At 40.9% G+C, this 122720-nt stretch overlaps 1 protein-coding gene, 1 non-coding gene and 1 pseudogene across 13 annotated transcripts; all 3 read right to left on the bottom strand.

The window, feature by feature from the left end:
- Window positions 1-14301: 14301 nt before the first annotated feature.
- LOC132226945 (large ribosomal subunit protein uL6-like) lies at window positions 14302-15452 on the bottom strand (annotated as a pseudogene).
- A 7127-nt stretch (window positions 15453-22579) lies between these two features.
- Window positions 22580-114130, bottom strand: SEC24B (SEC24 homolog B, COPII coat complex component). Of its 12 annotated transcripts, XM_059662115.1 has the most exons (25): window positions 113799-113939; window positions 93544-93623; window positions 86459-87208; window positions 67466-67639; window positions 60064-60168; window positions 54921-55001; window positions 51857-52080; window positions 48649-48833; window positions 45919-46021; window positions 43292-43418; window positions 42091-42200; window positions 40058-40170; window positions 36925-37043; window positions 36530-36585; window positions 36088-36294; window positions 33455-33578; window positions 32912-33070; window positions 32115-32288; window positions 30748-30858; window positions 29036-29211; window positions 27744-27881; window positions 26988-27092; window positions 26093-26185; window positions 23698-23801; window positions 22580-23458 (listed from the first exon to the last, which is right to left on the bottom strand). In XM_059662115.1, exons 2-25 carry the CDS (start codon window positions 93590-93592, stop codon window positions 23344-23346), a joined length of 3702 nt encoding a protein of 1233 aa, XP_059518098.1. In that variant the 5' UTR covers window positions 93593-93623; window positions 113799-113939; the 3' UTR covers window positions 22580-23343. The 12 variants fall into 12 exon arrangements, 11 of the variants coding, with proteins under 11 accessions (XP_059518098.1, XP_059518081.1, XP_059518091.1 ...); XM_059662098.1 differs by lacking the exon at window positions 93544-93623 and having other exon boundaries at window positions 113799-114128; XM_059662108.1 differs by lacking the exon at window positions 93544-93623 and having other exon boundaries at window positions 48649-48830; window positions 113799-114128.
- LOC132224335 (small nucleolar RNA SNORA73 family) lies at window positions 28780-28978 on the bottom strand. The gene has a single exon (XR_009450652.1). It is a non-coding gene; the product is annotated as a small nucleolar RNA SNORA73 family (small nucleolar RNA).
- Window positions 114131-122720: the final 8590 nt, after the last annotated feature.

Below are 122720 nucleotides of genomic sequence, written 5' to 3'. Positions count from 1 at the left end.
CAGCCTGGCTTGTGGCTGAACAGAGCTCCTCCCATATGAGTGCGCCCTGACCACCAGGGGGCAGCTCCTGCATTGAGCTTCTGCCCCCTGGTGGTCAGTGTGTGTCATAGTGACCAGTCACTCCCAAGTCCTTCTGCTGTTAGGGTCAGTTTGCATATTACCCTGGTACTATATAGGATAGAGGCCTGGTGCACGGGTGGGGGCCGGCTGGTTTGCCCTGAAGGGTGTCCCGGATCAGGGTGGGGGTCCCGCTTGGGTGCCTGGCCAGCCTGGATGAGGGGATGATGGCTGTTTGCAGCTGGTTGTACCCCCTTCAGGGTGGGGGTCCCCACTGGGGTCCCTGGCCCGTCTGGGTGAGGGGCTGAGGGCTGTTTTCAGGCTGGCCGGTAACTGAAGCTCCCAACCTCTCCTTTTTTTCTTTTTTTTTTAATTCTGGGATTTATTTACCTTCTATAGCTGTCACTGGAGCTGAGAGCCAGCTTTAGCTCTGAAGCTCGGCTCCAGCTCTGAGACCTCGGCTACTGAAAGCAGTTATCTGGGTTTGTTTGGCTTCTATAATTGAAACTCTGTTGCAGCTCCAGCTCTGACGACTGAAAGCAGGTTTCTGGGGTTTGTTTAGCTTCTATAATTGCAACATAGTTGCTTAGAGTGCAAGCTCAGAGCCCAGCAGTGGCAGGCAGGGAACCTTGGCTTCCTCCTTCACTGGAGCAAGCAAGCCTCCTGTTCGCTTCAGCTGCCTGGCTGTCGGACGCCATCTTGGTTGGCAGTTAATTTGCATATCGCCCTGATTAGCCAATAGGAAGGGTAGCAAAGTTACGGTTAATTACCATGTTTCTCTATTATTAGATAGGACTAGTGGCCCGGTGCACAAAATTCATGCACATTGAAAGGGAATTAGAGGAAATATTTTAATATTGCTATTTGCCCTTTCTCTATAATAAAAGTGTGAGAGATAAAAGGAAATGAGTACAATGTATATGAAAATAATACATAATTTTATTAATAAATAAACAATAATAAAATGATATAACAACAACAAACTCATGATATAAAAACAACACTGATGCAAATAATGACTGATAAAGTGATTAAACTTATTCTAATATCTCCCTGTATACCACATTAAGAGTAAAAGCACTTTCAGAGTGCTTGACTAATTTCCCTTGGGATAAAGTATTTACAACTTTAACTTTGACATCACACGCTCTTTGAACTCGAGTGAAAGCAACATATAACTGACCATGTGTGAAAATGGGTTCAGGTAGGAATATGCCTACTCTGTCTAGAGTTTGTCCTTGTGATTTATTAATAGTCATCGCAAATGCTGGCATCACAGGAAACTGTCGTCGAATCAATTTAAATTGGAGGCCAGTGTCAGATGGGGACAAATCAATTCTTGGAATCAGAACAACTCCTCCCTCTGCAGATCCAGTTAATATTTCAGCTTCGATAATGTTAGGTAGTAATCTTTTGATAATAAATCTGGTACCATTACAAAGACCCCATTTACTATTGAGCTACCTTGTATCAACTGTTTTTCTTTGGACATAGTCCTATCTGTCTACTGACATGGTCTGAGATGCAGGTGAATGAGAGTCCTGCCTGTCAAGCCACTGAGAGCTGTGTGACTAACAGCTGATTCTAGATGATTCTGTGGGGGTGGGACTTCCCCCTCCCTGCTGTCAGTTTCCAAAACTGTCATGAGGAAGTGGGCATGACAGAGGAGCCACGCTGTCCCTGCCGCCTGGGTCAAAAGCCTCAGGGCCGTTTGTGGGCGTGGCCATTGGCGGATCGGTGCATTAGCACCCGCCAACCCGGGATCCCCATGGGAAGGGCGGGAAGGGCGTTTGTGGGCACAGCTGGTGGCTGATCGGTGCATTAGCACCTGCAAACATGGGATCCCCTCAGGAGGGCTGGCCGTTTGTGTGGCCTGTGGCGGATCGGTGCATTAGCACCCGCCAGCCAGGGATCCCCACGGGAGGGCCGTTTGTGAGTGTATCCAGTGGCGGATCGCTGTGGTCCCGCCGGCCAGCCCTGGGTCGGGTCCCATATGGGCTGCCTGCTGCCCGGGTCACAGATAGCAGGCCCAGATGGCAGCAGGGCAGGCGGGATGGCGCTGTCCCGCCCTGCCTGAAGTATGCAAATTAGCCGCCATCTTTGTTGGCGGTTAACCGCCATCTTGGTTGGCAGTTAATTTGCATATCTCCCTGATTAGCCAATGGGAAGTGTGTCGGAGGTACGGTTAATTACCATGTTTGTCTATTATTAGATAGGATACCCTTTGAAATGTCTTGTAATTTCTCTTTTTCTGGAGCCCCTGGGACACAACCGAATATTCTGGGCATCAGGAGAGATACCACAAATTCCTTCATCATCATGTTAATTGTTCCTGCACCCACCTAAGTATGTGTCTATCATTTTGCTTTTTATCCAATCCCAGGGGTTTCCCCACTTTGCTTTTTCCCACCTCTCTAGTCTGTCACCAATGGATTTCATGTAACCCACCTACATCCCTTTCCTTTGATCCTTTGATTGCAATGTATAAAACGGATGTAACCCGCCATTCTCCGGAGCATTATCTCAATTCGGTGAGGTTCTGCTTCCTGGCATATGTCGACAGTGTGGCTCAAATAAACTCACAAAAATGTGTTACAGGTTTCAATGGTTTTTTACATTAACATAACAAAACCAAACCTGACTCTCTCTCTCTCTCTCTCTCTCTCTCTCTCTCTCTACACTAATAAAAGAGAAAAATGGTAATTGGCGTACGACGATACTCTTTTCATTGGCTAATCAGGGCTATATGCAAATTAACTGCCAACAAAATGGCGGTTAATTTGCATATGTAGGCACAATGCAGGGAGGCGAAAGGGAAAGCAGGAAGAAGCCCCCTGCCACTGACAGTGATCGGAAACCCAGGGGGGAGCTAAGAGCTAGGGGGCAGGGCAAAGGCGGCCCTGGGGCCGCCTTTGCCCTGCCCCCCAGCCATGATCAGAGAATCAGGCGCCTTTGCCGCCCTGGTCAGTGATAGCAGGAAGTAGGGGTGGAGCCAGCGATGGGAGCTGGGCACGGTCGAAGCTGGCAGTCCCGGGAGCTAGGGGTCCATTGCCTGGGCCTAAAGTGGAGCCCACGATCGCGGGGCCGCTGCAGTTGCGGGTCCCCGCTGCCCAAGCCGGACGCCTCAGCCAGAGGTGTTAGGCCTGGGCAGGGGCGGAGCCTGCAACCGCAGGGAGCTGGGGGTCCCCTGCCCAGGCCTGACACCTCTGCCGGAGGCCTCAGGCCTGGTCAAGGGGCCGATCCGGTGATTGGTGATCAGAGGGTGATGAGGGTCAACTCCTCTGGCTGAGGCATCAGGCCTGGGCGGGGGTCAGAGCCAGTGATCGGGGGGAGATGGGGGTCCCCTGTCCAAGCCTGACACCTCTGGCGGAGGCGTCAGGCCTGGGCAAGGGGCCGATCAGGCGATCGGAGTGTGATGGGGGTCTACGCCTCTGGCCGAGGCATCAGGCCTGGGCAAGGGGCAGAGCCAGCAATCGGAGGGGTCTGGGGGTCCCCTGCCCAGGCCTGATGCCTGGGCCAGAGGCATCAGGCCTGGGCTGGGGGCAGAACCAGTGATGGGGGGAAATGAGGGTCCCCTGCCCAGGCCTGACACCTCTGTCAGAGGCGTCAGGCCTGGGCAAGGGGCCGATCCTGCGATTGGAGGGTGATGGGGGTCAACGCCTGAGGGCTCCCAGTATGTGAGGGGGGCAGGCTGGGCTGAGGAACACTCCCCCCCACACACACACCCAGTGCACGAATTTCGTGCACCAGGCCCCTAGTATGTATATATATACTGGTATATGAAAGTAACAAATTATAAACTTATATACACAGAAAGGACATAACTAAATTATTTCAAACCCAAAGCACAGGAAATGTTAAAGGCATACGGCATTTAGTACTTAAAAAAAGTGTTTTTTATATATTCAAGTGCTAAAGAAACAAATACTTAAGAGAATTTCAGGCCTATCTACAAAGTTCTGACTGAGTTGAAGTACTGAAATATTAAGAATGCAGGAACAAAACAAATTTTTTAAATATTTTTTAAATATATATTTTATTGAATTTTTACAGAGAAGAAGGGAAAAGGATAGTTAGACACATTGATGAGAGAGAAACATTGGTCAGCTGCCTCCTGCACACCTCCTACTGGGGATGTGCCCGCAACCAAGGTACATGCCCTTGATTAGAATCGAACCTGGGACCTTCCAGTCCACAGGCCGATGCTCTATCCACTGAGGCAAACCGGCTAGGGCGGGACAAAACAATTTAAATGTAAAAAACCTCATTCTATAAAATACATCTTTAAATATATTTTGCAAAGGTCTGAAAGCAGTAGTTGAAAGACCAGTTAGATCTAAGTTAGTAACTGACAACTGTCAGCCCACATCTTTTTTCAAACTAATGTAAACACATGTGTTTCATTAATATTTCCTCCACACTGCATGTGTCACATCCTGTCATGTCCATATTTTGGACAATTTTTATCTATGTTCATCATCTCAATTGACCATAATGCACAGAGAGTAGGAATAATCCTTTTATATAAAAATTCTCGATATATAAATATTCTCTGTAAACCAAATGCTGATCACAAAAGGTACATTTAACTAAATGTAGGTGCATGTTTATTAGAACATCTTGTACATTTTTAGGCTATTAGAATTTGGCATGATTCATTTTGGCCAATCTAAGATAGAAATATTATCTTAATATTTACAATGACTAAATACCTCTTTTGTCAAAACTTGACTCTGTAAAGATTAAAAAAAACAACAACACACACACACAGAAAAAACCTTGACCCTGTTTTGAGTGCTGGAATATAAACTGTAAAACCAAAAACACTCCAAAATATGTCGGCTGATATAGTTGTCCTTACAATTCTGTGCTTTTTTCTCTCTGTTAACATAGTACATGGAAGTGCCTCCCCTTCAGCAGGGGAGGAAGAGGCATGGTCTGAAGAATACCCAAATAAGCAAGCAGAAAGTTTCCTGTTCTTAACAATTCCTGTTTTAAAACTTCATCAGACTTTATTCCAAAATACATTGATGATTTAATGTAAAAATGCCATTTCCCCAAGTTTTTGAGTAAAATGAACAGTGCAGAAAAATGCGTCTTGTATGTTTAGGCGCTTAAAGGGAGCTCCACAAACCTTGGCTTGATAAACAGAGAATGGGTTTATAGTTCTGTCTATGGAGTTCTAAACATTGCCTTGGAAATCATATAAGGGTTTTTATTTTCAAGTTAGGTGTGTTTTCATTACATTAAACATTTCTAGATATTGAAAGCAGCTCTACATCTCTTAAAAATATTCACTAAATACATAATAGCTGATTTTTTGTTGTTGCCATTTTCGTGTTAATTTTAATGGTAAAAGGGCACAAGAGTAAAAACCTGATAGTTCACTTCTATTGCATAATAAGCTAACCAAACTGGACACGGAAGATAAATCATAAAACAAATCATTTTACTTACTGTTTCTATGACTCTTCTTTCGATCGGATTCATAATGGCTGATTTTGAAATAAAGCAATTTCCAGTGGTGACCATATTCTCACAGTAGCCAATAATCTAGCAAATAATCTAATTTATTATTACTTACTGCAGTTACAACTAAGTCTTTTTAAAAATATATATATCTCTTATTGGTTTTTAGAGAGGGAGGATGGGAGAGGGAGAGAAACATCAATGTGAGAGCCAAACATGGATTGGCTGCCTCCTGTACTCCCCCAAAGGGAATTGAGCCACAATCCAGGCATGTGCCCTTGACTGGGAATCGAACCAGCATCTTTTTGGTGCATAGGATGACACCCAACCAACTGAACCACACTGGCCAGGGCACAACTAAGTCTTTAAAACATTACATGTTCAACATCTCAATTTACAAAGGGGGGAAAGGTAATTATATCAACTGTCATTGAAAGTTTGAAAGAAGTTATTAATAAAAACACAGGCTTGCCAGTGGCTCTCTGACAGGGCTAAGCTGAGGTATTGGTTCTGGTTTTATTTGATTTTTTTGGATGGGGAGTGGTGTGCATTTTGTTTCTAAACCAAGTACTAAACTTTAAAACATAAAATACTGATGCTTTCTGAAGAGATACAAACTAAAATTATGGTTAAGACCTGGTTTACTCTTACAATTTCTGCGGAGTGGCATTAGCAAGTAGGATACGTCCAGCTCTGAATAGCACTCAAGTTCTTTGTCTGAGCAACCAAGGCAATCAACACCCTCAGTGCTGTGGCAAGCTCCTTATTTGTAAATGCAGATGGCACCAAGCCCTTCCCTAATGATGTCTGCCAATTACTGGCCCTTGGGACCAATACCACAAGAAAATGGGACACGACTTGTCTTACTACATATTTTCTAAAAGTGAATATAACCATCACATTATATTCCAATTATTCATTTGAAACCCACACCAAACCCTTTTAAAAAAGTGTTTTTATTAATTTCAGAGAGGAAGAGAGAGGGAGAGATAGAAACATCAATGATGAGAGAAAATCATCCATTGGCTTCCTCCTGCATGACCCCCGACAGGGGATTGAGCCCACAACCAGGGCATGTGCCCTATTGGGAATCCAGCTGTGACCTCCTTGTTCACAGGTCGATGCTCAACCACTGAACCACACTGGCCAGGCAACACCAAATCCTTTTTACCTTTAGTAATCATGAGGAATTTTTACACATTTATATAATAGAGTGTACATTATATGCATGGCCTGTTTATACTATTTTCAAAAGGGAATCCTAATTTATTGATAGAGTTGTATCAATCTTCTTTCCCCTAGTCCTTGGATGGCCTTAAATGATGGCAGCATGTTCATCAGTGGTTCTGTACCAAATGCCTCTTCTTGAATGATGCATTTTGCACCCAATGTAAAGGACAGGAGAATTCCCAGTGTTAATGCGTTACCACTGACAAAGCTGCCAATATCAAATTTTGATCCTATATTTTCTTTAGAATTTATAGTTGCTGTGATTGCCATTGATGAAGAAACAGGTGTTGCCGAACTATTGTGGGTTTGTGGTCATGGCGGATGTTGACATCTGGGATGTGTTTTTTGAAACACTTGTGATTTGGGGTGTTGACTTTAAGGTGGTAGAAGTCATACTTGTTGAGACCCGTGTTGTCATCTTAGATATTGCTGTGGGTTTTGTTTTTTTTTTTAATATATTTTATTGATTTTTCACAGAGAGGAAGGGAGAGAAACAGAGAGAGTTAGAAACATCGATGAGAGAGAAACATCGATCAGCTGCCTCCTGCACATCCCCCACCGGGGATGTGCCCGCAACCCAGGTACATGCCCTTGACCGGAATCGAACCCGGGACCTCTCAGTCCGCAGGCTGACGCTCTATCCACTGAGCCAAACCGGTTTCGGCTGCTGTGGGTTTTTAAGTGGTGACTGTCACATTTCTTGAAAGTGAGGAAGCTGGCGTCATTGATGGTTTTGTTGTGGTGACTGTCACAAAGGAAACGAGTTGTAGATGTTTCACACTGCTTTTGCAGATTCACTTGTAGGGCTGAAAGGCATTTGTGGGGTTTTCCCTGTTGGTTTAAATTAGAAGCATGGGAGGCTTTCTGTTAGATCCTGGGAAGTCTTTGGGTCCACGTGGCCCGCAGCAGACCGAGCATCAGCCACGCCCCGCGATGACGGCTGCCCAGCCACCTTGCGCTGAGTCCTGGGATACGGCAGCTCCTGTGTCCTGCCTAACTCATCTGACGTCCCCTGACCAGCTGACCGTCCCATAGCCACGGCTCTGGTAGGTGAAGTGAGGTGAATCCTTGACGTGCAGGGTCAAATTTTTTCTGTATTTAAAATGTTGGTATTCTGTTCATTATGGATTTTTTTGCATTAATTTTGATTTTTAAAATAACTACATTAAAATCGTATTTATCTTAATGACACTTTGGGGGTGCCTCTTTAAATTTTGTGCCAAGGACACACTCCCGACACCCTAGTTCTAGCCCTGTGTCATCATATCCTTAGTTAGAATGTCAACATTCAAATGTGTGTTTAAACTTTAAAAAAAAAAAAAATATATATATATATATATATATATATTTTTGTTGATGTCAGAAAGTAAGGGAGAGGAGGGTGAGAGAAAGAGACAGAAACGTCAATGATGAGAGAGAATCATTAATTGGTTGCCTCCCGCACATCCCCCACTGGGGATGGAGCCTGCAACCCAGGCATGTGCCCTGACCGGAACTGCCTTCTATATGCAGAACTCAGTTTTTCACAGATAACTTGACCAATAATAACATTGGTACTGCTTGCCTGCCACTGTCAGAGCGTGTAGCCCCAGTCAAGGTGGAAGGAAAGTTAATTTACAAAAAGAGTTTCTATTTATGTCACCTGGTCTTACCTCTCAGTTATCCTCTGCAGATGCCAGCAGCACTGGATTGTAAGGGGGGACAGGCAGGCTCCCCTCATGTATCTTACTGGGAGGCCCCCCACTTTGAATTTACTGGTAACTAGGAAAGGATATTCCTTTTCCCTATTCTGCCTCCAGACCCTAGCCTTCAATTTTAACAATTAGAGTCATAAAGAACTTTGTACCCAAATAAGAATACATATTATTTTCCAATACATAGGGAAGATTCACTATATAATGGCCATATATTAGGTCTCAAAGGAAATCTCAAAAAAAAACTTTTAAACTTACTAACATATAAGCTGTGTTCATGAAATTAGAAATTCACAAAAGAATAAAAGCATCACTACCACTGGAATTTAACCAACACACAGACAGTCTTGGATTAAATAGGAAGTGGAAATTGAGAACTATTTTAAATTGAATACCAATGAAAGCACTTAATACTAAAACCATCATTATTCAAGAAAAAAGCATTTATTAGAAAACAGGAAAGTTTGACAATAAACTAAGCTTATAATCTAAGAAGCTAGAAAAGCAGCAACAAAAATAAACCTAAAGGAAACAGTGGGAAGGAAATGATAAAGGCAGCGGCAGAAAGAGCAAGTCAAAAGACCAGAAGGTTTTTGTTTGTTTTGTTTTCTCAAGGCAAACCTGAAACAAGAATAAACTAGAAAAAAGAAAGAAGGAATGCATAAACATAACAGAAAGAATGGAAAAAGCTAGCTCCAGATAACAATTGTTTACATCAATCACATTAAAACTATAAAGACCAAAATTGCTCAACAAAGAGAACCTGAGTAGATCAATAGTCATAGATTGAAACAGTGGTTAATGACCCTCCTGGAAAAACCTCTCAAGCCCGAGGCTTCATGGGCCAGCTGAACCAAAACGTCAAGAATAGGTAACTATTTCATATACAAAAAATTTAGCTAATTTATACAAATTGCTCCAAAGTATCAAAGCAGATGGGAAGTTATCCAACTCATTTAATAAAACTAGTATAATGCTGGTATCAAAATTAATAAGTAAACAGTATAAAAGAGCCAACGACAGGCCAATCTTATAAATATTAATAAAACAGATCCTAAATAAAATATTGACAAATGGAACTCAGTAGTATAACAGCATGATCAGGTAGGATTAATCCAAGTTTAGGGACTTGCCCCAGGCCACACAGCTAGCACAGAGACTAAAATTAAAATTTTGTTCTGTTTGCAGAGGGACTAAAATTCAAATTTTGTTCTATCTGGCTCCCAAACCTATATTTTTTTCTGCTAGAGTTGGTCTAATATAATGTGACAGATTCAGGGCTAGAACTGACTTTTTTTTTCCATAAATGAATTTCCTCACACTGTACCTCCCAGATCATCTTCCAATTTCTGTTCAGTTCAGTATAGAATGTAGGTTGGTATTCTTTACCCAGTGGGAGACAGAAATCTAAACTTTTGAGAGTTTGACACATCAATGATCTCTTTTTTTTACTGGGTTGCTGTAATATTCCATTAACTTTTAGAATTGAACATGGAAGTATGAAGAGGCACTTTGGAAAATGCTGTAGGTCCCAGATATAGTCCTCCCCGCCCTATTGGGCAGCAGCAAATTAATGCCTCTTTACAGTCAAGATCAATCCCCTTCCAGCTGTTGGATAAGGAGCCCAAAATGGCCAGAAGGAAGTCATAGCTTCCAATTCAGGGGGAACATTATTGTGTCCCCTGGCACAGCATCTCTCCTTCGGGAACTAAGGCCCTAAAATTCTGTGACTAAGTTAAGCAGGAATGCTCTCATGTGAATGTTCCCCCACATCCCATGTGGTTCAGGGTTCAGGATCTGGAAGAGGGGCCGCACACAAATGAAAGAGATGAGACAGGAAATAATTTGGAAATTGGGGGCCCAGGCGAGAGCCCATCCCAAGAGGATGGACTCTGCTTGTGCTCAGGCCTCGCCATCTTTTTATTCAGTTTGGGATACACCTATAGCCCTTAGGCAGGCAAGTTCCAGTAACAGGCAGACCATCTTATCAGTAAGGATTTACACGACTATCTGGTGGGGAAGTTGCTTCAGCTACCATTGTCTGGACTAAACAGTGGGTGTAAAGCCTTGACCTTTGCCAGGGCTTCAAGAGTCACCAGCATTTTGGGCTCCTTGTCCCCACGCTCGGCTAGAGAAGACAATAGGCGGTTTCCCACATTCTCATTCCCACTGATTCTCAGACCTGTGTGCTACAGGAGACAGATGTTACTTACAGATTCAAGCATATACTTCATCCTGCAGGATAGGATAGTACACCAACAGTCACTACAACTGAGTCTTCAGTAGGACTTCCAACTTTCAGGCCAGATGCTTTTTTGTTGTTGTTGCTAATCCTCACTCAAGGATATTTTTCTATTGATTTTTAGAAAGAGTGGGAGGGGCAGAGACAGAGAGAGAAACATCGATGTGAGAGAGACACATTGATTGGTTGCCAGCTGCACGTGTCCCTACCGGGCCTGGAGATCAAGTGTGCAGTGGAGTCACGTGCCCTTGATGGGAATCAAACCCGGGACCCTTCAGTCTGTGGGCCGACACTCTATTCACTGAGCCAGAACAGCCAGGGCAGGCCAGATGCTTTTTGTCCTAGTGCCCCCCTTGTGCCCCCCTGCTGCCTTGCACATAAGCATTCACTAAATGTTGAATCAATTTTAAATTATTTTGAGTTGGAGATAAAATGAAGTTGTATAGATCTACAGAGACAATGTAGGTATCTCTTGGCTATCTAATAATCTAGAAGAAAGTATGGCTTCACTCACAAAGAGGATTTCCCTTGGCCACTAGACTAATACCATAGCAGTGTAGTTGGTGCCAGCGTTTTGTCTGAAAAGCAGGTTCTGCTTTTCTTCCTGAGTTGGCTAATCATCAGGACAGAGGTGTGAATGGAGGGAAGTTGGCAATGCAGCAGGGCTGGCTGCCATGGGTCTGAGTCGCCTGCTCATGCAACTTACCTCAGGACCAGCTGAGCCTGGTCTCTTATCTGCTAATTGCGTTTAATGATAGACCATTGCTGGGCATGCTCAACTTTACCGTCCGGCTCACACTGGCCGGTTCAGATCATAAGGGCACTTGGTAGCTTGGAGTGGACAGTTCAGTAGCAATCTAGGAGCTGTTCTCAAAAACAGAAAAGTTTTTTGCAGAAGAGGATATGGCTGTTCTCCAAAACCCTAGTGAGGGCTGTAATTCTGTTTTAGCAATGAAAGTATAATGATTTTATTATTTTTTAAAATATGTTTTTGTTGATTTTAGAAAGAGAGGAAGGGAGAGGGCTAGAGAGATAGAAACATCGATTGGCTGCCTCCTACATGACCCCTACCAGGGACTAAGTCTGCAACCTGGGCATGTGCCGTGACGGGGAATCGAACTGGTGACCTCTTGGTTCCTGGGTTGACGCTCAACCACTGAGCCACATTGGCTGGACTAATCATTTTATTTCTACCAAAATATACTTAAAAATCTAGTTAAAGAAAACTAGACCACTGAAGTGTAAATATAAGCACATATTCATCATTGTACAATAATCAAATTATCTACAATCTAAATAGCTAGAGCTAAAATAATATGAAAAAAGCAGCAAAAACCAAGAACATCTCCAATCAGTGATGATACACTCATAAGAAAATGCTATAGTACTGATTTTGTCTGACAGACAAATATCTATGAGGTAGTATCTGTATATGCATTTAGGGGGATTTTTGCAAAATTATAAGCCTTGTACATGCTAACACTGATTTTCATTTGTGAATACAAATTTTTACAATCCTTAACAACTCATTTAGTAGGTTACTAGTAATGCTTTTTGGCCCCCAAAATGAAAATCTACAGAATTGTGCATTACTAATAGTAACTGTAAGATAATAGAAAAGATATACATATAGAGGTCTCTGCCTTCGGTTCCTGGCACAGAGTTCTAAAACCCTTGTCATTTCTTACTAGTAAAGTGATCAGAGCACTAGGAACATCTCTTGCTCTAATGAGGCAACTCTGGGTGAGCTCCTGGGTGGGGGCTGGTCACCAGGAAGACTAAGCCATGATTGGAAGCTTGGAATTTTCAGTCCTACCTGCCCCCATTCTCCAGAGAGGGGAGAGGGGATGAAAATGGAGTTGATAACTGATGTCAATGTGAAGAAGCCGCCATAAAATCCCAAAACTATGGGGTTCAGAGGAAGTATGGTAGCAATCATCTCAGGTAAAAACTATAGTTTAACTTTAACCCTGTTTGGTTTCTGTACTTGTTTGCTTGCTAAAATAATAGAAAATTTACTTTAATTTTCTGAATTATATAAATCACCCCATTTGATTAAATACCCTATTGGTTGTAATGTGAATATCCTATTGGTTGTGGTCATACTGGTCTTAGAAAGCACATTTTCCTTTACCTGGGAAGGACAGCACAATTATCCCAAGGTCAGAGGGCTCCAGTTAACGTGTCCCTGTTGACTCAGTGTTCCGGAGACCCAAAAACTGTAATTTAGATAACATGCTTAAGTCTGACCAGGTTCCTCATTCCAGACCCGAGGGCTCTAGATGTGTTTCTGTCAATTCAGTGATCCGGAGACCCAAAACTGTAATTTAGATAACATGCTGCTTCTACTTCTGTAAACTGCTTTTTTGCGAACCAGGTTCCTCATTCCAAACCTTGGGATGTAATCAATACCTTTGTGATTTTTGCCTATATAAATCTGGTGTTGCGGCCATCTTATCATTATGAGATCTGGGAGAGCGAAGTGCCCCCTCATAGTCCCAGATTTGCAATAAATGTGACTCTTTAATTCGACTTCTTGAGGCGTCCTTGTGTGATTCGCGGGGTACATTACAACAAGAGCTTCCAGGCTGGTGAACACATCCACAGCAGGTGGTGACATACCCAACTCCACGGGGACAGAAGCTCCTGCACTCAGGACCCTCCCAGACCTCATCCTGTCTCTCTTCATCTGGCTGTACATCTGTACCCTTTATTCAACACTCTAGTAAATTAATTAAACCTGAAGTTGGGGGCCTTGAAACCAAACCCCTGATCTAGAGCCAGTTGGTCAGAAGCACAGGCAACAAACCTGCTCTTGCAACTGGCATCTGAAGTGGGAGCAGTCGTGTGGGATTGTTGGCCTGTGGGATCAGATGCTATCTTCAGATAGTGTCAGAATCGAGTTGAATTGTAGGCCACTCAGCTGGTGTCACAGAGAATTGCTTGGTGTGGGTCAAGTCCCCACATATCTGGTGTGTGAACTGTTGTGAATGTGGTAGTGAGTAAAAGAAAAAACAGGAGGTAGACTAAACTACGCTTGCAAACCAGTCAAAGGTGGCTGTGTGTGATCTGACCCCAGGCAGGCATCCTTCTGCTCCTCATTTGCAGACATCCAGACTATTTTGTCCTTGCCTAGCCCAAGGCTGAGCTCAAGCCAAGCTTTCACTTTTGGATCAGCTTATGACACATCAGAAGGCAATGCACTAAGAGCCTCTTGTGGCCTGGAGTCACGACTACCTCCCCCTCAGGCCATATACACACATACTTCCTGCCCACTTGTTTCATGCGAAGTGCCACTTCTCATCGGTACTGTAAGAAGGCAGAGAGGAGGAAGAGACCCAATTTTCTGGTTGAAACAGATTGTGTCTAAATTCAGGGACAAGAGTAAATTATAAAATACCTACCTGTTTTATTTTTCAGGTCTGTTTCACGTGCCACATAAAGCTTGCTATTGTTTTTAGTAGCCTGTCTTCTTTCAGTTATGAGTGATTCCATCTAAATAATGTCTGCAGTGTTTTCATTTTTTTTTGCCTTTTAAACAGGCAAATCCTTCTCTGGCAGATTAGGCTTTATCTAATTTTTCTTCTGATTCCATTTTATTGACTTATCCACGTGAAGAACTGGGCTTAATGGTCTGCTGTCTCTAATATTACTTTTTAATATTTTCAAAAGTTACTTTGAATAGGACTCATATGTATATTAGGAGGTTTTCACATCACCTGGGATACTTTTTTCTTTTTTCCAAATCAATACAAGGCTTTATTACATATTTAAATGTCGTAAATAAGTGTGACAAATCAATTGGCACCTTGGTGTTTCTATAGCTGGACAACTTATATCTGATTCATCAGCCTGCTGAACTGTTCCTTTTTCAGTAACGCAGATACCATCCAAAAATTTTCTAGTATCCTTATTTTTAACTGTTGTGGCTTGCTGAATCAAAGCAGCTGAATTTGATGCAAGTTCAATGTCGTTTCCTTCAAGAATCAACTCATCTTTCTGGGCCTGAGACTGAACAAGCAACTCCTGACCTCATCCAAACTCGGTGGATGTATTTTTCACCCAAGACATTTCTGAATTCAACAAGAAAACCATTCTCCTGAATACTTGTAACCACGTTGATGGGGGAATGAACATACACTGACTTCATCATGTTCTGTGCATGACTCCAGATAGTGTGAACCGTGACCAATTCCTTTCTATTTCCCCAGCATTTGTCAACCCGGAACCTCTTCTTTTTCTTTCCAAGGAGACTGAGTTCTACATTGAGGTGGTTGAAGTCCCCCTGCAGGGTGCCTCTGGGGCCTTTCACAATAACTGTGCGTCCCTTCAGAGTGATGTCCATGTTTTCTGGGATGTGCACAGTCCAACTGCTGAGAGTGGTCTTCATCCTCGCAGTAGATGCGGCAAAGAGCACCTGGGGTACTCTTACAATACGTACCTCTGGTCAACCTCCGACCTGGAAATGTTCATCACATTCCCACAATGAACACCGAGAGCCACGGACTTTGATGACAATTTCAGGTAATTGAAAGCAGGCTCACAGGCCTCCTCGTAAGCATGACCCTTCTGGTCACTCTGCTTCACAAAGCAAATGATTGGAGACTTGTCCCATGGGGCAGCAAAGAGACTGATTACCCATCACCCATCAGGATTAATCTCATCATGCCCACATTCTGGTAAAGTCAGTCTCCACATACTCTGAAACAGCTCTCTTCTGCAGACACTAACTCCCTTGCAAACCTTTCAAGGGTGGCTGTTTTTTGTGTTTTATATCAGTATCCTATATTAATAAAAGAGAAAAATGGTAATTGGCGTACAACCGATACCTTTTTCATTGGCTAATCAGCGAGATATGCAAATTAACTGTCAGCCAAGATGGCTGCTGGCAGCCAGGCAGCTGAGAATAGGAGGCTTGGTTGCCCCAGCGATGGAGAAAGTCAAGGATCCCCGCAGCTGCAGGGCTCTGAGCTCCTGAAGCAACAACTCCAAAAGATACAATGTTTTATTTATAGAAGCTAAAAGATGGCGGTTAATTTGCATACTCAGGCTCCAAGCAGAGCGAAGCCAAACAGCCCTGAAGCAGCAGGGCAGAGAGGCCTCAGGGCCTGGGATCAGCAGAGTCGAGAGGCCTCCCGGCCCCGGTGATCAGTGGATCCGAGAGGCCTCCCAGCCCAGGTGATCAGCGGATCCGAGAGGCCTCCCAGCCCAGGTGATCAGCGGAGTCGAGAGGCCTCCCGGCCCCGGTGATCAGCGGAGCCAGGAGGCCCGGCCCCGGTGATCAGCGGAGCCGAGAGGCCTCCCGGCCCCGGTGATCAGCGGAGCCAGGAGGCCCGGCCCCGGTGATCAGCGGAGTCGGAGGCCCCGCGATCAGCGGAGCCCAGAGGCCTCCCGGCCCCAGTGATCAGCAGAGCCGAGAGGCCTCCCGGCCCCGGTGATCAGCGGAGCCGAGAGGCCTCCCGGCCCCGGTGATCAGCGGAGCCGAGAGGCCTCCCGGCCCCTGCTCTGAGCCCAACCAGGGGTTACACCTAGGATTAGGCCTGCCCTCTGCCACCCGGGAGCAGGCCTAAACCAGCAGGTCCTTATCTCCTGATGGGTCCCAGACTGTGAGAGGGCACAGGCCAGGCTGAGGGACCTCCTCTCCCAACCCCGAGTGCACAAATTTTTGTGCACCGGGCCTCTAGTATATATATACTAGGGGGGAAGGGGGGGCGTCCCTCAGCCCGGCCTGTGCCCTCTCACAGCCCTGCTGGCTTAGACCTGCTCCCGGGTGGCAGAGGGCAGGCCCAATCCCTAGGTGCAGCCCCTGGTCAGGCTCAGAGCAGGGCCGATTGGGGAGTTGGGGCGCCGCCCCGTCATGCACAGAGCAGGGCGGATCGGGAGGTTGCGATGCCACCCTCAGTCATGCTCAGGGTAAGGCCGATTAGGGCGTTGGGGCACTGCCCCCTGTAACACTCAAGGCAGGGTCGATGGGGAGGTTGCGGCACCAGCCCTTGTCACGCACAGAGCAGGGCCGATCAGGGGGTTGGGGCTCCGTACCCTGTGACGCACAGAGCAGGGTCAATCAGGGAGTTGAGGAGCTCCCCCCCTGTGACGCACAGAGCAGTGCCCATCAGGGGGTTGGGGAGCTCCCCCCTGTCACACACAGAGCAGGGCCCATCAGGGGGTTGAGGAGCTCCCCCCCCGTCACTCACAGAGTAGGGCCGATAGGGGAGTTGGGGCACTGCCCCGTCACACACAGAGCAGGGCGGATCAGGGTTGGGGCGCCGCCCTCTATCACCCACAGAGCAGGGCCGATCAGGGGGTTGGGGCGCCGCCACTGTCACACTCAGGGCAGGGCCTATGGGGAGGTAATGGCTCTACCCCGTCACACACAGAGCAGGGCCCGTGGGGGGGGGGGGTTGGGGCGCTGCACCCTGTCACACACAGAGCAGGGCCGATCAGGGGGTTGGGGCGCCGCAGCCTGTCACACACAGAGCCGCAGGGTGTTCAGGGGGTTGGGGAGCTCCCCCATATCAGGCACAGAGCAGGGCTGATCAGGGGGTTGGGGCGCCTTCCCCTGTCACGAACAGAGCAGGGAGGATAGGGAGATTGTGGCCCTGCCCCGTCACACACAGAGCCGCAGGGTGATCAGGGGGTTTGGGCGCTGCCCCGTCACGCTGTTCCCGGTGCCCGGAGGCCCCTCGGCTCCGCTGATCCCGGTGCTGGGAGGCATATTACCCTTTTACTATATAGGATAGAGGCCTGGTGCATGGGTGGGGCTGGCTGGTTTGCCCTGTAGGGTGTCCTGGATCAGGGTGGGGGTCTCCACTGGGGTGCCTGGCCAGCCTGGATGAGGGGATGATGTCTGTTTGCAGCTGGGCACACACCCTTCAGGGTGGGGGTCCCCACTGGGGTGCCTGGCCAGTTTGGGTGAGGGGCTGAGGGCTGTTTTCAGGCTGACGGGTGACTGAAGCTCCCAACTGCTCCTTCTTTTCTTTTTCTTTTTTATTCTGGGCCAGCTTTAGCTCTGGCTCCAGCTCCGAGGCCTCTGCTGCTGAAAGCAAGTATCTAGTTTGTTTGGGTTCTATAATCGAAACAATGTATAACTCCAGCTCTGAGATCCTGGCTCGCTGAAAGCAGGTTTCTGGGGTTTTGTTTAGCTTCTATATTTGTTACAATGTTTGAAACTGCAAGCTCAGAGGCCGGCAAGGCAGGCGGGGAACGTTGGTTTCCTCCGTCACTGAAGCAAGCAAGCCTCATGTTAGCTTCCAGCTGCCTTGGCTGCCGGCCGCCATCTTGGCTTGTTGGGAGCTATCGGAGAAACTGGCCTAGTCAAAGCCATCTTAAGAACAATAAGTTTCTGGTAGTAACTCCTAGGTACCAGAGACCACGGCAAAGCCATCTTAAGAACAATAAGTTTCTGGTAGTAACTCCTAGTTACCAGAAACCACGTACGTCCTGTGGTTTGGTCAGCAATTAAGAATAACCGTCACACACCACTTGTCACACACCACAAGCAAATAGCTGCCACTTGCTGATAGGCTATTACTATAAGCTTTGCTACCCACCCCTGCTACCCACCCCCGTCCCTGGAACAATATATATTCTGCCGCTGTAAAAATAAAAATTTGAGGCTTGATCAGACTCCTGTCTTGCCTCCATTTCTTCGCGTCTCCTATCCTCTCATTCCCTTACAGGCACCTTCACGGCACCCACGTTGCATGCCCCGCAGGTTGGGGCACTGGCTGGCAGTTAATTTGCATATCTCCCTGATTAGCCAATGGGAAGGGTAGCGGTCCTATGCTAATTACCATGTTTCTCTTTTATTAGATAGGATATATATATATATACATATATATATATATATATGTTTCTTTTTTTTCTTTTTAATATATTTTTATTGATTTCAGAGAGGGAGAGGAAGAGATAGAAACATCAATGATGAGAATCACTGATTGGCTGCCTTCTGCATACTCCACATTGGGGATCAAGCAATGTGCCCTGACTCGGAATCGAACTGTGACCTCCTGGTTCATAGGTCGACGCTCAACCACTGAGCCATGCCAGCTGGGCTAGGGTGGCTGTGTTTGACATCAGACCCCAGGCAGGCATCCCTCTGGTCATTTGTACACATCCAGACTATTTTTTTCCTTGCCTACCTCCGGTTCTGAGCTCGTGTCATTGGCCCACATAATATCCCATCCCCATAAGCCCATGTACACAGCCCCATAGGTCCTCAGTGCTGCTAATCTCCAGTCATTTTTCTTGGCAATTTTAATGGTCAAAGAAATGACCCAGAAAAAAGACGGAACGGACATCACCCAGAACCACAGGAAAGCTGGCTGAGGGGAAATTCTTCAACTAGAAGGAAAGAGAACAGCATACTGAGACTCAGAGGAGGCGCAGTGCGGAAAATACAAAGGTGCGGAGGTGCGCAGAACAGGCTGGTGGCTGAGGGCGCGGTTGTCGTTTTCAATCGGGAGGGAGGCTCAGGCCCTGAGCTCCAGTTCTGGGCAAGTCTCTAGGGACCCAGGCTCAAACAGGAGAAGCGGGACTGTCTAGCATCGGTCGGAACACGAGGGCAGCTTTCTCTCCGAGGTTTGCAGCGGTTGCTGGGACACTGAGAGGCAAAGCCTCTAGGGACAGGACTTAGAGCAGCCATAACTGCTTGCTTTGCCCGCCCTGTTGATCCCCTGGGACCCGCCCTGTCCTAGCCCTGCACAGAGGCATTTGCTGGTTAGCCTCAGGCAAAGGCTAGATTAGCACCTCCCTAGAGGACAGAAGTTTTCCCACTGCAGACACAGCTGACTCTCATAGCCAGTTGGCCTGGAGGTCAAATCCCTCCAGTATTAACTACAACAATCAAGGCCTAACTACAACAAGACTGCGCACAAAGACCACTAAGGGGTGCACCACGAAAGCATAACAAAATGCGGAGACAAAGAAACAGGACAAAATTGTCAATGGAAGATATAGAGTTCAGAACCACACTTTTAAGGTCTCTCAAGAACTGTCTAGAAGCCACCGATAAACTTAATGAGATCTACAAGAAATCTAATGAGACCCTCGATGTTGTGATAAAGAACCAACTAGAAATTAAGCATACACTGACTGAAATAAAGAATACTATACAGACTCCCAACAGCAGACCAGAGGACCACAAGAATCAAGGCAAAGATTTGAAATGCGAAGAAGCAAAAAACACCCAACCGGAAAAGCGAAATGAAAAAGAATCCGAAAATACGAAGATAGTGTAAGGAGCCTCTGGGACAGCTTCAAGCGTACCAACATCAGAATTATAGGGGTGCCAGAAGATGAGAGAGAGCAAGATATTGAAAACCTATTTGAAGAAATAATGACAGAAAACTTCCCCCACCTGGTGAAAGAAACGGACTTACAGGTCCAAGAAGCGCGGAGAACCCCAAACAAAAGGAATCCAAAGAGGACCACACCAAGACACATCATAATTAAAATGCCAAGAGCAAAAGACAAAGAGAGAATCTTAAAAGCAGCAAGAGAAAGAAACTCAGTTACCTACAAGGGAATACCCATAAGACAGTCAGCTGATTTCTCAACAGAAACTTTGCAGGCCAGAAGGGAGTGGCAAGAAATATTCAAAGTGATGAATGCCAAGAACCTACAACCAAGGTGACTTTATCCAGCAAAGCTATCATTCAGAATTAAAGGTCAGATAAAGAGCTTCACAGATAAGGAAAAGGAGTTCATCACCACCAAACCAGTATTATATGAAATGCTGAAAGGTATCCTTTAAGAAGAGGAAGAAGAAGAAAAAGGTATAGATACAAATTATGAACAACAAATATGCATCTATCGACAAGTGAATCTAAGAACCAAGTGAATAAATAATCTGATGAACAGAATGAACTGTTGATTATAATAGAATCAGGGACATAGAAAGGGAATGGACTGACTATTCTTGGGGGGGGAAAGGGGTGTGGGAGATGCGGGAAGAGACTGGACAAAAATCATGCACCTATGGATGAGGACAGTTGGTGGGGACTGAGGGTGGAGGGTGGGGTGGGAACTGGAAGGAGGGGAGTTATGGGGGGGGGGGGGAGAGGAACAAATGTAATAATCTGAACAATAAAGATTTAATAAAAAATAAATGCAAATGATGCCCTACTTAAAAAAAAATGATATGACCCAGCTAAAACCCTTATTCTAAGTTGTGACCTCCTCACCTCCAGTCATCTTTCACAGCACCTCAACTACCCACTCCCAGACATACCCTAGATCCCATAATTACCAATATCTAAATTTCCTGTAAACCTCAATTTCCAGCACCCCATATCCTAAGCTCCAGTTCCTGAGCTTTTTTTTTTTTTTTTTTACCTCAACAGGACCTCTAAACTATTAAGCCCACCCCATTTTCTCTATCCATCACTTATTTTATGTCCCTTTCACTTAAATGAGTCATTCCCTTGCTCCTCAGTTTTTTGTAGCAACCCTGCTTACATCCAACTCTGAATGTGGCTGGAGGCAAGAGGCACAGCTATGCTAACTGGCTTCACTTTTAAGTTCATGACTCATATCCCAAGATAGGCCCTGCTTGACAATTGTAATTCATGCCACTAGTCAGTTCAATGTCTCCCTCTCCTAGGAGACCATTTCTCAGGGGATAACTTCGCCTTTTTCACAGAGAAAACAAGAGCAGCCAGAGGAACCTTGCACATTCACCTACCACAAATCCCCGTACTTGGATGGCCCCTCTTCCAGATATCCACGTGTTTTAGTCTCTGCTCAACTGCCACCTTTTCAGAGGACCTTCTCTGGTTACTATAAAATAAAGTATTCTTGATTCCCCTACCCAGCTTTCTTTTTCTTCATAGCATTCATCACACTTGACATACTAAATGTACTATTTTCCCCAGTCCTCACCACCCTCGCTCTAGCATGTAAGCACTGAGAAAGTGGGATTTTTATCTGTCTTATGCCTAAAACAATATCTGACAAGTTTTAAGTGCTTTTAAGTAGCTACTGAATGACAAACAAAATATCTGAAGACAAAAGATTTTTTTTGTCTTTCTTAAAATAGAAACATTACACTTTTCATGATAAAATTATAATATTTAGTTGCCCTTAAAGTGCTATAGTTTTTTCTCATGTTCAGTAAGATTCTCTCTTGCTAGAAGCAGAGTGGTATAGGAACAAGTACAGTTCTGGGTGGAGGTAGAAGTGGGGTGGCAGTAGGCGGTGAGTGGGGAGAACATTTGGCTTTTACTCTTAGCTCTGTCACTAATTAGTAATGTCATTTAGGGTGAGTCATTTAACCTCTCAGTTGCCTGAGGGAATGGGAGATAGTATTTTTCTTTTCTTCTTCTTTTTTTTTTTATTTTCATCCAAAGAAAAGAGATCCATTAAGTACAAAAGCCATAAAAATCATTCACCACACACACCAACAGCATTTTTTTTTCTTCCAAAGTTCATTGATGGGACTTTCAAGTGTACAAAATAAAATGTCATCCCACAAAATAATATGGAGCATTAACAGTTTTTATAGTATGTAAGCAATTAGTAAATGATCTTTTTTCAGTAGGATAGATTCTCAAAATTCAAGACGGTAATCTTAAAGTCAATGAAATAGGATACACACATTATGAAAATTTTCTTGGTGTGAATTTGCAGAAAAAAGTGCCTCTAGTTTAATTGACAAAGACAAATTAAGATTATACTTAATCAATAACCATATGTATTTTGAGAGTCACATTCCTTTTCAGAACCTAAACAAAGTAGTTGGTAAGGTGCACAAATGAATAAAACTTACTGATTCACTATCATTCCATTTTCCCCAAGTAGTGAACTCAGTATATCCTATATGTAAAAACAAAACACCTAAAAACCCATCTACTTCCCTCCCCTCACAAAAAAAACCCACCAAACCACATTGTCAAGCAAAATATTTTTAATTAGTAGGCTGATCATAAATAAATCCACATAAAAGATTTAACAGAATTACAAAGAGTTTGTGTTTCTTCTGTGGACTCAATTCATAATACGCATTAGTCAACCTCATTCTCTAACTGCGACAAAGAGTTGTCATCCAACAATGCAGCACAGTTGTAGCAATTCATATTCTGTAGTTACATTTTTACACTTTCTTTACAAATGTAACATTTATGTACATTATGTATATATTTTTCCTATAGTTCATGTACTGAAACTCTATTGTTTTTACAGGGAAAATATTGAATTCATTTAATGAATACGAATCATTCCTTGTTAAAAATTCATATAAATAACATGGTGCCCACTGCCTTTTGGCATTTCTTATCAGCGTTCCAGTCCAGAAATGTCATATTAACTACAAAAAAAAAAAAAGTTACCTAATTTTACATTATGACCTATCATCCCCATTAGCTAAATGAATGTGCTGGCTTGCAATGAACAGAGCACTGAACTGCTGCACTAGTGGAAATGTGTGGAAACCAACTCAAAATATACCTGGTGAACCAGTATCATCATTACCATTAATTCAGGCTGAGAGAATCTGCCAAGTTCTTTCTTCCTCTTTACCTTTTGCCTCAGACAGGGTGCTATGCTATGCATTGTGCCTTGTAACAACAAATGCCTTCATTTCAAATTTCCAATGGGCTTCTCTGGCAGATTAGGCTTTATCTAATTTTTCTTCTGATTCCATTTTATTCCACTTCACTTACAAATCTGTTGCTGAATGTGAAGCAAAAATTCATAGTAAGAGAATGCAGCTTCTGTCCGGTCTTCAATCAAATGTTGGAAAAACTCTGTTTTGGCAGGACTCTCATCTCTGAAAAAGAGAAAAGGGTATTAACTTAAAAATCCATATTATTAACAATATTAATTACACATTTGAAAATCAATTATACATGAGGACTTAGGAAAATGAAACATAAAGGATAGTATTCAATAACATTCTACCACTATATTATAGTTTGATAATATTTTAAATTTGCTGTGCAGACAAGCAATTCTACATAAATTGCACAGGACAGGACAATTTTATAGTTAAGTTATAGAAGTACTTACTTTACCACGTGAAGAACTGGGCTTAATGGTCTGCTGTCTCTAAGCCAAGTTATAAAGGATCTGGTTCTTTCTGATGAAAGTGTATCTAGCTCTGGAAGATGTGTCTGGTAACAGAAATATAATTAGGAAATTACTTCCTTTCTCATAGACTTCAGTACTATTAGAACTAAATCATGATTCTCACTATCACCAATCAACTGCCAGCACTTCATACCCAGCCCCAACAGGAGCAACCAAACAAATGAACTTTAAATTGCTGGCAAGTTTGTTTATATATTTCTGGATAAGTCAATAAAACATTCTATATAATAAAAGGTTAACATGCAAATTGACTAAACAGCGGAATGACTGGTTGCTATGACACGCACTGACCACCAGGGGGCAGACACTCAACACAGGAGCTGCCCCCTGGTGGTCAGTGTGCTCCCACAGAGAGAGTGCCACTGAGTCAGAAGCTGGGTTCATGGCTGGCAAGCACAGCTGGGGTGGTGGAAGCCTCTCCCACCTCCGCAGCAGCGCTAAGGATGTCTGACTGCTGGCATGTCTGACTGTCCTGAACTGTGAAAGGGCGCACGAATTTCGTGCACCAGACCTCTAGTGTTTAATAATAAGTATGATACTGACATTTTACGTGTATGTTAAGACCTAAAAAGTTTATTCTTTTGTATATATGAATTTTTCCCCCAAAGCTAACTTAATAATGCAATAAATAATTCAAAGTATATAGTATGTAAAAGATTTAAATAGAAAAGTTTGGGTTAGCTATATTTGTATTTTATCTCAACATTTAAAAAGTAAAAGAACAGAAAACATTTCTGTTTTAATATGCATTTTCCCAGATATTTGTATTTAATGCCACAAGCATGTGTGTACAAAAACATACTTTTATGAATAAATCTATGGGAAATATTCTTTGGAGTAGAAAAATTTACTGTATCATAAACTATGTGATTTTAATTATAACAGATATTGCCAAATACTCTCCCAAAATACGTAAAATGTACACTACAATCTAGCTTTTGATAGGCCTGTTGACCTATACCCCCTGCACTACTGCCTATTATTAAACTTAAAAATCTTTGCCAATCTGGTAAATAAAAGAAATGCTATGCTGTTATTTTATTTCCTTAATTATTTTCTTAATTAACCTTTACTACATTCTATTTTTCAGGAATTAGATCCATTTCTGAATTCTGTTCTGTTTACTATGCTACTATCATAGTGCTTAAATATCTACAGTTTTAAAATAACATTTACTATTTTACTTAGTAGGATTTACTTTGCATATGCTTTCCCCCTTCACTATTATTCTTTTTAAAAATATTTCCTTATTCTCATTTGTTCAGTCAATCAAACGACAGCAGAAAGTGATAAAAATTACACTGACATTATATTAATTTCAGGAGCAATGACATATTTACAATATCAAAGAATAAGGTAGACCTTTTTTTTTTTTAAATCTTCACCTGAGATATGTTCAGAGATAGGAAGTGGCGGGGAGAGAGAGCGAAACATCAACTGTTCGCCTTTTGTATACTTCCTAACCAGGGATCCAACCTGCAACCTAGGTATGTGCCCTGACCAGAAATCGAACCCACAACCTTCTGATGTACGGAATGATGCTCCAACCAAGGTAGGGGCAAGGTAGACCTTTTCCATAAATTAGATGCAGAGAACTGATTTCATAATCATATTTCTTTGGTATTGGTTAACATACACACAATAAAGGCCAAATGAAAAATGTTATCAGCAAAATAATTTATATCAGATATAAAACTGTGTATCAGTTCCTTAAGAAGTAAACACAGAGTTTACCATATGACCCAGAAATTCTAACCCTAGGTTATATACCCAAGAGAACTGAAAACATGTTTACAGAAACACTTGTACACAAAATGTTCATGGTAGCACTATTCACAATAGCCCCAAAGTGGCAACATCCCAGATGCCCATGAATGAATGGTTAGATATACAAAATGTGGTGTAAGCAAACAATGGATTATTACTTAGTTATATAGAAGAATGAAATACCGATATATGCTACAACATGGATGAACCTTGAAAACATTGTGAGAAAGGAAAGAAGCCAAACACAAAAGGCCACATGTATGATTCCATTTATATGAAATGTCCAGAACAGGCAAATCCAGATATAGAAAGGAAATTAGTGGTTGCTGGGAAAGGAGGGGAGAATTGGGAGATACGGGTTTCTTTTTGAGACTCTGAAATTAGATCCAGGGGATAGTTGTACAACATTATGAATATACTAAAAACTAATGAATTGTACACTTTAAATGGTTAAAAACTGTGAATCTTATGTGTATTTTATCTCAATAAAAAACATTTCAAACAAACAAGCACATACAAAGTTAATGCTGTATAAAACCCCACTGACCATTTTCTGTGGTATTGATGCAAAATTAGGACACCCAAGCACATCCTCTATGAAGTTGTTGTCACAGCTTTTTCCAACCCAAATGTAAAAAACCTAGAAACAAAAAACCAGATATTAAAATTCCTTAATCAGAAACACATTAGTTTATTTTCTCAAAATTATCAAGAATAAAAGAGGTAAAATATTCTATTTCAAATAAAGCAGAAACATAAAGTAAACAGGAAATAGAATTGTACATTTAGAATCTACACCCAGGAATCGTAAGAGTGTTTCGTTATCTTCTTTGCTTAAACTTCAAAGTTTCCCATAAAATATGTCTCACCTTCTCCCTTCCCCCAATATGAATGCAGCGTTTTCACCAGGATAACTGGCTCACAGTATTTCCTCGCCACTATTTCAATGACTGTCTCTATTATTTTCACTAATGTGCTCTCCCATGCCCTCTCCATGGCTATTGGAATCCTTTTCCTGCTCATAAGGTATCATTTATGAAGCCAACGTGACCATTCTAACACCCTTCACCACTACTCTGCCCAATGACTTCTCCTGAACTCCTAATCATTAATGGCATTTCTAACAACGGATATAAATTGTACTAGACAGATTTGAGGTCCCTTTGAATTTATGATTCTAATGATAAAATCCTTCAAAACGGGAACTTTGCTCTGTATCAAATATACATAATCTAGGACAGCAAATAATCTATGATAATAGCATTTATTAATCTATAATAAAATAATACTCAACTAGAAAAGCCTAACATGTATTGACCTCTTGTGCCAGTTACCAATGTACTGCCTCTTAGCTCCTAATCCACCTTCCGCTGACTAATCTGGGCCCTGTGTTCCTCCTTTTGTTGGAGCAGTGTTAGGCTTTGTCAGGAGAGGATGCTTACACAGCCACAGTCCATAAGGAAAGCACCTTCTCTTGTCAGCTTCTCTGCAGACAATTTTTGAAGAGGTGGCTGAGGTACGACCCTGTCATTAACATGTATTGCACCCTGAAACAAAAACAGATGGATTGTGAATGAGCTGACACTGCTATAGCACAGTTTGGAAGCTAATGGCCACCAACTCTTTATGAAAATATGGAAAATGACACCTGAGGATTTTGTAGGATGCAAAAAATTATTGATACTACAATATTACCTTGACTGTAGAATCAAGACACTCAGATGTATTCAAATTAAAAAGAGAGAAACACAAATACATAAAACAATCTGCCCATTTCCTTCCATTTGGGGATCAGGATATATTAAATGTATGACTATTAAACCTGCTGGAAAGCAAGTTCCAATTTACAATATAATAAACATTGCACTCTGATCATATCAGAAACAGTCAATGTCTATAAAATATATACAGAAATGTCCAGTCTACAACTTGGCTTTATAATACATATTATAAGCAATCCCACAAAAAGAAATTACTTCCCACATGAAACTATTTTTCAAAATTCCATAACCACAGATAATACCGGATAGTACTATTGTCTAATCAAATCCATAGTGTCCTTAATTAATGCATTAATACCAGAAGGAAAAAATGGATTTAAAAATTGTTAATAAAGGCATTGCTACCTTACCAATGGAATCAAGACATTCAAAAACATTTAAATTTAAAAATTTCAAATGTACTAAAAGAAATCATACCTCATCTATCAATCTGTCTATCCTGTATAAGTTGGGATGAATCATTTTCATTAGGTGAACAAGTGGCTGACACTTTATTTGACACATGGCATATACACGATCATCCAGGCGTGTGCTTGTACCAGTTCTAAATGCTTTCTACATTAAAAAAAGACAAAAATTTCAAATAAAACATAAATATAATGGACAAATCCTTTTTTTTTTAAAATATATTTTATTGATTTTTTACAGAGAGGAAGGGAGAGAGAGATAGAGAGTTAGAAACATCGATGAGAGAGAAACATCGATCAGCTGCCTCCTGCACATCTCCCACTGGGGATGTGCCCGCAACCCAGGTACATGCCCTTGACCGGAATCGAACCTGGGACCTTTCAGTCCACAGGCCGACGCTCTATCCACTGAGCCAAACCGGTTTCGGCATGGACAAATCTTAAAACAAATATATGCAATAAACAAACAAACATATACCATCATCATGGAAAAAGCATGGCTTTCAAATCAGACAAACCTAGATTCTATTTTCAACTCTGATATTTAATAGAAAGGTATGTGAGCAAGTTAATTAGCTTCTAAAGCTATGTTATCATCATCAACAAAGCAGGAAAAATGGTACTCACCTCTCTCAGTTGCTGTAAGTTAAGAGGATATGTATCTAACACCTATTATGTTGCCCGAGGCATGAAAACATGTTCAATGAGTATTAATCTTTCCCCAAGTCTCTGTCCAGAAGCACACACAAAGAGTACACTATAAGCACACCATTTTGGAGGTTGCTCCCACATATTGAAGAGTAAGGGCATAGGGTCTCACAACAGTCATCATGTATCTATATACCTCAACTTTACGGTGATCTTTTCCTGTTCTAAACTTTTCCAATGGTAAACTACATAATCCTCTAATTAAATATTTTTTTAAAACTCAGAAACCTAGATTTCATTTCTTCACTTGTGTATCGAGAATTTTATTTATTATTATTATTATTAAAAATTGTTTTATTGCTTAAAGTATTACAAAGAGGAGAATTTTATTTTTTTTTAGATGTTTCCTTCATGGTTTGTCTCCTCAGTCATTGTCCACACGACTCTGAGAAGCTGTAGGAATATGCAGGCGCAGACTCAAGGCCCGGCTTTCTCTCCAATGTTGTGGAAAGGGACTGTACATCACCGGGAGAGCCCTATGCTCCCCACCTGGACAGAGCCCCGGGGAGAGTGACCTCCTGGGGATATCCACGTTGGATATGTATCGAGAATTTTTAAAGGCTTTATTAAATGTAATATTGTATAGAGAGCTACCTGTTTGAGAAGGGCCAAAACATAGAGAGGAAACAACTTGAGGGAGCTGGGTGCGATCAACACAGAGTGCTGTAAATTTGAGACAGTTGAGCTGTATGCAGACAATGAATCCACCACAGCATTCACTAAGGCATCTCTTGCATCTGAGAGACTTGTTGAAATGGATCGATCCACAGCTAGAAAGCAAACAAAACAAAAAGGTATTTAACCACTGGATTTCAATGAATGTTAAAAGAGATAAAAAATTGTTAATTAAATTTATTGGGGTGACTTTGCTCATTACACAATTTTTCTGAACTAAATCTGATAATCAGAACAAATCTAGATTGTTTTAAACCTTTTTGTTTTAATAGCTTTAAGTTTAAAAATAGGTAGCCACTACTGGTACTGGAAAACATGCATCATTCATCTACTTGAAGAAAGCTCTGGGGATATTTTCATTACTTAAATAGAAGTCACATGTATAATTTTTTTTTTTTTCCTGGCCAAACAATGTAAGTTCCAATAAAAAAGAAAGAACTGAAAACAAACAAATAATGGTAAGTTCTGCAATATGAGTTATCTCTGGTGATCCTCTGAAATCTCTGCCAAACCATTCCCAGATCAACAAAAAAGAGGACAAATTGAACACAGGTCATTATGCAGATACTGAAAAGCCAGATGTTAGCGTGAAATCCCAAGTACATGTATTATTAAAATAGAGATAACCTACACATATGCCCAAGTATTAAAAGTAAAATTCATGGGCAATAATCAGGCTCATTTTATATCTAAATTCATCTAAAAGATAAATTCATTAAAAATAAAACACTAAGTGTTATATTGATTCCATAAAGGATTTTAAAAACTTATATACATTAAAATGTACCTTTCCAGTATAGCTCAATGGTGGTTATATCAAACGTATAACCATGCAATCATTACCACAATCAAGATACACAACAGTGCCACCATCACCCCCAGAATAATGCTTCCCTGCCCCCAACCCTGAAAATCATAAGGATGATCTCTTCTTCATTCCTATGCTCTATTCACTGAGCCAGACAGGCTAGGGCTGCAGGTAGCATTTTGAGACTAGATTCTTTTATTTAGCATAATGCATATGAGAGTCATTCATTCTGTTCATGTATCAATAATTCTTTCTTACTGAACTAGAGGCCCAGTGCATGAAAATTCATGCACTGGAGGGGGGTCCCTCAGCCCGGCCTGCCCCCTCTCACAGTCTGGGAGCCCTCAGGGGTGGGAGGTGACCTGGCGATCAGGGGAAAGCGACGCCCCATCACACCTCTGCTGCTGCCACTGCTGGCAGTGCAAGCCTCTGCCGGCCCTGGTTACCTGAGCCTCGGGCGGCCCTGGGCGGCTGGGGGCCTGAGCGCCACCATCTTTGAGGGTGTGGCAGTCAATTAGCATATTCCCTCTTTATTAGATAGGATGGTATTCCACTGTATGAATGTATCACAGTTTATTCATACATTCATTAGCTGAAGGAAATTTGGGTTGTCACCAACTTTTAGTGATTATGAATCCTCAAAAGATTTTTAAACCAAAGAATTAATAAGAAATATAAGAACCATCCAATTCACACTGCTGTACATGAAAACAGAAAACATACACTTTTAAAATAAGGGATTCCTAGGGTAAAAAAAATGCCCAAACTTCAGTTTTTAGAATAGAAAAATGTATTTCACCTGTTCCCTCACTGTTTTACTCACCCATGTTTGCCAGAAGGCAGACGGCAGCTTGTACATCCACTCCTGCATATACATCTGCAAGTGAACTTACCACTGGCAAACAAAGTGTATGCACTCTAATTCTCCGCTCACCTAAACAAAGTGATGAACAAATGTCATTGCAAAATATGTTAGAAAAAGAAAGAAACAAAGAGAACCGGTTAAAAAATTACTCAAGTTATTGTTTGGATCGATTAAATCTTCAACAGGATACTGAAATGTAAAAACTAAGTTTCACAGTGAATGTGTTTTAAAGAAAATTAAACACTCTCTAAATCTGAAGATATACTATGAACACATACTATGGTTTGGCTTTTATTTTAATACTAGAGGCCCAATGCATGGATTCGTGCACTGGTGGGAGCCCTTGGCCTGGCCTGCACCCTCTCGCAATCTGGGACCCCTCGGGGGATGTTGGACTGCTGGTTTTGGCCTGATCCTCACAGACCAGGCTGAGGGACCTCGCTGGTACATGAATCTCTGCAACCTGGCCTCTAGTATGCATATAAAATCTTTGGTTAATCTCTTCCTGTCTCCCTTCCCTTCTTTTCTCTGAGATTCATCAGTCTGTTCCATGTTTCCAAGCCTGTGTGTTGAGTATCTGCCCCCTGGTGTTCAGTGCACGTCATAGCTACTGGTTGAATGGTTGCTTACTAGACTTTTATATATATAGATCAGGGGTCCTCAAACTACGGCCCACGGGCCACATGCAAATACAAATATTGTAATTGTTCCCGTTTTGTTTTTTTACTTCAAAATAAGATATGTGCAGTGTGTATAGGAATTTGTTCATAGTTTTTTTTTAAACTATAGTCCGGCCCTCCAACGGTCTGAGGGACAGTGAACTGGCCCCCTGTTTAAAAGTTTGAGGACCCCTGATATAGATCATTCATTCTAAATTATATCCAACATAATAAATAGCATGGTTTACCAGATACATATGATCTTGGGAATGCAAGTCAAAAAAGATATCATTTAAAGATTTTAAAAAGTTTAAAAAAGAAACACACAGAACATATGTTTGACTAGCTGATGCAAATCCCATCACTTTCCACTGTATGTTCATTCTTTCTCCCCATTCTCACCACCATGTGAGAGGAGAATTATTGCTACAAGTTATATTTCATTTCTCCTAATGTTACCTTTTTTTAAAAAAATATATATTTTATTGATTTTTTACAGAGAAGAAGGGAGAGGGACAGAGAGTCAGAAACATCGATCAGCTGCCCCCACTGGGGATGTGCCCACAACCAAGGTACATGCCCTTGACCAGAATTGAACCCTGGACCTTTCAGTCTGCAGGCTGATGCTCTACACTGAGCCAAACCAGTTAGGGCTCCTAATGTTACCTTTGCTTGATGTATATAACAGGGCTGTTTGAAAGCATACTAAGGAAGTGTCTGTCAAACTTTCTTCAATTGACAGCTGTACGGCAAATCCAGCATCAGGATTGATGTTGGCGAGGGACAACAAATCAGTGGAACGCACAAAGAAGTTTCCATGAAAAGTGTGCATTGAAAGACCTAGAGAAGAGAAAAGTTGTTATAAAAGATGAAGCAATAGTAGTATATCTCAGGCTACAACTACTTTACAAAATAAAAAAATGTCTCTGATTTTGAATGAAAAGGAGAACTTGGGGATAGGATTGGAGTGTGTTGGTAGAGGTTCTAAAATACCAATTCAAAAGAACCAACGTAGGTTCCACAAAAGATCTAATGTAAAACATTTTTAAAACGGGGGTTACTGTAAAAACTCATTTAAGAATTAAAATAAATGATCAGAATCCCTCCTGCAAACATTCACATAAAATCAAGGTAATGTAAATTGAAGACTATTTGAATGATGATGATGATGAGGGCAAAGATTATTAATTTTACCATTTTCACTTAAGATCTTCCCTATTCCTCCAATTCTCTTTCTAAAATCACCTCCAATATGGGCTTTCTCTTAGGTTCTTCCTAATAAAGCAAAACATGATTTTTGCCCACTTATTCAAATTACTGTAAAAATTGGGCAATGGTTATTATATATCAGGTTAAGATCCAGCATAAAGTCTTTTATATTGAACAACCATTATAAATTATAGTTATAGATACTCAATATATGAATGCTAATTTAATTATAAAGTAGAGTTTTTATAACATACCTTTAGTACACCTTATTCTCATAACAGCTTCAAATCCAATTTTCCTTGTGAGATAACGTTTTAGTTCTTTTTGTAACTTTTCTGCTTGTGAAGGATTGTGAGTAGAATGGAAAGATGGATAATAATAGATGCAGCCTGCTGAATACTTGGACATGCAAGCTTTAAAGAGAAATTTAAAAAGTATTTTATATTTGTCCAATAGGAGTATAAATTCTATATTATGAAGAAATCTAAGTCATAATGAGAAAACAAAAACTGTCAAAATAAAGGTAATATATAAATCTGAGAAAACACAAACATTTATAAAATATAAGGTTTATTGTTGAGCAGAATAGCACAAAGAAATTATATTTTAAAAATAAAATATCAATAGCATTTTATACTGGTATAGCGCTTTAAAATTTACTGCTAATTTTCAGAGATATTATCTATGTAATTCACATGTCTTTCTCTCCAAAAGTATTGAGAATGCTTACTAAAGAGTTTAGATTTAATTTATATGCTAAAACTGTATGTAAACAGATAAACACAATGTCCCCTTACCTAGAGAAGAAAGATCCGAGTACTGTGAACTTAAAAGGAACAGATCCACTGCGGTCTGCTGCCCTGAGCAATCTAAAGCCAGCTTCTTATAAAAATCAGTTGCAGGGCCAAGATGTTGTACAACCTAAGTCAACAAGTCACAAAGTAAGAACCTGAAGCCTTGTATTGTGCATATCCTATATAATAGAAGGTTAATGCAAATTGACTGAATGGCGGAACGAACGGTCACTATCATGTGCACTGACCACCAGGGGGAAGACGCTCAACGCAGGAACTGCCCTCTGGTGGTCAGTTCGAGCACCACTCAGCCACAAGCCAGGCTGACTGCTGGCAAGCACAGCGGCCTGTCTCCACAGCAGAGCTAAGGATGTCCAACTGCGGCTTAGGCCCACTCCCTGCATCAGTCGGACATCCCCTGAGGGCTCCTGGACTGCAAAAGGGTGCAGGCTGGGCTGAGGGACCCCTACACACCGAGTGCATGAATGTCATGCACTGGGCTGCTACCGTTTCTATATCTCTTATATTAAAGAAAAGGTATCTCCACCATCCCCCCACAACCCCACCCACCAGCAAATAGTTTTTTTAAAGTGTCTAGGCAGCCCTAGCTGGTTTGGCTCAGTGGATAGAGTGTCAGCCTGCAGACTGAAGGGTCCCAGGTTTGATTCCGGCCAGGAGCACATGCCTGAGTTGTGGCTTGATCCCCAGTAGGGGGCGTGCAGGAGGCAGCCAATCAATGATTCTCTCTCATCATTGATGTTTCTATCTCTCTCTCTCCCCCCTGCCGTCCTCTCTAAAATCAATAAAATATATTTTAAAAAAATAAAGTGTCTAGGCCAGGGGTGGGCAAACTTTTTGACTCAAGGGCCACAATGGGTTCTTAAACTGGACTGGAGGGCCGGAACAAAAGCATGGATGGAGTGTTTGTGTGAACTAATATAAATTCAAAGTAAACATCATTACATAAAAGGGTACCGTCTTTTTTTTTTTTTTAGTTTTATTCATTTCAAATGGGCCGGGTCTGGCCCGCGGGCCGTAGTTTGCCCACGGCTGGTCTAGGCAGTTGGCACAGATTTTCTATAATAATCCTATATAAGAGAGGAATATGCTAATTAGCCATTACACCCTGATCATGGATCAGCAGGAGGGTGAGCCAGTGAGGTGCAAGTGGGCTGTGAAGAGCTACAGGAGGGGGCAGGGCAGCAAGATACGGGGGAGGGGGGGAGAGCCGAGGGGGCGGGGGAGCTACAAGAGGGTGGAAGTGACCTACTGGCTACAAGCGGGCGACAGATAGCTACAGGAGAGGGCAGGGCAACAAGCTATGGGGGTGGGGGGGGAGCTACAGGAGGGCGGGACAGCGGGTGGAATGCTACAGGAGGGCAGCAGACCTACTGGCGCACGGATTCATGTGCAGGGCTACTAGTCCTATATAATAAAACCCTAATATGCAAAACAACCGAACAGGGAATGACCAGTCGCTATGACGCGCACTGACCCCGAGGGGGCAGAGGGAGGTGAAAGGCGACGGGATGGGGGGCGGGGCCGGCGAGCGGGTGGTGCCAGGCCACCAGCCAAGGCAGGTGCTAGTGGGGACCCCTCCCTGAATGCCCCACCTGCTGATCGCCCCACAGATGGCCCTGATCACTGGCCACGCCTAGGGGCCCTACCCTATATATTGGGAACAGTCTTTTAGATTTAAAAATTAAAACCTGGCAAGGCTCCTCTAACACTGAAAAAACAGAATGATGCAGTGATGACATGCATGGGCTCTGGCTTGCACATTTTGTGGTCAGCTCTGATTCTGACACTTACAACTGTGTGACAAAGCCAATTACTTAACTTCTCTCTGCTTCAGTTTTTCCACCCATAAGATGGGGAAAATGGTACTACTGCCTCAGAAGGATCATGTTATGTACTGCTTTTTATAATCAGGGCAAAAAATGTAGCTGCCCATATAACAGCAAGATGCCTTTCACCCGTATGAAAAGTATGGTCATGGTGCATGCAGTGTCCTGGATTGTGAGAGGGATGTCCGACTGTCGGTTTGGGCCTGACACCCCCCGAGGGGTCCCGGATTGTGAGAGGGCGCAGGCCAGGCTGAGGGACCCCCCAACCCTGTGCACAAATTTTGTGCACCAGGCCTCTAGTAACAATAATAATTGCTAACATTTATAAAGCACTTATGTGGCACAAATTATTGTATAAGTTTTATACAATAATTTGTATTACCATCATAATTAAAATGTTTATTAGCATGAGCATGTTAAATGATAATATCTCAGATTTAATAAGTATATTATTGTGTAACAGAAAAGAACACTGGAATCAGAATATTAAGTCACATTTTTACCATTAAATGGTTATTTAACCTTTGGCAATATATATAGTTTAATCTGTTTCCTTATCTATAAAATGAAAGAGTTAGAGTTAATTATTCCTAAATTTCTATGACTTGCAAACAAATAATAAAAAAAGAATATACTGCAACACAAAAACAAAATAATTCAAGTTAACTCTCTTACGAGTTTCCTTTTAAACTGTTAGTGAAGTGGGAAAGTAGAATGAACAAATAATTACAGTCTCTAGAAGCAGAAAACAACATCCTGAATATGACAGAGAAACGAAATATAAAATACCTTTGTGCTTGATCTCTGGTTAGGATCCTCTCTGGACTGTAGAAGTCCTGCACCCAAGGAAGGTAACTGTGTCTGAAATACAGACACACGGCCACCTGTTGGAGACATTAATTTAAAGGCAGCCTGAAGCGCAGGACCAAGGGCACTGTGTGTTTCTCTTGTATTGGTGAACATATTTGGTAATGCATTCAATAAGTCTTTTATCAGCTGGGAAAACAAAGATTAAAAGTTGATTACTCAGAAGGCAAGGCAATATTCTTTAAAACATCCCAGAGACAGTATATGCCACCACATTTGGGGGAACCGTAAATTGAGGAGTCAATGAATATGCTACCACATTGTCTATTAAAATGTTAATAGACCAAGGAAATGGTAAACATTTCAGTGAATAGCTGAAATAACAGAAACATTTTAATACTCTAAGGAAAAATATCAATCTCACCTCTTTACTTTCATGTAGGTTCACAAGTAAGCTATCTGGAGTAGGTAGAAAAACATCTATAGGGAAAACATATTTTAATCAACAGATAAATTAAGTCAAAAGGACATAGTAATATAAAAAAAATCTTAGTTTTCCTTAGGCCACCCATATAATTGATACTATAGTATTGCTTTATTCTCTGTATGTATTATACACATGTGTTCACGCATGCAAAAGTACATATATACAGGTGTAAAAACCTTAGAATCAAGTATTTTCCAGGAAATAATAATTTTTAAACCAATATCTAAGTGCACCAAATTATCCTTAGAGCATTATAAGATGTACTTTCAAATAAAGTAGCATCAACTCCAAACTTAGTAATTAAAAATACTTTTATTTTACTCACTGCTTACCATCTATATCAGACACAATCAACATTTGAGGTTGTGATAATCCTTCTTGTAAATTGTAGAAATGAATAGTGCTATCAAAGGTCACAAATCCTATTCTTGTTCTTGAATCCCCAGGAAGCCTAAAGATAAAAATGACAATTTAAAAATTTACAGTGCTTAGTAACATGTTTTATTTAAGTAAATAATCAAGTAGGAAACCAAGCCTAAGAATAACTACATATGCTTTTTCATAGAGGACAGAAAAGTCATCCTCATCTAAATCAATAGATATCAAAGGAGAGTAAGGATGAAACATTCCATCTTCAGATGAAACCACTAACACATTTAGAGTTCCTAGGTCAGAAAATTGAACTAGCATATTCAAATAATAAGCCAAAACTAAGAATGGCATGATTATTTTGTTTGTTTGTTTGTTTATTTACTAGAGGCCTATGCACGAAATTCATGCAAGAGTAGACCTTCCTTCCCCTGGCTGCCAGCACCAGCTTCCCTCTGGCCCGGGCTGCATCTGGAAGGTTGTCCAGAGGGATGTCCAGGAGGACGTCTGGTCTAACTAGCACATTATGCTTTTATTATTTTAGATTTATGCAAACCTCACCCAAGGACACATTCAATGATTTTTTAGAGAGGAGAGGGGAGAGAGAAAGGAAAGGAGGGAGGGAGGAAGGTGGAGAGAGAGAGAGAGAGAGATAGAGAGAAAAAAACCATAAATGTGAGAGGGAAACAACGGCTGCCTCCCTTGATTCCAACCAGGGCCAGGGATTGAACCTGAAACCCAGGGGGTTTGTTTGTTACCAGTCAGGTATGTGCCCTGACTGGGAATCAAACCCGAGACCCTTTGGTGCATGGGATGACGCTCCAACCAACTAAGCCACACTAGCAAGGGCTAAAAATGACATGATTTAAAAAAAACCAAAGACTTCTTGCTGACTGCTTTGAAATGCATTATTTTAAGTGAAAAATTACTCATATTTTCAGTTCCAATATAACAAAAATAGTATATCTTGTTTAAACATTTTAAGGGCAGAATGGCAAAAAAGTACTTTCCTGAAAAGACTGAATGTAATGCACATCAGATTTTAACATATAAAATTTTAAATAAAAACCACATTTAAGATCAAGGCATTTTTTTTTTTTTTTTAAGATCAAGGCATTTTATCTATCATGTATCTTTTAAAAATATTCTGCCAGAACGCGGTATAGTCAAAGGTCAATGCCACAGTATAAAAGAATAAATTAACATTTCACTGCCCATCAAGCTTTTCTTATGAATAAGATAAATGCTATATTGTATAGAAGTGTATTTCTTTATTTTAAAATATATTGTTATTGATTTCAGAGCGGAAGGGAGAGGGAGAGATAGAAACATCAATGAGAGAGAATCACTGACTGGCTGCCTCCTGCAGGTCCCACACTAGGGATCAAGCCTGCAACCCGGGCATGGGCCCTGACAGGGAATCCAACCGTGACCTCCTGGTTTATAGGTTGAAACTCAACCACTGAGCCACCAAGTGGCCCAGAAGGGTATTTCTAAGTACCACCAACTATGCTAACTGCTGTTACGTAATTTATTGTTTTAGTAAACCTTTTTAAGCCCTAGCTGGTTTTGCTCAGTGGATAGAGCTTCGGCCTGTGGCCTGTGGCCTGAAGGGCATATGCCCAGGTTATGGGTTGGATCCTCAGTGAGGGGCATGAGGGAGGCAGCCAATCAGTGATTCTCTCTCATCATTGATTTAACTATTTATACTTTTGGTTTTGCATAGTCTGTTTAATTTGCAACAGTCACTCATTTTTGCTGGACTGGTTCCCATTTTTATGGCTATATCCTCATACTTTTCCAGTAAGCTAACTCCTCAGTCTTAAAAATGATTTCTTTGCAGGGGATCGTCCACTGCCACTTACTGCTAAAACTGTATCTGAAGTAAGCACTTTTGACTAAAAATAGGGCAAATGCTTCAATCAAGGAGAAAAATATGAAAACTCTAAGTTACTAACACAAAGTAAAAGCAAATCATTTAATATTTTTGGATTTTTAAAACAGTCTCAAAGGTCTTAACGTTCAGTTTTATTCATAGCCAAGATCAGTGATATGCAGACTCTGATGACTAGAGCTAGTACTCAGCAGAGCAAGGACTCTCACTCAATGGAAGTTGGAGGAGAACCTTCTGGGATCACCAAGACTACTTCCAACACAGCATTCATCACACATAACCACCAGACACCTTTGGACAAGTGAGAAACCACTGTAGTAGGAACCACTCTTACTAACAATCTTTAAGTCTTATCTCTTGTGGGTATTGTAATAAAAAGAAGTAATGTACAAACAACTTTGTTTTACTGAGAATTGGAAGGTTCATTATTAAACCTCATTGAGGGTCCCCTTCATGACTAACAGATACATAGAGAGGAATTAGAGCCAGGTATAAGCAACCCATCCAATACGGTTTCCACTTTCACAATACAGCTCATTACTAATGTGCCCAAATGAAGAGCTCAGTTTCTGGCTTCCTGGAAAATACTGAGCAGAAAATCAATTCCTTCTTTCCCTTTATCTGGCTCATTCTCTTTTAGCACATTTAAAACTACCTTATGGAAAACCCCTTGCTCAGGTAAAAATTACAGCTAGACTTCTTCCATCCAGATTCTTGACACCCTGGTCAAGTAAAGTTTTCTGGGCTCCAGTACTGAGATCTGCTAAGTTAGAGGAGATCTAAATCCTTACTAAGCCCGGTCGGCATGCCTTAGTGATTGAGCATAGATCTATGAACCAGAAGGTCATGGTTCGATTCCTGGTCAGGGCACATGTCCTGGTGGCAGGCTCAATCCCCAGTGTGGGGCATGCAGGAGGCAGCTGATCAATGATTCTCTCTCATCATTGATGTTTCTCTTTCTCTCAAATCAATAAAAATATATTTTAAAAAATTTCTTACTAAGTTTTAAAACTTTGATTTTATGATTCAGATACCAAGTCATAAATCATAATAAAATCCAAGAAGCAGGATCTATATTTTATGGTGGACAGGAAATACTCTTAAAATGAAATCAAAGTTAATAAAAACCAACACGATGAATTGCTAATAAACACTTCATATTTATATACATATACATTTATTTTGAATAAAATAATTCTTACTTGTCTAGATTTTCTAACAGTGACTGGCACAAAATTGTCAAATACCCAGCTTCCACTGCATTATGAGACACATCTAAAACAAACAAGTAAACTGCGGGTTGAGGAGGACGAAGCTGAAAGAAATAAAAATAATGTAATTTATTTAATAGGTTCAATGTGTTCTTTTTATATCACCATACCACTGGATATTTACTGAGTATGCTATACAAAAATATACATAAGTAGGATGTTTTGTAAGATCTCATGTGCTAGTGAAAATGACATTCCTTTGACTTTTTTCTTATAAGGTTGGTTGTGGATTAAGCATGATAAAGCAGCCATTATACAGTAATGGTTAAATAGATGTGTTAAATGTTTTCCTGAGAGTCTTGGCTGAGATATCTTTCAAAGAAAAATTAAATTTACTTATTATTTAATATCAACCTCTATATCCCTTCCCTGCCCCTAAAAACATTTTTAAAATTTACTTTCTTTAACTCAATAATCATTAGTACTAATTACTGGGTCACCTGGTGGTGGATGAAACCCAACGGTTAAGTGCCAAGTGTAAAGTCCTTGTGATGCTATTTCTATGTTCCTCTCTACTAGAGATATATAATGGTATTAATGGATTAAATATATAATGCTGGGATTAGCATTTAATAAACTCCAGAGTGGGTGAGGGGAGGAAGGACTGGAAATAAAGTATGAAATATATATAGCACAAGGTTAATAACTGTTGACGCTCACTGATGGGTAAATGATGGCTCATTATACTATTTTCTCTTCCTTGAAATAAGCTTAAAAACTGTTACAGGAAGTTAAAATAAAAGGATATATAAAGTCTTTTTGTTTTTTTTAAGTGTCAACCAGGGATCATATGGGTCATGGCAAAAACTTTTTGCTATACCACTTCAATTAGATTAAGATTCCTAAAGAGCCAGAACAGAGCTGAGAACATAGTAAGTTGTAAAGAAGGTAAGAAGTTAAAAGTGACAGTGACTAAAAGAAAGTTTACTATAATTAATAGAAAACAGGTAAGAAAATAGTAGTTAAGTGGGCAGATGCTATATTAAACACAAAGAACCATAAAAATTAGAAAAATTTAGATGGGTTAAGCATTAGAAATTTAATACACATTAGTTATTCTTGACCACTTTACATGTTTGTCGACAACAAAGATTAGAAAAAAGGATACAGAGGAAACATGTTATTATAAATATATTTAAAATGAGTCAATATGATAAAGTTTAATAGAACTTAGGTAAAAAATTTCTTTTTGTAAGTAGAAAATTAGAATGAGAGTTCAGAGTCAGTATAATTAAAGAACAGATAGAATTTTATGATGAACTGAAAAAAGAGAAATTAGAATAAAGTCATATCCATTTATCTTGATATATGTACTGGATAAAACATTAAGATTGTATCTTTTTGCCGAAACCGGTTTGGCTCGGTGGATAGAGCGTCGGCCTGCGGACTGAGGGGTCCCGGTTTCGATTCCGGTCAAGGGCATGTACCTGGGTTGCGGGCACCTCCCCAGTGGGAGATGTGCAGGAGGCAGCTGATCGATGTTTCTCTCTCATCGATGTTTCTAACTCTCTATCTCTCTCCCTTCCTCTCTGTAAAAAATCAATAAAATATATTTAAAAAAAAAAAAAAGATTGTATCTTTTTTTTTAAAGATTATATCTTTAAGAGCTTGAAAATTACAGTTTTTGGCAAAAACATGAGTTTTTCTGTTGGAGGGTCTTAAGTATTAAATGGTAAATGAATATTTATATTCATTCTATGTAAGTAATATAATCAGAACGGCAACAAATTGTAGATGCTAGTGCTTATCATAAAGCATTACTAAGATTTCTTAGTGACATAACTGCATTCTTCTAGGAGATCAAGTAACCTTTACAAAGAGTTTTCTATTTGTTAAGTATAAATAAAAATTTTTTTCTAAAATTCTTTTAAAAATTCAAAATTTGAACAAAAATTCACTTAATAGCAAATTACAAATGACCAATACAATTGATCCCAAGAGTAAGTTTAACACTGAATAGTTACCATGTAATCAGAAGAAGCAATGAATTCCACAGTTGAATTCTGAACTTCTGGCCGTTTATGAGGCTCTCCATAAGAGCGGGTAAGGGGATTATACATAAATTCTTCAGGAACTAGGTAAGAATTAGGAATCCAGTATAAATTTAGTAACACAATTTATAGCTGCGCACACATATGCACTCCTAGAAATAAACACCTCTATCATTAATTTATATAAGGTTTACAATAATTCTGTGAACATCTAATGGTAAAAACTAATTCCTTAAGCCCTCTTTAAAAAATATAGCAGAAGAATTAAGAAACTGTTTTTATGAAATTGGGTTAGGAAACCAGAACACAAGTAACCTTGCTTTTTAGGTTTGTGGTCTATTTACCACAATGACATGGGGGAAAAAATCAGACAGAAACACAAATTTGAAAGCAATCACACTAAGATATCCTAAGAAATGACTAAGGGGGAAACAGACACACTGCACCCATGTGATCAGATACAATGGCAAAGGTCTATGAGTAGAACGAACCAAATGTATCAACAGAAGACAATCTTAACTTGTCAGGGTCAAGCGTAATTAGTCTGCATGACCTCACCTGCGTGACCTTCACTGCTTGTTTTATGAATAGCTTTTAGTTTGACCTTACTGTCACTTCTCCTCATTATCTCCTTGGCTAGCTAAAATGAAGTGTCCCTAGCCCAGTGGTTGGCAAACTCATTAGTCAACAGAGCCAAATATTAACAGTACAACGACTGCAATTTCTTTTGAGAGCCAAATTTTTTAAACTTAAACTATATAGGTAGGTACATTGTTATTAACTTAATTAGGGTACTCCTAAGCTGGCCTTTGCTAAAAATGTCCTCAATCTGAGGGGTCGACCTCAGCGAACGTACCCCCACTTCTTCTAACGCCACTTCTTCAAAATAGACTCGCCCAGGCCGAAAACCGACTTCTGCACATGGGCCACGAAGTTTCAATCGCATTGTACGTGCGTGTCTGCACATAGTATTTTGTGGAAGAGCCACACTTAAGGGGCCAAAGAGCCACATGTGGCTCGCAAGCTGCGGTTTGCCGACCACTGCCCTAGCCTATACTCTCACCATTAAAAGTGGTATGAAAGTTTTCAAAGTACTGAGCAGAGAGACTAGATGAAAAATGTCACAATGTTTACAATAATATTAAGCACACTTATTTTAAGAATCCGAACTCACCATCATTGACTCTATAGCACAAATTGCATTTCCATCTACGCTGATCAATGAAGGATACGAAAGGGTTGATATATGTTCGACAAGATCGGCACCTCACAATGGTATTTGATGTTATCACGGGTAATTGCTAGAAAGTAAAATAAAGATGTTGTAGCAGAACAAACACCCCAGGAAACACACATGCTGCTGTGATCATAATCAAACAAAACAATAACTGTGTTTTGAAACTGAAGCATTTTAATAAAATCCAGTGATGCGCTAAGTAACAGAAACAGCTATCAAGTTTTTTCCCTCTTTTATCATAATCTTCATATAAAAATAATACCAAAATAAAGTCCAACCAAATGCAATAAAAGCTACTAGCTGACAAGAAAAGCCTGATTGGCAAAACAAACAAACAAACAAAAAATATCTGTATCTATCTATCTAATCTATCTATCTATCTATCTATCTATCTATCTATCTATCTATCTATAGACAGATAGATATATCTCTCTATATATCTATATCTCAGAGCTTATCAGCTAGATTCAAGAAATAACACAGAGAAACATATACCATATAAAAATGCCTTTGTCTCTGCACCTGGTGCTATCTGCACTGCTCATTTGACAGCCACAACAATCCCAGTGGGAGCCCAGGCCACAAGAAAACAAACAAAATGTGCCTTTGAAACAAATACATCTTTATGCTTAGTTTGAAGAACTTTATATTCAATTTCAGGAAGTTAGAAAATGTGAAAAAGACCTTTAAAAATCACATATTATTCTATCTTCCTGAATTAACCCAATAACCTTTTAGTATATTTCTTTGTTTTAAAATTTCTCACCTGTGTATACGGGAAATTAACTATATTGGTCAGACATAAAGGTTGTAACAGTATTATAAGTTATCAAATAGTATTTACTGAATGAATTCAAGATCCTCATTACATATCCTAATTATTTTATTTGCTATTCACTTTGCTCCTTTCTGTTCATCTTAGTAGGAAAGCAAGCTCCATGAGGAAGCATACTGACCTTTGTATCCTCAGAACCTAGCATAATAGAGAGGCAAATCAATATTGTGTGGATGAGTAAGAACAAAAGAAACTCAGGAGCAATAAGAGGGGTAGAAAGTTACAGGAGTAAAACAGTGTAAGTGAGAAATGCAGCTTGTATAAATAAAATGTACCTCAATAAAATTTATTTCTGAAGTTTCAAAATCTTAGTTTAAATATATTTTTGCATGAAATACCAGAACTTTGTGAAAAAAATCCAACAAGCTAGGTATTAAACCAAATAGACTTTGGAAACTTAAACAAGTAATGTTTTAATTCAATAGACTCGAGGTGTCTGGACTTTATTATTCTGAAGGTTATTTAATAGTTAGGAATAATCATACAGTTTTCTTCCCTAATTGCACACCATTGTTGGTGATTCCTTTATCCTATATAACAGTGGTTCTCAACCTTCTTGCCCTTTATTTATTTATTTATTTATTTTTGAGTATGTATTTTATTTTTATTTTTTTATCTTTAATTTCTTTATTGGTTAAGGTATTACAAATGTGTCCTCATCCCCCCATTAACCCCCAACCCCCGCCCCCCACTCATGCTCTCATTCCCCTGTTGTCCGTGCCCATTGGTTTGGCTTATATGCATGCATACAAGTCCTTTGGTTGATCAACCTTCTGGCCCTTTAAATACAGTTCCTCATGTTGTGACCCAGCCATAAAATTATTGTCGTTGCTACTTCATAACTGTAATGTTGCTACTGTTATGAATTGTAATGTAAATATCTGATATGCAGGATGGTCTTAGGCGACCCCTGTGAAAGGGTTGTTCGACCGCCAAAGGGGTCGCGACCCACAGGTTGAGAACCACTGCTGTATAATAAAAGGGTAATATGCAAATCAACCGAACTAGGGAACGACAGGTTGCTATGATGCGCACTGACCACCAGGGGGCAGATGCTCGACGCAAGGAGCTGCCCCCTGATGGTCAGTGTGCTCCCACACGGGGAGCAGAGCTCAGCCAAAAGCCGGGCTCATGGCTGGTGAATGCAGCTGTGGTGGTGGGAGCCTCTCCCACCTCTGCAGCACTAAGGATGTCTGCATCCCGGGCTGCGAAAAAGGGTGCAGGCCGGGCTGAGGGGAACCTCCCCCACAAGTGCACCAGGCCTCTAGGACTCCTTAAGTTTATCCTCTATGGCCTCTCCAACTTTCAAAACTAATCTTTCAAAATCCAGCTCAGACTTCATCACTCATAGAAAACTTCTGCTACTATAGCCAGAGGAAATTACTTCCCATACTATACTCACCACCTAAATACCTTAGAGAATTTGATTAGTTAACATGTATTAATTCTCCTGCATGTAATTATTTGTTCTTACATCTTTGTTCCCTGTTAGAGAAGACTTTCTTAGGGACAAGGCCAATGACTTAATCACCTCTATATTTACCAGTGCTTAGTTTAGGGCCTGTCACAAAGCAGGTGCTCAGAAAATGTTTGCTGAATTGAACTGGACAGAAATTTGTTAACTTCAAATAAAAGAAGATGAAAAAATTCTAAGAAAATATATAATCTAAATACCTTGCACATAAAAACACATGTCAGTACCCACAAATATTTTTAAATATGACTTTACCGTTAGGTCTCTGAAGGGATGTAACAATAATCCTAAAGGAAGCTTAGCTTTAATCAGTAAAGCCTGTGTCTGCGGAATATTTGTCAAAGTACACCGAAAGGAACTGCAAAAAATATAAAGAACACGGACTACATTAGCTATCAGAAAAAAACAAAAAACAAACACCCTGAAGTAGACAGTTGTTGTAGATAAATAAGAACATTTAAGGCAGTGATTCTCAAACTTCTGGCCCTTTAAATACAGTTCCTCATGTTGTGACCCAACCATAAAATTATTTTCGTTGCTATTTCATAACTGTAATGTTGCTACTGTTATGAATCGTAATATAAATATCTGATATGCAGGATGGTCTTAGGCGACCCCTGTGAAAGGGTTGTTCGACCGCCAAAGGGGTTGCGACCCACAGGTTGAGAACCGCTGATTTAAGGGCATAAATGAAAATCATTGAGTATGGTCTGTAATGGTAATTAGGAAGGTCCTTATTACTTTAAACATGTATATATGTAAAATGTGAAAATACCTAAATTAAGGACTCAACATTTTCATGGTAGAAAAACAATTACTCCATTATGACTAGCATGTAGGGCATAAATAGGAGGGAGAAGAAAACGTGAATGAAAAGCATATCTTTGCACTTTTAATAATGCTTTTCCTTTTTTTACTCCCCTCTTTTCACCCGCTGAACTCCTAGCCTGAGACTCATCAGTTCCTGCTTCCTCTGAAGCCACCCTCACCCCTGATCACAAGTCAGAAGGACTTCTCCCTCTGTGCTCTGAGATCTGTTTATGCTTCTGTGGTATCAATTAGTCTGACTTGCTTTAGTTGGTTGTGTACCTTGTCTGTCTTTTCCACTTGAGATCAGAGATCATTTTGTCCTGTGTCATCGTAGGACTATTCCTCTCATACAGTAAGTACTTATAACTTATTAAGTTGTAAGTTAAGGTAAGTAGGCACAGAATCAATAAAGAGCTAAAAAGCAGAAGTAGGAGAAACCAGGAAAGGCATTTTCCTTAGAGTGGTTGACAGTCTGCAGAGAAAGCCAGATACACTCTAATCCAGGCTGGTGGTGTTCCGGCTCCGGGACCTTTACGTGTGCAGTCCAAGCAGCTGGGCACACTCTCTCACTTCTTTTCTTCCTTAATAGGATCTAAGTTACATGAGACTGGGAAATCTGTTCAGTTTACTGCTTCATGCCCAACACCAGAAACAGTGCCTGGCACTTCACTTAGAAGGCATTCACTAATATTTATCATATGAATAATTTATCTTAATATGTAGGCACAATTATCATTCCTGTTTTACAGTTGACAATGCTAAGAATTTGAGAGGTTATATAATTGGCACAAAATCTCATAGCTACTTATCAGTGGAACCAGGGTAAGCAGCCTAGGTATGTCCAATTCTAAAGCCTGTACTCCTAATTACTCTATTTTGATGAGATATTTTCACAGAAAACATATTAACTAAGTAGAAACGCATACAGCATTCCCTCCTTATGGACTCTTTAATACATATTCATATACATGTACATATACACATACAATATACTACACTCACCTACTTGGGAATGCCTAACTATTCATAATAAAGGCCATAATCCGCATACTTATAGACTTGACAGAAGCTTACACTCAGAAGGATGGGCAGCTATTTTCAACATAGAATCAATTTATTCATTTTTTTATCGAAGTGATCTTGGAACTTCCTTAGGCACAGATGGAGGATAGGCGGTAGGGTGGGGGAGTAGAAAGGGGACCCTCGGAAAGCTCCATTTTCTGTATTGGAAACTATATAAGATTTTGGTTGAAAAAGAGAGGCTTATTATACTTTTTTAAAAAGCTAGAAATCTATTGCCTTACAAAGGGCAATACTGGCTCTAAAGAATACCAACTCTCTTAACACAAGGAAGAACTTAATGTTGTTCTGTGAATCAGAGTTTACTTTATAAGAGATTCCAGGAGCAGAGAATGTCTTCTGGGAGCAGAGGAATATCCTACCAGGACACAGAAGTACTGAAAGCATGCAAGAACAGAGAACTTTTTATCTTGGAGGCACTGTGAGGTACGTAACAGAGCTTATCCACACAGAGGATGGCCACCAGATGCAGGCTGCCAGCTGAATTTCCCCAGGAGGTGAGGAAATACTCAATAAAAAGAAATCCAAATCTAAATTCAGGCTGGATAAATAGGCTGGGGTAATGGTCTTCACATTCTATACTGAGTGGGAAAAGAAAATTCAGGGATAAACCATTAATTTAACACGTTAAGCGCCCTGTCAGTCACCGGTGACTGACACTATACTTTCCTTCCGGAAGACAAAGCAGGCTGGGTGCTTAACATGTTAAAACTGTTCATGCGATTATATAACTTTATGTCCTTTTCAAGCAAAGATAAAAGGGCATAAAACTGTAAAGATTCCACCTTATTTAAAAGACACGAGAAGTTATTGCTGATGAAAAGTGAGGAGAAAAAATGCAAGAGAAGGAAAATATAGATTTGGGTTCCTAAAACCCTTCACCAAAAAAGAAAAAAAGGTCCCTCGTATTAGGTGATAGGAATGGAAGTGGAAAAAGACAGAGATAGGACAGGAAAAAACAACCTAAATTGAATTTTATATCCAGAATATCTATACAAACTAAAATAGAAGTGTTCACATTAACAAAACTTCCACTCAAGGAATTAACACCATATTACTTTTACGATTTTTGAAAATTATAAAATAAATACTTACTCTGGGCTACAGTTTAATTTTTTAAGGTCTAAGTTCAAGTTAGGTATAGGAGCCAAAATAGGAGTCACGGGTAAAATATTCCTCTCCTGAGTGAGATTTACAGGTCTTAGGCTTTCTGGTTGTACAGAACTCTGAAGGCTCAGTCCTCCCAGACTGGAGGACAGCTGGTTCATACCAGGATACTGCTGAGAGATAAATTAAAAGCAAAACAAACAGAACAATATAACAAGCATGAATGAAATGTATTATACTACATATAGGATTTTAATATCTAGAAAAAAGAAAGAACATTTAAACCTGTTGTTAACAGTAGAATGACTTAATAGGACAGTTCAATTTAAAGCATTCTTTAAAAAAAAAACACAACTGAAAGCAAAAATACTGAATGAATTAAAATCTTATTAGCATGGTTAAACCTCACAGAATTTCAGCAACAATGCTTTTCAACATCAAGAATTTGGTTTTTCTGAATACAGTTCCTATTAAAAAGGCAGCATAATGCTTGTTTTCAAGTTTGTCCAATTACAATTTCAGGATAATGAGCTAATGTCATAGAAATGTACAATGATGGTCAATGAGTTTTGCTTTGTTTATTTGTCTGCATTTCCTTTGTTATATTTGCAGCACCACTATGAATGCATGGCTTTTGATTAACTCCAAATGATTTAATGAATTGTGGCTACTCATTTTGATGCTCAAACTATCTAATTTTTGGCCAGTGAGAGCCCCTTCAAGCTAGCCCTGGTGTCCTTTTGATATGAGCCTATTTATTAATTTTCGTTAGATTCCTAACTTTGTGGCATAAAATTTTCTACTATTCCCCCTTAGCCTTTGAATTAACCATTTATGCTAAAATTAAAAAAGAATTTTGGTTCTTTTTAAAGGGATGGTATCTAGAGACCATAATCTGGGTAATAAGGGTATTCACTACAAGTACATACCAAGCACATTGTTGAGCAAGAGAGTCTAGCTAAGAGTACATACAGTATGATCCCACTTATATAAACTTCAAAAACAAACAAAACTAATCTGATATTAGAAGTCAAGACAGTTGTCAATTCTTGTTTGAAGGGTTAATAAATAGAAAAGGCATGAATGGCCTCTGGCTGCTGGCTACGTGAGTATGTACAATTCGTAGAAATGTTTTAAGCTGCATGCTGCTAATTTATATACTTTTACATATTATGGATTGCATTTCAGAAAAAAGTTTTAAAAATGAAAGTTGGGACTAGAATGATGTCTAAGAGTCCACTCCTAAAGCTCTGGCTTTAGGATGCTCATTTCAACTGTGATTAACAACATTATTTTTCAGTCTGTCTCTGCCCCTTTATCCAAACTCCTCTAATCTAAAGCTAGAGTATAAAAAGGATTGTGATTACAGAAGAATAGAATAAGGCTACATTTAAAAATCGAGTATATTAAATATTAATTTTTACTTTTATTCCAAAGATAATCTCTTAACCTTGCCAAAATAACCTCCCAAATATGATGGGACAAGAATGATAATTCCCATTCTCTTATGTCAAAGGTCTGTAACCTTTTTCTGTAGAGGCCCAGATAATAAGTATTTCAAAATTTAAGAGCCACTTGGTCTCTTTTGCAACTATTCAGCTCTACCACTGTAGTATAAAAGTCGGCATAGATAATACACACATAAAAGAATGAGTGTGGCTGTGCTCCAGTACAAGTTTATTTACCAAAGTTGGCAGCAGACCAGGTTTGGCCAAGAACCTTTTCCTGTCATTATGAAACCTTTTCATGTCATCACTTTCAATTTCAAAATACTTTTTTTTCCTTGCCCAACATTCCAAGAACCAGATTATTTCTTTGAACTTGACTTTCTTTTCATTAGAATGTATAAATAAATGACATATTATGACCCCAAATAGCAATTTGCTTAAAGCACACAAGTCAGACCAGGGTGATTAAAAATGTGCTTCATCTGGAAAACCTAACAAAACAGAAGTCAGGGAAATTTGTGCTAATCAACCATATTTTTCTGGTGCCTCTCTAAGTTTTCTTCTTCCTTTTGAACCTTAATTCTAAGATTAAATCCAGAAACAAAGAATTTTACTATTTCACTCTAATTGTTATTCTTAATTCACTATAAGATGAAATTTCTATTAAGTTAGTCTAAGAACAGTTTTATTATAAACAGAATGTTTTTGCCATCTTTTTTATATTTTATTTTCTTCTCAATAAATATAAATGTAAACTACTGTTCTGTATTATTAAATTGAGATGGTATTTAAGAGGTGCATCCAAACCAAGTCATGTCAAAATGGGTCATAGAAGTAGTTAATGAACATAAGCACTGACAAGCATTTATGTATGTGGAGGCTAGTACCTAGTTATTTGTCATACAGATTTCTTCAAGAGTTGGAACCAAAATTGCAAACCACATTTATGCTGTATCATTTTTTTTGAGGTAACCAGCTTAGTAATACAGAATTAAAAAACACACAGAACACTTAATGCTTATTTAATTTTGATAAAATTAATACATGCACATTATGAAGACTGAAAAATAAAAGTACGATGAAGAAAAATTACAGCTAATATCATCATCCAAATTTAACCTCTTTAAAAATTTAATGTTGCCTGCCTGGCGTGGCTCAGTGGTTGAATGTTGACTTATGAACCAGGAGGTTATGGTTCAATTCTGGTCAGGGCACATGCCTGGGTTGTGGGCTCAATTCCCAGTGTGGGGTGTGTAGAATTCAGTGATCAATAATTCTCTCTCATCACTGATGTTTCTATCTCTCTCTCCCTCTCCCTTCCTCTCTGAAATAAATAAAAATAAGTAAAAAATAAAAATTTAATATTTATATTTCCTTTTATTTTTTTCTATGTATGCACACACATGAAAATTAGAAATAGCCCTAACTGGTTTGGCTCAGGGTCCCAGGTTCGATTCCGGTCAAGGGCATGTACCTTGGTTCCGGGCACATCCCAGTGGGAGCTGTGCAGGAGGCAGCTGATCAATGTTTCTCTTTAATCGATGTTTTTAACTCTCTATCCCTCTCCCTTTCTCTCTGTAAAAAATCAATAAAATATATTAAAAAAATTAGAAACAAATTCTTTCTATGCTCAACCCAGGCTTATCTGTATTTGTACCTATGACCCATTTGAATCACCAGAAATTTGTTAGAATTGATAGTTTCACAATTTTTAGATATGCAATGTCTTTCTATGACTAAATACATACTTGAGTATACTGCTGGAATCCAGAATATGCTGGGCTACAGGGCTGTCCTCCGGGATGCAGTGGTGCTGCAGTATTCTGATAACCAGGCTGAAGAGTGGGGTAACCATATCCAAATGGTTTAGCCACTTTTGAAGGCTGAGGGGCAGTGGGCACTGGAGCTGGAGTAGGGTCAGGTTCAGGAGCGGGATCAGGAGCAGGACTGCTTGCTGATGAAGAAAGCATATCTAACAAAGAGAAAGACAAGGTGTTAACACCTGAAAACACAACTGTATAAAAAGACTTGGCTCTTGGGAGAGCCATAACCTCTGGCATTTCCCTTTTTCTTTAACTTTTTACTATGGGAAATTTTGAACATTCACAAAAGTAGAGAATAGACTAATAAACCACACATACTCATCATTCAGCTTTAATAATCATCAATATTTTGTTAATCCTGTTTTATATGTTCCCAACCCATTTTTTTTTTTATAGACCTATTTTAAGAAAACCTCACTTGGTATCACTTGAACAAATACTTTGATATTCAGGTGGCATTTCTAATAGATAAGGCCTTTATATTTATATATTAACTATACAAAAAACAATTTTTCCTTTTATTTTTTCCTCAGGAATGGGGCTATAAAGTAGAAAACAAAGCAAAGCACTAAAAAGAGTGTCAACTACTCTTTACTCTATTTTGCCATTTATCTGACCCTGCCATCTATAAAATATGTCCATGAAAAGAGTGGCATATTTCTATAATCCCCTAGAAATCTGTATTATTTATAGAGGCAAAACTATGAAAATATGAAAGCGTGTCTAGAAGTGTCCAGCTCCTAAAACAATGTCTGGTATGCAGTAGATGTCAATACAATTTAATGAATTAATGTTCTTCCTTTATTGAAATTTAAAACAAAAACTAAAATGTGATTAAAATTATGAAAACAGTAGAAAATTTAATCATCATATACAAGAATAACAAGAAGAAATCCTAAAAATTATTCTATTACACATAACCATTATTAACCATTTGGTATATTGACTGTTAGATTTTTTTCCAAGTCATAGCTATAATATAGATGTATTCAAATCTATTTTCATATAAAAAATCATATTCTTCACCAGTAATCAGACTATGAAAACAACGCGTTCTCAAAAGCAACTGACTAAATAAAATTTATTTTTAAAAAGTTTCTTGAGGAATCACATCTTTCTACTGACTCTATTTGCTCTAATTTTGAAGATACATTCCTACACATTCTGCTCTCTATCATCATGTGTTAATTAGGCAAGGCTTGGCTTATTAGCTTTCTGGTAACATCCCAGACTTAAAAGGACAAGAGCGTCAATGCAGTGTCAGATCTTAACTATTTCCTGCTTGTCTCTCCTCATGGCGTTGAGACTGTAAGTAGAAAGGTCTCTTAACATGACATCAGCATAAGAAATAAAGAACTGGATTCATAAACATGGAAGTCTAAAACTTATCCCCTTCTGTAAGAAATGGACAATAGTTCATACATTTCTATAGTCCTAAAATCTACCCTAGTACCTGACATAGTAAACTTTCAATTCATTTAACCTTACTGCTACAGTGGCTCACATCTTTCCTTAATTTTGTTGCTATATAAATTGCTAGAAAATTTGCTGTAGGTCACTCACTTACTCTGAAAGCACAGTTCATAATGAGAATAAGATTTGTTGATAAATGAATATAAACAAACCATGGCCCAACTCCAAGGCCATGATCTTTTAACTACACCACACTGGACATTTCACTTCAGGTTACTCTGAAGCTCATGACATACTATACAGTTAGAGTATTCATCTTTTTTTCTTTTTTTAATATATTTTTATTGACTTCAGAGAGGAAGGGAAAGGGAGAGATAGAAACATCAATGATAAAAATCATTGATTAGCTGCCTTCTGCATGACCCTATCAGGGATCGAGCCCACAACCCGAACATGTGCCCTGACCAGGAATCAAACTATGACCTCCTGGTTCATAGGTCAATGCTCAATCACTGAGCCACAATGGCCAGGCTAGACTATTCATCTTTTAGTTGATGAAGTAACTTCTAGACTATTTTGATGACAATGATTGCTTTTAGAATGGTCCACAACTTCTTATACACATACACACAAATAGTGGTTCCTAGGTGGGAAAAATCTGTAACCACAAAAGACTAAAGTAGTTTATTTAAGTATTCTTAAAATATTAAAAGGAAATTCTATATTAAGCTGAGATTAAACTTTTCTGATTCATAGGATAATGGTAGCAAGATAGTGCATTCCGTTAAGTACAGAATACTTCAACTTTAATCCTGGATTATTCTCAGAGTGATAAGAAGAGAAGGGCAACATTACTTATTCTATTAGTCCTAAAGTTTGGAGTCATCAGAAAGAGAGAGAGAAAAAAGGGTAGGTCAGGTGTGGTTGTCAGGTGATAGGAGATAGGCAAATCAGAAAAATCACAGTATAAGATGTTATAATAAAAATGACTATTAATTACAAAAGGTTAAGTTTGTGTGTTTTTCCTTTAATACTATCCACTACTCCTATTTCTATGTAATGACCAAAGTTATTTCCTGATATGGTTAAAAGTAATGCCTCCAAAAACTACATCCAAGTTGGTTAATCTATTTACCTGGTGGAGGCAGCCAGGAGCCATAGGGGGAGTAAAGAGTCAAAGACTACTTATATTCAGAGGCTAGTTGGAAGGAATTCAAGGACCTAAGCATGAGAACAGAAATATAAAATATATTTAAGGAGTTATTAGCATAAAATAGGGAAAAGAAGAGAAAAATTATTCACTATTAAAAGACTTTGAGAAGGAGGAAAATGATAAAGAGCATGATAACAAAAATAGAGTAATAAATTTCCTTTAGCTGCCCAAAAACAACATTCATAGTTGGTGTATAAAAATTAATACCATATAATTAAGGCTGAGAAATACCAGAAAGATGTCCCCTGTTCTGTTAAAAAATATACACCCTGCTAATTATGTATAATACATGTTCATGTTTTGAAAGCAATTAATGGTCAGTGACTTTTCAAGCAACCATTAAACAGGCACAAAACAAATTACCTGGGTAGCCGCCTCCTTCTAGGGCATCGTAACTGTTGGGCAGTGGAGAAGCACTGCTTGTGGTAGAAGAGCTGTCAATACCTAAAAGGAAAACCAAAGTGTCTACTAAGTCTAAAATGACAATGTATCTTAGGGCAGCCTTTGGCAATTTTATAGAAGATGCTTTGCTGACTCTAGTGAAAATGTAAAATGACTGATGTTTAAAGACATTTTTAAAAACACATAAATAAATTTCTGATACAAGAATAGGGGATGAGAATGAGAGTAGGAAGACTATGGAGCTGATGAGTGGAGTAAGATTTAATCATTCACATGTGATGGCATCCTAGAGAATAGATATCAAATTACTTCACACACAAATATAAATTTTACATTGATAGAAATTTTAGTACAGTTACCTCTCAAAAACTGCATCTACCAAACTGCAAACTATTAAATATATATTATCAGTATTAGGATTCTTAAATTTTAATGACTTTTTGATCCCCAGTTGGCGCACATAGGGAAGGCAACCGATCAATGTTTCTCTCTCGCTCTCTCTCAGCATGTCCTCAGATGAGGATTAAAAAAAGAATTCTTATTGTGTGTTCATTCAAAACCTGTAAGATTAATAGAAATTTTCTGTGGCAATTTATGATGAAATTTAGTGATGGGTCACACAGATAGTAGAATGTACAATACATTTCCTTCATCTATTCACTCAACAAATGTTTTGAGAGCCTACAGCTATACTAGGTAAATACGCTAGTGTATACAATGATGAATAAAACCAAAAACACATATGGTCCCTCTGTGGTGTTAGAGCGCTTGGTCTTTTTTAACTGTAAGACAAGATTCTGTGGTACAGAGGTGAGCCTAGCTCTTAACAACAATAGTATAAACTAGAGGCCCGATGCACAAAATTCGTGTAAGAGTAGCCCTTTCTTCCCCCAGCTGCTGGCACCAGCTTCCCTCTGGCACCCAGGACCTGGGCATCCCTCACAGCCCCGGCTTCATCTGGAAGGTCATCAGGGAGGATGTCTGGTCTAATTAGCATATTATGCTTTTATTATTATAGATGGAGTTTAAACTACATTTTAGGTTAATTTTTAACTGTGATATAAAAAGAATAGGCATGCATAATTACCTTTCATTGGCTACTTTTGGAAAACCCTGTGACTAGGTATGTTGACTCATGGCATAACAACTAAAGCTTTTTGCATAGACTGATTTTATTACCAGCAAAGAACATGATTTGGAGCAAAAGACTGCAGTTACATTAGACTGTCATTTACTTGTTATATAACTTAGGGGGAAAAACAATCAATAATCTCTTCTGCAAAATGAGAACAATTTGAAAAATGCCCTATATGTCTTTTTTAATGTTCTTGTGAGGCTTCAATGAGACACTAAACATGAAAAAACTTATGCAAAGTATGAGGACTACAAAAAAAAAAGGTGGAAAACACAAAACACTTTCTTTGTGATTAAGAATGGGGAACAATGGATCTTTTTTTTATTTGTGAATTTATAACTAAAGAAGAATGCTAATACATAAGGTCAAAGTCTAAAAGTGATAGCATTAAAAAAAAAATACACCAAATCCCAAATATTCATCAGGAGATGAATGGATAAACAAAATATGGTATATCTATACAATAGGGTATTATTTATCTACTAGTTTACCTATAAAAATGAATAAAGTACAAACACATGCTACAATATGAATAATTCCTAAAACAAGCTAAGTGAAACAAGCAAGACAGAAGAGGTCACACATTGCATGATTTCATTTATATGAAATATGCAGACTAGGAAATCTATAGGGCTAGAAAGTAGATTGGTGGTTTCCAAGAGCTGAGAGAAGGGGGAAATGGGAAGCTGTTGCTTAATGGTCACACAGTTTTCTTTTGGGATAATGTAATGTTTAGTTAGTACATTCACAAAATTAGAACTGGATAGAAGTGGTGGGTGCACAAAAAACAAAATGAAACAATTAGATAGAGATGGTGGTTGCACAACATTGTGAATGTACTAAATGGCACTGAATTGTACACTTTAAAATGATTGAGTTTATTATTGTGCAAATTCTTTTCAACAAATGGTTCTGGAACAACTAGATAGTCACAGGCAGAAGAAAAAAGTTAGACTCTTTCTTTATACTCTACACTAAAATGAACAAAACGTGGATCACAGACCAAAATGTAAGCACTAAAACTACAAAACTCTTAGAATATAGGAGTGCTGCACACCTGAAATTAATATAACACTGAATACCAATAGTAATTGAAAAAAATAAATACAATTTTAAAACAAATAAAAAAATTTAAGAAAATGACTTTAATCTACAGAGTTTCAGTATTCATCTTGCTGTCAAAAAAAGGTACCTTTATATCTTAAAGTCACACACTCAACCAACTTCACCTAAAGCTAAAAAAGAGCTTCTGAACTTTGATAATCTGAACTATAGTGACAGCTTAAAAAATTTTTAATGGCCTACTAGCCAAAATTTCATCCTACGTTAATAACCAAACATAGCATCCAAAACATACATACTTGGGATACATTTTAATAAAATAATCTGAAGCTTTAGTGCTAAATTATACTAACATGATTTTCTAAAATAAAGAGGCAAATGAAATAACATCAAGCAAAGTACTGCTTTCTGCATACTAGCTGGTTTCGGTTGAACAAACAACTTTGGTACTTTTTCCCACTCTTAAACCTTACATAGGCCCAATTTACCTCAGTCACTTCACACTACAATTAGTAACAAATACTCTGAGAACAAGTCAGAGTATTTGTGATCACTATTTGAATGCAGTACTTAGGAAGAATTTTCCCTTATTCTTTTACTGGCTACATGTCATACACTGAAAGAAGAGGAGGAGGAAGAGAGGAAGAGCTGAAATCTGAGGAAGCAAAGGGAGAATAGATCATAAGAACAGCTCAAAATCCTTGAAGGTGGGGGAAAAGTATAGGGATGCATGTAAGCCTTTAAAAGATAAGCAACATGGGTCAAGGAAGTCCAATGTACTTACTAGTATTGGTCAACTTTAAATTAACCAACTTAAAGTTTTACTTCCTCATAACTTGCATAAATCATGGAAAAAGTGTAAGTCAATTTCCATCTCCACCGCTTGTCAGTTAAAAGAAAATGAACAAGACACCTAACATCTATGAACCACTTCTTATTTGTAACAACAGATTTTAAACTAATACCTACTCCACAGGAATACTGTTAATATTAAACAGATATTAACCAGACTTAGGAAATGCTCTTCATTTTCTCTCATCCCTCCCCCTATCCCTTCAAACAGTGTTACAAATGGGGTTGGGGGTGTTTGTGGGGGGAGGGGAGGCAGAAAAAACAAGACAGGAACCCTGATTGATAAAGCCAACTGTTTTTTCTCAGACTTCAACCAAACATTCCTTAACATTTACCACTGCTAGCCAAATTACTTTCGATTTGTAAAAATGATTTTCTTCGTTTGGTAATGCTATGCTATACTCTCCTTCAATCTTCTGGCTACCTTAGCCTCAGAACTCATTTTCCTCAGCAGATTATTCTAAGAGCCTAGTTTCAGTATGCTCCTATGAATACTTTTGTAAGAGAAGTGCAAATTTGGCTGTTATTTTTCCATGTAAACGCCCTCAGTGACTCCTCACTACCTTCAAAATAAAATCCAAACACCTTAATATGAAATACAGTAAGTCCTCACTTAACATCATCTATAGCTTCTGTGTTAAGTGAAGTAATGTATAATTAAATCAATCTGACCATAGGCTAATAATCAATATAAACAAGATTTAAGTTCTTGCAGTATTTCATTAACTTTATACCAAAATGATGTTATTTGAGGATCTGCTGTGCCTGGTTTTCAAAGATCTCATCCAGTCATTCTACCCAACCTCATTCAATTCTTCTGGCCACAGTCCTTTGCAGACCATAGGACCCCGATTCACTAAAGTTCCCCAATATGCCATCTTCTCAAAATCTCCCTGCTTTGTTTTAAAAAGTATCTGTGCCTCTCCCCGGATCCCTCACCTGCCTAATCCAACTACTCCTTTTAGACTCAGCTCAGGTACCAGTCTTAATCCCCCAGAGAATCTTCCCTGTCATCCAACCCTACATCTGGTTCCAGATTATCCTGTATATTCCTATAAAACACTATGATTAACATAGAATTCACTGTAATTTTGTTCTAGATTCCAAACTATTCTGTGAGCTTATTGCATTTTTAATAAGGTTACAAATGAACTCTATAAATTTGTAATAAGGTTACAAATAGACCCTATAAGTTAGTTGTACAGAATTCAGGATACTTTTACAGAGAAATGAGATAACTGGGACTTATTATACCGTTAGTTTACTGGCACTTAAGAAAATCCATAATCCATATTACTGATTAAATACTACATATCTGTAGCAGGCTGGAAACAATAAAGCATCTGCAAATGTTTAGTATTTTAGTTAATTAGATTTAAGGCTAGCCCATTTGAACACCATTTGAACACCATTTGAACACCATTTCTATTTGAACCTTTTGAACTCTAACTCTGGTATCAAATTACCTTCATTTTAGCCCCAGAACTCTGCCCTCTCTCACTGTACAGAAAGATGGAACTTCCAGCTACAGCCACCATATATAGAGAATATTTGCAAACTAGAAAATAACTACAAATTTTTGGCTTTCTAAATATATAGTGAGTGCCAAAAGGAGCTTAAAGAAACATTGTTCTATTTCTGTCATTGTTATATAAAATCCAAATGGTTTATTCTGTTTAGACTAAGTAGCATGCAAAGCAGAAAAGAAAACATTCCTCCTAAAAGATGTTAGAGCAAACAGTCAAAAGCTTCAATCAACACTCAATTCTTTTGCATGACCTGAGCGGAAATGCATTTCTGAAAGAAGAAACCACTGTCATCACGAACGATGTATTGTTATTTAATGAAATGGTAAAGATGTCCAAAGTAAGAAAAACAAAACAAATAAGCATAACACCAAATTTCAAGTGACCACAATCTTCTATAACCTAAACCAAGTAAGTTCATTGAGCTAAATCTGCAAAGATACTTTTTAAAGAGGCTATAAGACTGTGGACAAAAAAAAAAGAACTTGAGTAGGAAAAGATTAAGAACTGGTGTAAAGCTAAAGCAGACCTGCTTCCTCATCCTCCTCCTCCTCTTCCTCATCATCGGAAGTTGATGACAAGGGAGTTGGTGCGGAGCTAGCTTGATTATTAACATATTCACCATACTGCATGCCTGTAAAGTGGAAAGCACAAACACGAGTCAAACCAACAGGAAAGATGAGAAATAAAATTTGACATTGCATTAAAAGTGAGAAAGAACTCTGACATTCCAAAGAGCAACCCAGCATGCATATTAATATTAGCAAATTTATTATCAAAACGGAAACTGTTAGAAAATCTCTAAAAGCAGTTTAGTAAAAGCAGCTTTAATATGAAGTAGCTGATTTAAGTGTGGAAAAAAGTACCATGAATTACATTAACAATATTAGGAAACGGCAATGATAATCTCTGAAAATCTCACTGAGTTCTGTACATGTTTACCTTCTTTAAGTTTAGGGCCCTTGTAGTATACTTCCTTTGGGACTGTGCATTCTTGGTGAGCAGTGATCATTTTACTGAAATGAATTTATATAGCATACAACACACACAGAGATACTTGATACCTTCCTTCTGTTAATGCCACCTTGATGGTAACTCAGTTCTCATAACGGAAAAAGAATGACAGTTAAAGAAAAGAACTGTATTCAGCATAGTTCTCTGCTATCAGCAGATGTTCAAAAAAAGGGTGTGTGTATGTTTTGGTGGGGTTGGGGGGGGGGGGGGGAGAGTAATTAATTGTGGCCCTGCAAGTGTGGCAATTACAGAATAGTGTATTTTCTGAGATGGCCAATTATCTCAGCTTCAGTCTATTGCCTGCACCTGAGTCTGAAGTAGGTCAATGAGTGGTCCTCTGTGAGATCCACCAAGAGAAGGTAGAGTCTGTAGAAAAGGCACTACAGCTGGTAACTGTATAATACTTCTCTTTAAAATTTTGACTGAGTGTTTTTATTACTTAATTAATGTGCCAAAATCAAGACTTAAAACATTAACATCCACAGAAAATTTTTAAGAGGGAAAATAATCTTAATTAAAAATGAAAACATCTTATAAATAAGAATAAGCCCCCTGTAGGGAAAATCTTACAGCTCAGCTTGAAAAAAGAAAAACCTAGAAACTCTGTGAATTTTCAAGAGCATTTCACAATACTGGAAGCACAATGAAGCCTGGCCTCACCAAAATCCCATGGTAGCTCCCTGATGCTCTCTTCATTGTTTCTTTCAGGTGACCTTTTAAATTAGCATGGATAAACATAACTATGTCTATAGTAAGAAAAAAGCTATTAAAGAGTAACATCTGAGCTGAGAAGGGAATAAAGGTTAAACTGTACATGTGTAATCTCCTCACCCTGACTAAAAAAGTCGTGAAAAAAATCAGCTAGGTTTGCTGAAACATCTTCTAAATACATAGATAAAATGGCAGTTATGATAAATTCATCTGAGAAAATAAAATCAATTTAAGTAATTTCAGAAAAATACTAGAAATAAGCTTGATACCTTGAAAGACCAAATTCAGAGAGGCATATCCCTCTAATAAAAGTCTAGGTAAGATAAAAATTTGACTAATATTAGACCTTAGGTTAGATATACTAAGAAGTTTACAAGTAAACATACATTTACAGTAAAAAAGGTTTTATAGAAAAGAAATTCTTCAATTTAAGGACTTCCTTAAAATGAAGTACTTTTGCGCGTTGGGAGCCAGGTGTCATGCAAGATGTGCCAGGAGCATTAGCTTCATGGTGAGGTCGTAGCTTCTGACTCGCAGTCCAAAATGCTGGCTTTAAAATGTCCCTCTTCCAGTGGAAAGCCCAACCATGCAGACACCTTGCTCATAAACTTACAGTATGTTTCAGAAGTGGAAATAATTAATGACCAAACAGAAACCCCACCTCCCCTAGCCTCACTCAATGTTAGTAAGGATGGGAACTACACCTGTTTTGTTCATCACTGAATATACAGAGCCTTGCAGACAGGCAATGGAAGAGATGGCCTTTTAAATGAAATACTAAATTCCAATCCATCTAGAGAAGGCTTGAACTAGCAATTGGAGATGAGCCTGCTTTGCTTTCAATTGGCAGTTCACTGCAGGCTAAGAAGTCCTATGCGTATCCACAACAGTGGGATGTAAGAGCAAGCTTGAAAGAGGACAGTGAAGTTGCAGAAGGTGGAAGTTTTGAATATCATTTTCTCCACAGCAACACTGTACCTCTTAAAATGCTCCAAACTTTCTGACTGTAAGACAAAAGCATTTAAATAAAAGTACAAAAGCATTCCAAAGCCAATCATAAAAAAAAAAAAAAAGTACTTTCTCAAAATGGAATTAGCACTGCACTTTAGAAAGTACACATACAGGATGAGGCAAAAGTAGGTCTACAGTTGTTCACATGGAAAATAACACAATAATTAATAAACATAATACAAGAATAAACATTTCACATACAACTGTGAACCTACTTTTGCCCCACCCTGTGTATATATGTATATATTTAATAAGAAGAAACAGGAAGAAATTCCATTTGTTGTGCTGAGCCAGCGGTCGGTAAACCGCGGCTCGCGAGCCACATGCGGCTCTTTGGCCCCTTAAGTGTGGCTCTTCCACAAAATAACACGTGTGGGTGCGCATGTACAGTGCGATTGAAACTTCGTGGCCCATGCGCAGAAGTCGGTTTTCGGCCTGGGCGAGTCTGTTTTGAAGAAGTGGTGTTAGAAGAAGTGGGGGTACGTTCGCTGAGGTCAACCCCTCAGATTGAGGACGTTTTTAGCAAAGGCCAGCTTAGGAATACCCTAATTAAGTTAATAACGATGTACCTACCTATATAGTTTAAGTTTAAAAAATTTGGCTCTCAAAAGAAATTTCAGTCGTTGTACTGTTGATATTTGGCTCTGTTGACTAATGAGTTTGCCAACCACTCTGCTGAGCTAACAGAGGCCAATAATCAAGAAAAAATCAGAGGACAATCCATTATTTTCATGATTGAATGAATATGTAGGTGCTAACTCTGTACTAACCAAAGGAACCAAAGTACAGGGACACCATAACATTATAAGATAAATATTTCCTTCTCTTTCTTCAGATTTAATGAATAAAAATAGATTTACTTATTATTGGAAAAATATCCAATACTTAATTGGAAGCAAATGAAATGACTACAGAATGATAAAAAAAAATTATAAAACAATGACTCCATGCACTGGAACAAATTCACAAATAAGACAGACTAGAGTAATATTATTACTCATCATAATATCATGTTAGATTATACTATAGTTGTCAACTATACTATATTAACAGAATATCAGCCAGCATACTCAAAACATTACTTTCCTGCAAAAAGATGCAGTGCTTCGTAAGACGTGCTGGAGACGAAAGTATCAAGATTTAAGCCCTTCCCCAAATGTGACTTAATATGCTCAGAACTGTGCCTTCCTTTCCTTGTTCAAGTAAACTTTGTTAAAAAAGCTTGGTGATAGTAATAGCACAAGAATATGACATTTTATTTAATCCAAAGAGGAATGGTAAGAGCTCCAGAATATCAGCCAATCTGTATTAAGTGCCCTTCTCTAGATTGGATCCATCCAGTACATACAAACTGCACTAAAGGAGTATGGCCAGAAAGGGGCTGACAGCCAAGCTGCTGTTCTGCAATATGTGAATGGTTCCAAGAACTTCCAGAATGCCTTTTCTCAGATTCCTTTTCTTATGAGCCAGAAACTATGTATGACATACACAGGCTGCATTTATAAAGAAAGTGGTAAGCATATGACATGTCTTCCAGAGTTCAGCCCAAAACCCACTGCAAAAATGTACACGGAGTACCTTCCATCCCACCACCATCAAATGGGGAGGGAATGCTATATCCTAACTTATTCTGTCTAAATTAGAACTTCCAAGGTATGACTATGAAACCAATAGGCAAGAAGTCTGCAAGAATCTGGCATTATGAAGAGTCCTGTAATTAACAGGGCTCCAATATCTTAAAAAGGACATTTGGTTTAAACTACCCATCATTAAAGTACTTTCTGGCAAAACTCTCCAGGAGACCATATCCTTGGGGATACTTTTAATAAAAGGCTTCTTCACTATTCCCTAGAAACAGCTACACTGGAAATAAAACAAACTAGTCTTAAGAGAACAAATCCTCGTGAGGTTAGCTTTTGTAAAGTCAAGAGTTCAGACTTTGGAGCAACTGTTATCTTTCCTAAACTGGTCTTCAAATGAGGTACACATACTAAAAAGATTTCCAAAGATTCTTTCAAAAGGATGGTTTTAAGGGAATCAATTACCATATTCCTCTCTTTCCTAAAACTTACCTACCTAAGAAAGTGCCTGTGTTAACAATAGCCTTTCTCTCCCTTTACAAAGGAAACTTATTCTGAATTTATCCTAAACCTTACTATAACGCATTGCCCTGTGCTATAAAAATCTCAGGCGCTAAAGGGAAAACATATCCCCTTCCTTAAATTATTAATCACAACTCCCTAAATCTATAGACTTTCTTTTACCTTGCCATACATGTTTCTGTTAAAAATGAAACCTTACAAGTTGGGTTGGTTTTCACTGGAACATTCTTAATTCAAATATTGAAAAATGAATGTATTTAATAATTCTGAATGTATGGGGTCCCCAATCACTATTGTCAAACAACCCACTACTTTTGAAAGAATCCCATGAGAACAAAGCAAAACACTAAAAAATACTGACTATAAACAGCAGGACATTATAGATATACTGGGATTCTGGGTTCAATTCTAGGTGCTACCCCTACTTACTAGTTGTGTGTCCTTGGGCAAGTTACTAACCTTTCTGTTCTTCATTTACATGATCTGTAAATGGGGTAATAACTACCTCAAATAAGTTGTTTTGAGGATGAAATAAATTAATATACATATTTCAAATCTTAGAATGGTGCCTGAAATATACTAAATATTATGTAAATAGGAGATGATATTTAAAAACCAGTAAAAAGTGCCGAGGTCTTCGAAAGAATTAACTAAGCAAGGGCATCTTTGAAGCTGTGACCAAAAAAACTTATCTCTTTTAAGTAGTACTGTTTTAGTAAGTCATATCAGACCAACAACCATGCACTGCACAACTACAAGAGGCACCATTCACGCAAACTACAACTTGTACAACATACATGGTAGCCCTGACTCACACAATTATAGGTGTACCCCAGACCTAGCCAAAGGCATAGAGGCCACTAAGAAGTCAATCTCCTACTTAAGAAAAAGAAATATTAAAAGCTACAATTCAAATATCTCCAGTATTATCTTTTCTGTTACTTATTTTAACAAGGAGCGTATCTTAGGTAAATCAAGAGTTTAAAAGCCAACAACAAATTCAGCCTCATTTTATAGAAAGAAAACAAGGACAGAAAGTCTGAGTTAAAAATCTTTCATTCTGCTACTTACTAATCTGTAATTTGGACTGGTTATGTAATTTTTTTGTGAATCTCACTTTTCTCATCTGTAAAACAGATAATATCTACATCATAGGATTGACACGGGGATTAAATAATAAATATGAAATATCTGGCTCATTATAAGTGCTCGATAAATGGTAGCTCATTCTCTTTTCAAATCTACTTATTAAGGAAAATAATTACAATTATTTTGTGAAAAAGTGGTTTATAACACAATAAGATAATACCATGTATTTAAAAAGTAAAATGGTCAAAAAGAAATTATGAAAGGAAAAAAAAATTAGCAGGGAATGCCCTAGTCTGTTTGGCTCAGTGGATAGAGTGTTGGCCTGAGGACTGAAGGGTCCCTGTTTGATTCTGGTCAAGGGCACATACCTGGTTGCAGGCTCAACCTCCACCCCCTAGTCGGGGCGTGTGTGAGAGGCAACCGATCGATGTGTGTTTCTCACATCGATGTTTCTCTGTCCCTCTCCCTTCCACTCTCTCAAAAAAAAAAAAAAAAAAATCAATGGCAAAAAAATATTCTCAGGTGAGGATTAACAACAACAACAAAAGGAATGAGTCATCAATGCAGCTGAAAGACACCATTCATTCAGTCAGGGCTTCAAACTACCCTTACTCATGACAAGCAAACTTTCATATTAGCCTTTCACTTTGAAGGCAAACACTCATAAAAACTAGATTCTGCTCTGGCCGACTGCTTAGTGGTTAGAGCATGGGCCTGCAGACCAAAGGGTTGCAAGTTCGATTCCTCGTAATGGGCGTGTACCTCAGTTGTGGGTTCGATAGAGGCAAACAATTGATGTGTCTCTCTGATGTTGATGTTTCTCTCTCTCTCTTTCTTCCCCCACTTCTTCCCTCCCTTCCACTCTATCTGAAAATCAATGGGGGGAAAAAAAATTCCTCAGGTGAGGATTAAAAAACACACACAACTAGATTCTATTCCCAATATACCCATTGACTGATTGGGAATCAATGAACACTCCTTGGTGCTAGAATTTGTTTTCCTATAAAACCAAATTAAAAAAATGTAAAATGTATAATCTGATCAAATGATGGAAAGGCTTCTGTAGACTACATAAATACTCAGCATATATGGATAGTGAAATCAGCCTAAGGATTTAGGATGCTTTATCTAAGTTTCAGAACATAAGAGAGAGAATTGTTCATATTCAAAATCAGGAGCTATTATTACATAGTGAGTATAGTCCCTAAAAATATTACTAATGGTTGCTCTGGAAATATAAATTGTGGATTTCAAAAAATAGTTCAGTTATCAAATGAAAAATACAGTATGTTAACCTGAACCAAAAGTAGATTTAGAATTTTAGTCAGACAGGAAATAATCATAAATATTGCCAAAAGAAAAGATAATGTGGGAAAAGAGGGTCAAAATAACATAATTTAGTTGCCTGTCACTTATTTAACACATGGAGAATATTAAACAAGCAAACAAACAAACAAACTGTATTGTTTGTCAATGCTGGGACTGTGGGGTACAATTTCATTTTCACCCCTCTCATTCTCAAAATTAGGTCAAAAGCTACTTTCCATTAATGAAGCACAGAAATCATCATATAGGATATGGAAATACACTAAATAAGGAAATCTTGAGCACTTTATTATAAAAGAAACTATAATAACCTTTAAAAAGTAGGAAATAAATTTTCCACAATAGAGGGATGGATTAGTAAATTATAATACAATGACATAATAAATTATTAGCAAGGAATGACTATAAAGACTATGTACATAAATGAAGAACTGTGAATAATTTAGTAACTGTAAATACAAAATAGCATTTAAACTATGATTACAATTATACAAAATATAAATTCATGGAGACTAAACGTTAATATGTGAAAAAGAAAATAGTTGTGTTGGAATTAAGATTATAAATTACCTTTTTTCATATTTTAAAAAATTGTGGTTATCCAGTTTGCCTACCTATTTTAATCAGTATGTGTGTATATGTGTGCTACATATATAGTATAATGAATTTCTCCAATACCTTTCTGTTGTAACAGCTCTGATGGCTGTGTAACTGAGGCCACAGGTTCAACGAGGTGATTTGCAGTAGGAGGTAATCTTGCTGACGAGGCTCCTGACACAACAGTGGATACCACTGGGCTGGACTTGGGAGGCTGAACATTTTGTGTAACAGGACATGATAAAGAATCTGCAACTGAAGAGAAGACTCTATTTCATCCACAACAATAAACTTGAAATATATTAAAATACTAAAAGAATGCAGTTTATCTGAAGTTCTTATAGAAACTTCAGTAGCATCGCATTTATCTTGTATATCTACATCTAGAAAATAAGGTAGTTCAAAGAAATTTTAAAAAAAAAAAACCTAAAAACGTAATCACCAAATGTTTTAATAGTCTTTAATAAAAAATTTCCTAATTCATTTCTTATCCTCTTAAAAAAAGTAAATCCAAAACAGTTTTTCTTTACTAATTAATGATCACTATTATTAATTACTATGCAACAGTATCTCAGATAGGAAGATGAAAGGAAGTATTTGCTTCTGCAGTAATGTGGCTCATCAACTCCACAAATGTTCCTAGTACCAGCTCAGATCTTTTTGTACTGTCAACTGTATCAGTGTAGTGTAAACACTTCTCATTTGCTGTTTCTAATCAGATGCCTCATTTCTAACTAAAGGCCTGATGATAACACTAGGTTTGACTTCTAGAATAAGGTTCGTGTGATCCACAGTGGGCCTTTGTTGACAGCTCAAATTGCTTGACCTAGAGGATAATCTTCAGCCAACTGAGAGATAACACAACAACCTAAGTGTCTCCTGATGGATAATTAGATAAAGAAAATGTGATTATATATACATCTATATACACACACGCTATGTGTATATATGTGTAAACATACAATAGATGAATAGATAAAATGTGGTATACACACAGACACACACATGCACACATCCTATCTAATAAGAGACAAACATGGTAATTAACTGTACCTCTGACACACTTCCCATTGGCTAATCAGAGTGATATGCAAATTAACTGCCAACCAAGATGGCAGCCAGTAGCCAGGCAGCTGAAGCGAACAGGAGGCTTGCTTGCTCCAGTGATGGAGGAAGCCAAGGTTCCCCTGCCTGCCGCTGCCGGCCTCTGAGCTGCACTCTAAGAAACAATGTTGCAATTATAGAAGCTAAACAAACCCCAGAAACCTGCTTTCAGCCAGCCGGGCCTCAGAGCTGGAGCTGCAACAGAGTTTCAATTATAGAAGCCAAACAAACCCAGATAACTGCTTTCAGCAGACGAGGTCTCAGAGCTGGAGCCGAGCCTCAGAGCTAAAGCCGGCTCTCAGTTCCAGTGACAGCTATAGAAGGTAAATAAATCCCAGAATAAAAAAGAAAAAAAGAAAAAAAGGAGCAGTTGGGAGCTTCAGTCACCCGCCAGCCCGAAAACGGCCCTCAGCCCCTCACCCAGACTGGCCAGGCACCCCAGTGGGGACCCCCACCCTGAAGAGGGTGTGACCAGCTGCAAACAGCCATCATCCCCTCACATCCAGGCTGGCCAGGCACCCAAGCGGGACCCCCACCCTGATCCGGGACACCCTTCAGGGCAAACCAGCCGCCCCCCACCCGTGCACCAGGCCTCTATCCTATATAGTAAAAGGGTAATATGCAAACTGACCCTAACAGCAGAATGACTGGGAACGACTGGTCACTATGACACACACTGACCACTAGAGGGCAGACGCTGCCCTCTGGTGGTCAGGGCACTCTCACATGGGAGGAGCTCTGCTTAGCCACAAGCCAGGCTGATGGCTGCCAGTACAGCAGTGGTGGTAGGAGCCTCTCCTGCCTCCTCAGCAGCGCTAAGGATGTCCAACTGCAGTTTAGGCCTGCTCCCCGCTGGCAAGTGGACAACCCCTGAGGGCTGCCAGGCTGCCAGAGGGATGTCTGATTGCCATCTTAGGCCAAATCCCCCGGGGAGCGGGCCTAAGCCAGCAGGTGGTCATCCCCTGAGGGGTCCCAGACTGTGAGAGGGCACAGGCCAGGCTGAGAGACCCCCTCTCCCCCCGAGTGCACAAATTTTTGTGCACCAGGCCTCTAGTCCTATATAATAAAAGAGAAACATACAAATTAACCATCACACTGTCACTCCACCACACCCACCAGCCAATCAGAGTGACTATGCAAATTAATCAAAGATGGCAGTTAATTTGCATATGCAGACCAAAGACTGAAGACAACTGAAGATGGCGGCAGCCATGGAGCTGGAGCGAGGAGGAGTCTTGGGTTGCTCCTGGTGACGGAGGAAGCCAAGCTTCCCACTGGCCCTGGACTACGCTCAAAGAGGGGCTGGGGGCCTGGGCTCCGCTCAAGGAGTGGCTGGGAGTTTGGGTCACTGGGGGCAACCCAGGCTTCCAGCCAGCCCTGGCCTCCGCTCAAAGAGCTGGAAAAAAAAAAAAAGAAGAAAAAAAAGGAGGGGCTGGGAGCAGCTGGAGCGGAGAAGCCAACCCTTGCTGCTGTGGCCGGATCAAAGGCCAGAGGAAAACTGGTGCCGGCAGCCAGGGGAAGGAAGGCCTATTGCACGAATCTTTGTGCAACGGGCCACTAGTAGAGGAATATTATTCAAACTTTGTGCATGAGTCACCTGGGGTCTTATTAAAATGCAGGTTCTGATTCACCAAGTCTAGTACAGCCTGGCCTAAGATGCTACATTTTTACCAAGTTTGAGGGTTGCTGGCCAGTAGACTACACTTTAAATAGGAAGACTTAGGAGAACCTCTGATTTAGATACGTTAACACTTATAGCAAATGATGACATTTGTTTGGAACATGGGACTAAAGAGACTACTCTGCTCCCTAGGCAGGCCAAAGAGCTCTTTTCCTATGGGCTGCTGCAGAGCTAAGAAGACTGCTCAACTCTTCCTGCATTCTCTACACCCATTCAAGCCGTGGCACACACTTAGAGAAACTCTGCACATCTGCACCAGGGTCGTGTTCATGAATATTCATTCATAGCAGCGCTGTCTGTTTCCAAAAAATTGGAAACCCAAAAGTCCATTTATAATGGAAGGAATAAGTAAAGTATGCCCTTCCAATGGACTCCTGAACAGCAGTGAAAATGATGAAAGAATGAACTCCAGAAATGTAACATAGGAAGTCACTGAAGAATACATGCAGTGTACTATTTTTATAAAGCTAAAACAAAAACAAGCAAAATAATGTTTAGAGCAAGCATGTCAAACTCAAAGGCTAACACGGGCCAAATAAACAAGGTTTAAGTGTGGCCCGCAAAAACAAGAGCTTCAATTTTCATAGAAATGTAGGTTTATTTCGATAGAGCCATGCTGAATACAAAGGGCTGAAATAAATGAGTAATCATTAACATAAAATAATAGAACATTTTAATAAAAATTAATTTTCTTGAACATTAACTCACCAGAAACTGCACAATAAGCGTAACGCAAATAAACCTACTTTTCTTGTTCTCTGAAAGCAAAATATTTTCTGTTGCACACACCAAACCAGTCAGTCTAAGACTAATGATGTGGCAATCGGCTGCTAAAATATTCGCTGCTAGTATTAGTGGAGAGAAATGGTGCCTCTGCGCATAAGGTGCTTAAGGGAAATGAATGAAACATGATTATAGTAATCAATCATTAGTGAATGTTGTAGTTTGTTATTAATAACTAGGGGCCCGGTGCACAAAATTCGTGCACTGGGTGTGTGTTTGGGGGGGGGGGTGTCCCTCAGCCCAGCCTGCCCCCTCTCACATACTGGGAAGCCCTCAGGCGTTGACCCCCATCACCCTCCAATCGCAAGATCGGCCCCTTGCCCAGGCCTGACGCCTCTGGCCTAGGCGTCTGGCCCGGGCAGCGGGGACCTGCAGTGGCAGCGGGGGGGCGCCGCGATCGCGCGGGCTCCGCCCCTGCCCCTGCAGGAAGCCTCTGGCTGAGGCGTCCGGCCCAGGCAGCGGGGACCCACAGCTGCAGCGGCCCCGCGATCGTGGGCTTCGCTTTAGGCCCAGGCAAGGGACCCCTAGCTCCCGGGACTGCCAGCTTCGACCGTGCCCAGCTCCCATCGCTGGCTCCACCCCTACTTCCTGCTATCACTGGCCAGGGCGGAAAAGGCACCTGATTCTCCGATCATGGCTGGGGGGCAGGGCAAAGGCGGCCCCAGGGCCGCCTTTGCCCTGCCCCCCAGCTCTTAGCTCCCCCCTGGGTTTCCGATCACTGTCAGTGGCAGGGGGCTTCTTCCTGCTTTCCCTTTCGCCTCCCTGCATTGTGCCTACATATGCAAATTAACCGCCATCTTGTTGGCAGTTAACTGGCAGTTAACTGCCAATCTTAGTTGGCAGTTAACTGCCAATCTTAGTTGGCAGTTAATTTGCATATAGCCCTGATTAGCCAATGAAAAGGGTATCGTCGTACGCCAATTACCATTTTTCTCTTTTATTAGTATAGATTATGAATAACAGGATATTATAAAACTTAAGTTACGAAATTTTATTAAAACATTTCTCACATACCGTTATATTGGCTAGGCCGCAAAAATATTCATTGTGGGCTGCGTGCGGCTCCTGGGCTGTGAGTTTGACATGCTTGGTTTAGAGATATCTGTATGTGTGAGTTAATGAGTACTTCATTCATTATGCTTTTATATATGCATACACAAATATGTTCATACATATGTATCATATAAACTTTTATTTGTATTGTTTTATTAAAGAAAAAGTTTGTAACATCAAAGGGAGAGTTTAATTACATTCCCCTTAAATAGGAAGGAGAAAGTCAAGTACCAGAGATTGAAAGAAGACCCTAGAAGCCAGAGGAGAACCACAGCAGGGTGAGGCTAGGGCAGGGGTGGGCAAACTTTTTGACTCGAGGGCCACAATGGGTTCTTAAACTGGACCGGAGGGCCGGAACAAAAGCATGGATGGAGTGTTTGTGTGAACTAATATAAATTCAAAGTAAACATCATTACATAGAAGGGTATGGTCTTTTTTTTTTTTAGTTTTATTCATTTCAAACGGGCCGTAGTTTGCCCACGGATGGGCTAGGGACTTAAGCTCACTCAGGGCTTTGCTGACCATGTTTAGAAGTTTTATCTTGGCTCTGGCTGGATACTCATTTTGTTGAAGTGTCATCCGATACATCAAAGGTTGTGGGTTGAATTCCCAGTCAGGGCACATACCTAGGTTGTGGGTTCAATCCCATTAAGGCATGTAGGGGAGGCAACCGATAGATGTTTCTTTCTCTCTGTGCCTTCCTCGCTCTCTAAAAGATCAATATAAACATATCCTCAGGTGAGGATAAATAAAATTTTAAAAAAGACAGCCCATTCTAGTTTTAATTTGCTTTCCCTAATTATTAATGAGGATGAGGATGTTTCATTTAATTTTCTGTCAAATACTTGTTCATGCTTTTTTCCCCTTAGGTTGTTGGTCTTTTCCTTATTAATTTGTATAGGTTATTTGTGTATTCTAGATAAATACTATATTTTTTTCCCTCTCAGCTAATGCTTTATCTTCTTAGTTTCTTTATATTGTCTTTTGTTTGTTAATCCTCACCTGAGGATATTTTTCCATTAATCTTTGAGAGAGAGAGAGAAAGAGAGAGAGAGAGAGAGAGAGAGAAACATCGATGTGAGAGATAACTGGTTGCTTCCTGCATATGCCCCAACCGGGGCCAGGGCCAGGGAGGAGCCTGCAACCAAGGAACATACCCTTGACCAGAATCGAACCCGGGACACTGGTCCGCAGGCTGATGCTCTATCCACAGAGCCAAACTGGCTAGGGCTATATTGTCTTTTAATAAAGAAAAGTTCTTGACTTCCTGTCAAGACGGCAGTGTAGGCAAACTCGGTACTTGCCTCCTCCCACAACCACATTAAAAATTACAACTAAACTACAGAAAACCATACTTAGAACTGCCTGAAATCCGGCTGAATGGAAGTCCTACAACTAGGGAATTAAAGAATTATCCACATCAAGACTGGTAGGAGGGGAGGAGATGCCTAATGGGCTGGTACCACATCCACATGTGGCAGATAAAAACTGGGAGGGAGTCCTGGCTGCTGTGGCTGTTGGTTCGGCAGTGTCCCATGCATGGAAAGGTTGCTGGTTCAATTGCCGGTTAGGGCACAAGCCCGGGGTTGTGAGCTGGATCCCTGGTAGGGGGTGCGCAGGAGGCAGCCAATCAAAGTTTCTATCTCTTCCTCTCTCTATAAAATTCACTAAAATAAAATTTTAAAAAATTAAGAAGAGGTATCTTGGCTGCAGAGGTACCTCGTGAGGAGCAAGGGGTCTCAACACCACACCGGGCCCCACAGCCCAGGGTTGCAGTACCAAGAAGAGATGTCCCCATAACTTCTGCTGTAAAAGCCAGCAGGGACTGCCCTGGTTGGAGAGTTGTCCCAATATGCCAAGGTTGTGGGTTTGATCCCTGGTTAGGGCACATATAAGAATCAACCCATGAATAAGTGGAACAATAAATCGATTCGCTCTCTCCTCCCTTCCTCTTTCTCTAAAACCAATAAATTAAATAAATAAAAAAATAAAAATCAGCTGGGATTGGGCTGAGGGAGATGGAGGACTGCTGGAGTCCCAGGCAGTTCCTCTTAAAGGGTCTGCACAAGGACTTCCTCAGACTTTCTTTCTCTGAACTCCAGTGCTGGGGCAGCAGTTTGAAAGGCACCAGAGGCATATGGGGAGGAACTGAATTGTCTCACATCAGGGCAAGAGCTAGGGGAGCAGCTTTCTCCCAGACAGAAGTGATGGGTGATGGCAGAGGCCAATGTTCCTTTGATGAGCTCCCCTTCCCCCTCCCCCCTCACCCAGCTGGCAGGCAGGTGCCATAAATGAGACTCCATCAACCTGGCTCACACTATTTGCCTTGCTCATGCTTCATTTTCCTAATGATCTTGCCTTGCTCATGCTTCATTTTCCTAAAAATCTCTCAAGCAGCATCTGGCCTTAGCATGCTCCATACCTCTTGCTAAATGCGCCCAGCATGGCCAAGCCTGGGCACCTCTAAGCCCAGTACAAGTAGCAGCCATGCACATGTAGCAGCCACCTGCAGATTGCTTTGTAGCCCATGTCACATGGCCCCAGGCAGAACACAGGCAATAACTGACTTTGGCCTGCTCCTTCCGGGAGGCCCCAGAACCAGCACAACCTGTGGAAAGCTTCAAACTACATCAAAGCATCATCACCCAACCACCTCCACAAGGGACACACTTAAGGGGTGGACTCAGCAGGCACCAGAGCCCCACTGAAGTAAGTCCTGCTCAGTGAGGTTGGCCCCTGCATAGCTGATCTTCCAAGGTAGTCAGAGGTCCAGTGGTCAGTGGTCAGAGACAATTCTTGCAGCTGATTGGCCTGGGGTAAATCCCTCCAATTGGCATGCCAATAGCAACCAAGGCTCAACTACAAGAGGAGGGTGCACACAGCCCATATAGGGGTGGGGGGCACCTTGAGTGCCCAGGTTGGGTGATCAAGGCCACTGAACCCTACAGAACACCTACTATACTAGGCCACTCTACCAAGCCTAGGAGACATAACAGCTCTACCTAATATATAGAAACAAACACAGGGAGGCTGCCAAAATTCGGAAACAAAGAAATATGTCCCAAATGAGAAAACAAAACTCCAGAAAAAGAACTAAACAAAATGGCCCTGACCAGTTTGGCTCAGTGGATAGAGCGTCAGCCTGTGGACTCAAGGGTCCCAGGTTCGATTCCGGTCAAGGGCATGTACCTTGGTTGCGGGCACATCCCCAGGAGGGGGTGTGCAGGAGGCAGCTGATCGATGTTTCTCTCTCATCGATGTTTCTAACTCTCTATCCCTCTCCCTTCCTCTCTGTAAAAAATCAATAAAATATATTTTTTAAAAAAAGAACTAAACAAATGGAGACAAGCAATCAACTAAATGCAGAGTTCAAAACATTGCCTCTAAGGATGCTCAATGACTTTAGTGAAAATCTCAACAGCATAAAAAAAGACCAGTCAGCCCAGCTAGTATGGCTCAGTGGTTGAGTGTCAATCTATGAACCAAAAGGTCATGGTTCAATTTCTGGCCAGGGCACATAACCAGGCTGCAGGCTCGATCCACGGTGGGGGACATGCAGAAAGCAGCTTATCAATGATTCTCTCTCATCATTAATGTTTCTATCTCTCTCTCCCTGCCTCTCTGAAATCATTAATAATCCTATATAATAAAAAGCTAGCATGCACATTGTCCTCTCAACCGGGTTCAGCCGTAAGTTCAACCTCCCACAGCCCCACCCCCCCCAAGCCTAGCCCCTCTCCCCAGCCAGCCATCTGAGGTCCCTCCCCCTGGCCTGCCCTGTCCAATTGGGGCGGACTGGCTGGACGCCACCGGTGCACAAATTCATACATCGGGCCTCTAGTATATTAGGAAAAGTCCAGTCAGAAATGAAGAATGAACTAACTGAAATGAAGAATAATTTACAGGGAATCAACAGTAGCAAAAATGAAGCCAAGAATCAAATGAGCAATTTGTAATATAAGGAAGCAAAAAACACCCAATCAGAATAGCAAAAAGAAAAAAAAATGGAATAAAATAAAAGTGAGAATAGTGTAAGGAGCCTCTAGGACAGTGATGGTGAACCTATGACATGCGTGTCAGAGGTGACATGCGAACTCATTTTTTTGGTTGATTTTTCTTTGTTAAATGGCATTTAAACATATAAAATAAATATCAAAAATATAAGTCTTTGTTTTACTATGGTTGCAAATATCAAAAAGTTTCTATATGTGATACGGCACCAGAGTTAAGTTAGGGTTTTTCAAAATGCTGACACGCTGAGCTCAAAAGGTTCGCCATCACTGCTCTAGGACAACTTCAAGAGTACCAATATTTGCATTATGGGCATGTCAGAAGCAGAAAACAAGCAACTGAAAACCTATTAAAAATATATATAAAAGCCTAATATGCAAATTGTCCACTCAGGAGTTCGACCGGGAGACCCAGAGTTCAATTGCTTGCTATGACATATGCTGACCACCAAGGGGCGGCACAGATCGAAGGAAGGCCCCGGCTGGCAGCCAGAAGGCCCCGATCAGCCCTGATTGCCGGCCAGGCCAAGGGATCCTACCCATGAATTTTGTGCACTGGGCCTCTAATTTAAAAAAATGACAGCCCTAGCCAGTTTGGCTCAATGGGTAGAGCATCAGCCTGTGGACTGAAGGGTCCCAGGTTCGATTCAGGTCAAGGGCACATGCCTGGTTGCAGGCTCTATCCCTAGTAGGGGGTGTGTAGGAGGCAGCCAATCAATGATTCTCTCTCATCATTGATATTTCTATCTCTCTCCCTCTCTTCCTCTCTGAAATCAACATGGTTATTTAAAAAAAAAAAAAGACTTCCCTAATTTGGTGAAGGAAATAGGCATACAAGTCCAGGAAGTGCAGAGAGTACCAAATAGAATAAAATCAAAGAGGTCCACACCAAGGCACATCATAATTAAAATGCAAAAGGTTAAAGATGAAGAGAGAATCTTAAAAGCAGCAAGAGAAAAACTATTAATGACTTACAAGGGAGCTCCAATTAAGACTATCAGCTGCTTACTCAACAGAAACTTTGCAGGGTAGAAAGGAGTGGCAAGAAATATTCAAAAACCTACAATCAAGATTACTTTACCCAGCAAAGCTATCATTTAGAATCGAAGGACAGATAAAGAGCTTCCCAGACAAGAAAAAACTAACAGAGTATTATATGAAATGTTAAAGGGTCTTCTGTAAGAAAAAGAAATGAAGAGCAAAAATTTGAATAATAAAATGGCAATAAATACCCAAAAAAAGGCTATGAGAAAATAACCTTAATAATAATTGTGCTTGATTCTGGGTAAGTAGATTCTGGGTAAACTTTTTCTTTCTTTATAATTTTTCTCCAATTTTCAACTTTTCTGCCATTATTATGAATTCATTATTAATTTTTTAAAATATTTTAAAAATACAGAAAATATAAATGTATGTATTCTGTATAAATCACAATTATGTAAAAAATAATATGCACATTAACAGAACTATTAAAAACTATCAAAATGCTAACAATTTTTCTCGGTAGTGATATAATAGATGACTTTTATTCTCTTGCATTTGCTAATCTGTATTTTCCAAGAACATGTTTACATAATCTTTATTATTTTCATAACGGAAAAGTTAATTTTTAAAAAAAAATATATTTTATTGATTTTTCACAGAGAGGTAGGGAGAGAGATAGAGAGTTAGAAACATCGATGAGAGAGAAACATCGATCAGCTGCCTCCTGCACACCCCCCACTGGGGATGTGCCCGCAACCCAGGTACATGCCCTTGACCGGAATCGAACCTGGGACCCTTCAGTCCGCAGGCCGACGCTCTATCCATTGAGCCAAGCCGGTTTCAGCAAAGTTAATTTTTTAATAAAGTAACTAAAATAGTTCTTAGAAATTAGTCACATTGACCATGCTTATTCTTTATGGCTAGCATTGTGTATTGTCCTTAAGAAATCCTTCCCCACTCCAAGGTTCCAGAGGTAGTTTATTATATTTTAAAGTGTTGTCTTTGCATTTCAACATTTATTCTACATGTAATTTATTTTATACATGGAGAATTCACCCTTCAGGCTGCTGTTCAAGTGTCAAATATCATGGGAAATTTCCTTAAGCTTCATGACTAGTAGCCCACATGTACTTAAGTACACTCGCTAAGCACCACAATATCTCTTGTTTCACAATAAATAATAACAATTTACATTCATTTGTATTTATTTGAATAATGTTTGCTTCCCCACACAGATTTGCAAACTTCTTGAGCATAAGGATCAAGTGTTTTTACTATTTTATCTCCCAGCTAGCATTAAAACAATGCCTGTCATATAGTTGGCTTTCTAATATTTGCCAAGTGAATGGTGAAAAGTTCTACAAACATCAAGGACCATAAATGCATGCCAGCCTCCCCCCCGCCCCCCAAATAAATTGCCCTTTCAAAATAGAATTTGACTGCAAAAGATAGTTTATAAAACTGGCATTACGAAAAATGATCTGCTACACTATATGGGATATTTAGAGACAACTCGTAATTTAAGAATAATTAATTTGGGGGGAGAAGGGTAATTAAGGTAGTTCCCCAGTTAGTTCTTATAGCTGCTTCGCATAATGTTCTTTTGAATCTAGGGAAATTAAATTCTTAGCTAATACACTACCATCTATTTAAGTTGTGTAAGCTAGAAAATTTAAAAGACATCTTTTATTCTTCCATTTCCTTTATAAACTATATCATCAAATCCTTAAAATCACCTGTCATCTGCCTTATATTTACTAGTAAAGGAGTATCAGCCCAATTCATCATCCTTCACCTAGATAATTTTAGTAATTTCATCCTAGCTTTATTCTTCTCTCCAAGTTCTTCCTACTCCAGTCTATCTATCACACTGCTCATAGAAGAAAGTTCTGAAATATAAATCTGACAGTGTCACCACCTTGCTTAAAACTGATGGCTGCTGGACCACACAGGACCAAGCTTAAGTTTTTCTTCCATCAACTCCTCTCACCTTTGTAATGGTACAGCCCAGCAGAGCCTAGAAAATTGACACACGAGACAAGATAAATAAAAAAGCCAAGATCTGAAGGAAGTGTTCACATAGATCATCATCTCATATTCTGAGCTTAGAGAAGGAGTAAATGTAGAAAAATTTACAATTGGGAGGTACAAAGTTTTAGAAAGATTATAAGATCCAAGAGGAGCTTTGGAAACACTGAAGAAGAGTGTAAGGAGCGAAACTGTACTCCCAGGATGCAATTCTGCAACTTCACAAGTTTCCAAAGATGAAAATAATCTCTTCACTGCACTATTTATACTTCTAATGTAGTTTTCTAATTTATTTCTAACTTGGGTTTCTTTGTCTAGATAATCATCTCCTACAGGTATTTATTTTGCTTTTCCTTAGGGATATCACCACTCTAACATAATACATATGATATTACCTTAGCAGTGATTATGTTAGTGTCATGTATGCTGTAGATTTTTATACAATGAATATGTAAATGTTTATTATTATTTTATAAGTGGCTTTTAACTGGTTCTTGTTTTATAAAATTGTACATTACTCACAGTATTATTTTGTAATATGCTGTCAATATGTGGTCCTAGTTAAGCAAGACTTAGTAAAAATAATTTTAATAAGAATAATTTTTCTGACAAAATTCTAGGTCTTGGCAACAAGATTTATTTTGCTGATTTTAAAAATGATGTGCTTTTTCATATACCATGCTCATGGACAGAAAGAATTAACATCACTAAAATGTCCATACTACCCAAAACAATCTACAGATGTAATGCAATCCCTATCAAAATACCAATGGCATTTTTCACAGAAATAGAACAAATAATTCTAAAATTTATATGGAACCACAAATGACCCCCAAATAGCCACAGCATTCTTGAGAAAGAACAAAGTTGGAGGTATCACGCCAAATGAATTCTAACTATACTACAAAGCTATAGTAATCAGAATGGCAATGGAGCAAAATATAGAGTCCAGAAATAAACCCAAGCCTATATGGTCAGTTAATCTATAACAAAGAAGGCAAAAATATACAATGGAATAAAGATAGTCTATTCAATAAATGGTACTGGAAAAACTAGACTGATACATGAAAAAAGGAAAGACCACTTCCTTACACCACATACAAGAAAAATCTCAAAAATAGATTGAAGACTTAAATGTAAGATCCAAAGCCATAGAACTCCTCAAAGAAAACATAAGCAGTAAACTCTCTGACACCGCATCTTAATAATATATTTTTTTCTGATATATCTCTTCAGGCAAGGGAAACAAAATAAAAAATAAACAAATGGGACTGCATCAAACTAAAGACTATTTGCACAGCAAAGGAAATCATCAACAAAACACAAAGACAACTTACCAATTGGGAGAAGAGATTCGCCAATGATAAATCCAATAAGCAGTTAATATACAAAATTTATAAGGAAATCATACAACTTACCACCCAAAAATAAACAACCCAATTAAAAAATGGGCAGAAGATGCCCTGACTCATGGGTTCAAATCCTGGCCAAAGGCACATGCCTGGGTTGCAGCCTAAGTTGCAGATTCAATCCTCAGCCCCTGTTGGAGTGTGTGCAGGAGGCAAACAATTGATGTGTCCTACTCAAATCAAAGTTTCTCTCTTTCCCCCTAGTCCCTCACTTCCACTCCCTAAAAATCAATGGGGAAAAAAAAAATCCTCTCGTGAGGATTAATTAAAAAAAGAAAAGAAAAAAAAATTGGACAGAAGACCTGAATACACACTTCTCCAAAGAGGACATTGAGATGGCCAATAGACATATGAAAAGATGCTCAATGTCACTAATCATCAGAAGAATGCAAATCAAAACCACAATGAGGTATCAACTCACACCTGTCAGAATGGCTATCATCATTCATCAACAAACAGTAATTATTGGGGAAGGTATGTAGAAAAGGAACCCTTGTGCATTGTTGGTGGGATTGTAAATTGGTGTAGCCACTACGGTAAACAGTATAAAGGTTGCTCACAAAATTAAAAATAGAATTACCTCATTATCCACAAATTCCACTTCTGGGCATTTATCTGAAGAAATCCAAAACACTAATTTGAAAAGATCTATGCAGTCCTATGTTCACTGCAGCACTATTTACATTAGCCAAGATATGGAAGCAATCTAAGTGCCCATCAACAGAAGATTAAATAAAGAAAATGTGGTGCATATATACATTGGAATATTAAGCCATAAAAAAGAAAGAAATCTTATCATTTGTGACAACATAGGTGGACCTAGAGGTTATTATGCTAAGTAAAATAAGTAAAACAGAGAAAGACAAATACCATGTGTTTTCACTTATATGTGGAATCTAAAGAACAAAACAAACAAGAAAAAACAAAACAGACTTAGATACAGAGAACAAACTGATGGTTGCCAGATGGGTGGGGTTTGGGGGCTGGTTGAAAAACTTAAAAGGGATTAAGAAGCACAAATTGATAGTTACAAAAACAGTCATGAGGATGTAAAGTTCAGCATAGGGAATATAGTCAATAATATTGTAATAACAATGTATGGTACCAAGTGAATACTAGTCTTCTTGGGTGGGGAGGGGAGAGTCGGGGGGGGTAGCGATCACTTCGTAAATTATATAAATGTCTAACCACTACTAGTATGCTGCACCTGAAATTAATATAACACTGAATACCAAAAGTAATTGAAAAAATAAATACAATTTTAAAACAAATAATAAAAGAGTTTAAGAAAATGACTTTAACCTACAGAATTTCAGTATTCATCTTGCTGTCAAAAAAAGGTACCTTTATATATCAAAGTCACACACTCAACCAACTTCACCTAAAGCTAAAAAAGAGCTTCTGAACTTTGATAATCTGAATTATAGTGACAGCTTAAAAAAATTTTAATGGCCTACTAGCCAAAATTTCATCCTACGTTAATAACCAAACATAGCATCCAAAACATACATACTTTGGATACATTTTAATAAAATAATCTGAAGCTTTAGTGCTAAATTATACTAACATGATTTTCTAAAATAAAGAGGCAAATGAAATAACATTTAAAGGTCTTTTTATTCCATGTTTTTGAATATGAATTCATCAACTGCCTAAAAAAGTAACGGCTCATTTTTTTATAATCACTTAACTCAGACTTATGCTTTTGGATCTCCAATCCTTTACAAATTGCTTAAGAAATTTTACTATGCTTATAAATGAAACTAGTATAATCAAGTAACTTAAAAATGGAATAATTTTGTCAATTACTCAAAAGTTGAATTTCACACAAAACTATGTTTAATACCTAAGATTCTAATTTTAATCTGACAATAATTTAAGAGTTCCAAAACAATTAAGTTGCCTGTCTTTCTGGAAAATTAAAATCAGTATTTCCATGGTTCCCAAACTTTGTATTTAAACAAACTCAAGAGTTTGAGGGAAAATTTTAAGTTTTTAATAGAAACACAGTGCCATCTGTCAAATACCTTATGAACTATTACCACTAAGTTACTTGGGATACTATGGAAAAAATACTGAGATACATCACCTGAGAAAGTTTGGGAACTTCTGTAATATTTAATCTTAAAATAGATTTAAAGTGACCTCTTTATTTGTTTTGAAATGGTCATATTAACTTGACATATCTGTCAACCTCTGAACTAATTAAAAGTAATTTAACAATCTAAAATTTAAAAAAGCAAAGAAACAAAAACACTTTAAAAAAAAATCCTCACCCAAGGACATTTTTTCCATTGATTCCAGAGAGAGCGTGGGGAAGGGGGAAGGCAGGGAGGGAGAGAAACAAAGAGAGACATCCACTGTTGCCTCACCCATGTGTCCTGACTGAGGATCCAACCTGCAACCTGGGTATGTGCCCTGATCTGGAATCGAACTGAAGCACCAAATGCACAGGATAGCACTCTCACCACTGAGCAACACCAGCCAGGGCAAAAACACACACACACTTCTTAACACAAATTCCTCTTTTTTTGCTAATCCTACCTGAGGAAATTATTCCCCCCCCCCCTTTTTTTTAGAGGAAGGGGGAGAGACACACAGAGAGAAGCATCAATGCGCAGGTCCAGGGATCCAGTCTGCAACCAGGATACATGCTCTTGACTGGAATTGGACCCGAGACCCTTCAGTCTGATGCTCTAACCACTGAGCACAAAACAGTTAGGGCTACACAAATTAACTCCTAAAATTATATTTATTATGGCTTTCACAGTATAGTACTGGGATTAAAAGAGCGAAAATATATCCCATCTCTCTGCCTAAAGAACCAATTCATACAGTTGTTTAAATAGAAGGTAATTTTGTAAATTCCTACTCTTTATTCAGTATTTTTTTCAATGATAGAGCTCTTTCCAATTAGGTATTCTGTTCATCAGCCAAGTGGTCCCCTATTTCCCTGATCCTACATGTCAGTATAAATTGGTTCCATCCAGGGTACCATCTCAGAAATAAGACAGGAATTAACACCCTAGCTGACTTGGCTCAGTGGATAGAGCGTCGGCCTGCGAACTGAAAGGCCCCAGGTTCAATTCTGGTCAAGGGCACATGCCCAGGTTGTGGGCTTGACCCCCAGGGCAGGACTTGCAGGGGGTAGTAGGTCCATGATTCTCTCTCATCGTGGGTGTTTCTATCTCCCTCTTCCTTCCTCTCTGAAATCAATAAAAAATGTATTTAAAAAAAAAAAAAAGAATTACCTGTATTTCATCTTTTGTTATGAAAGTCACAAAATCCTTAAGTCAGAGGGACCTTAGATAAGCTGATCTGTAAAAGGACTAAAGAGTAAAGAAAACAGCATTTCCAGGGGACAGAAAGCACTGGTTCTGAGAAGGGCAGACTGAGAATTAGAAGAAACTGAGCTCCAGGACAAGCTTGTTTCTAACATTAATGACCACAAGCATCCCAACTTGGATAGCTTTCCTCAGGTATAAAACAAAAGTAAAGGACTACAGCAGAATTTGGATTTGTTACTAGGCATCCCTTGAGATCAAGCTAGAGATACAGATTCCCAAGATTATCCAGGAGATTCTGGTCTAGTTCAGTAAGCTGGGGGTGAAGATGACAATCTGTGCAAGTGATTCTGGTGCACAGCCAGTTTTGAGAACTGTGACAATGCTTTAGTTTGACTTATGCAAGAATCAGTCACTGCTTTTAACTCTGACTTGATGTCTACAGGTACAGATGCTATCTTGTTCATCTACAAACAAACACGCTAAGAATGGTGGAGTGGGAAGACAGAAGAGACACTGGGGAGATGTGGATATACTGAATTCCTCTAGACTGCTTAGTGCAGGGGTGGGGAAACTTTTTGACTGGAGGGCCACAATGGGTTCTTAAACTGGACCGGAGGGCCGGAACAAAAGCATGGATGGAGTGTTTGTGTGAACTAATATAAATTCAAAGTAAACATCATTACATAAAAGGGTACGGTCTTTTTTTTTTTTTTTTTTTTTTAGTTTTATTCATTTCAAACGGGCTGGGCCGGATCCAGCCCGCAGGCCGTAGTTTGCCCATGGCTGGCTTAGTGAGAAAAACACCTCCTTTGTTTAAACCACTATTAGTTGCTTGAAAAGCTAAAACGTGTTTCTAAATGACATAGCAATGAAAGAAAAGATGATCTCAAGTGTACAATTCAGGTCTAATATTCTATAGGTCTGGTTTTATATTTAAAAATGTGCCCTAATTGCCCAGGAAGGACTACTTTTCTAGCTTGGCCAATGTGGCTCAGCTGTTGAGCATCGACCCAGGAACCAAGAATTTGCGTTGATTCCTGGTCAGGGCACATGCCTGGGTTGCGGGCTTGATCCCTAGTAGAGGTGTGTGCAGAAGGCAGCCGATCAACGATGTTCTTCTCTTACTGATGTTTCTCTTTCTCTACCCTCACCTTTCCCCTCTCTCTAAAAAATCGATAAAAACGTATTTTCCTACAATAGCCCTGACATATGGCTATCCAGATTTTGATGTACAATCTAAGGACATCATTCAAAAAATAAAGCTTTACCAATTCCCATTCTTCCTATATGTTTTCATTCAGTTCAAGAGCATGTTTTGTGAAGTTCAAGTTCACAACTTGGATTAAAATGAGAATAGCCTATGGAAAACCCCACACTAAAAAGATTACATACTTACATTTATAATTTTTAAACTAATAAATTGAACTACATCTTGGTTTAGGAATGTCAGAATGACTAAAGGGTATTGTTCATGCATCTCTTCTCTTGTTCCCCATCCTGTATCCTAACTTACCAATTTGTAAATAAAAATACACATCAGCTTTAATGTGTAGGAAATACATCTTCTGTGAAAGTCACCAGTAGGCACCAACAAAGAGAAACTAGTATTGTCTATTGCAGCCCATTATCTTTTCTAAAGTGAGTTGGGCTCTAGCTGGCATAGTAACTGTCCCAAGTTGAATTATTTTGTGTGTGTGTGTGTGTGTGTGTGTGTATACATATATATACATACACTAGGGGCCCGGTGCACGAAATTCGTGCACTGGGTGTGTGTGGGGGGGGGGGAGTGTCCCTCAGCCCAGCCTGCCCCCTCTCACATACTGGGAGCCCTCAGGCGTTGACCCCCATCACCCTCCAATCACAGGATCGGCCCCTTGCCCAGGCCTGACGCCTCTGGCTGAGGCTTCCGGCCCGGGCAGCGGGGAACCACAGCTGCAGCGGCCCCGCGATCGTGGGCTTCGCTTTAGGCCCAGGCAAGGGACCCCTAGCTCCCAGGACTGCCAGCTTCGACCGTGCCCAGCTCCCATCGCTGGCTCCACCCCTACTTCCTGCTAATCACTGGCCAGGATGGAAAAGGCGCCTGATTCTCCGATCATGGCTGCGGGGCAGGGCAAAGGCGGCCCCAGGGCCGCCTTTGCCCTGCCCCCCAGCTCTTAGCTCCCCCCTGGGTTTCCGATCACTGTCAGTGGCAGGGGGCTTCTTCCTGCTTTCCCTTTCGCCTCCCTGCATTGTGCCTACATATGCAAATTAACCGCCATCTTGTTGGCAGTTAACTGCCAATCTTAGTTGGCAGTTAACTGCCAATCTTAGTTGGCGGTTAATTTGCATATAGCCCTGATTAGCCAATGAAAAGGGTATCGTCGTACGCCAATTACCATTTTTCTCTTTTATTAGTGTTGATAGTGACTAACAAAGCATATCCCCAAATGGACCCTTCCAGTTGCCCTATATCTAACTCACATTGAAGAGAATTACTGCAGAAGCATAAAACAAATCCAGAAATATTGACTGAGATCCCAATCATGTCAAGGAACATGAGGCAGATAGTTGGGTGAAGGGAAAGGGCCCAGAAAGGTGATGCAAAATACTACAAGAAATAAAGCAAATTAATTAATTAAGTGAGCTAATTTCCAATTTTTCCATTAGGCCATATCATCTCTTTCATGCAAATAAAAACCTGGTTGGAAACGCACTGGTTTTCAGCCATGCTTTGGTGAACTTTTCATTCAACCTACCGGTGTTTGTTGGGTTGTTGTTGGCTGGAGTCAAGGAACCAGTGTGGTTTCGGACGAGATTGTCTTGAGTTGACGGAGGGCCTGAAGCTGACCATGAGGGAGTACTGTATCCTGAAAGACTCTGCTGCTGGTGGTACTGTTGTGATGGTGGAGGTGGAAGTGGTGATGGATGGCTGAGAGCCGTATTTTGACTAGAAAATGAATGATCTCTGACTGGTCTGACAGTTGAAGCATTCTGTGAGGTAAACATTTGTTGCCCATATGGCTCACCAGCAGGCAGAGAGGGATATGAAACACTAGGGTACACAGCATTAGAAACAGTTGACACAGCATAGTGACCACAAGTAGAGGGAAATCCCTGAGAAACAGCAGAAGAGTTGGCAGAGTACATAGCTGGACCACTATAATGGTTCACAAGAGAGGAGTATGGCTGGGAGGCACTCGTATACAAATGAGATGCTGATGATGCGGCACCTTGGAAATATTCTGGAGTGGACCCCGCACTGTGAGGGGCAGGAGGAGCTCTGCCATAAATCTGCTGTGCTCCTGGTTGTTGGTTTGTAGTTTTAGGAGTCACCACATTTTGTGTGGGTACTGCATAGAGACCAGAGTAGTAATCACCACACTGGTCATCCAACGGCAATGAGGTCATTTTCCCAGGTCCTTGAAAGCAATGTCCTGAGGGAGCACTATAGTTTTGAGGATACACTCCATAACCAGATGGAATCTGCATTTGATTCTGTGCTGGACCTGAAAAAGAAAAGCAAATATTTACAGGGATTAGTAAGGAGATAACTAATTTTTAAGCACAGATCCCATCTAAATGTTGCCCAATTAATTTACTTCTCCATAATCACAAATTGTTTCAAAAGATAGATATATACTGTTATAGATCCACTGTGATAACTAGTCTCCAAAATGGCCTCCAACGATCCTTCCTCCTGGTATTCACACCCTCCCACAAAGTATCAGAATTGGTCTGTGTGACCAATGCCATATAGCAAAGGTAATGAATGGTCTATCACTTCCAACGTCTGCCTAGCCGTGGGTGTTGGCTCTTTCTCTTGGATCACTTAATCAGGAAGAACAAACCTGCCAAACAGTGATGCACCCCCCAGAGAAGTCCATGTGGTGAGGAATTAAACTCTCTGGTCAACAGCCAAAGAGAAACTGAGGCCTGCCAACAACCACATGAATGAGCATGGAAGCAGATTCTTCCTACCTACTCATCTTGAGATAACTACATCCCAGGTGACAGCTTGATTACAATCTCGTAAAACCCTAAGACAGAACCGCTCAGGTAGGCCATTTCCAAGTACATGTCCCTCAGAAACTATGAGATTAAATATTTGTTGTTTTAAGTTGCTAAGTTTGGAGTATTTTACTATGCTGTAATTGATAACTAACACCAGCTTAGAAGAAGTTCAAATCTTTTTATACCTTTTTAATAAAACTATGAAAGTAGCAACATAGCCAGTGCTAATGGTTTCTTTTTTTCTATTATAAACTAGAGGCCCGGTGCACAAAAATTTATGCACTCGGGGGGGGGGAAGGGGGGGTCCCTCAGCCTGGCCTGTGCCCTCTCGCAGTCTGGGACCCCTTGGGAGATAACGACCTGCTGGCTTAGGCCTGCTCCTGGGTGGCAGAGGGCAGGCCCAATCCCTAGGTGCAGCCCCTGGTCGGGCTCAGAGCAGGCCCAATTGGGGAGTTGGGGCGCCGCCCCCTGTCATGCACAGAGCAGGGCGGATTGGGAGGTTGCAATGCCACTCTCAGTCACGCTCAGGGTAGGGCCGATTGGGGGGTTGTGGCGCCACCCCTTGTCACGCACAGAGCAGGGCCCATCAGGGGGTTGAGGAGCTCCCCCCCGTCACTCACAGAGTAGGGCCGATAGGGGAGTTGGCACACCGCTCCCTGTCACACACAGAGTAGGGCGGATCAGGGGGTTGGGGTGCCGCCCTCTATCACCCACAGAGCAGGGCCGATCAGGGGGTTGGGGCGGGGCCACTGTCACACTCAGGGCAGGGCCAATGGGGAGGTTATGGCTCTACCCCATCACACACAGAGCAGGGCCCGTGGGGGGGGGGTGTGTGTGGGGGCGCCGCCCTCTATCACCCACAGATCAGGGGGTGGGGGCGCCTTCACCTGTCACGAACAGAGCAGGGCCGATAGGGAGGTTGTGGCCCTGTCCCCTGTCACACACAGAGCCGCAGGGCAATCAGGGGGTTTGGGCACTGCCCCCTGTCACACTGATCCCGGTGCCGGGAGGCCCCTCAGCTCCGCTGATCCCAGTGCTGGGAGGCATATTACCCTTTTACTATATAGGGTAGAGGCCTGGTGCACGGGTGGGAGCCGGCTGGTTTGCCTTGAAAGGTGTCCTGGATCAGGGTGGGGGTCCCCACTGGGGTGCCTGGCCAGCCTGGATGAGGGGCTGATGGCTGTTTGCAGCTGGTCGCACCCTCTTCAGGGTGGGGGTCCCCACTGGGGTGCCTGGCCAGTCTGGGTGAGGGGCTGAGGGCTGTTTTCAGGCTGGGACTGAAGCTCCCAACTGCTCCTTTTTTTCTTTCTTTTTTTTTTTTACTCTGGGCCAGCTTTAGCTCTGAGACTCCAGCTCTTAGGCCTCCGCTCCTGAAAGCAGGTATCTGGTTTGTTTCGGTTCTCGAAACTCTGTATCAACTCCAGCTCTGAGATCCCAGCCGGCTGAAAGCTGGTTTCTGGGCGTCTATATTTGTTACAGTGTTTGAAACTGCAGGCTCAGAGGCCTGCAGCGGCCGGCGGGGAACGTTGGAGTCCTCCGTCACTGAAGCAAGCAAGCCTCATGTTAGTTTCCAGCTGCCTGGCTGCCGGCGGCCATCTTGGCTGACAGTTAATTTGCATATCGCCCTGATTAGCCAATGGGAAGGGTAGCAGTCGTACGCCAATTACCATGTTTCTCTTTTATTAGTGTAGATCCTCACTCGAGGATATTTTTCCATTGATTTTTAGAGGAATAAGGGAAGGGGGAGAGACAGAGAGAGAAACATCAATGTGAGAGAGACACAACATTTGGTTGCCTCCCACACACACGCCCTGACCAGGGCCAGGGATCGTGCCTGCAACCAAGGTATGTGACCTTGACCAGAACCGAACCCAGGACCTTTCAGTTCATGAGCTGACGCTTTATCCACTGAGCCAAACCAGCTAGGGCTAATGGTTTCTTATGTGTCCTACCAATGAATATATAATATGCAATATATATATCCTATACAATAAAAGCCTAGGTGGTGTCGCACCCTCGTGCGATGTCATCACAAGATGGCCGCCACAAGATGGCCGGCAGGGGAGGGCAGTTGGGGGCAACCAGGCCGGCAGGGGAGGGAATTTGGGGGCAACTAGGCCAGCAGGGGAGGGCATTTGGGGGCAACCAGGCCTGCAGAGGAGGGCAGTTGGATGCGACCAGGTTGGCAGGAGAGGGCAGTTGGGGGCGATCGGGCTGGGAGGGGAAGGCAGTTGGGGTTAGGGTTAGGCATCAATCAGGCTGGCAGGCAGAAGCGGTTAGGGGCAATCAGGCAGGCAGGCAGGCGAGTAGTTAGAAGCCAGCAGTCCCAAATTGGAGAGAGTGCAGGCGGGCTGAGGGACACCCCCACTCCCTGTGCACGAATTTTTTGCACCAGGCCTCTAGTAAGCATATATACTTTTTTAAACACACATTTCATATTACAGTTCTGCAACTTACTTTTTTAACTTACTATATCCTAGATACCTTAAGGGTCTTCTATATACTATTTCATTGTAGAGATATATTATTTACTAAATCCCCATTGACAGATATTTATTTCAGAGAGTGAACTAATTTATATTTATGAGGTCAACTTCTTTGATGAATTTGTAGGATAAGTTCCTAGAAGTGAAATTGGAGGTTCAAAGGGTTTGTGCTTTTTTTTTTTTTTTTTCCAATCTGCCCAGGGGAAGGGAGAGTAACAGTGATGTGTTAGAGCAGCGGTTCTCAACCTGTGGGTTGCGACACCTTTGGGGGTCAAACGACCCTTTCACGGGGGTCGCCTAAGACCACTGGAAAACACATATATAATTACATATTGTTTTGTGATTAAAGCATACTATGCATTAATTATGTTTAATTTGTAACAATGAAATTGAGGGTCACCACAACATGAGGAACTGTTCTAAAGGATTGCGGCATTAGGAAGGTTGAGAACCACTTAGTTAGAGAAACATCGGTGGGCTGCCTCATATACATGCCCCTACTGTGGATCAAACTCACAACCTCTGCATATGGGATAATGGTCCAACCAACCAAGCCACACCAGCCAGGGCTTTTAAAATTGACCATTATTGCCAAATATCTCTCCAAAAAGATCTATAAATTTACACCTCCCATCAATAATGCTTAAGAATGTCTCATCTTCCCAACACTGAGTGGCATTTTAATCTTTGCCAGTTAGATAAATAAAAAAAAATTTTTGTTTGCAGTACTTAACTTTTCAGTGATGCTGAGAATCTTCTCAAATATTTCTTAGCCATTTAAATATCTTCCTGTTATTTGCCCTTTTCCAAAGTGTTATGTTTTCCTTATGATTTATGAATGCTCTTGCATACTAAGAAAATAACCTTTTATTTTATGTGCTGTATATATTTTCCCTCAGGTTACTGTTTATCTTTTGACTTAATTCATGGTATCTTTTGCTATAGTATCTCGACTATTATGTAGTAAAATTGTGTTTGATAAATTTTTTTGATAATATGTTTTTATTGATTTTTAGAGAGAAAGGAAGAAAGAGGAAGAGACAAACATCGATGAGAGAGAAACATTGATGAACGGCCTCCTGTACATCCCCTACTGGGGATCTGCCCACAACGCAGGTTATGTGCCCAGACTGGGAATAGAACTGGTGACCCCTTGGTTTATGGGTCAACACTCAACCACTGAAGCAAACTGGCCAGGCTGCTTGATAAATTTTTAAATCATTCTTAGAGTGGAACCTTCCCAACCTATATATTAAAAAAAGCCAGGGTCTGTAACACCCAAAACAATTGAAGAGACAACCAAACGCCAGGCTGCACACGCAGCAGGTTCGGGTGGGCAGGGACTGGCAAGCAGGCTGAACTGCTGACCCCTCGGGTAGAGAGAGAGGCGGGGCTAATCAGCAGCTGCCGCGGCTGCTGGCAAGACCCGGAAAGAGAAGTAGGGTCAGATCCGCAGCCTCTGTGGCAGCTGCTAATCAGTCCTTGCCTCTCTCTTTCTCCCCGGGCCTCGCCAGCAGCCATGCCTCCCTCTCTCTATCCGAGAGGTCAGCAGTTCGGCCCGCACACCAGCAGCCTGGGGCAGCTGCTGATCAGCCCCACCTCTCTAATCAGACCCGGAGATAGGCCCGGAGATGCTGACTGGCATAGGAACCAACCAATCAGAACCAAATTTGGGTGAAGTGCGAGGAGCCAATGGGTACCTAAAAGGCGGAGCTTTAGCTGCTGACTGGCATAGAAACCAACCAATCAGAACCTAATCTGGGTGAACTGCGAAGGCAGATCCTAAGGTGGGGGCTGAGGAGGAGTTTTAAGGGCAACAGCTGTTTGGTGTAAGGTGTAAGAAAGCAGTTCAATGTCTTAATGACCAGTTTGGCAGTATAGTGCATATGGCTGGCTATCAGTTCAGATATAGGGATTGTGTACTTTTGTCTGCCAAGAGCATCTCCTTCTCTTGAAAAAGGCTTTCTGCCCCCCCCCCCCATTTAAGCAATCCTATCATATATAATCTATCTATACTACTAAAAGGGTAATATGCTAATTAGACCGGGTCGACCGGCCATCTTCCGGACGTCTGACTTCCTTCCGGACAAAACCAGGGAGGTGAAGGGCTGAGGCAGAGACAGTTAGGGGCGATCAGGCCGGCAGGGGAGGGTAGCTGGGGGTGACCAGGCCAGCAGGGGAGAGCCATTGGGGCGGAGATCAGGCCAGCAGGCAAGGGCCGTTGGGGCGAGACCAGGCCGGCAGGGGAGGGCCATTGGGGGTGAGATCAGGCCAGCAGGGGAGGGCAGTTAGGGGTGATAAGGCAGACAGAGGCAGTTAGGGGCAATCAGGCAGGCAAGCAGAGAGGTTAGGGGCGATCAGGCAGGCAGGCAAGCGAGCGATTAGGGGCCAGCGGGATCCTAATCGGGCCTGAACCAGCAGTCGGACATCCCCCAAGGGGTCCCTAATTGTAGAGGGTGCAGGCTGGGCTGAGGGACACCCCCCCCCTCCCTGTGCATGAATTTTGTGCACTGGGCCACTAGTAGTATTATAAAACTATATACCTATGCTTTCCTCTGATGCTTTTAATACTTTCACTTTAATATTTTTTAATCTTAGATCACCATAGAAGGCATTTATTTTATCACTAGAGGCCCAGTGCATGAAATTCAAGCATGGGTAGGGTCCCTAGTGGCCGCCGGCTGGGGCCTCCCTTCATTCCATGCCACCCCCTGGTGGTCAGTGCACGTAATAGTGAGCGATCGAACTCCCAGTCGGTCAAACTCCCAAGGGAACATTTTGCATATTAGGCATATATATATGCCTAATATATATATATATATATATATATATATATAATTAAAATTAACATTAATCATTTCATGAATTTTGTTAATAGTCTATTATTAAACATTTTCACTATGGCACTCACTATTCTAAATGTGTGCTCTCTCTCTACACACACACACACACACATTTCTTTTTCTTTCACACACATTTCTTTAATCCTCCTCACAGCCTCTAGAAGTAAACAGTATCATTATACTCACTCTATAAATAAGATAAATGAGGCACAGATATTAAGCCATTTAGTAATCACAATCACAGAAAGTAACGGGGCTGGGATTTGAATCAAGTATCTGGCTTAAGTCCATACTTTTAAACAATGATCTGTGGCTCCTCACTACACTAAATCCGGCTGGCTTTTTTTAGCCTGGCCAGTTGTCCCAAACAATAGAATTCTAGCCTCGGTTCCAACTAAGGGCAAACTTTATCCTAGAATCAAATTTTACAATCTTGTGATAACACTTTGGGATAATTGTAAACAATGGATAATTGGATAAATTCAAATTGATTTTACTTACTCCTTTTTGATATTTTAATGAGACTTCCAGACAATTTAAAATTACACATGCAGCTTGCATTAAATTCCTACTGAATGCTGCTATAAAACAGGAAAATATAAAGAGAAAAGGAGAATTAATAACAGTGTCCAACCTAGGCCCACTAATTATATAAACATTTAAAGGTATTACCAAATTTCATTAATGCTCCTAATTTCTAAGGGATAATAACTGGCTTTCTAGGATAATTTAGATGTAGGTCTTTGTTTTCAAAATGGCTCTGCAACATATATGAAAAGACATCTGGTACCTTAATAACTTCTAAAATGGATAGCAACAAATGTTATAATGAAGAGAATAAGTTAGTTACATATATGGATAGTCAAATTTTTGAAAAATAATTCTAGAGTCATTTTCTTGATAAGAGAACCAAGATGGCGGCATAGGTTAACGCCGGAGTTTGCTGCTTTGAACAACTACTTCAAAAGTGAAACTAAAAGACGGAACGGACATCACGCAGGACCACAGGAACGCTGGCTGAGTGGAAGTCCTACAACTAGGAGGAAAGAGAAACGCACACGGACACTCAGAGGAGGCGCAGTGCTGAAGTCAAATTCTGAGGTGCGGAGTGCGCGGAGCGGGCTGGCGGCGGAGGGCGCGGTTGGCGTTTTCAATCGGGAGGGAGTCGCAGACTCTGAGCTCCAGATACAGGCGAGTCTTTAGGGACCCAGACTCAAACGGGAGAAGCGGGACTGTCTGGCTTCGGTCAGAGCGAGTGCAGCTTTCTCTCCGAGCTTTGCAGCGGGTGCTGGGACTCAGAGAGGCAGAGCCCCTGGGGACAGGACTGAGAGCCGCCATAACAGCTCTCTCCGGCCCACGCTGTTGATCCTGTTCGACCCGCCCTGCCCAAGCCCTGCACAGAGGCATTTGCCGGATAGCCTCAGGCAAAGGCTAGATTAGCACCTCCCTAGAGGACAGAAGTTCTCTCACTGCTGACACAGCTGATTCTCATAGCCACTTGGCCTGGAGGTCAAACCCTCCCTGGTATTAGCTACAACAATCAAGGTTTAACTATAAGACTGCGAACAAAGACCACTAGGGGGTGCACCAAGGAAGCATAACAAAATGCGGAGACAAAGAAACAGGACAAAATTGTCAATGGAGAATATTGAGTTCAGAACCACACTTTTAAGGTCTCTCAAGAACTGTTTAGAAGCTGCCGATAAACTTAATGAGATCTACACGAAAACTAATGAGACCCTCGATGTTATGTTGGGGAACCAACTAGAAATTAAGCATACACGGACTGAAATAATGAATATTATACAGACTCCCGACAGCAGACCAGAGGAGCGCCAGAATCAAGTCAATGATTTGAAATGCGAGGAAGCAAAAAACACCCAACCGGAAAAGCAAAATGAAAAAAGAATCCAAAAATGCGAGGATAGTGTAAGGAGCCTCTGGGACAGCTTCAAGCGTACCAACATCAGAATTATAGGGGTGCCAGAAGATGAGAGAGAGCAAGATATTGAAAACCTATTTGAAGAAATAATGACAGAAAACTTCCCCCACCTGGTGAAAGAAACGGACTTACAGGTCCAAGAAGCGCGGAGAACCCCAAACAAAAGGAATCCAAAGAGGACCACACCAAGACACATCATAATTAAAATGCCAAGAGCAAAAGATAAAGAGAGAATCTTAAAAACAGCAAGAGAAAGAAACTCAGTTACCTACAAGGGAATACCCATAGGACTGTCAGCTGATTTCTCAACAGAAGCTTTGCAGGCCAGAAGGGAGTGGCAAGAAATATTCAAAGTGATGAATACCAAGAACCTACAACCAAGATTACTTTATCCAGCAAAGCTATCATTCAGAACTGAAGGTCAGATAAAGAGCTTCACAGATAAGGAAAAGCTAAAGGAGTTCATCACCACCAAACCAGGATTATATGAAATGCTGAAAGGTATCCTTTAAGAAGAGGAAGAGGAAGAAAAAGGTAAAGATACAAATTATGAACAACAAATATGCATCTATCAACAAGTGAATCTAAGAATCAAGTGAATAAATAATCTGATGAACAGAATGAACTGGTGATTATAATAGAATCAGGGACATAGAAAGGGAATGGACTGACTATTCTTGGGGGGGGAAGGGGTGTGGGAGATGCAGGAAGAGACTGGACAAAAATCGTGCACCTATGGATGAGGACAGTGGGTGGGGAGTGAGGGCGGAGGGTGGGGCGGGAAATGGGAGGAGGGGAGATATGGGGGGGGAAAAAGAGGAACAAATGTAATAATCTGAACAATAAAGATTTAATTAAAAAAAAAGAAAAATAATTCTAGAAGTATTTTTCTTATTACAAAGGTGATGTATAAACGTTGCTAAAAGATTTACAGAAAATGATGAAATAAACATTAACTGTGATTAACAGTTTGATGTATGTCTACCCAATATTTTATTTTTGCATATAACTGCCTAATTTAGTTAAACAAAAGTGGGCTTATAATGAACATTTACATTATTTCTTTATTTAGCATGACTTGAATATCTCTCCGTTATCATTTTAAATGTCTGAGTAGTATTCCAGTACATGGACTTATCATATTTAAATAAATTCTCTATTACTTGACCACTGGTTGTTTTCAATTTCTTAAAAAACATTAAGCCACATGATGATAAATATTTCTGTAGGTAAATCTGTGTTCATTTACTTTACTTTGCTAAAAGCAATTTCTTATCAGTTACAATTGTTGGGTCAGGTCCTAGTTGGCAACCTAATTGTGAAAACACAGGAGAGTCACCAGATGCCCAGAATAAAAGACAGGCAGAAAAGAGAGAGAGAGAGAGAGAGAGAGAGAGAGAGAGAGAGAGAGAGAGAGAGAGAGAAAGAAAGAAAGAAAGAAAGAAAGAAAGAAAGAAAGAAAGAAAGAAAGAAAGAAAGAAAGAGAGGGAGGGAAGGAGGGAGGGAAGGAGGAAAGGAAGGAAGGAAGGAAGGAAGGAAGGAAGGAAGGAAGGAAGGAAGGAAGGAAGGAAGGAAGGAAGGAAGGAAGGAAGGAGAAAGAAAAGAAAAGAACAGACTAGAGCAGTGATGGCGAACCTATGACACGTGTGTCAGAGGTGACAGGCAAACTCATTTTTTTGGTTGATTTTTCTTTGTTAAATGGCATTTAAATATATAAAATATCAAAAATATAAGTCTTTGTTTTACTATGGTTGCAAATATCAAAAAATTTCTATATGTGACACAGCACCAGAGAGTTAAGTTAGGGTTTTTCAAAATGCTGATACGCCGAGCTCAAAAGGTTCGCCATCACTGAACTACAGAATCAGAGTGGGCCCAGAAGTTGAATTTAACACTCAAATGCTTCAAAGTAGCTATTATAATATGTTCAAAAAAGGGGAAAAAACACATGTTCAAAGAATTGAAAAAAAGACAGTAAATGAACAGATAGTATCAACAGAGAAATGAAAACTATTTTAAAAATGGAAACTGTAATAAATGTTAGAGGGCCTCAACAGCATGTCAGAGAAAGAATCAATGAGCTGAAGATTGATCAATAAAATGATCCACTTAAGAAAACAGAAAGAAAATGACTGAAGAAAAATAAAACTTAAGAGGCCAGTGGGACAATAAGAAACACTCTAACATACATGTAGTCAGAAGGGTTAAACAGTGGCCTCCCAAAAGATAATCTCTACTTCCCAATCCCTAAAACTCATAAAAATGATTTTATATGAAAAAGAGTGAGCATTACTTTATATGAGAAAGAACGTAAGTGAAGGGTCTTGAGAGGAGGAGCTTCTCCTGAATTATCTGAACGGGCCCTAAATGCAATCACATGTATCCTTATAAGACACATAGAAGACAATGTGAAGATGAAGCAGACAAGGAACAGATTCTCCCCTAGAGTCTACAGAGAAAGTGTGGCCCTGCCAACACCTTAATTTCAGGCTCCTAGTCTCCAGAACTGGGAGAGAATAAATTACTGTTGCTTTAAGCCACCATGGTTGTGGTCATTTTTTGCAACAGCCATAGGAAACTAATACAGTAAGGATATTGAACAGCAATTCTCAAAGTGTATTATATAGAACCTTGGCATTACCAAAAACTCTTGGGAGATCTGTAGGTAAAAACTATTAAACACCTTTTTTTTAAAAAAATATATTTTATTGATTTTTTTACAGAGAAGAAGGGAGAGGGATAGAGTTAGAAACATCGAAGAGAAAGAAACATCAGCTGCCTCCTGCACACCTCCTACTGGGGATGTGCCCGCAACCAAGGTACATGCCCTTGACCGGTCTCGAACCTGGGACCCTTGAGTCCGCAGGCTGATGCTCTATCCACTGAGCCAAACTGGTTAGGGCTAAACACCTTTTTTAATAGTGCCAAATTGTATTTGACTTTTTCACTGTGTTGACATTTGTACTAATGGTATAAAAGCAATGATGGGTAACATGCTAGCCCTATGGCAGAAATGGAAGCAGTGACACTACTCATAGCTTAAAAAAAAAAAAAAAAAAAAAAAAAAAAGCCAGTTTCACATAAGAATACCATAAATAAAGCAGTAAAAATTATTAATTATATTAAATCTCAACCCTGGAATATAGATCATTTTTCATATTCTCTGTGATAAAAATGTTGTGATAAATATAAGGCAACTCTATCACATACTAAAGTTTAGAGATTATCTTGAGATAAAGCACTTGTTCAACTTAGCTGTAAGCTTCTTCATGAAATACTATTATCATATGAAGAAAATATTAGCAAGTAGAATCTAGCAATATGTAAAAAGTAAAATACATCATGACCAAATTGTGTTTATTCCAGTCTCAACATTTGAAAATATATTCAACACAATTCACCATTATGAACAGACTAAAGAAGAAAACCAAATTCACCACTCCTATTCAACAACGTTCAAGATGTACTAGCTACTTCAGTCAGGCAAGAAAAAGAAATAAATGGCATACAGATTAGGAAGGAAGAAACAAATTGTCTTCATTTACAGAATTAAATGACTGTATAGTAAATTCCAAAGAATCTACAAAAGAAATGGCAGAGACTAAAAGTAAGCTAACGAAGTCACAAGATACAAGGTCAATATACATAAGTCAAGTTCACTTCCTAAAACCAATAATGAGCAAATGGGATTTAAAATTAAGCAAGTAATACTATTATAATGGCATACAAAAAAGTAGTAGTTAAACTATAAACCTAATGAAATATGTGAAGGGTCTATACGCAGAAAACCATAAAACTCTGATAAAAGAAATCAAGATTTAACTAAATGAAATGAAACAGTAGATTTGTGGACTGGAAGACTTGATTTTAATCTTTAGATTCAATGACAGCCCAATAAAAATATATATCAACAAACTGATTCTAAAATTTCTATGAAAAGGTGAAGGTACTAAAACAAAACACACACTAATCAAGCGTGTCTAAAAATAGACCCACAAAAACAGCCAAATTATTTTTGACAAAGGTGCAAAGGCAATTCAATGGAGGAAAGATTGTCTTTTCAATAAATGGTGCTAAAATAACCCATATACAAAAAAATAAACCTCAACATATACCTCAGACCTTAAACAAAAAAATTAAGTAAAAATGAATCATAGATCTTAATGTAAAACTTCTAGAATATCTGGGTAAATACAGGTTTGGCAATAAGTTCTTACCTATGACACTAAAAACATGGTCAGTTACAGAAAATACTGAGAAGTGAACTTTATCAAATTAAAAACCTTTGCTCTGTGAGAAGCACTAGGAGAATTAAAAGATAAGCTATGGAATGGCTCAGTGGTTGAGCGTCCACCTATGAACCAGGTCTCAGTTCAATTCTTTGTCTGGGCACATGCCTGGGTTGTGGACTCGATCTCCATTGGGAGGGTGCGCAGGAGGCGGCCAATTAATGATTCTCTCTCATCCGTGATGTTTCTTTTCTTTTTTGAAAATATATTTTTATTGGTTTTAGAGAGGAAGGGAGAGGGGGAGAGAGAGATAGAAACATCAATGCGAGAGAATCATTGATTGTCTGCCTCCTGCATGTCCCACACTGGGGATCCAGCCCACAACCTGGGCATGTGCCCTGACCAGGAATCGAACAGTGACCTCCTGGTTCATAGGTTGATGCTCAACCATTGAGCCACATCAGCCAGGCCATCACTGATGTTCCTATCTCTCTCTCCCTCTCCCTTTCTCTCTGAAATCAATAAAAACACATATATTTTTAAAAGAATATGCCACAGTCTAGGAGAAAATTCCTGCAAATCACATATCCAATAAAGGAAGTAAGAAAACAGACAACTCACTCAACCACAAATTGTTGAGAGATCTGAACAGATCACCACTAAGGGGAAAAAAAAAAAAAATCACCACTAAGGAAGATATATAAGTTGCAAATAAACCTGTTATGAAGGAAATGCAAATTAAAACCACAGTGAGATACATCTACACACCCATTAGAATGATTAAAATAAAAAATATTGGGTTATAATCCAAAGACTAAAATAAATATCCATGAGTCCATAATACTATAAATGATTGAATAGATTTTACAATGGAAGAAAAGGGACAAATCTTCCTTAAAGAGAAATCGCAAACAATAATAAAAGAAAGAATGAGGAAAAGAAATATCTCCATTAGAATTCCACATTGATAATTACTATAGACAGAAGCCACTGAAAAAAATAATAAAATTAGTGGGAAAATATTTAAAGACAAACAGGATAGTAACTTCAAACTTTCTCCCCAAGAATATTTATTAATAATAAATACTGGCAACAATGTGGTGCAAAAGAACTTTCATTCATTGTTAGAGGGAATGCAAAATAGCACAGGCACCTTGGAAAATAGTTTGGCAGTTTTTTGTAAAGTTAAACATACACTTACTATTTGACCCTGCACTCCTACATATTTAAAGTATGAAAATTTGTATTCACACACACACATACACACAAAAACATTATATGAATGTTTACAGAAGCTTTATTCACAATCACACAAAAAACTGCAAACAACCAAAATATTCAACAACAGAGAAACAGATAAGTAACCCTATAAATACATACAATAAAATACTACATAGCTATAAAAGGGAACAGACAATTGATTCATGCATGGATAAATGTAGCTAAGTAAAAAAAAAGCAGACCCAAAAGACTACATATTTTGTGGTTCCATTTATATAGCATTCTGGGAAAGGTAGAATGACAGGGATGGAAAACAGAGCAATAGTTGCTAGGGTTGGTGGAGAAGAGGGTGGATGACTATAAGGGCATTAGATAAGGACTTTTTTATGGTGCTGAAACTGCTCTACATGGTACTGTAGTAGTAGATATTTGTTGAATGCATTTGCCAAAACCCATAGACCTATTTACACTACAAAGAATAAATGCAAATTTTTACTTGCAAATTTTTAGCAATCAGGTTTTCAAGAAAATCTAGGATGGACTGCAGACTGTGATAAATCAGTATGATAACCTACTTGAAAGATATTTAAGTAAAATACATACATGTAGAAGACATATAATTAAAAATATGTTTACATATGTGAGTTAGTATACACACACACACACACACACACACACACAAATATACACATTTATCTCCTAGCTGTCTGCTGAGAAAGCATAGAAGCAGGACACCCCAAGCAATAAGCACATCCAGGGCACAGTTCTTGGTTTCTAAATATCATTCTCCAACAAAAGGAAGTAGGACTCCTTGGACAAAGACCTAATTTTAGTGCTAATGTAGGGCATGTGTAAGATGGAGAATCTTTTAGTGCCAGAAAGTAAAGAAGTGCTCAAAAACCAAAAGAATGGAGGCAAAATTACACAGAAGCCAACCTGATAAAGTTCCCGATGGTCAGAGATGTAACAATTGAGTAACAACATAAATAATGATAGTATTGAGTTATAATCCAAAGACTAAAATAAATATCCATGAGTCCATGATAATATAAATGAATGAATAGATTTTATAATGAAGAATAGGGACAAATCTCCCTTACAGAGACATCACAAATAATAAATGTAGAAAGAATGAGGAAAAGAAAAATCACCATTAGAATTCCGCATTAATAATTACTATAGGCCCTAGCCGGTTTGGCTCAGTGGATAGAGCGTCAGCCTGTGGACTGAGGGGTCCCAGGTTCGGTTCCGGCCAAGGGCATGTACCTTGGTTGCAGGCACATCCCCAGTAGGGGGTGTGCAGGAGGCAGCTGATCGATGTTTCTCTCTCATCTATGTTTCTAACTCTCTATCCTTCTCCCTCCTCTCTGTGAAAAGTCAATAAAATATATTTTAAAAAAAAATTACTATAGACAGGAGCCACTGAAAAAATAGTAAAATTAGTGGGAAAATATTTAAAGACAAACAAGATAGTAACTTCAAAGTTTCTCCCCAAGAATATTTATTAATAACTGTGGTGATTTTAACATATGTCCACAAATTATTTGATACACTCCACTCTAGGAAGTGGAGTTTAATTCCTTTTCTGTTAAATGCAGAATGGAGTTAAGTGAGTTTGCCCTAACAAATACAACAGGAAAGAGAAAAAAAATAGTAACTCTACAGTGGGGGAACTTGGATGGCAGTCCCTACTATGGCCTGAATGAGTCACCTCAAAATCTTTTTTTAAAGCTCAATTTCCCGTTTGCTGGTATTAAGAGGTAGAGCCTTTGGAGGAGTAATAAGGTTTAAGTCAGGTCATAAGGGTAGGATCCTCAAGATGGACTTAGCAGCCTTATAAAAGAAGAAGGGATCTATTTCCCTCACAAGTATGAACCAAGGAAAAGCAATTATGAGCACACACAGAGAGAAAGCGATCATCTGCAAGACAGGAAGAAGGTCCTCACCAGAACCCAACCATGTTGGCATCCTGACCTTGGACTTCCAGTCTCCAAAAATGTCTATGGTGTAGGCCACCCAATTTATGGTATTTCATCATAGCCACCCAAGTTAACTAGGACATCGCCCTGGTCAAGCACCCTTGGCTAACATAATAATAAAACAAGTTGATATGATGTGATAAGGAGGACACTTCATCTCTGTGGTATTCTTCCTAAAAATTCATAACCCCAATGTCATCATAAAAAAGGATCAGCAAGCCCAAAGTGAGGGACTGTCGACAAAGTAACTAACTAGTAAGTACTGTCAGGTCCTAAAAAACAAAAAAGACTAAGAAACTGTCATAGACCAGAGGAGATTAAGAAGCCATGACAACTAAATGCAATATGACAGCCTGAATTAGATCCAGGAATAGGGGGGGAAAAAACTGGATGTAAACTCAGGAAGTGAAAAACTTGGGTCATTTGCTCTCAGTTCTATCCTGTCCCTAAGGCTCAGCAGAATGCCTAGCTCACGGGAACCATTATTATATTTTGAAAAAGAAGCCTAATAAATAATCATCAAATAATTTGACACCAGGCATTTACCTCATCACAATGTATCAATAAGGACTATATATAAAACTTAAAACAGAAAAAAAACCACAAAACTTTAAGAGCTTCCATTATGTAGTTATTTATACCTTAATATAAAAGTCTGTGTTTTTTTTAACTTGGCGTTTACTCTCTTCAAGTATAAAAAAAAAACGAAACGAAAGCAAAGAAAAAATATCTACTCTTTTATATCTAAGGTGTTTTGATACTGCCACTTGAAAAAAAAAATCTTACCAAGTATATTAGTTTCCAGCTGCTATTGTGACAAATTACCACAAATGTAAGGACTTAAAACAACATAAATTTATTCTATTACAGTCCTGGAGGTCAGAATGCCAAAATTGGTTTCACTGGGCTAAGGTCAAGGTATCATGAGCAGAGCTGGTTTCTTTTAAGGCTCTGAGGAGAGAACCCATTTCCTTGCCTTTTTCAGCTTCTAGTAGCCACCTGCATTCCTGAGCTTATGGCCCTGTCTTCAAAGAAATTCACTCCAACCTCTGTTCCTGTGGTCGCATTACTTTCTCTGCAGGCTGGCTGACTCCTCTGGTTTCCCTCTGATAAGGACTGTTGTGATTTTATCAGGCCCACCAGATTCAGGATAATCTCCCAGCTCTAAATCAAAGCTGCAAAGGTTTCAGAGATTAGAATGGGGACATAGGTGAGGGAGGAATTATTCAATCTACCACACCACGGTCAATGGCAGGTCAAAACTAAATTATGGGAGGGGAACCAAGATGGCGGCATAGGTAAAAACCTGAAATTGCTGCCTCGCACAACCACTTCAAAACTACAACTAAAAGACAAAACGGACATCATCCAGAACCACAGGAAGGCAGGCTGAGTGGAAATTCTACAACTAGAGGAAAGAGAAAAGTGCACTGAGTCCGGTAGGAGGTGCAGAGGTATGGAAGTGTGGAGGTAGGGAGGCGTGTACGAAAGGGCTGGCAGCTGGGTACGCTGCTGTCTTTTTCAAGCTGTTGTCTTTTTCAATCGGGAGGGAGATACAAGCTCCCGATTGCTCTGAACTCCAGTTCCAGGCAAGAATCTGGGGACTCAGACTCATACAGAGAGAAACTGGACTGTCTGGCATTGGGCCGGAATGTGAGGGCGGCTTTCTCGCAGAGGTGCTTGCAGCATTCATTGTTCCTGCACGGGGCCACGGGACACAGAGACTAAGGGACCTATCTGGGGCAGGGCCAATGGGCAATCATTGCTGTTTGCACCGCCCAGTGATTCCCTGAGACCCCGCCCCACCCAATTCACAAGCCCAATCAAACTCTCTGCAGAGACTTTTGCATATGAATGGCCTGGCCTTTCTCTGCCTAAATACCTGTCAAGCTGCAGCTGGGTCAGAGAACCCCAGAGCTTCCAAAAGAAGGCCTAAGGCTCCTCAGAAGCCTGCATTGCTTCCCAGCTGCGCCTCATCTTGACACCTCCAAACCCCAAACAAAGAGGAGGAATCCGGCCCTAACTGGTTTGGCTCAGTGGATAGAGCGTCAGCCTGTGGACTGAAAGGTCCCAGGTTTGATTCCGGTCAGGAGCGTGTACCTTAGTTGCGGGCACATCCCCAGTAGGAGGTGTGCAGGAGGCAGCTGATCGATGTTTCTCTCTCATCGATGTTTCTAACTCTCTATCCCTCTCCCTTCCTCTCTGTAAAAAATCAATAAAATACTTAAAAAAAAAAAAAAAGGAGGAATTTGTAGATCTCTCTGTAACTCCTGCTGGGTGGCCTCAGGCAGTGGCTGACTTTGCACCTCCTTGGAGATCAAAGAGCCAGTGTACCCAGTGGTCAGAGTGAGCCCATCCAGATTACAACTCTTCACATCCATAAGAGACACACTCAGGGGGCAGACTCAGAAGCAAGTCCTGCCCCATAAGGGTGCCTCCAGAACAGAAGTTCTCCCATTGTAGACACAACTGGTCCTCACAGCCAACTGGCCTCAGGTAATTAGGAAGGCTGAGCCACTGGGCCCTATAGGACACCTAGCACACAAAGCCACTCTATCAACACAGGGAAGCAGCCAAAATGCGGAGAAAAAGAAACAGGTCACAAATGACAGAAATGGACGAAAGCAAACTACTGGGTATAGAGTTGAAAACCACAGTTATAAGGTTTTTCAAGAATTTTCTAGAAACCGCCGAGATATTTAGTGAGACCCTCCATAACCAGTATTATATGAAATGCTGAAAGGTATTCTTTAAGAAGAGGAAGAAGAAGAAAAAGGTAAAGATAAAAATTATGAACAACAAATACATATCTATCAACAAGTGAATCTAAAAATCAAGTGAATAAAAAATCTGATGAACAGAATAAACTGGTGAATATAATAGAATCAGGGGCATAGAAAGGGAGTGGACTGACAATTCTCGGGGGGGGAGGGGTGTGAGGGTGCGGGAAGAGACTGGACAAAAATCGTACACCTATGGATGAGGACAGTGGGGGTGGTAAGGATGGGGGGTGGGAATCGAGTGGAGGGGGGGAAAAAAGAGGAACAACTGTAATAATTTTTTTTAAGATTAAAAAAAACTAAATTATGACTTCATATCAGTGAAAGATGCAACTTTAAAATTGCATCAATTCTATGATGCACCACAATTTCAGAGGTAAAAGTGTGAAAAAGTCTTAGAATCAATGAAGTAATTTAATCATTGCATCATAACAGTCCAACAGTGTCTCACAAAAAAGCATCAACAAATGAATCTCTGAAAAAACAGAAAGTCATGATATATACAATTGCTGAAAGAATTTTAAATTCGTAGCTTCAAGTGAGGTAATGTCTGTATAAAAAGGGGAAATAGATTATTCAAATGCATCTACTCACTGGTACCAATCTGACTTGAGAAGTAAACAAAAACTTTTTAACAAGTAGTCTATATACCTTTTCAATGGAGCTGCTTGGCTGGTCAGCCTAACTGATATCACTATATACCAGCTAGAAACTAACCTCTGATTTCCTATAAGCACGATGTCCTCCTTGGTGAGACTAAATCATCATAAGATCTACCTAAAGTTATATCTACCTCAGTAACATAATCTTCCAAAGACTCTATTTCTACCAAAGGAAAATGAACTCTATTCCTGCTTTAAGAAAACCTGAAATGAATACCAAAATTTACAAAGAAAGTATTTTATGGACCATCTAGGCACTGTACTAGCACAACAATTAATCATAGGCTTTCTTTAAATAAATGAGCTTCCTAACTCCCACCACGTTACAGAGATGCAACATTTTATTTTTAATATATTTTATTGGTTTTTTACAGAGTGGAAGGGAGAGGGATAGAGAGTTAGAAACATTGATGAGAGAGAAGCATCGATCAGCTGCCTCCTGCACATCTCCTACTGGGGATGTGCGCGCAACCAAGGTACATGCCCTTGACCGGAATTAAACCTGGGACCTTTTCAGTCTGCAGGCCGACGCTCTATCCACTGAGCCAAACTGGTTAGGGCAAGATGCAACATTTTAAATATCAAGAATACCTGTTTCATTACATTTTTCCTAAATCAAATTTCAATACTTTTTTTAAAAAGTCAGATTAAGGGTTTTCATTATCTTCAAAAGAATATCAAGGTCAGCAAAGTACAAACTCTACTCTATATTTGGAGAAGTAGAATCAGGTCTAAGAATGTAATTTATTCATCATGAACTACCAAGAAGTAGGTCAATATTTAGCTGGTATGCATTTTAACAATAATCCTTGGCAAAATATTAAATACTTCTGAACCAGTTGGTAAACAGTAGGCCGTGACTGATCCTGCTTCTCTGTTATGCTCCATGATGGCCCCTTGCCCCAGACCCCTATAACTTCCTAATGATGCAGGAACCAAAGGACTAATGCTTGGCATATTACAAGCTGACAGAATCCTGCTCTAGAGTAAGGGCTGGTATTCATTCAGTAGTCAGTACAGGTAGTACTGATTATTGAATATTTTGAAATATAATACCCCTGCCAATAAAGTATCAATAATATATTGCTAAAGCACAGATTTTTTTTACAAACATAAAAAAGATGCATTCACACACACACACACACACACACACACACACACACACACACAAGAAACCTGCAATTAGAAACCCTAGGGATTTAAAAATGGGGAGTCCCAATTCTTTCCGATGAAAGGCTAATATTTACAAAGTAACTGTCCCACTCACTGTTGGCAGACAGAGCCTACACACATACCTGTGCAACCATTTGGATAAAATCTCACACTGCATTTTATATAGTTTTTCCTACAATAACTATATGCCAGGGATAATACTACTTGCTTTTCTATATATAACTTTATATAATTCTCATAACAATACTGTGAAGTATTGCTATTGTCATTTTACAGACAAATGAGGGGCATGAAAGCTCACTCATTCATACAAATTCAAGTAGTTGGTAAGTAGTGAAGAAGCCAAGCACTGCAGGTTCCAAAGCCCATTTCACAATGCCTATTTCTCAGACATGCTACAAAAAACAAGCGAGTTACGACTTGGCCACTGGCTAGGCAAGGCCTTTTACTACTTCCTCTCTCCTCCCTGCTTCATTCTGCTTTTGCTCAGTTCCTAATATCAGCAGCGTTTGGCACACAATTTTTAAAAACTTGAAACTGATCCAACCCCCTTCCAGTAAGCCCGCGAGCTGAGGTAGATGGCCTATTAAAGAAAACCTCCCAGGCCGAAACCGGTTTGGCTCAGTGGATAGAGCGTAGGCCTGCGGACTGAAAGGTCCCAGGTTCGATTCCGGTCAAGGGCATGTACCTGGGTTGCGGGCACAGCTGATCGATGTTTCTCTCTCATCGATATTTCTAACTCTCTATCTCTCTCCCTTCTTCTCTGTAAAAAATCAATAATTTATATATATATATAAAGAAAACCTCCCAGGAGTGAATTAGTGGGAGGGAAGCAGGGCTGGACAGTGTTAAGAAAATAACAAAAAAACTAAAATAGTGACTAAGTCTTAAATACAAAAAAGGAGTAGGGAGAGGTGGCCCTACATAATCCTTTCCGTGGCCAGTCTTCAAAAGCAATAATAAATATGAAGCCAAGTACACTTGCTCAATTGACTGCCTATTGTATGCTGCTACTGGGAATATGATGAGGAAAACTCACAGTTTCTGCCATGGGAAGAATTTATACCCTAGTGCTCTGAAGGAAAATGAATTAAGGGACTCTAATTTGCCAAGCACCTCATTTTGCTAAGCACCAGGTACTTTAATTTCTCTGGGCTGAATCAAAGCCTACAACCTTTTCACTAGCCCACACTTGCTGACAATCCTGAGTGTGCTTAGCCTACTGGAAACAAATAGCTTCCCCAGGGCTGAATATAGGGTGACTTGCCCTAACACAGCAGTCATGACTGTGAAGATACTCTCATTTCTAGGAAAGGCCCTTGAAGACTGACTCAAAATCTGTTCTATTTCAATGCTTTTAGGATCTAACACTTCAGGGTTTATAGATGAACTAGAGGCCCGATGCATGAAATTCATCCAAGGGCTTGGCCCTCCTCCCCAACCCCCGCTGCAGCTGCCTCTGCCTCACCACGTCACCCCCCCTTAGCCTCCCCCCTTCATCTGGAAGGTCATCTGGTCAATTAGAATATTACACTTTTATTATTATAGATTAGAAAGATCAGCTAGCTGAAATACTGGGATCAATAGCAATGAATATGGTTTACAAAAATTATTACAGATATAATCTCAGAAACCTGAGAGGGAAGAGGTGAAGTGGAAATGAAAAGACACTGCAAATACGTATAGCAATAGACAAAAAAAAAAAATTAAACTTAGAAGGAAATTATATATCCAGATAGTTACACAATCATGGCAATATCTTTAAGGAAGGACCCAATGCTCTCCGGAGCTGTGAAGGAAGACTAGAAACCTGAGACACAGATGCCTCTCTGATCAAAAGGAACTGACTTCAGACACACTAGGCAGATTTATATCATTTTAAATTTTGCATGTGCTCTCAAAGTTGAAGGGTGTCCTATAACTGAACAGATAGTGTTACAAAGTGAATGGGATGCTTACTTATATGTTCCATAATGAATTCGAACAATTCCCATTATTATCTCATGTTTCTTTCATTATTGACAATTAAAATGATAAAACTGCCAGTATCATTCTTGGAAAAGGCATATAGAGGGAAGAAAACACATTTTCATTTGGAAATGAGCACCACTTGCTTCCTAACATAGAATAAAACAGCGGTGGTGGGGGAGAGAGGATGGGAGCGGGCTGGAATAGGTTAATGGGGGAAAAAAAATAGGACCTATGTAATACTTTCAACAATAAAAAAAAAAGTTTATAGTTTACAAACAAACAAAAAATCAGCGTGATTTATTGTTAAATCTGGATGTCCTACTACCCAAAAAAAAAATTGTTTTAAAAGACCTCTATCAATTCAATCGGGAAAAATGTTGGCGTTACACCAGGATATCATTACCAGGATATTATGTCACTCAATCATCCCTTGTTTGAGGACCCCAGCTTTTGAAGGGATCTCAAAATGCACAGTAAACATTGAAAAAATATTCAACTAATACTTCATATGGAAAGACAAATAATTCTAAAGACCCATATTTTGCTCAATTAAAGAACTAAAGTATAGAAATACAACTCTAAGAAAGAAAGTTTAAGAGAAATATTTCATAGATTCAAAGAAGTCAACTTTTATCTTTAAATGGGAAAAGCATGTTAACAGTTAAACCTGGAAAACAAGTTATAATGAAATCTCAATGTCAAAGTTCTAAAAGGAAACTAAGAATTCATAGAAAGCCCTAGCTGGGTGGCTCAGTTGGTTGGAGCGTCTTCCCTTACACCAAAAGGTGGCAGGTTTAATTCCAGTCAGTTGCAGGTATGGGAGGCAACTGATCGATGTTTTAAAGTCGGATAACTTGTGAAGTGCTCTCTAGGTAACATTCCAGTTTTACAATTGTTTTCTATGATGCTTCATACTCATACTTCGGACCTATTTGTTTTTCACCATATCTGGAATTCCACAGAGATATATTAAAAGGCAAACTAGTTTATATAGGGCAAAGAATAAATCACAAACACAAATGACTGCTTAATCGTAATTGATAGATGCCAATACTATGTAGCAAAAACTACTTTTTTTCTAAGACTAGCAAACAAAACCAAAACAGATTTGATCTCGTTATTTCTCTGCTTAAACTTTCTTCCACAATTAACTACAACCTAAAACTGACCCTAGTTCATTATCTTAACTTCTAAATTCCTTAGCACGACATCTAAGGTCTTTCTGCAACCTGGCCCTTTTAAAGTATTCTTTTCAATTCCAATGCCTTGGGTTTTCCCTACCACCCAGCACCCTTTTTGCTTTTTAAAAAATATATATATTTCTATTGATTTCAAAGAGGAAGGGAGAGGGAGAGAGAGAGGGAGGGGGGGGAGAGAGAGAGGGAGGGAGGGAGGGAGGAAGGAAGGAAGGAAGGAAGGAAGGAAGGAAGGAAGGAAGGAAGGAAGGAAGGAAAGAAGGAAGGAAAGAAGGAAGGAAGATCAATGATGAGAAAGAACCATTGATCGGCTGCCTCCTGCACGCCCCACACTGGGATCCAGCCCACAACCTGGGCATGTGCCCTGACCAGGAATCAAACTGTGACCTGGTTCCCAGGTTGCTGCTCAGCCACTGAGCCAAGCTGGCTGGGCCCTTTTTGGTTCTTTTTTTTTTTTTTTTTTTAATTTATTTTTAATGCTTTCAGAGAAAGGGAGAGGGAGAGAGGGATGGAAACATCAACTATGAGAGAATCATTGATCGGCTGCCTCCTGCACGCCCCCTACTGGAAATCGAGCTCATAACCTGGCATGTGCCCTTGGCTGTAATCAACCTGGGAATGAGCAGGCTAATGCTCTATCCACTGAGCCAAACCAGCTAGGGCCCTTTTCACTTCTTGACTGTTTGGTTTCTAAATATGCCTTGCATTCTTTTCCTTCTTTTTTATTCATTTTTTTAGAGATAGGAAGGGGGGAGAGGGAGGAAGGGAGAGAGGGAGAGAAGGAGAAGGAGGGAGGGAGGGGGGGGGAGAGAGAGAGAGAGAGAGAGAGAGAGAGAGAGAGAGAGAGAGAGAGAGAGAAACCAATGTGCAATTAGCCGCCTCCCCTACTAGAGCCCACTGGGAATTGAATCCACACCTGGGTATGTGGGTATGTGCCCTAACCAGAAATAGAACCTGCCACGTTATGGTGTGCAGGATGACACTCCAACCAACTGAGCAACACTGACCAGGCCTAAACATGCCTTGCACTTTCATACTTCCAGACTTCTGTTCATGCTGTAACCTCTCCATGGACATTGCCCTCCTACCCGAACCCATTAAATCCCTCAAGGTCATAACCAAGTTGAATGTTACCAAAATAAAGGCAGAGAGTTTTTCCTATCTACCAGGCTCATCTTGAGTACTCAACTGGTAAACAGGCAAAAATATTGAAATGAATTGATTATCTGCTTAAAGGAATGATTATAAACAGCAGAAATCAAGCATCATCTATATTTGACTTCTCTATATATGAACTGATTTGGTCTTACAGATTTAACATCCTAATTACAACTGATATTCTGGCATCCCTTGAGCATTCATAAAAATTTTAAGGTTAAGGTAAATATCTGCTACAAAAATATTGTTCATTATGCCCTGGCCAGTTTGGCTCAGTGGATAGAGTCAGCCCATGGACTGAAGGGTCCAGGGTGCGATTCCGGTCAAGGGCACATACCTTGGTTGCAGGCTCTATCCCTGGCCCTGGTCCGGGCATTTGCTAGAGACAACCAATCAATATATCTCTCTCAGACAGATGTTTCTCTCTGTGTCTCTCCCCCTCCCTTCCACTCTCTCTGAAAAATAAATAAATATAAATAATTTTAAAAGTTGTTCATTAGGACAATAATGCATATTTAGAATATCAAGAAAAGACACAATCCTTGGATCACATGGGTTTACACTAGTCTAAAACACCTGGGATCTCTTTTTAAATTATCGTGTTCCAATTCCTTCATACACAAAACTGTTTGAAAAACAAAACAAGAATTTATAGTAAATTCAAAAGAAGAAAAAAATGCTCATCAATGTCTTTATGTATGTTGCAGAGAGCAGTACAAAACCTACAATACTATTTACATTCAAACCCATTAAACAACTAAGGGAGGTAAAAAGTGCAATAATAAGTATGGCTGATCCAATAGATATTAAAGCTAAACCATCACTTCTGACTTATGAAAAAAACTCAACCTCTAATTCCCAGGATAAACGATAAAGCATCTGTTGCAAAAATTAGATGTTGGCTGAACTGATTTAAAAAGCCCAGCAAGCACTGGCCAGTGTGGCTTAGTTGGTTGGAATGTCCTCCCACTCCCATACACCAAACAGTTGAGGGCTCCACATCCCTAATCAGGGCACATCTGGAAGCCAACCATCACTGTTCCTCTCTCTCAAATCAATAAGCCTGTTCTTCGGTGAGGATTTTTAAAAAGCCCAGTAAAGCCCTAGCTGGTTTGGCTCAGTGGATAGAGCGTCAGTCTGCGGACTGAAGGGTCCCAGGTTCCATTCTGGCCAAGGGCACATGCCCGGGTTGCGGGCTCCATCCCCAGTAGGGGGCGTGCAGGAGGCAGCCAATCAATGATTCTCTCTCATCATTGATGTTTCTATCTCTCTCTCCCTCTCTAAAATCAATAAAATATATTTTTAAAAAATAATAAATAAATAAAAAGTAAAAAAGCCCGGTAAATTTTCACTAACAACCTGGATAAAATAGGTCGGCCTGACCATCGTTTGCAGAGCACCAGTGCAGTGTTGTTCTTTTGCAAACACAGGACAGACACCTTTCTAAAGTTTCCAGTCACTCACTTGGGGGGTTCTCTTCTGAAATATTACCAAATCCAGGAGAGGGAGTCGCGCCCTCCCCGGCCGCATCCACGAACGTCCCAAACCTCCAGACGAGGGAGCGGACACCCCGGGGATGCCCATTCTCGGCTCGCACCGCCCGCGTCCTCGGCTCGCACCGCCCGCGTCCTCGCGTCCTCACCGGCCACGGCGCTAGGAGTTTGAGAGCGGCGTTCCCGCTGCGCCGCTGCTGCCTGGACCGAGGCCGAGGCCGGCCCCCAGCAGGGCCGGCCCTGAACGCCCCTCAGTTTCTCAGAGTGAGGCTGGGGGACACGCACCCCATCTACAGGCCTTCGTGTGCCCCCAGCTGCCACCTGTTCCCTTTCAAACACGACGACGACGAGCGCACCCCAACCTCCGGAGCGGCAGCCGCGGCGGCAGCCACACATCTCGATGCCGAACTGGGTCAGGGTTACAGTTACACTTGGGGTGCATATTTGCACCCCTTTGTCCACAAAACTTGAGCGCTAACTTCAGCTCCCTCCGAGGCGGCGTGCTCGCCGGGCCGCAGAAATCAGTTTCCCCGAGTCGGGAAGGGCCCAGTGCCCCGCTCGGAGGCTCCCCCACCCCGGTCTCCCCGAGACCCCGCACTCGCGGCCTAGGCCCCACGCCGGACTCACGGGCAGGGGTCGCTCGGGGCGACTCCCCGCGCCCGGGGGGGGGGGGAGTAGGGGGGATCGGAGGGATGGAGGCCCGCGCCGGCTCCCCCAGGCCCCCGGCGGTTTCGGGCCTAGGGTCACACTGCGTACACAGCCCCGCCCGGCTTTCCAGGCGGCCCCCTCGCCGCGCAGGGCGCCTCTCCGCCCCGCCGCCCGCCGCCCCCCACGCCGCAGGCGCGATCCCCGAGGTCCCCCCGCCCCGGCCCGCCCCACCCCGGGCGACCGCCCCGGCCGCGCAGGCCGCCCCGCCGGCCTAGGCCCCGCGCTCCCCCGAACCCCCGCTCACCGTTCTGCTGGCGCGGCGCCGGGCCCGGGCCCGCGGCGGCTCCGGAGGCAGCGGCCCCCCCAAGTCTGGGCTGCATGCGGGCGCTGGCGGCGCGCTGGGGGGACCCGGCGGGGGCCGACATGACGGCGCGGTGGCGGCGGCGGCGGCTCCGCGGCGGGGAGGTGGGCGGAGGGAAGGGAGGGCGGGGCCGGGAGCGGGAGGAAGAGGAAGGAACGTGCCGGCGTCACCGAGGGAGTCGCCCGGGACTGCGGCTGGGGCCGCGCTCCGCCGCCGAGACGAGCGAGCCGCCGCGGGAGCCGGGACCCTGGCCCGCCCGCCCGAGCGCCAAGCCGCGGGGTTCCCACCCCGGCGGCTCCCGGTGTCGCCGGCCTCGCCCCGCCCTCCCCCCGCCACGCCCCCTGCTGGCCGGAGCGGCGAGCCCACGCCCGAGGCGGGGCGGCCGGGCCTGGCCTCACTGCAGCCCAGGACTCGGCCCAGGGGGCCTTCGGGCGCGCCCCATGGTTTGGGGGGGCGGGGGGCGGAGGCTGGAACGCCGGCCTGGCCGGGGCCGCGGTGCCCACAGGCGATCCGACAGCTGCGGGGCGACGTCGGAGCCCAGACCGGGCTGACCCCATCCACCCTTCCTCCGAAAGCCGTGCAGGGTTGAGAAACACAAGAATCTCAACATGAATAGCGTAATTCAGGACTTTCCGCACCGACTGAAATCTAGGGAAGGGGAAGGGGCAGGGGAAGAGAGCAAGGGAAACTCGAAGACAGACTCTCTCCCTCCTGGTTTTGCCAAGGGTTGGCTCCTCGGGTTGGTGTTCAGAAGCTTCCCCTCTAAAGCCAGAGCTCGGCTTGCTTTGTTTACACTAGTGAAATCTTCTAATTCCTCTGGCCACCCCCTGCGTGCGCACTGGCAAGCAAGCCCTGGACTGCTTCTCCTAAGGCATTTTGCAGTTTTGCAACCTGGAGTGTCCACCATTATTCTGTACTAGAAATAAGACTGCCAAGAAACATGGAATTCAGAATGCGATGTGGCAAAGTCTAGTTTACTGAATGACTACACAAAATAAAAAGTGTTGATCATGTATAATGTAAAAGCATAACATGCTAATTAGACCGGACAGCCAAAGGACCTTCCAGACGTCATTCCAGGCCACCTCAGGAGGAAGCTGGGCGGTGGGGGCGGGGGCAGAGGTGGTTAGGGGCTATGAGGCAGGCAGGGGTGTGCTTAGGGGTGATCAGGCAGGCAAGCGAGCAGTTAGGAGCCAGCGGTCCCAGATTCCAGAGGGTGCAGGCCAGGCTGAGAGACAGCCCCCCCCCCCCCCCCAGTCTTAATACAAAGGCCCTAGCCAGTTTGGCTCAGTGGATAGAGCATCAGCCTGCGGACTGAAAGGTCCCAGGTTCCATTCTAGCCAAGGGCATATGCCCAGGTTGCGACCTCTTCGATCCCCAGTAGGGGGTGTGCAGGAGGCAGCCAATCAATGAGAGTATTCTCTCTCATCATTGATGTTTCTATCTTTCCCTCTCTGAAATCAATAAAAATATATTTTAAAAAATAATAATACAAAGCTTCCCTTTAGCTGTTGTCATGAATTTGTGATACCCGATGCTCCAAATTACACCAAATGAATTGCAAAAGGATTTCAATGGTTGGATTTGTATTTTTGTTATAGAATAGTAAGAAGCTAGGAAAATTCTAGAACAAGTGAAATAGGAAAACTAAGACAGATAGTTAAACACCTAGTAAATCCCATTTTTCTCTAAACCAGTGGTTCTCAACCTTCCTAATGCCGTGACCCTTTAATACAGTTCCTCATGTTGTGGTGACCCCCCAATTTCATTGTTACAAACTGAACATAATTAAAGCATAGTGATTAATCACAAAAACAATATGTAATTATATATGTGTTTTCCAATGGTCTTAGGCGACCCGTGTGAAAGGGTCGTTCGACCCCCAAACAGGTCGCGACCCACAGGTTGAGAACTGCTGCTCTAAACCAAGGACACTTAAGAGTAAATGGTTTGCACTTCTCTTCCCCAACCAGAGGGTAAATAGCTTAAACCACCCTGCTCAGGGAGACAGATAACAGAAATCCAATTAAGTACTATTTTCCCACCACACCCAAGGACAGACAACTTGAGATAATAAATCTCCTTTTGGTACATCAGCATAAAGCTGATAAATGTTCTATTAATTCTCCACTAATACCTCTCCTAAACACCCAGCCTTTAAAACCCCTGAAAACAAAGGTCCTAGCAATCTCCCTCCCGGGAGCCCTCATCCCTCTCCTCCACCATCTCCCCCACCCCTGCACCCCCTCACTATCCCCTAATCTCTAAGGAACCCTGTGAGACTGGCAACCAGGGGAGCAATAGACAGCAGCAGCTCAGTCCAACCCACTCTCCCTCCAGGGAGCATGCCAGTGCCATTCCCTTACCCTATCCTTCCCCCAAAGGCACCTATCCCCTAACCTCTAAGGGTCCCCTTGAGACTTGCAACCAGGGGAATAATGGGCAGCAGCATCTCATCCTGGGCTAACCCCCTGGACTTGTCTCCAAGGCTCCCTGTTCTCTGACTTCCCAGTGAGCCAAAGCAGCCCAGCCTAGCCCCTCCTGTTGCTTCTTCTATGCCCTTCCTTATTTATTTTGCTGCAGTCAATAAATTCTTGCTTGCTTTTCTATACTTTGTCTCTTTTTTAAAAAAAAAAACAACAACACATTTATTTATCTTTTAAATATATTTTTTATTGATTTTTTAGAGAGAAGAAGGGAAAAGAAGATAAAAACATCAATGTTAAATCTAGCCAGTTTGCTCAGTGGATAGAGCATTGACCTGGGGACCAAAGAGTCCCAGGTTCGATTCCAATCAAGGGTATGTACCTTGGTTGCAGGCTCCTCCCCAGCCTGCGCCCTGGTCAGGGCTCTGCAGAACACAACCAATTAATGTGTTTCTCTCACATCATTGTTTCTCTGTCTTTTCCTCTCTCTTCCACTCTCCCTAAAAATCAAAGGAAAAATATCCTCTGTTGGGGATTAACAACAGCAGCAGCAGCAAATTGATGATAGAGAAACATCGACTGGCTGCCTTCTGCACGCCCTCCACTGGAGATGGAGCCCGAAACCCAGGTATATGTCCTGACCAGGAATTGAACTAGCAACCTCTTGGTGCATGGGAGGACACTCAACCAACTAAGCCAGGCTGGCCTGGGTACACTTTGTCTCTTGATTGAAATCTTTTTGTTAAGAGAACTGAGGTCTTGTTGTCTTCCTGGTAACACTTTGGAGATTGAGGATTTTCAACAATACATTATGCTTGATAAACACAAAAGGGCAAGTCCTTTCCCACAGGCTTTCCAGCTTCACAGAAACCTAAGCCCAAATAAGCAAAAGATCACACTCTGCTTCATCAAGATTACACAATTACAGGTTTCAACACTCAGCAGTCCTTTGAAAAAATGGTTCAGAAAAAAGGCTCTGCATTAAGGACTACGGTTATGTGCATAATGGAGTAACTAGACAATTGGCTTTCTGCCACTGGCATGTATCCTCCTGGTGTGAGAAGCCCATTATAATCAGAGGTATGTGGAATGAAGGTGAACCCCCTCTCTTTTGGAGAGACTTCTGCATAGAGGGAGTGGGATGGTATTCTTTAACAGATCTTCCCCACAATCTTTATCACCTAAATTGCTTCCACTAGTCCACTAATTAGCCATAGTCTTTTTCTGGCAGGTTTATGAAAACCTTTTGCATGGCAGATCCTATAACCTTTATGACAATGTTATTTCACTCTACTGCTTTATGTTCCATGACTGCTCTCAGTGAAGGAGGAATAGGATGGGTTGAATGCTTACAGCGTACCAGGCATTGTGCTAGTCACTTTGGGTGTATTCCGCCTCCCCACCCTATCCCCCACCCCCTGCCACTTAGTCCTCACAATAACTGGGATTTTTACTTATCGCCATTTTATCAGTGAGGAACTAAGGTTTGTAGATTTCAAGTACTCTTAGTAAAAATCATGAAGTAGTAAATAGTAGAACCAGAGATCAAACCAAAGTCTCTTAGCTCAAAAATCTTCGCTTTATCCACTACAAACTGTAGTGGGTTAACTTACATCTTCCTTCATAAAGCTATGCTAATCACGGGTACTATTTTGCTTGTCAAAGGATTTTCAGTTTTACATATTTAGAATGTAGTCCAGTGTCTTCAGAATGGTGGATCTCAGCGTTTGACATGCAAACTCTCAAGTGCCACCCAGGCCTACTGAACGCTGGAGTTGGGACCCAACAGCAAGCTCCCCGGGTGATTCCGATCCACAGGAAAATTTGAGAACCACCGCTTTTGAATAGCAAAATTGAGCTGCATGGGTTCCTTCCTTTTGATATTGGGATGCGATGGCCCTTTTCTTCAGGACATCGCGGCAATCTTTTGCCAACCATTAAAAGCGCAAGTTTGTGGAGGGCAAGATCTGTGTAGATGAATTGAAGCAAGCAGTTATCAGTGCCAGCAGCAAGGCAGAGGCACCCCAGGGCATCTCTCTGGCCTGGTCTGCCGATGGCCGACTCTCTTTGCCGGCTACCCAGACAACCTGGTGCGAGCGTGGCAGGTGACCATCGGCACCTGCTAGAAATATATGGCAGAGCTTTAGTAATAAAATGATTTTTTTTAACTTAAAAAAAGTGAAAGTTTGTACGTGGGTGATTCAAGCGCCAGGAACGCCAAATATGATGGTTCCCTTGTCAGTTCTGGTTGTCAGGCTGCGTTGAGGCAAATGCTGAGGTCAAGTCTGTGTTCAGCGGGAAAGAGTGCTCTCTGGACACTAACCCCTGTCATGGGTGCAGAAGGGACATTTTTCCGAGTGTCAAACTGTGACACGCATGCCACTGTTTGTCACCCCCACTTAGGACACACATTTTCTCTGTAGCAGAAGCTGTGGAAGCTTTGGACAACGGAACGCCCATCTCCATCTCAAAAACCATAGTCCAGTTCTTGCTTTATTGCAGCCTTGCTTCACGTCTTTCTCAGGCAGTTGTGTTTTTTTTAAATTATCTAGTTTTTAAGTCACATCCAGCCTTCTTTTTCAAGTTTCAAGTCTATTAAACAGTGTAAACCCCGACACAATACACCAACATGAGTTCGTACCTTTCAAGAAGTCGCAGTGGTTCTCAACCTTCTGGCCCTTTAAATACAGTTCCTCATGTTGTGGCCCAACCATAAAATCATTTTCGTTGCTACTTCATAACTGTAATGTTGCTACTGTGATGAGTCGTCATGTAAATATCTGATAGGCAGGATGGTCTTAGGAGACCCCTGTGAAAGGGTCGTTGGACCGCCAAAGGGGTCGCGACCCACAGGTTGAGAACCGCTGGAGGGGGGAAACTGTGCGAGTGAGTGGCTTCTGGAAGACCTTCATGGCAGTTTAGAGAAGTCCTGGCCTTTACTGAGTTTGCTGTATTCTGCGTTCACTGAGGAGAACTTGTGTCGGCCATCGGGACCCAGTTTGTTCCACGGTTGTGGGTGACTCTTTCCCAACAGACATCGGGATGGAACACTGTCAGCCGCACGGCAAACAGCGCTGCCCCAGTACCTCTGGCTCCAATAAATACCAAGAGGGAGAGCAGGCTTGGACGCTTCTTGGCCCGAGGGTCTGCCGGAGCATGGTTGCAGCAGAGGACCCGGAAGCGGAGAAAAACAAAAGAGCACAAGGGGACAGGTTGCGAGGACCGAGGAGGAGCGGATTTCTAAACTCTCCCACGACCCCGGGCTCGGAGGGCACCCTGCATCAGGAGGGCCCGGATGTGGCTGCCCAGCACAGTGCCTGCTTCACCGAGCACCTCACGCGTCCGCTCTAACCTGACCAGACCTTCAGTGTTCCACTCCAAGGAAAACATTCTTATTCATGTGCAATGCGTAGTCCTGAGGGGCAATTTTTTTTTGCGTCAAAACTCGGACATCTGTATTGACTAGACAGGCACTTTCTCAGGAGGCCACGCGTTTTGCGATGGAGGGGCCTACGAACCCAAGACCCAGGGGGCCTGCGCGCAGCCAGCCAGCGGTCCTCTCACTAGGCACCAGTCGGCCGCCAGGAGCTGGGGGCGCAGGGGGCGCAGGGGGCGCTGGGGGCGCTGTGCTAGGTATAGGCTGCCCCTGAGAGAAGTGGCCCTGCACATTAATGGACTTTTGTTGAACATCTTCCATCTTCTAAAAAAAATTTTTTTTATTAGTTAAGGTATTACAAATATGTCCTCATCCCCCCATTACTTTAAAAAAAATTTTTTTTTATTTTTTTTTTTTACAGAGAGGAAGGGAGAGGGACAGAGAGCCAGAAACATCGATGAGAGAGAAACATCGATCAGCTGCCTTCCTCACGCCCCCCACTGGGGATGCGCCCGCAACCCAGGCACATGCCCTTGACCGGAACCGAACCCGGGACCCTTGAGTCCGCAGGCCGACGCTCTATCCACTGAGCCAAACCGGTTCTGGCGACTTTTTAAAATTTTTACTTATTGATTTTAGAGAGAGAGAGATAAAGGAAAAGGAGGTGAAACATTGATTTGTTATTCCACTTGTTTATGCATTCATTGGTTAATTCTTTTTTTATGTTTTTATTGATTTCAGAGAGGAAGGGAAAGAGAAACATCATCAAGGAGAGAGAATCGTGGATCGGCCGCCTCCTGCACGCCCCCTAGTGGGGCTTGAGCTCAGACCGGGCATGTGCCCTTGACGGGAATGGAACCCGGGACCCTTGGTCCGCAGGCCGAAGTCGGCTCTCCCCACTGAGCCAAACTGGCCAGGGCCGCCATTGGTTGATTCTTTTATGTGCCCTGACCTTGGATGGAACCAGCGACCTTAGCATATTCGGACAATGTATGCTCTGAGGAGTGATCTGGCCAAACATCTTTTTATCTTTTAGTGGCAGTCCTTATTAGTTGTCCCTCTCCCAATGGGGAGAAGTAATTTTCTTCTTTCTTCTCCTTTATCTGATCGATTTACACATTGCATTTTTGGTAGGCCAGGTGTTAGGGATACAAAGATAAATAAGGTATAGTCTGTCTCCAAAGATCCCATGCAGATATATTTCTATGGACTTCCTTGTATTTGGATTTCTTGACTTCTTTTTTCCTGCAAACGTGCTGTGTTCTTTTCTTTGTTGTTGTTGTGTAAAATATATTTTTATTGATTTCAGACAGGAAGGGAGAGGGACAGAGATAGAAGCTTCAATAAGGAAGGAGAATCATTGATTGGCTGCCTCCTGCATGTCCCCTACACACCTTCTACTGGGCATCAAGCCTGCACCCTGGGCATGTGCCCTTGACTGGAATCAAACCTGGGACCCTTCAGTCCTCTATCCACTGAGCCAACCAGCTGTGGCTCCCCTGCCCCGCCCCGTTTCTTGTGAATCATTGATTTTTCTTTTCATTACGGCATTCTAAGTTGAGTTCTACTGTTCATAATATGATGAAAGATAATTTTATATGTATGTTGATGTCATTGAACTATTAAGTCTTAATGGTCTATGACACAACTAAGATCCTAAAAGAAAAATGAAAGGATGGGATTATTAGGCAAATAATTAACACATAGCCAACCTATGTATAATAGTGCATGCACTTACAGGACATTCTCTTAACTTCTCACTTAGAATATTTGATTATTATTTCAAATATACTGTAATTTCTATAGTCATCCACTTAGCCCACAGTAAATTAAACATAAACATAAACCACATGACAGGGGAAGGAAATGCTGTTTATATAGACACGTTGAGAGCCACAATCACTATTAGTTGGCAGAATAAATACAAGGAAGAAAAGAAAATTGGAAAAATGGAACTGAAAATGCACAGCAGTCTGAGGTAATCAGTTAAGCTGAACAGCCCTAAATATTCCACTGGGAATATGACAAACAGCCCACAAGTCTCTGCCATCTGAGAATTTCTAACCTGGTATTTGAAGGGATTTGAATGAAGGGAACACTATTTACTGAGTACCTATTACAGCGTTGACAAAAGTAGGTTTACAGTGGTGAGTACACAAAACACCGAGTTTATTCTTGTATTGTTATTTATTAATTATTGTATTATTTTCCATATGAACAACTGTATACCTACTTTGCCTACCCTGTATATAACCTGAAAGCTCTTTAGGACATCACTGTAAATATACAGATATTCGTAGCTTTGGTCCTCAATTACAAAGAAAAACTAAATTATGCTCTGCAGTTTGTTTTCAGAAGACAGCAGGGATTCTTGGCCAGTGTGGTTCAATGGTTGAGTGTCAACCTATAAATCAGGAGGTCATAGTTCCATTCCTGGTCAGGGCAGGTGCCTGGGTTGCAGGCTTGATCCCCAGTGGGGAGCATGCAGGAGGCAGCCGACCAATGATTCTCATCATTGACGTTTCTATCTCTCTGTCCTCTCCCTCCTCTCTCTAAAATCAATAAAAATATGTTGCCCTGGCCGGTTTGTCTCAGTGGATAGAGCAGGGGTGGGCAAACTTTTTGACTCGAGGGCCACAATGGGTTCTTAAACTGGACCGGAGGGCCGGAACAAAAGCATGGATGGAGTGTTTGTGTGAACTAATACATGTTAACACTGCTGCTGGTGAAGGAGCAGAGGGGAGAGCAAGAGAACCCTCCGCTCTTTTGGCTCCGCGGGCCTGATAGAACAGCCAAACGGGCCGGATCCGGCCCGCGGGCCGTAGTTTGCCCACGGCTGGGATAGAGCATCAGCCTGTGGACTGAAGGGTCCCGGGTTTGATTCTGGTCAAGGACACATGTCCATGTTGCGAGCTCAATCCCCAGTGGGAGGTGTGCAGGAGGCAGCCAATCAATAATTCTCTCTCATCATTGATATTTCTCTCTCTCTCTCTCTCTCTCTCTCTCTCTCTCTCTCTCTCTCTCCCTTCCTGGTTGAATCAATACAAAGATATACAGTGGGGC

This window comes from Myotis daubentonii, chromosome 1 (assembly GCF_963259705.1).
Source record: "Myotis daubentonii chromosome 1, mMyoDau2.1, whole genome shotgun sequence".
Taxonomy (NCBI): Eukaryota; Metazoa; Chordata; class Mammalia; order Chiroptera; family Vespertilionidae; genus Myotis; species Myotis daubentonii.
Note: the sequence above shows the minus strand (reverse complement) of the source record. Positions and strands in the feature narration are given on the sequence as shown.

Excerpts from the sequence above, each read along its gene's own strand:
- SEC24B (XM_059662098.1), bottom strand. The coding sequence starts at position 113,919 with ATGTCGGCCCCCGCCGGGTCCCCCCAGCGCGCCGCCAGCGCCCGCATG. Across the intron at positions 60,169-67,465 it reads AGAGCTGTTACAACAGAAAG|GCATGCAGTATGGTGAATAT; the intron begins GTATTGGAGAAA and ends TCCACTTTACAG. Across the intron at positions 23,459-23,697 it reads CCAGTTCTTCACGTGGTAAA|AGATGAGAGTCCTGCCAAAA; the intron begins GTAAGTACTTCT and ends TCTCTTTTTCAG.